Genomic DNA, 116,039 nt, shown 5'->3' on the forward strand with positions numbered 1-116,039 from the left:
ACCTAAAGTCCAATTGCTTTCTTTTCTAGCTCTAAAGACCTTCGGTAACCTGGTAGACTCTAAGTCTTCATAGTCACAGTCAAAGTTGTAAGAATTGTGCTTGTTACTGAGATCTATAGTTTGTTGTTGTCTGGTTTAATTGTGACACAAGCGCATCTAGAGACAAATATCTTCAGGGGTTGGTTGGTATTGTAAGAGGTCGAACCACCATACTCCTTCTGTTTCAGTGTACTTTGACACTGGCTGTATCAGGCATTGACTATAGTCTATTTCCTAATTTGGTGTTTTCAAAAGGGTGGCGAAAAGTGCTGTCTAACCTAAAATATAAAAAGAAAACTCACATAGATGTTCAGCTGGGTTGAGATCTGGTGACTTTGAAGGCCATAGTCGATTCACATCCCTTTTGTATACGTAAAACTACTTAGTGACTCCTTGTGCCCCGTGGATAGTAGCATTGTCCTTCCAGAAGAGACCATTCCAGTCAAGATAGATTTTATTCTTCATAGGATAAATGTAATCAATGAACAACTTTGTCATGATTTATTATAAACCTTAATGGGCAAAGGGACCCAAAAACAAACAACCAGAACTTACCTGATGGCCAGATTACATTGGCTCAACTTTGATTTTGGCATTACATATTTTAATGGTTAAAATATGAATGGTCTTTTTAACAATGTCATTTATTGTCACATTGTTAGCTTTGTGGTGGCACGGTCACATCACATCATCTATTGACGTTTTGAATCTTAATTGTTCTGTGCACCTGTGTGGAAGCGTCTAGGTTTGTTATTGACCACTCATGAATCCATATTTAATTCAACTTTGTAAGAGTGATTTGTTGAACTGTCCATCCATTTTCTTCCTCTTGTCTTTATCTGGGTCGCAGTCGAGCAAACTGGACTGAACTGATATCTTTAAATTGAAAATCAGTATAACCTATTGAATTTCAATAGTTGAAGTGAATAAACCAAAAAGCCTAACTAGTGATAATCTATCAAATGATAGATTAATGCTTCTTTGAATGCTTATTTTATTTTTACCTTTTTTGTCTGTGGAAAGGGGTCTATAAAACATCTATTAAAACAGGTTTATACAGCAACTAATTATATATCAACCACTAAAAGCATTCCTTAGGAATGTCCAAATATAAAATACATGGCAACTGGAAAATCTTCAAATGAATAGTCCAGCTAAGACATTAGTAATATTTATTCAGTCCAAAAGCACTTCGTTAGCTAATAAGTGTTTTTCTTTGTAATGACGGATTCAACTTGTGATATATTTTTATTATAAATTTAAACAGATCAAAGTTGCACTGATATCAAATTATACCAAAGCGTCACTGTTACACAGTACACAACGATACACAAGTGTCAGTATGGTTAAAATGCAAGCAGGTAAACACTCAAATCTGCAATTGCCTAACACAAATGATCATAAACCAGCATCTGGTGCAGTATAGCGCACGTGCCTGCCAACACTGTGAGGCCTCCCCTCACCACTCTGACCGCACATGGCTCTCCTAGCTCCTTTGGCACAGAACCATAGTAGTATGCCGTATCACTTTTCCACGTGATATATCTACCACTGTCCTCCTGTGCAATCCACAAGGTCTTTATGTGGGTTGGGAGTGATGGAGGGTTAGTTGTAAACTCTTTCCACGAGATTCGCGGTGGTGCACCTGTTTATCAAAAGCTCAGGAAAATGTTAGAGCTGCTGTGGCAGATGATTCCTAGTCTTTTTGAGTCAGAGCAAAGTGTCAGTGAGCATCTCAGACATCTCATTGCTTCGCCAAAATTGTAGAGTGGAGTTTTGCTCTCCACACGAAAACATGCCACGTTGGTTTCATTTGATATCTGATCACAGATTATGTTCCCCAGTCATAATTAGGAAATATTTCTTTCGAACATTTTGCGCCAACAACATTATATTATGGTTAAAGGAAACCATTCATGCAATGTTGAAACGGCAGAGCTGAAAAAATATGTCACATTTGAAAAATGAATTCAAGTGTTCAGTCTTATTGGAGGCCCTTTTTTTTTTTTTCTCTGAGCAGCCAAATGAGTTTAACCAACACTTGTCAACAGCCAAACCATCAAATAACTGACATGCAACATATTTTAAACCAAAGAGTGAGCAAGCTACCACAACAGCCCTGACAAAACCAAGCTCTTCAGGCAGGGGGCTGTAAATGAATCCAAATAAGACCCAGCGCCACCCTGTAACAGCTGTTGGGGACTCATGGAAAAGGAAAGTGGACTGACAGGGCAGTGGGGACTCATGTGGGGTCCTTTTCAGTGCTAGGGAGGAGGAACCTGTGAAAGAGCCAACCATAGGCCAGAAAGGAGCCTCTCACGGTCACTGCTTATAAATGTGCCAACCCTTTAGACCGGCCTGCTTCTGCCCTACTCTCACTCACTCTCTCTTGCCCAGTCTTTTTCTGCTCTTATCCAGTATTATCACTTTTTTATCATCTATAATATGTCTTGTTTGGTGTTACACAGATATTTTTATTACCTTGTGTTACTTTATGCTCATATTTTGTGTTTGCATTATGTATACATCTGTCCATATAAACAGCTCAAGTGACACTTCTGATTTAAGTAATTCCAGATCTTTGCTCATCATTTTAGTAACAACACTCTACTTAGTGATAAATGTCGTTAATGTCTTTAAATGCAGCAACACCTTGAACAGATATTAGACGTTCACTTCACAAAGCCTTTGCTTTAATCAACAATAAACAGTTAAAATACCTTCTATCACTGTGTTTGCTGTACAGGTTCACTGCAAGTTCAGTATAATCTGTAATCAGTAACTCTGTTGGCACTATAATTGAGTTAGAAAAGAAGGCCACCGCTCTCATGTCTTCATCAATATGTAGTCACCAAGACAACACCACCTCATATGTTTGTGTACTGTTTTATGGATTTTGCCTTTGTTTTAATATGGTCTACTCCCATCTTATCTTAAGAGTTGTTGAGTTAGCAGCAAACGTCAATCTGATTGTGTTGTCGCTCCAGCTTGCCACTAACCTTTTTTGACATATTCAAGTGGGTAGTCGTGAAAATGCCGGACATGGAACAAGTCACCAACCTTAAATATCTGTGAATAATTATTAACAACACTCACAGAGAAGAAAATTAACTGATTATTGACAACTCACGTTGCAGAACAATATCTATACCTGTAAGATTAGGAAGGATGAATTGATTTTAGAAAGTTGTAGAAATAAGACCAAAACATGTTTTAAAAACTTTAATAGGACCGTAGCTCTATATCTAATTTACCTAAGCTAGGAAGCTTTTGTTCAGTACTATTGTGAAGAACTCTTAACAAACCTAAACCTAAAAGCCTACAACAAGCAACACAAAGTCCGATAGAGCAGTCGGCGACACACTGGAAATCCCAAATGCCTGGGAGAGCCAGCAAGTGCTACATACGACTGAATTTTCATTAGCTTTGTTGGAGTACAGATTTTTCCCTGGGGAAGGGTGGCTGTCAGGAGGTTACCAACCAGTCTGTGTGACTGGAACTTTAGATGGAAATCTGTTCCCATGACAGGGCTTTCCTTTTGAGACATTGATATGAATGTAGTTATTTCATATAACTCAAGGTATTCAGAAATGTAAATGTCAGCTTTTCTTCCACTTTGCCTTTCATGTCCCATGAGAGGATGCATGGTGCTGGCACAAAACATAACTCCAACTGCAATACATTAATTTCTAAGAGCCATGAGAGTGGGCTGCACGGTCTCACTAGCCAGGAAAAATTTGTGCCTCATATGCCATAGAATCAGACCCAGAAAAATACCCATACCCTGCTCCCATCCTTCAACGAATACACACAGACACACATGCATTTATTGTGTTTATGATAAACTTATTTTACTGTATTGCCATTTTGTTAAAAATATTTCCATAATATTTAAAATCATACCTGCAAAGCGAAAGTAACACCCCCCCCACACACACACACACACACATATTTAGACAACTAAAGTTGTAAACTTTAACCATCTTTGGGTTAAGCTTGTGTTAAGCCTGAGTCCTCTGCCTCTATTTCAGCACTTTTTAATAAAAAATTCATTGATTTGAGGTCACATAACATGTGGAAAGATTTCAATGCAACATGGAAAGCATGGAATGAGGCACAGTGGTTCCTTCGTTGCATTTGGCTGATCCCTTAGTATTTCATAAACCTGCATTCATTGGCTTCATTTTCATGACTTTGATAAGTAATTCTTCCATGCCATGTCTTGGCATTGTGGTTGTCCAATTCTGCCATCATGGGGCCTGTAAAGTCCCCGTGACAGTGTGTTTAAGTTTACAGATAGTTTGCTACATCCAGCCTCTAATCTGCAAGATTTACTGCATACCTTATTCACCCCCTGTAATTAGCAAACTTCCTAATAACTCACCTCATACATGTAGAACAGCTTCTAACCCCACATATCAGGACACAACAGGACCTACTGAGATGTCAGTTTCAAACTGAAAACATGAGGACGTTGCCATAGTGACAGTCACCACTTAAGCCAACTCTGGTTTAAGATGTGTTCACTACTCTTTTGCCAAATCTGAAGATCTTACGGAGGGAACTTCGAGTAGTATATTTAAGGAAAGAGAAAAGAAGGGATATGACTCAAGAACAGGATTACTGTGGGTCACAAATCACTGTTTGTTTAGCTGTGAAGTAACTCGGGCTGTGCATAAAAGATTAATAGAAAAAAAATTCAAAAGATAAACACACATGTAAAAGAAGCTCAGACATCTTCTGTCAGAATTAGCCAATCCTGACGTGACCACTGGAAGCTCGGGTCATCCACTCGGCTGTGATTCACCCATGCTATCGTGGACCCCGACAACCACAGTACGTCAACCAGTAGTCTGAGGGAAGGCTTTGGGGTCAACTTTCTGCTAATGGCTCAGCGCAGCAGCACAAGTGTCTGGTCAGACCCGCTAGTCAGGCACCACACCCTGCCAACAACCACCATCTGACAGCTGCCGTTGGCTCGACAACCTGTGCGCTTGGGAAAAGTCCACTGAAGGCCAAGCAGACATTTTGGACATGACAGGACAGGAGCACGTTCGGTGTCTGTGCGCCCCATCACTTCAACTGCATGTAAAGCAGGCCATATTCTTTAATGGTCCGAGTGATGAGAGGTGTAACTGCAGGTTGCAGGCCAGAGAACTGGCAGGAGTTTAAAATGGATTTTACTGCTGCTCCAAGACCTAATAGCACTTCCCAATGAGGTCTAATGCGTTTATGTATTTGTGGATCACATTTTACTGCAATTCAGCTCAATAAAACAGAAAAATATCAGGGTAGAAGTTTTCTTTGGAAGGACGATATGCAGGTCCAAATGCAGAAACCATGACACTTAAAATTAGAACCATATTAATTTTTCCTCTGCCTTCTGCCCAAGTCTGCTAATTGATAGAACATATCCGAAATCTGGTAAGGTGATCCTAAGATGAACATACTGAGCAACTATTCTTTCAAACCGCAGTTTCAGTCTGTATCTGGTCAGAGGCTAATTAAAATCATCAAGGAGGGAATTCAAAGTCCAATAAATATTTTCTTAATCTTTCGCAGCTTTCAACAGAATGTGTGGGATTATTATGTACAGACAAAAATTTGATTTGTTGTGTTTACAGAACTCAAAGCAAAATATCTGAAATGATAATTCATTGAGCCATCTCATTTTTTTATCCTCTAATTAGATTTATAACGCATATGGCACTTCACAGCCATATTAAAGTGTCACAGAAGAAGGATTAGAAAACAAGTATCATACATAGACTCGCATGGAAATAAAAATATCGTTCAGATTATCTATAAATAACGACCATATAATCACCAAGTTCTGGCTTTAAGCAAAATCTGTACTCGGTTTCTAAGAAGCCTCGTTAAATTCAATTACTTTGTGGTATCACAAAAAAAAAAGTTTAAAAAAACACACTGTTGTTTTGATGGCTGTGTGGTTCTGCTCAACAAGTTGACACCTGCTACACAAAAACCGACTTGTGCAACAGATTTAAAGTGTATTCTCCAATACACCAAGCAGCATTCAAACAAACAGAGATATCCGCAGCAGTCGTAAAACCTTTTAAAATATAAAGGAACTCTAAAGGTTCATTCCAAATAATAGAAGTGAGTTTGAATATTAGAATAGAGCATTGCCGGGCTAAATAAACATTTTATTAATCTTCTGTTAATCTTCTCATTCAAGCTGGTTTCCAAGAAAATCAAAATTGCTGTCGACTGGTTTACCAGTGTGGTTGACTCAGTAAAAAACTGCCCATTTTCTTATGAACTCTCTTTCAGACTTTCTCCCTGGTAACTTTGGTGGAGCGTTATAGAAGCACGGGGGTTTAGAAGAAGACTGTCAGTGCCAGAGCCTTGCCTTAAACAAAGACATGTGTTACCAAAGGGATGTCAGCCTGCCCACTACCCAGCACTGTGTAACTCAATCTCCCCACATTCTCATCCACTGAGGGTAGGGGGATGGCTTCTTAGGAAGAAAGGGTTAAGTATGTTGATCAAAGACTCAGTGATGGACCAGAGGACTTGTCTAGATCATCACTCTGACCTCGGCACATCCATCAGCCATTAGGAGGCCACGGCTGAGGCAAGGCCCAGTTGGTGTGGACGCAGCGATGGGGGTGGTGGTGAGGAGATGACGGTCTTTGGGACCTGGGGTGCTTATGGGTCTGTGTGGTAAAGGGGAGTCAGTGGTGAGGGTGAGGTGGGGATGAGGGGGTGGGGGTTGAGACCCACAGAGACAAGAAAAAGAGGGGAAAACTGGGAGGAGGGTAGCTGGATTAAAGCCCCAACCAGCCTTTAACTTCTCCCAAACCACATGAAGTTGGTGTCCAATGCCCTACATATTCAAAGGCATGTACACTAGCCCACTTCCAGCCCATGACACAGATGGAGATAGAAATATACAAGTGCTGGGCAACCAGTTTCTCTAATGTTACTTTCTCTGTGGTGCGCTTTGCTGACAGACTGAGTTAGCCATCAACTCTCTGAGCAGGAGATGGACAAGTTCACTCGCGTTAAGCAAACTTTCTCTACATGCTGCTCCTCGTTGTCTGCCAGAAATGCTTAAACCTCCGCTACTCGCTGGGTTTGACACAGCTGAGAAAGCCATTAAATGTCATAATGTCACGAGATAATTTGTTTGAACAACAGGGCCCAGTGTTTCATGCAGCACGCTTAGCTACATGTTGAGCTGGAGCCGTTTGTGTGTTGTTCCGGTGACCTTCCATCCCCATGGAAAAGCAATGGATTCAGCAGAATTTTCCATGTATGTGACCCACATCATGGAACCTCCTCACCACCACCACTGCTCTTTCCACAGGCTAGACAGGGAAGGATGATACACTGGCACTGAATCCCACTGGCCCTGGCTGTCTAGTGGGGTTGGCTACTCCCGAATTATCCTCTGAAACGGACTCAAAAGTGTTGCTGTTTAGTGGAGGAAAGAGCTAAAACCTTGTTGCAGATGCAGCAATGTGACAGTTTACAGTAGGCACAAGGTGCACAAATAACTGTGGATTTTTTTGGTGTAGTTGCTGAGAATGCTCGATGCTGTATAAGTTAACAAAGAACTAAAAAAAATAATAATAATAAAATAAAATTACAAATCACAGCTGTGGAGTGTCAAGTTCTGTGGTTTCAGCTGCATAGCGCATTGATGTTGTTTTATCAGAACAGATCATGAAGTCCAGCACTTGAAGCCTTTCTGGTTTTCTATGGTTTGGACTGAGCTAGTTTGTTGTAATTTCAGTCAGTTCGGTTTATTATTTGCATGCTGGGATATGCCAAATTCCATTTTATAAAAAATAAATCATGGTTTATAAAAAAAAAATGAATTGCTAAATAATGAGTCAGTTTTTGTCCTAGGAAATAACATGTGCTTAAGGCCTGGAAAATGTATTACCACGTTACAGTTTTCGTTGTGAAATTCATTATTCGCTTCTTTCAGGACGCTTGTCTCTCTGCTTTGCTTCACAGATGCCGGAGGGGGGGGGGGTTGAAGTGCTAAGATAATCTCCCCAAAGTGGCCTGTAGTTTTTCCCCAAGGTGGAGTCTGCTTATAGAACCCCGACCTCACTTCACGAAAAACAAAACATGAGGAGAAAAATAACCTCAAGGAGAAGTCGTGGCCTAGCCAACCACTGGACACTGAGCAGCACAAAAGCGCGTGTGGGCTGTCCTCGAACTCCCTTCACCAAATGTGTCCACGTAGAAACCCACTTCCCATAGCGATGTGTCGGTCTTCTCACACACGCACACACACATGCATGCAGACAGAAACACAAAGTACCCGACAAATAAATCCGCCGAATGAGCTTCGCACACGCATGAACACATACAGCAGTGCCTGGGGTTAGACCCATCCCATCATCTCAGACTGCTGATGCTGTCCTTAATGTAGCTGTGAGGCCCGAGGGCGTCACCACATAAGTATTAACCTTGCTCATATTTTACAAGCCCTGCTTAGTGCCCCAGTCCAACATAAACAGGTGTGCATGCCAAATTGGGCGTCATTACGCCCCAGGCTGTCTTGTCTGCTTATAAAGATATAGCTCATTTTGATATCTGTGACTCTAAAGGTACTTGAAGTTCTTTAACTGGACATTTTTAATGTTCCTTTTGGTTTGTTTTTATATATAGGTAAAAAATCTGTGGGATTTGGCCATATTCTTCTTTTTCCTTCAGTCGTCATGCACAAAGTTCTCCATTGTCTTTGTAGAAGGGACGAGAGACAGTTCGGCAAAAAAGCCCAAAGACACATCAGAAGCCGAGACCAACGATGGTCCGTTTTATTTTCTTTTTTTAACAATATAACTAAAGATGGATGAAGGCAGTCAGGTAGTGTTCAGAGTCCTCAGTCTGGGGTCTTGATGATCCCCACTTTGCCTTGTGGTTTATGATGTCACACAGGGTTTTGCCTTTGAATGGCCATGTGTTCCTCACCACTAATATCAAACAGATGATGAGAAACCTCCAAATGATGGTCTTTCACAAAGACAAGCAGTCAAAACAAAGTTATAGGAACACAGAAAAACACCACTCCAAGTGATCACATGACAAAGAAAGACTATGTGTTCTTAATTACAGCAGGCTGTGCTGTGGGCGGCCTTATGCTGTATTGTCTGCTCCTCTGCTTTGTTGAAAATTTAATTTGAAACCTGCATCATCATGGCACTGGCTGCATTTGTGTTCTGTTCGCACGGGCTGCTAAGAGATGCCCTCTGCACAGTAGCACTTTTATGATTTCATCCAGAATCCAGACTATATCCCAGAATAACAAACAAAAAGGTTCAAAGGAATACCCCAAAATAATCTGTCATCCACGGGGCTGTTAAACATCCCCTGCCTCTACTTAGGAGAAGTCTGTAATTGAAGTGCGGTGTCTGGAAGACAACAATCCTTCTCACTTGGTGTCTGGCTAATCTCAAGAATCAGCTCAGTAGATCTTTCACTCCTTGATCTTAGATTTCATCCCTTCATTTGGGTCATTTTCTTTCTTTCTTTTTTTGCCACCCTTTCATGTCTCTTCACACATCATCACGTGTCGTATCTGTGAAGGGCCAAGCTGTTAACCTAAATGTCCATTACGAAAGTTACAAATCAGCGAAGGAGGATACTGGAGATATTTCAAAGAAATTTCTGAACACCCTTCTAACGTCACAATAACAGAAACAAAAGCTGGGGAAAACAATTTTCTATACTATCCTATCAAATTTAAATTAAAAGCTGGTTTGTACACCTTTGGCTTAGATCCATTTCATTACTTAGACACCCTAAAATCTCTTTGCAGCACAGGATTTGAGAATTGGACAGTGTTGAGTCATTTTATTGGTTCAAATTAATAGAAATATCCAAAGGACAAGAAAGTAAATGACCCCATAGGACTATGGTTTTTTCCATGTTTCTGTCTTCCCTCTTCTTTTCAGCTTTCATGATTGGAAGCTGGCAGTCTTGTGATTCCTTCGCCTACATTAAAAGCTTCCCATGGCTCACAAAGCTCTTATGTCCCTGACACATTTCGCCATGCAGTGAACTCTGAACAGCATGATAATGTGTTAAATTTACATAAGGTAAATGCTTGGCCTTAACACAGGCAAGGTTCATCCATTCCAGCTGTTATGTTACCTCATAACTCACTTTCCATGAATTGGAAAAGTGGGCACATCGCTCCCAGAAGTGAAATGGACCAGAAGCATTAGCTTGCAGAATATATCCCAATGAACTAATGATCCTGACACCCAAACAATAGCAGCTTTAGAAGAAGGCACACACAGCAGACTCTGTTTTTCTATCTCATATTTTTAATGACAAAATGTTTGTCGGAAACAAATGGATTTATTTTTCTCAATCCAGGGAATAATATGGGGAGCTTATATGGTTCCGGTCCCCTGGGCTTCAGACAACTAACAAAACACATCTTACTTCTGCTCTGCTGCCCGTCCACAATGCTTTTCACATGCAGGAGGATGAGCGCGAGCCTCCGTTTAATTGACGAAGTAGCATGGCTCTCATCCACATATCCATTACATAGAGACAGACGAAAGCCGACAAAAGTCTGAAAAGGTCATTTGTGAATTATGTAAAGTTATGAATGATTTGAACATTTATTGCTCTTTTCTTTTTCTCCTCGATAATAATAAACATCAATTAAAAATTGGATTTAATCATATATACAATACACCGAATATCTTCTTTTTTTACTAGCTTTGCCTTAGTTTGTCGCCAACTCGCACCAGCAGCTGCTCCTTCTTATACAGTGCACCCACTATTTCTCAGTCAGGCCCTCTCTTAAATACCCACCCTTTTCACTTGCTGTTTCCGGCTTCACATGCACCTCCTTTCATCAAGCCATCCCATCCATCTCAAAAACACCCTCACAAAAGAACTACACTCTTGTTTGTGTGTCCAAAAACAAAGAGGCACACTGAGTAACTTCCTATTCACATCAGGTCATTTGCATGAGGGATCTCTCCCCATTTAGTGACTCCAAAACGCTTTTGCCAACACAGAGTGCATGAGGAGGCTTGAGGGATGGGACAGCCGTCCTTTCATTCTGCATGCTAAAATCCTTAGTTCGACTCTTCTTATCAGCAACATCGGGTTTTGAGAGTAATATCATCCACACTTGGAAACATAATCGAAAATAGGGATAAAGTAAAGGCCCTAATAGTTCTAATTAATAATGCAGAGCTTTAACTGTGTGTAAAATGAAAATATTAGTCGTACAGATTTGACTTTTTTCCCTCCTCTTTCTGTGTTGTGATCACTGCCCGGCTTGACACAGACAAGAAGCTCCTTTCCATACTGGAGCGAGATAATTGACTTCTGTTCCATGCGTGCCACAATCAAGACAGCAGACCACAGCATATTACGAACATGTGCTGTGTACAAAATAATGTCAAAGTCAGCAGAGTGCTTGATTTATTTATTTTTGATTTTTAATGATTTATGCTTCCTAATGCACTTGCCAGTTACTATATTAAGCGTGGTTGGAATGTTTGAATAACAGACTTCGACATAAAGTTTGGCTTCGAACCTGGACACACATACACGCGCACACACGCACTCACACACAATGAACAAATTTAATGTGTGTGTTTTCCTTCGAAGGGAGAAAATTTATGAAAATAATAGCTTTGGATGTTTGTTGGAACAGCCGATACGGGCAACTGAACACCGAGCAGGAACTCTTGTACCAACAGGCAGTGAGCAATAAAGTGAAGAATGTGTGTTTAGGGTTCAGGGGTAAGCTTTCTCTTATATTTCATAATGCAATTCATCATTGAATCAAAGACACATCAGCTTTTTATGTGTGGAAATGTGTTTGCATCTGAGTCTATTTCTTTTAATGGTTCTAACTGGAGTTATTTTAGGCACTATTTCAGGAGGAATGAAAACATGGCAGTGTAAAAATACATGCTAGAAACTTTTTGTTATAATAAGCTATTTAATTGAGTAAATGTGCACGTTATGAATATAATTGCTTTGTTTAATCCATCTGAGTTGCACCTTTGCTGACATTTTTTTTTTAAAGAAAAGCTGATACTACGTTGTAAATGACTAGGCTACATCGTTTTATGTGCAATCATAAATGTGCAAAAGTCATTCTACATATCAAATCTATTAATTAACATGTAAATGAAGATAAACTGGCCTATACAGTCTTTCACTGTCACATGATTTGATCATGGTGTTGTAGATTAAATATAAACAAACAAACAAAATGCAAAGAGTGGTTAAAATACCTGCTAGGATAGATCAATTTTTTGCCTTTTTCATACTGCATGTATCAAAGGAGTAATTCGAAATGTTAATGTATGTATACTTTATTGATCCCCGTGGGGAAATTCCTCTCTGCATTTAACCCATTCACTCAGTGAAGCAGTGGTCAGCCATTGGGCGCCCAGGGAGTAGTGTGTAGCTCAGAGTAGCCGTACAGTGGATTTGAACCCCCGACCTTCCAATCACAAGGCCACCACTCTACCTACTGAGCTATCCCTGCCAATAATCCCAGTTCGCTTACTTCACAATGGTTAAATTGTTAGAGAAGACTGGCAGATACTACTCTCATTATCTATGCGTCAAGTCTGGAGCTAGAGTCAAGAGGTGTAAAAGCTTAGCTTAGCGTAAAGACTGAGAGCAGGTCTAAACAGCAACCTTGACATCCTCTAAATTTAAACATGTCATCATCTCTAAAAGCGATCAATTAAAGAAATGCTATCACTTCTGCCAAAACTGAATACAGGTTGTGAAACCAAATATTTATGGTCTTAAAGGGGTTTGGATGTGCTAACACCTTCAGGCACAACGTAGATTCTCTTTGTACTTTATAGCAACACCTTTCTGTCGGTTTCATTTGTGACATTTTACTTAAAAAGTTAGGCATGAGAATGCTGAAACATCTCAAATATTAGCTTAGTTGAATTTACCTGGAAAGAATTACAAATACTGCCCAATCTTTCTGTCATTAAAAAAATAATAATAATTAATAATAATAATTGAACTTCAACAAACTGAAGCAAGCAGCTTTCTGTGTACTCTGTGAAACAATATATTGTAAGATATACGCTATATGGGCAAACCTCCACACATCAGCCATGGAAACCAATGCCATTAAGCTCCCGGCACACCGTTTGCGTGCTGATGTTAATGCCAGAGGAGCTTTGGAGCTCTGCAATTATTGAGTCTGCAGAGCTTTTTTTGCTTTTATACACTGTACGCGTCCACATTCAGCAACCCTGCTGTGTGCTTTACGTTGTCTGACACCTTGTGGATGAGTTACTGTGGTTCTTTGACTTTTGCAGTGGTGGCATCCCATTACAGTAATACACTTGAATTCATTGAGCTTCACTGAGATGACCCATTCTTTCACAAATGTCTTTAAAGGCAGGCTGAATAGCTAGCAATAATTGTAGGTGCTTGACTTTATGCACATGTGGCAATGGGGCCGAAAAGACCCGAATTAAAGATGAAGAAATCTGGGCCAATACTTTTACCAATATAGTATACCAATAAAGGTTGTTTTTTTTTGTTTGTTTTTTTTACAATTGCTATCAAATTTCTATTTTCTGCCACCATGTTATCATCTCTCAGCAGTTACCATAGTGAGCACAATGTGATCATGAATCCTCAAGTAAGATCCAAGTTGTAATAAAGTGGAAATATCCTTTATTATTGTTACAGAGGAGAGCTTATTTAGCCAGAAGTAAAATGCCCCTATAGCCAAAATGGGAATAAGCAAAAGCAAATCATCAGTTCCAAGTTAGTCTTTGGTTGAATTTGAGAAAATTATCAATAAAAAAAAGAATTAAGATGAACTGCAGGTTAAACTTCAGTTGATATTTTAGCACTGAACCATCAAACTGAGTAAAATGGGAGTCATTTAGTTCTCATAGATTAAAATAGAAAATATAGGTGCAGCACTTAACACATCCACATCCAGCACAGTTTTAATGTTCATGTTTAATGAATTTAGGAAGGATCTCTGCAGTGTTTTCATGCTACTGTCTTTGAAATTGCACAACCATTGAAATAGTTGTTACTGCTCAGGGAGCGAAAAAGGACTGCAAACAAGCTAAACTACAACATAGCAGAGCCCAGGTGTCTGAAACACGTGAAACATGTTGTAAAGATCTCTTCTGTTGTCAACACACCAGTAGCTATGAATTTTTTTCTTTTCTTCTTCTTTTTTTAAAGAAAAGATTAGGTTTTGTAGGGGTTTTAGGGGGGTCATGTTCTAATAGACACACGTTTCCAGTCAGAGTTTCTAAAAAGTATTTTTCTTTACACTTAGTACAAAAAAAGACATGTCTACCCGTTAGTGTTTTGTTTTAAGATACTATAACATAAATAGACAATTTATTTTCAGTGTTCAGAACAGACAGTTCCAGTGTGACTGGAAAACTAACATACTCCACCATATTCCAGTTGGCAGCAGAGGGTTTTAACAGAGTTCTCCACTCAGATATTGGCGCAACGTGATGCACCACACTTACAAAATGTTCTTCATTTCTACAGACCTCCACCATTAGCCCCAGCCAAGCTAGGGGTATCATTCATGTCAAGATTCACTTATGCCCCCACCCGTTAGTGAAAATATGACAAAACCCACAAAGAGTTTCTTGTCAAAGACTTAACAATGGCTGTCATTTCGATCAACTCCCAGGTTACTGTGAGTTCTTCTCCATGCGAGTCTGGTTATATTGCAATCGAACAATTACAAATCCCAGAGTGCAAAGCACAGTTCCCACCGAGGGTCTCATTCTTTATACGTATTCCCAACTTCACTGCGGATACATCAGTACATAAGCACAAGCTCAATGTGACAGTAAAGTTTTGGGGGTATTACCTACTGATAATTAGAATTTACTTTCGGAAAAGCAATTAGATAGATTCTGCTGTGCAAAACGATGCCTCGAAGAGCTGATAGTGTAAATCCCATTTCTTAGCTTCAAAATCTCGAAGACACACCTTCCTGTTCGTTCTCCCGCGTCTTCCTCGTTTAGCTAGTCCTTTGCGCGTCACTTGTTCTGGCACTGAGCTCTTCGTGTCCTTATTTGCAGGTAAACACCTCCGTCCTCTCACTGCATGTGTTGCATTTGACGAAGCAGCACCACTGGAACTTACAATTGCACTGCCACACCTTTGTGTACTGGTGTGTATTGTATCCCCGACCGCAGCACATAAGGTCGCAGCCGTCCGTATGTGGTGAGGTGCGGTTGCACAGGCGTCCCTGGGTTCCCACGCTCCCTGTGGCTGCGTCCTCCTCGCAGTAGTTGGGCGACCTCTCAATGTATACGAGGTCTGTCTCCATGGGCTTGCGGTAGCCCTGAGTCTGCTTTACCTTGAGGTGGGTGGGCTGGCGCAGTCGGCTAGCCCGGACTACCTCCACGTGCACAGCTTTATTGTACTTGTCCTTGAGTACGTAGCCAATCTCGCGGAATTTCGGAAGAGTAGTCCAACATGTTTTAGTGGTACAGGATCCCGAGACGCCGTGGCACTTGCACTCTAGCTTCATCCTTTCTTCTAAAACCTGGGGAGTGGTAGAGACAACAAGTCAGCTGTAGAGCTCTAGCAGTTATAGGACTTTCAGGTAACAGAACCCCTAGATGAAGATTTCAATTTTCTTTTTCTCTATGGATTTCCAGTGTGCTGGGATAAAGGTAGAAATGTTTGAAGTGTAATTATTATTACTATTATTATTATTATTATTTTATTTCTAAACATGAGTGCAAAGCTCGAGACATCTGCATAGTTTGACTAGAGTGGAAGTCCACAAGAAAATCATTGACATTCAATCAACCAATTTATAGATCTTTCAAAACCTTTTGTTTTCTTTTGATGTGGATACTTTATTTTAATCATTACTTATTATAAGTCTCTTGCTCTCATTCATATTGTGCAATTCATCCCGTCCCCCTTCCCTCACCCTCAACCAGTCACAGCAGATGGCTGCCCCTCTGCGTTTCTTCCTGTTAAAAGGGAGTTTTTTCTTCCCACTGTTGCCAAGTGTTTGCTCACAGGGGGTCATCTGATTTTCTCTCCTTTCCTTACAATATAAAGCCGTTTTTCAGCTTTTACAAGAAATATCCTATAGTAGTAATTTTGCCTGTAGTTTCCATAAAACATATCAGTGATGCAGAAACAAAAATATCTCATATGTTTTCGATCGCCATTGAAAATCTGAATCCATTGTGCAATTAAATGTGTTACGCATGGAGTGTACAAACAGGCAAACTCAATTAATCGTTTACAGCTGGACAACACACATGGTTTATGTGGGTTCTTAACTAATATTATGAAAAAAAAGAAAGCATTATTCCCATATGGGTAAGATTTTGATGTATTATGTTATATTATAATTATAAGACGTGACTATATGACAGTTTATTTTGTGTAACTCCCTTCCTTAGGTTTGGTCTTAAGATTTGTTGGTTTATCTCCAACATATGGTACACACAGGGCAGAAAGTCTTCTCTTTGCTCCCTAATCCCGCGGCATATGGTAAATATTGCGTGCTGTCATCAGTATTCAAGTGTCAATCCTTTGTCCCTTGAGAGTAGGAAAGAACAAAAAACAAAAACAAAAAAGTCTTTTTTTCTAAAAGACAAAGGAACAGAGAAATCACAGGGGTGTCGTTTAGTTGAGTCCTATTAACTCGCTGCTAACAAATCTGCCATGACTATAAAAACTCTTCATTTGCTTGAACAAAGCGGGCGTCTCTGTTGTTGCTGGGTGGCTGTGCAGCTTTTTCCTGGAATGACGCCTTGCCAACAGCACAAGTCATCACTTCTATCACACACTTATGAAATGTACACAAGTGATGTTCTATAGCTCTCTCTGTCTTGTCTACGCACTCATGTGGTTTGAGGAAATTTGATTTAAAACAAAAAACAAAAAACTGAGCCCTCCCGACTACATAAAAGCTGGGATCAGATGTCAAGTCTGCCTCCAGTATTAATTCAGAGTGAGGATTTCCAAAAATGCACTGCACAAAAACCACAAGGAATGTCTGGCATAAGAAGTCTGACATATGTATGGAAACATTTACTTAAAGTGTGTCCATCAAAGCCTCTGATCTGTTACTGATTAGTCCAATATGACCAGATACACATCGCCGCATACAGATGCACTGAGATGCCCTGAGATGGCTTGTCAAACACACATCTGCATGTAGACTTCTTTGGGGGTTTTTTTTTTTTCATTAATAAGAGTAATAGTAACAATCAACAAAGCCCTCTTACACTCGTCATTTAAAAGGCTTCACATCTGAACAAAATCCAGATGTAACTACATAAAATCCAGTTTACATATATAGCCATGCATATGTATGTGCCTTCATCTGGCAAATTGCAGATGAAGTTGCAGAATCGCAGATCAGTGTTGATTTTCCAATAAGACTCCTATCTGTCTTTAACTTTTGGATGTTTTTTTAAAAAAAATATTTAATACCTATGCGATGCAGCTGACACTCTTGGAGTGACTGTGCATGCATCATCAAACAAAGTGAGGTACAATCAGAGAAGGCCCAAATCTCTGTGTCCTTATAAGTTCTTAAACTCTAAGAAAGAAAGATTTTTAGCGTTCCTTCAGTATGCACAAAAAAAGAATCTGACACTTCCTCATAGCATTTAATTTTTTGAGCTACAAAGAGAGGGAGAACAGCAATAGTGCCAGCTCTAATCTAGAGAGCAGCCAGTACCATGGCATGCAGTGTAGACCCTATCAGCCTGCTGTGTTAACACTAGCATTGTCGGCCTGCTTTCACACCCTGAATAGATGCAGTCAAATGGCAGTGACATGTTTTGGTATTGTGCAGACAACTGCAATAATATCCTGTTCCTGACTTTACACTTCATAATTCCATGAAAGGAACTGGAAAGGATAAATGGCAGTCCTCCATCTGGCAACCACTTGGGAAGGCTCCATTTTCCCAGTGAACATTATACAGCTGAAGTTATTAATTAGATCCATTTTTCAACTTAGTATTGTCTTTTTTCTTTTATTCACCTCCCACACTCTCTCTGTCTTTTTTTCCCTGGTCGTTAACGTTCTTCATGGCGTTCTGCTATCTGTTCTCTAAAAAATAAACTGCTGATCAGTTGATTGATCGCAGCTTTTTGTCACAAGTCTGCGACTTTGAGCTCTTTATCTGGGAGTGCTCCGCTTGTCTGGGATGCATCTCTGCATCTATGGATAAACACATGTTTGCCATTAAATCCATTCATCCAGTTGTTTGTATCTTTGGCAGGCAGTTATGCCATGCTATCAACTGCTATCAAGTGACTTAAAGAATAAATAACAATTGTTCTTTGTAACTACTTCCATAGTGCTGCTAGCTCTATTTAGTTGCTCCAGACGTCCATTTATTCGTTGCGGTATCATTTATCAGTGTGATCTCAGAATGCAAGCTTAATCCAATGTGTAACCTTCTTTGTTTGGAGTTCAAAACAAAAGTTAGCTCATCAAGATAATACAAAAATTCACTGCACAGTAATTATGTTCTGTTGAGGATAGACATTTATTGTGCACAGTTTAAATAATATTTAAGTAAGTAAGATTCTTTTAAGCATTTTCTGGGGTTTTTGTGGCTTCGAGGCTAAAGTGTGAGAATTTATTTTGTTCCCAAAATACGTGAAGAAAGAACAAAGTATATGACATCTTTCTTTACCTTTCTACCTGCCTCATTGTTGTGCAAGTTCATCAGACGACGTGGAGTCTTTCTAATCTCGCGGGCATCCACGAAGCGGCGAGAGAACTCTATGCCGTACTTGATGTCGGCCGAGCATCCTCCCCATTTCCAGCCTTCCTCCTGATTATAATAACCCTGCTTCTCCCTGTCACATCCACACTGACTCAGGTTGCCTTGGCTGCATGCTGCGGTGATAGCATGGGCCACCCCAGCCGCTGTGATGGCATAGGTAAAAGCTGCTTCCCGGCTGCCTGAAAAAGAAAAAAAGATACCGCTTGAGAAATGCTCCACTCACAGCATTTTACAGCGCAGAGAATTTGATTTTTGACAACACCACAGATATTCAAAATCTTTCCCATCATTCGATAAGCCACCATTTTGCTTTCCTCTCATGAACAGCTTGCCTTCTGTACCTTGGTAGAAATGTGGTCATACTTCCCACCACAAATTCCTTGGACCTAGCCTGCAAGAGTGCAGTGTTGGAATTCCAGTGTGGGGAGAGCTGGTGTAGGTGCTGTCCAAAGTGCTGAATTCCTCCACAGGAGCACCTTGTACTGCTGCCCACACGGCACACAGTTGGGGTCTGCAGGTCTCGCTGACTCTGATACTGATCACCGACAAGAAAGGAAGCCCTGTGGTGCCTAAATCAGATAATACCAGGACCTCAGAAGATAAGAGCAGCTGCTAAACCTAACAAGATTTATTCTACCTGTGTTTCATAGTCTGACTTCAGGCTTTAAAGACAATGCATGCTTACTGGCCATGAACACATTCAAACTGAAGGTTTAGATTAGTTGTTATTGGCTTTAAAAAGTTGTACTTGGGCTTATGTCACTAGATAAAATACAATGTGCACTGTCATCACTTAAAAACCAAAAAATAGATTCAATGTCATGGAAAATAAATTGAGAATGCCAATGCCCGAGGTATAGTCTTAAAATCTTTTGTTGTGTCAATAAGAGAAAAAAATTACATATATATATATATACAATAAACAACATGTAAAGGACCTGGGTACCCCTTAGCTAAAAGGAGGGTGACAATAACCATACCATACAATTCCACTCACTTCCTGCATATCTGAAGGAACTGTACTATTCCCCTAATGGCTACAAAGGGATCTGACTTAAAAGACATCTTCTGTGGGTACAGGAAGGACTGGGGGTTATTACAACCCTGGTCTCCCTCCAAGTGGCAGTAATCTAGAAGGAGGCAATCCTCAGAAACAAGGCTAACCAAAGAGTGTTTTAAAGGGCCTTTCAGCCTGTGGAGAATGTTTTGTAAGTCTTTGATGTGTGTTGTGTAATGTACTCAGTCGCAATTATTGGAATCACTCTAGGTAAAATGTGTTCTGCTGTTCTGCACTTCAGAGGGCCAAAAGCTCCATGCCAGTTTATCATTTTCTTTTTTTTCCAGTGGCCAAAATAACTGATCGTATCATTTGTAGAAACCTATTTATTTGTGAGTAAATTCTGGTAGCATCCTTGTAGGCTTTGGATAGAATTCTATTTTTTATGTATTATTTTTGATACATTGTACACAGTTTCAGTGTATTTGACTATATGTTCTAAACACTGATTAGCCTTTAAATACAAAAATACAACACAATGAAGTGAAAATTATAAGGAAACAAGACAAAAATGACTTTATGGACGCCAAGCAAACACTCGATAGCTTGTGTCATCCACTAAAGCGTATGTGTACAAATTTTTATTCAACTTTTTTTTCATTTCAAAAGCAATGTGCTTTATGTACTGCTAAATATACTGCTAATATGCAGCCATTTGCAGCTGTTTTCCATTTCATTTCCTCTTCTTTTTTTAGAGGGACTTTTTACACCTCCTATTCTGGTCTCGGGGCATTTTTGAACTCTCAGAGATGTTTTCACCCAAAGCCACTGTTAATTTCCTACCCTGGCACTGGTGCTGTAGACTTAATACCATAGCCACAGGTTTGCCCGGTGGGCACTGACTCACAACCACTTGCTTCTTTGGTTAGCAGCAAAGCTGTGCCCCACCAGCTTGTGGTGACATTCTGCTGCCCCCACCTCATACACAAATGCAGTCACACAGCTGCAATGTAGATCTGTTCACATGCATACGCACACATGCAAACGCTCCCTGACTGGCCACATAATAAAATAACACGACACACTTCCACTTCCCTCCACCCTTGCGCGCATACACTGTTAAAAGCTCATTTACACATAGATGCACAAACAGAACATCGCTGTAATGTTTAAAACAGGATAAAGGCAGTTTCCAGAGAAAGGGTGGTACTCAATGAGTTATGCTATTAGAGGGGTAATGATGACAATCAGAATAGAGAATGCTTTCATTCTGTTTCCCTGAAAGTGACTGACTCATAAATCAAAGATTGAAAGGTTACGAACAAAATAAGTGGAGTGAAGCCGACAAGCCAGTTCAGACAGGCAATTCCAGCCACACTGTGTCATGCACGCTAGCATGCTTCAGTCTCCACATGTCACATCCCAAACACCCCTCCTCTCAGTTTGGTGGTCTACTTGCAGAATTTCCCATCTCTCCCTCCGACATGTCAGTGCACTACCCTGATATGTAAACCCCCTTCACCAACCCAACCTGTAGGCTCTGTGTAGATGTTTACTCATCACTCCCGATTTCTGTATCATATTTAGAGTGGGCGATGAGTCAGAGTCTAGACACCAAAGATTATATTCTGCTGTTGAATTGCCTGGCTCAGTTATATTAATATAGCAATGCAAAGGTGTAGCATGCGCATCCTGCGTGTGCTACATCTTTTTTTTTTTAAATGCCTGTGTTCTGGGGAAAGAAAGAGGCCCCCGAACAGATGTGCATCTGATGAAATTTCAAAGGAGAAAATGCACCCATAACAGCAGCAAAAAGCCCCAAAAGAGGCTGGCCCCAGAGTCCTGACAGCACTCCAGGAGGAACCACCCTGGGATAGCCTTGCTAGCTGCCAGTGGAAAATTGGAGTGACCAGAAAAACCTCAATGAACTTGGAAACATCCAGGAGAGAAGAATGGGGGAATATTAAACCAGATGTCTAATGGAGTTTAGTGGCAAGTGTCTGCTGCAGCAGCCAAGAAAGCAGGCAAGAAGATCAGGCTTGTTTCACTGAGAACAGGTAAGGGAGCTCATATGCAGACATAAAATCTTTTGTTACAGCCCTGCGTTGGGGGCTAAAACCAGAAATACTGACGCAGTATGCTTTGGCCTTCACATTACCTGACCACACCACTTTGGACAGCAGCCCCCGCTGCGATGGCCCGCCGTGTCTTTTGACCATCTGCCGAAACTAGGACATAAAAAGAAGTCTCTGGATGTAGTGGCTTGCCGCTAAAACTGCAATCTGTGTTTAGAGACGGAGGCAGGCACACCGCTAGCCAAAATTCACATGACACAGCATAGAAGATTTACAACCGGGGATACTATACAGGCAGCACTTGTGTACTATAGACAAGCTGATGTAGTAACATTGCCGCTGACCTCAACGGGCCTTGCTTTCTTCTCTGTTCACAGGCCATAGTAAAGATATGTTGTTGACAGGAGAGGAAAGGGAAAAGATATACTGAAGGGACTTGGATACAGAATTGGCTGTAGAGCGCCCTTTTCTTTCCAAAAACCAGGCCAAGGTCAGTCATGTTGTGTGTCTGCCCCATCATGGGACAAATGGTTAAAATATACAAAAGAAAAAGGTCAAGTGAGGGCAGAAATGGCCTGACAACCTAGACTTGCTAAGCGTTCTCGCATTCATCTGTTACTATTATGGCTGACCTGATGTTTTATAAAGCAGCTAGTGGAGATGCTGAGCTAATTTCCTTTACTAATCCTGCCAGCCAGAAATAAATTCCTTCTGTCCTCGTCAGCACGCTTCCATAAAACATGTCTGGGATTCTGAGAATTCAGATTGCACAATGTGATACATACGGAAGGTGTACAGCCTAAGAAAGATGTAGTGAAACATGCAGACATCACAGCAAAGGTATGATTCGGTTACGGTAAAGGTGAGGTGAGCCAGAGGATGGGCGAAGACATGCAGTAGACTAAAAGGACTGGAGAGAAGTAGTTTAGGCTGGATTCCTGGTAGGGAAGGGGTGGGGAGGGGGTGCCAAACAACAGCAAAACACACACACACACATACATACACACAAGTACACACAGAAACCGGCAGGTTTCCAGCAGGGTGGCTGAATTGCCTCTCCACACAGGCCAAGCCTTCTGTTGCTGGAGCAGTGAAGGGGAAAGCCTTTTAAAGACCCCTCATCCCAGACATGCACTCACACCCACAGGGGACACAAGGGATGGGGTGGGATTGGGGTGGGGGGTGGGGAGTGGATTGCATAAGAAATAAAATCTCCACAACACAGCGACACACTCGAAGTTCAACTTTCACATCACATTCACACATTACCTGTAAGAACATCTTGTCACAGTCAAATGGCCCACAGTGAACAAAGGGAAAAGTGTCACCTGCTGGTGGCCAAGAGTCTTTACACATATGGTGGGATTTTCACAAGATACAAAATAATAATAACAATAATGATAATAATAATGATAAAAAACATGATGCCAAACCTTTTTAAAGCAGATATGGAAGTTGCAGAGTGCTGTTTCTCAAGTAACATGTACATCATATTTTTTTTTTCTCTTACTTTTCCCCCCTGCCTTGCAGCAAAACTATAGAAATTGAATCAAAACACTAAACCCCAGAAATAAAAACTCCAGGTCATCATTTTCAAAAGCAAAAACAAAGCATCGTGCATTAAAATCAGAACATGAAACACACTCTGCAGCTCCGGTGAATTAATGGAAACATGATACCGCTTTTAAAACACTGTGAGCACATGCAAGTTCATGGATACTACATAACAAAGTTATTTTACGTCACTGCGCACATATAATAAAGTTATGACACCAAAAAATACTGAGAATAAGCTCTAACCAAAGCCATACTGGTGCTGGAATCCTGTCTCCAGGGCCCCATGGAAGGGGAAGAAAGTTGGAGGAAAACCCCTCGCTTTGTGTACCAATCGCTGAACTGACTACTGCGCTCTCTACTACTGTTTTCCGTTCCGCTTTATGTACCGTTGCTATGAACATATGCTCCCAGCAAATTATAGACAAAGTTGTGGTCCGTGAGGTTTGCAGCTTGAGGAATTAGCACAGCCGTGTTCCTGTACAATAAAATAATATTGTTTTACCAGAACTAGGCTCCACATTCTCAGAGAACTCACATCACAGAGCCGAGGAAGTGACACGCTTTGGCACGGCCGCTCACTGTAGGTCCTCCAGTTTGATTCATATAATGAGGAGGGCTTTGAGAAGTAAAGCTAAAAACAATTAAGAGGGTGTTTAACTTTGCCGGTACACTATTAAATTCTGAGAATTTAAGTAAGCTGCCTCCCAGGCACAGAAAATTGTGCTGGCACAAAACCGTTTCAAAAGCATCCTTTCTCTCCTCTGATCTGCCTGAGGTGAAGATAAAGCTTTTTGACTGAATGCTGAGGCTTGCTAAAACAAGCACAAATCCTTCTTCCCACCCTTTCATCCTAATAATGAGCCCAAATCAGGACCTCACCTGCACACATCTACAAACGTAGGCCGCTGCGCGCTCTACGAAGCATTCATCAAGTTCACGCGAGGACAATGTCGAGGATTTTCCTCAATTTCAATCTTTACTTGAATTTGTTTCATCTTCAGCGGAAACATATTTACCGAGATGTGTGCGGATCCCACAGCGCATCAACGAAGATATCATTATCCTCACCACTATAATCAACGAGTCAAATATGCCACTGATGACATGTTTCCCCTTCTCATTACAAAAGAAACCTCCAGACTTGACATTTTCATATTTGGTGATACTCATCATCACACAGTCAAAATAAAGCCCCACGTCTCTTAGCATCTTCTCCCTCCAAACCGGTGTCTCTGCCTTAAAAACCCACTAAGACTCCCTCCCTCTCGCTGTTTCTCTCTCTCTGAACTCTCACCTAAGCGGGCCAGTAGCGATGTGATTGTTGGCACATGTAAATGTCCAGTGGTGGGCCAGCAAGTAGAGAATACAGTGATGGGCCTGGGATTGTGTGGAACAAAGCACAGAGTGAGATTACAGTTGATCCTCTTGCATCCTGCTTCCTCCTGCGTCTAGCTGCACTGGCAGACACAGACAGGCGCAGATCCACCGATAACGCGAGACTACGGGGAGCCCCGTGTGCGGGGGGCCGCAAGGGTCGGGTCTCTGAACAGCTCAGACAGACTGTGGGTGGGCGGGGGAGAGAGAATTAGAAATGGGGTGAGGAAAAGGTGAGGGACCCCAGCAAACGGACACACCCACACACTCTAAGACAGAGACAGAGCTGATGAATGAACAAGCAGAAAAGCGGACCCGGCAATGATAGTGCTGTTTGGTTGCGTAGGACGACAGGCCACACCCTAGATACAGACACATGCTGTGGGCAGAGGATGTGAGGCAAAACGCTGGGAAGAAAAAGCGTAAGACATGACCTTTTACTGCCGATGATGACCACAGCCCACACGCTGCAGAACAACAAAGCAACGGAGTCTCCTGCTATCTGATAAAGTTAGTGAAAGATCCTACGCACGGGACGCGCAGGCGCACACGTCCGACCGCTCCAGCTTCTCTGGGCTCACATGGAGGAAGGCAGAGAGGATTAGCGCAACCCACATGATGACGGGCTGAAAAATAGGCCTTTTATCCACCACCGTTCCACCATAACACAATGCACGCGTCATTTCCACGCTGTTATCCGCTCGGTGCCAACTGCTTGGCTGCCTGGGAGTGGATCTGCTGTTTTGCTGGCAGATCAGCACTGGTGATGCATCAGATCTTTTATCAGCTTCAATATTCCGTCCTTTAATGATAACAATATTTATTTTTCTTTATCTCTGTGGGATAGCGAGATTTGGGTGAATGATTAAGTAGTGGAGCTGCAGTATGCCTGAAGGGCGTAGAACCAACAAGAAGTAATCCCCACAAAGGGGAAAAATCCTCAGTGGCAGTGAGATGATTGATGGCATTTCGGGAGAGTTCACCAGTGTCAAAGTATCCACTTGTGGCTCTTGATAAAAAAAAAAAAAGAAGGAAAAAACAGCTTGAAGAATGGCTTTTTGACTGCCTTTGTTAAGCTAGTCTTGGGCATGACACCTTCTTGCCAGCTGAGTAAGCTTGTGTGTTTTTTTTCTGCCAAGCTTTACTCCCAGCCAATCACAGCCTTGAAAACATGAGATGTAAGTTTACACAGTTATGCCATGTTATTTCTTCTTTGAATTTTGAATAATTGTGGGGTTGACAGTGTGGATGGCTGAAATTACAATGCTGACTGATTCCCTTTGCCTTGCTTTGTTTATACTGTCCTTGAATGTCTGCTCTCGAGACACAATCGCCATGTGATTTAAAGGGGACTTTTCTGGAAATCTTCATCTGGCCAGAGTGAATATTTCAGCTTGTATTAGCTCTCGCTTTGTCAGAATGAGCAAAACAAAGCAATAACTGAACCGCGTGGTCATTTTGAACAGATTTTCTCGTCCGTTCATTATTACCCTTAGGTTAGACTGATGCTGTGCCTCCATTCTGCGGAGATATGATTTCACCACAAAACGACCATCAGCTGATTCCGAGAAAGGGAAGGAGCTCCACCAAAGAATTTATAATCTGCAAGTATTCTGTTGTCCTCGGCCCAGGAGCTTGTAGTGCGGTGCGTCGGATGAATTGTAGACGTGTGGGGGACAAGCAAATTAATGGCTACTTCAAGTCTTGACAACAACAAATAAAATGTGGGTATAATAATTATTAATTATGACTGTTCAGGAAATTTAAGGACACCACAGGGATTCTCAAATCACACCAAAGTCATTTCTAAGATAATGATATATATATAGATTATTATTAACTCGAGCAACAATGTGGAAAAAATGGTCCCACACGGTTTTTTTTCCTCTGATTATTGTGTTCGGAATGGGAAAAGACACCAAAAATGGTTCATCTGTTGTTACTGGCACACTCCATTCTCTGTGAATTCAGGTTTTCTATAAAAATGGGAATGGTGTATATAAGACTAAGCCAAAATTCCCAAACTTTTGTCAACCACATCCTCTTTGCACTTACTTATCCAACTCCACTGTGGATAAAAAAAACAGCCTCCCTCAGTTATGTCTGGCTCTTGGTGTCTGCAGTGACCTTTCCCCTCCTCCGAGAGGTAGCCCTGCCATCTCCAGCTCCCGATCAAGTATGTGCCTGTCCGGGGAGTTCTTTCCACACAAACAGTTTTCAATGAACCTGCTGACTTAAACAACCTTTCTAGTGACTGGATGCCATTTTGGTCCCTGCAGCCCTGTAGGTTCTGGCAGGTGGACTGACCACTACCTTCACCACACTCTTGATCCTGTGAGAGGAAATGGGTGAAAGAGAAAGAAGGAGGAAGGCATGAACACACCTTTAATTCCCTGACCTCTCTACACTACTCCCATTTCTTTCTTTCTCTTTCTCTCTTTTTTGTTTTCCCTGTAACCCACAGCTTGGGGCAACATCTCTGCACCTGACAAAGAAGAAATATAGAGAGAAAGGGAGACAACAAGGGAAAAAATAATAATAAAAGGAGCACAGTGAAAAAGCAAAACACGGAGGGGGGGAAAGGTCATGAATGAAAAAGACTTGCTTACATCTTTTCTTAAAAAGGTCTTATTGTTTCACTGTAACAATTGTGCACAGTTATACCTAGGTATGCTTAAATTTAAATTGTCATTTTTGGTTAGTTTTTTTAGTAACAATAAAAAACCAACCAAATTGTCGTGTTTCCTCGGCTCACCTGCTCAAGTGCTCCATCCATTCTTGTGCAATGAGCCAAAGGCAGAATGATTGAGCTTCTGCAATATTTCACTAGCAGCACAATACAAGAAACCTCTTTCACGTGAAAAAGCGTGGATCAGGATGGTGACAAACTGGTTGGAAAGTCAAACAAAGAGTAACCAGAGCAGGCCATTTTATGACAAGGGGGCCAGTGTTGGCCTTTGATGCTGAGTGTAGCTGTTGAAAGGTGTCCATTTTCAGGCTCTAATCACTGACTTCAAGTGCATTGCAATTTGAACAGAGCTGTAAGGTATTCATAGGCAGTTCTTTTTTTTTTAAGTGAAGGGCATCTCTATTACAGGTAGTTAGCCAAAGGAATGTCTGATTGCACACAGGATGAGGCTTTACCAAGTCAAAACATGTCATTAAAAACAAGTTCAAATATGCTTTGATAGGGAGATCGATAACCAAAAGCTGCACTGACCACGGCTGATGAGCAGCATAAATGCAATAGAAAAATAAAGCCAGGTCACGCAGAATATGCATGCTAAGGTTGATTTATGTGGCACAGAACAACGAGATTTAACTTTTATGTGAAATCTGTAGCACGGCACTTAATTATGCACAGTAAATTGAAATCAACAAATCACGGCTACGGGATCGAGTCTCGACAGGAGTGTTTAAAATAGAATGATTCATTCAGAAAGCAGGCCAGATCGGAGCGGAGGGCAGACCACATTTGCCATTCTTATCCTGAAACCCCCTCTTTTTCCTCCTAAGCTGCTGATGGATGTGTTTCTAATTTTATTATTGGTTCTTAATAGACTGCAACAAGTCACTCAATAACACCCATTTCTGTTAGCACAGGATAATTCATTCCACATTTCCGAGGGCTGATGGCACCGGCTCATGCCAACGCTGTTAGCGGGGCACGGGGAAGAATGCTAAATCTGCTTTTGCAGAGGAAACAGAGACACACTCAAATTGCTGGTTTCAAATCTCCGCGCTGAGTTTACGGCGTTGTACTCCAATTTGTCAGTTAGTGCATAATAAGCAAGCTCACACTCTTTGCAAAACAGTGGAAATGCTGAGCGGTAGAGCTGCAGGAGCTGTGTGGGTTCATTTTTTTGTTTTGTTTTTTTGTTTCAGTGCATCTACTGTAGAGTCTCGTGTCAGCAACAAAGGAGATGCCGGCAGCAGCCAACTTTAAAAACTTGAAATAAAAGTGAAGTAAATATCAAATAGACAATCTTTGAATCATCTCTGCTAAATGAAGATATCTCAAGTCCTACAAATACACAATAGCCCAGTTATTAATGTGTGCTCCCTTGGAAAGCGAATGTAATATCTTGGACCAGCTCCAGAAGAGAAAGACTGCCTCCAAGAGAAGGCAGTACAGAGAGAGAATGCATAAGACTTGCGGTCGGTTGATCTTTACTTCTTGAAAAACTGCCGACATCTCCTCCCTTCGGTCCAGAACTAAGACTGCATCACTGAGCACAGGGGTGGGTGGGAGGTTTGGCGTTCATAATTTGGGGGGATTTGAATGAGGAACCTAAATAGGAGCAGAACGCGAACAGCTTTTCCCTCTACATTTGATTATGATGATGTTGGAATTTGCAGATTTGAAGCAGGGATCGGAACATTTTCTCCAAGGGGTGTATTCCATGATTTCATATGCCATGCTAAAGAATTCCATAATACATACGGACGCGGTTAGAAAACATGGTTACATCTTCAATCAAGGGCAATAGTCACTGGAAAAGATCACAATCGCGAAGGTTGCATGCAGGCTGCTGGCAGCTTGAAATTCAGGTGTTGAGACAAAATACAGTCACGCGCTTCTCCCCTGTGTGTGTATGTGTGTGTGTGTGTGTGTGAGAGACAGGGCAGTAGCTGCGGTGTTGGTGGTTTCCTACGATGACCTAGTGGGACACTACTAAACTAAAACAGAGCACTTAGATCGCATCCAGCAGCGTGCCTGATCTCATTTATTCAAGACGTAGTAATCACACACCTCTGTCCAGCAGTCACTAGATTTAGGTTTAAAAACATAAATATTATTATATTAACACTCTGAGGTCTAAGTCATCATATACCCTAACCCTATCCCACGCTTTGGAAGAGCTTTGCCAACCATTGCTAGCAAACGGTGCTATGCAATATCAAACTAATGCAAATACATGAATCCCAAATATCTATTGAGATGATCTTACATATAACACTAAATGTGATTCGTAGCTTACATAGTTTAGAAGTATCATCGTCACATCTTACAGTATCTAAAAAGCTTCTATGTTAGCTGTGTCCACAACATAGAAAACAAAAAACATGGATATTTTGTTGGGTTCTATCTATTTTTGTGGTGACTTCTATGCATTAAACATCAAAGAGTTTATAGCATGAAGTCTGCACTTTTAACACAAGTTGAAATGGAGACTCGGCGAGGCTGTATCTCCCTGCTAGACCATCTAAAATCAGTCCAGAGAGTTAAACCTATGAATAGAGAGGAGTTATCCTACTCCTTATGTACACACAGCAAGAAATTCATTAGAGGTTTACTGACAGGGATACCGAACTGCATTACTACTCAACACTGACACATAAACATTAAAGTACAACACCATTCAAATTCTCAAGATCTTTGTGTATGACTCTAAGTACTATTGTGATCATGTTTGGCAAACGGGTTATAGGCTCACCTCACATAGCCAGCATGTTTCTATGAATGAAGGTGCAACATTTGCTACCTTTTATGGTGCAAGCACAGACCCGGAGGGAGAGATTTGGGTGATTCACAAGGTCATGATCAGAAGTAAAAACACCATATTGCCAGACTTCAAGCTACACAGTTGTGGTCAGTCAGCATCGCATGACTAACTACTGGCCAATAAGTTTGCAGCAACAAGTTGTGGTTTAGGTGCTACAATAGGGAGATGACCAGATGTTTTCCACACAGATTGCAACTATTTCCCAGTCCAAATGCTGACTTTAAGTAATCTGATTACATCAAAATTTTCCATGCTTTTTTATAACGGAAGTACAGTGTGAAATGTTCAATTCAATGGAATATAGTCACATGAAATTAACTTGACTGGTATAAATTCAGGTTACACCAAGTATAATTATTTAAATAAATGAACTTTGTATTTTATATATTTCACTTGAATTTTGCTCAAAATAATGCTCCATGTTTATGAGAGTAGAGACATTTTTTTACTGTAGCACATTAGTTACAAGTTAGTAATGCAGTGGAGTAGATCATGCATATTGACTTGTTTAATCACCTGATTGCTAATTTGTTATCAGAATCAGAAACAGTTTGTAGGATCAATAGCCAAAAACAAAAAGCGCAGTGCTTTCAGCATCAAAGCCTGGTGTCTGCATGGTGTCCCATTCAGTCAAGTATGAATGCATGTAACAGTTGTGTTCGCAGTTTTTTCACTACCATAAATGTGCAGTTTTCAACAAATCTTCCTCAAAATGCAACGTAAAAAAAGTACAACCTTACTGTCCACCCAGTACATTTCTGTGTGTCAAAGATTTTGGCTTACTCTTTTTTTCACACTTGGATCAATGATAGTAAGAAATAACTGTTAAACAATTTCTTATTAAGTCTTTTGGGCTAGTTGTGCCTTCTAAAGTTTCTAAAGGGATGAACTAGCAGCCCGCACAGACTTTTCTTTGAGGCATCGGCTCCTCGAAATGTGCAGCGTTTTCTCTGAACAGGAATCGATTTGGAACGATTACTAATAGGGTTCGCATGTCATGGTCCTCCAGTCCTCCTGTGCGCCTCCACCGCCTCTCCCCTTTCTTCTCTCTCTGTCTCTCTCTGTTTGTGTCCTTGCTGCTCTGTGTGAGGGTGTGTTTACCTGCCTTACAGGTGCGGGATCCTCCCGGGATCCCCGCCCTCTCCTGGACACACCTGACTCAATCAAGCACCTGTGGATCATCTGGCAATCAGCTGTTTGCTATTTAAGCTGGGACCTGACCTTCAGTTTTCGCCTCAGTGTTGTCTAACTGCAGTAGTGTTCACGTCGCCTCCCTGTTTCAGTTTATTCGCCGAAGATTTCTAATGCGTCTCTTCCTGTGCCTAGGACAGCCCAGCGGAGTTCCAAGAGAGTGTTTGTTACTTGGCAAAGTGAGGAGATCGGGTCGGGGACTTGGATTCATGAACCTTCCTTCCATTGGATTTTGTACATATTGGACTTTTGAACTAAGCACTTCAAAGGCTTTGTATATACCACTATCACCAACACTGTAAATAAACTCACTGAACTTTCATTCCTGAGTCCTGCGTTTGAGCCCAGCCAGACAAACCATGACATTGCATCATTCGCAGAGATGCAGACTGAGAGGATTTGGTGTCACTGTACTGACACGCATAGTGCCTTATAATACGTCCTCTTGCAGTTTACAAATGTGAAGCAATCGAGCAAGCTGAGGCTCTACTGTCATGTGTTCTTTTGATGCGCCACTCTGTTCGCATAAATCTGCACAGTTCGGCCTGTTTTACTGCTCATTAACTTTGTGTGTGGTTCAAACATGACAATAGAAGATGGGGTGGGTGGGGGTTTTTTATGGGGATTATTTTCTAACATAAATGAGGGAAAATAAGTTGAAAAAATAAGCCCCTGTTGGCTGGTTATTTTATTTATTCACTGAAAAACCCCAAATCTGCCTTGGGAACCCTAACTTAAATCAAGTTCCATGTTGGTCTAGAGGAAGACGTCATTGTAGGGATACTTTATTGAGAGGGCCACCAAGTCCCATCATTATAGAACAATCATGACAGGCCCAGCAGTCATCGGTCTCTGACTATAACTGGACGACCAACAGTGATGTGCTCAGTGCGGGCGCACGGAGCATTTATTTGTGCAGATCTACTATGGAAACCAAACAAGTTAGCACCAAATTCAAATGGCGCCATTGCTAAATATATAATATAACATACAATAAACCAGAGAAGACCCCCTATAGGGTTGAATATATGTTTTAATAGTAAAATTTACTTTGGGTGAGCAGCATAATGCATGAAAACCTTAATAGCCGTCACACAGAAATGCACATGAGATGCGTCCAAAGAACCACTGCCGAATGCCATTTATAAATCTCAGAGTGCTTCAAAAGGCCATAAAAGACAAGAACAAAAGAAAGCGAAAAGGGGATGTTGTTGAGGAAAACAACATGAGCTTCATTACCAAAGAAAGCGCCACATTCACAACAAAGAAAAAAAAATGCTTTTGCTAAAAGGACCTGGAGCTAATTCAGCTGCTGCTTAAGAGGAGTGATTGTGAACAGAGCCACTGGATTAAATGCGTAGCCCAACCGCAACGTAATGGCAACAAAGCATCTAAATGAAAGGAAATATATAAAAGTCCCTGTAAAACAAAAGCAGCGCAAAAGAGATTTGCAGAAGTTTGAGAAGTCCCTCAAGCAAAAGCATTTTAAAATGTAAACGTTTGCCCTCTTTTGGGGCTTTTTCTGCCTATATGAGAACACTCAAGTGAACCAGCCAGGCATGGACACAACCAATTTAGCCCAATTAACAACAGATGTGTCCATCTATTTCGGTTTGACATGAGTTCTCTGCAATAACACGATTAGCTGTCTCTTCATTCGCCATCTCGTTTTCCATCCATACGCTTTCCCCATCAGAGCCGCACTTCTTTTCAGTAGCTTTTCCACAATTTTGGACACAGCCAGCTATGGCAGGCATGCTGCTAACCAACACCCCACACTGCACAAACTACATCAGCGAATCAGCTGCAGGGAACACTGGAGAAACATAGCATTTTTTCAGCTTAGAATGAGGAACAGCAAAAGATGGGGTGGAATCAGCGGTATGTGAGATCCTCTTGAGCAACATGAATGGTTATACAATAGAAAATCAAAAGAGACTGCGCATTACTGGTTTGAGTTTGAACTGACTGTGTGATGTGTGCAGCTTGGGTTTGGCTTGTTACGAGCCATATTTCATGGGGTTCAGAGGGTCAGGGCCTGGTACCACATTTTCGATGCTCTCGTGGTACTGTTTCATAAAACTGGGACAATAAAGATGGCTCAAACCATGCATTATGTAACTTCTTGTTTAATAAGAAAATTACTGGTATTATTGTTGTCAGCTACGTTGCCATTACCAAATTAATAGTTGCGATTGCAGGCAGAGAAAGAAATTCACCACCATCTGCTCAGCATCGCACAACTTTGAGGCTACACAAAGCCTCAAAGCTGTAGTTCCCGTTTTGTATCATATTTTCATTGTTAAGTTGACTGCAAAGTCACAAATCCATACTACTGTACAACAGGGCCTCAAATGGTTTGTTCCTCTGTCTTATTAAGACAGTGTATTGCTCACCTTGAAGTTATATTCAAACCAATGTGATACCAAATCCATAGTTATTATGAGTGAGTGCATTTTTGTAGTGAATTACTATGTTTATAAAATTATTCGAGAAAGTGTGCCACTAATGTAAAATATCATTGAAGCTGTATTGTTAAGTATCTTTGTATCTCTTTCTGTATCAAAATCCGATAATAAGATCTTGGCCATTTTAGCTTTTCTTTTCTAACTGGTGTACATTAGTGGGATGTTTGATTTCATCTCTTCTGCATAGAATATGGTTATTATGATTTATCCACCAGGGTCCTGTAGGGTAGCAGACCGTAACACTGAACCTAACCATAACACTGAACCCAATCCAAAGGTCTTACACTGATTCAATTTGCTCATTAAAGACGTGATCAGTGGCAAAAGTTCCTTGCAGCTCCATAAGCAAAGCCTGTGTAAGTTTATCGCATGCACAGCCATACAGAGCACACAGATATGGATACAGGAACATACTATCCCGCTTCAATTTGTGAAAGAACGCAGACTAACCTACTCGCAGCTCCTGACCGAAGACTGTTCTTTCTCCCAGCGCCGAACAGTTCCAGCGTCCATATCGGAACTGGTATTGACACTCATTGATGCCCATCTGGGCCCCTTCGCCCACAACAATTATGGCGTCCGGGCGGCTCTGGCAGATGGCCCGCTGGCGAGGTGCCAGCCCTGGGATCTTGTTGCAGATGATGTTGGCACCCAGAGCCACCACCGAGGACAGGGCCCTGCCGAAGTAAGAAAAACACACCGTCACACACGCAGACATGCATTCATACGCAGAGGCACGGATGCATGCATGCGTTGTCGCACACACACACAGACACACACACACACACACAAACAAACTCAGTTAGAACCTCCAGAGGACGGTGAGATTGACTCACTTTCATGAGACTCTCCAGAACAGGATTCAATTCAGCCCGTGATTGATGCACATTCCATAGTAAAGTGAAAGCTGTACTGCACGAGAATATTACTATTTAATGGATTAGAGGTAAATGAAAAACCTGAGAGCTTAATCCAACTTAAGAAATATAAAAACTAAAAATAAAAAATGTTAAAAACAGCCCAGAGAGAGACAAGAAGATGCTTATTTGGCTGCTCACAACAGCATTCCCCAGTGGTTTGGAAGACGTGAGTTTAAGTAATTTGTTTGGGTTTTTGTGTCAATTGTTAGGTAACATACTGGTGTGAATGGCTTCCAGACTTGTATACGCACTGTACAGACCTCCTCGGTGCCTGATGGCGCAGTTGCAGAAATTGCTTTTTTAACCAAATCTCATATAAAGTACGATTTGTATGATTTGTGTAATTACAGTATGCGTTTGAAGAATACTTGGGGTGTAAATTGCCCATAAATTTAATGAGAGGCTTTGCATTGAACACATGTAAGATTTTCAGCACTGGTTTTCTCCAATCCTAAAGTGGTAGAGTCTTGTATGACCCAGGACATGTCCTTATCGGTTCGCCTCAAACATACAACAACATATTTGATAGGTACAACGGCATGTTTTCGAGATGGCTTTATGGCCAATGGGAACACCAAAACAGATTACAAAAAAAAAGAAGAAGAAAAAGAAAAACACAGACTTTCTCCAAGATTCTGTTTATAGCCCTTGAAACCATGTAGATACATACTTTTCAAACATGTCAGGGACAGGGAGCCATAAATGAGCGCGGAGGCAAACACCGCCTTTGAAGTATGACGTCGACCTCCGAAGTATTGACCACAAACGGGGCAAACTAACACAGGCGAGCTGTGTGTCAGCGAAAAGCAATGGCAACATATATAAGGGGTGAAATGGAAGAATGGATGAAGGAGACGAAGAGAGAGGGAGAGACTGCAGAAACAGAGCTCTCGGAGATGTCGATTTTAGAGCTCGGAGCACACTCTCGTTCTGAGAAGCCCTGACTTAGAGCGTGGATTTGAGTCGGGATAGCTAAAAACCTCTCGGACGACCATGTTCTCTTTTCTGATTGTTGTTTAAGTTCCTGCGCAATGGAAGAACAACATAAATCTCAATTTCAAAGACAAACTTTAGAATAAATCCTAACTGCAGTGGGGCAAGTATCTGTTACCAAACACAGGGCTACACACATTCTCTTGGTGAACTAAAACACTGAAAAGGGACACGCAAAATGGGCATGCTTGTTGATTTTACATTCAAACTTGCCATAAATCAATCAATGTCAACATGTTAGGATACACGTTTTCATATAGAATAGAAAACCATGAGCCTGATGTTTATTAGACAGAAGAAAAAAAAAGAAGAAGAATTAAATTTGGTCTGCGAAACATGTGCACCACTACACTAGATGCAAACTTATCTAATAGGGATTTAACTTCTAAAAAAAAATCATATTAATTTTTTTAAAATCCCCTGTTAGAAAGAAAAGAGGACATTCATCAGGTGCCTTCTGCATTCACAGCGAACACTACAGCCTGCTGCTTCTTTCAATCTTGCTTTGCTTTCTCAGCTGTAAAGTGGCTCAAACTTCTCTGACCCTCTTTGACCCTCCGCTGCATACACGGTAGTTCATGGCAACGACGACATCCCGTTTGTCCAAAAGTGAAAGGGCGGGCTCATTAAGCCAAGTTTAATGTGCAACTAGAGAAATTTGCTTCCTCCCATAATGAAGATTAGAGATGAATAAGGTGGGTTTGCGATAAAAATCCAACACAAGCGTCGAGGTGATATTTTTAGCTCTGACAAAGAAACCTCTTTTCAGCCTCCTTTGTTAGCTCTTTCTCATGTCCTTCACATGCTAATTTACACAATCACAGTCTACCGTGGGCAAACCCGACCAACAGACAACACCAAACAGAGAATTCCAGGGCTAAGCTTTTAAATCCCTGCATCATCAAAGTGCACAAATGCGAATCTGTTTGCTTAGTGTATGCTCTGTGTGTGCCAGAAGCTTGGGGGACAGCTCGCCCACAGCCACACAGATCTCCCATAAGATAGACTGTCAACATGAACTTAAAAGTAGGCTGATGAATTTCAAAGCCCCGGCCTGTCTAGCTTCCTCAGGTTTACAGGATGAGAGTTGATGCAAAAGTTGTGTCTTTTCATGCAAACTGTGTGCTGTTTAATCGACTAATGGCAGCGTCACTGGATTGTGGTTTAGCAGTGATGCTGCAGAGAGATGAGAGGAAAGGTGGGTGCTAATTTTAAAGGAGCAGGTGGAAAGTGTGATCATGTTGCACGACCCATACCACAAACCGTACGTAAACCTAAAACATTTAGAGTCCACCATTAATTGTTCTTTCTATTCTGATTTTTCAGCTGGTAAAGCTGATTTTTCATTAATAATTTAACCTTAGCGCTGATAAAACATGATCATTACCGTGTTACATTGATCCCAAAAACCTCAAGACTAAAACAGTCACCAGGAAAGGTAAACGAAACACTAGTTTAGGTCAGTGTGAAGTCATTTCTGTGGAAGAGCTTAAATCCTAACTATGTGGTGAGGAGCTTAAAGATTCCATCACTGTGCAGTGTGGTGGCCTTAAGAGGAACTATCATCTGCGTCATGGCATGTAGCTTGCTTACAGCCACCTGCTTCATCACATGGAACACTTTGAACCTAACTGACAGGCCGTTACGTTCTCAGGCTGTTTTCTACAAGAGGAGGGCCCTCGCAAAAATGCCTGAGGCCCAACTTACTCAAGTCAAGTGAATAAATACTCTCTTTATTCCCCCCACCACACACACACAGACACACACGCACGCGTGCACACACACACACCTTGATGAAATTAACAGCAAATCTAGCAGCATTTACAAATTTTAGCATTTGAGAGTGGTTTTAATTAAAACAAAATCCCTTACGCACACCCGCAGTTTTCTGACTGTTTCCACAGGCGAGGTGTGCAGTGACCCCAAAGGTCTACATGGATATATACTTTGGCTCGGGGTGTATTTACTGCCCACAAAAAACTTGTTTTTTTTTACAGTTTTACATGCCAAAACATTTCCTGTATAGTTTTGATGAAGGGGTTTTGTATTATTTTGAACCCATGTTTAAATGTTCTCCACGTGGCTTATCCTGCGGTTAATACGCCGCTGAAAACATACTTAAATAATCCAAACAAACAATGGTATGTAACTTTGATGTGCAAGCCATCACTATACTTAGCAGCGTAGCCTACTTTTAACTGAACCCCCCCCAAAAAAAACCACATCTATTTCAGCATCAGGTTTGGGGTCTCCGGGCAGCAGAGGATGGAGCAGGGACCATGCTCCAGTAATTATTTTGGAAACTTTAAGAAAGCCGCCGTTCTGCGAAATACTTTTAATCCAGAGCTCAGCGCATTGCGGTGCCAATCACGTACGTGTTGCATAGGGGATATTTTAAGATGTGGGCTCAAACGGTAACATCGAAATACTTGAAATCGGGGAGAGGTGAGGTAATGCGTGGTAGTCTTTCGCTCGCTCTGGCAGGTTAAAGGTGCTTCCATGCGTAAAAATGACCCACGTTGCATGAAGTTTTTCTCACAGGGGGAAGAAAACAGAATCTCCGCATCTAATTGTCTTGAACATCTCTGCCACTCAGTGGCCAAAATGGACCAATGTTGCAGTTCCTAAAGTATTATTTTTCCTCGATTTTGTAAAATGTTTTAAATCCAACAGCCTGACCCAAACGAGCCCTACTTACTCCGCAGACATGCTCGCTGAGGGGATGGCACATTAGAGCGTAGAGCTTTACGCCAAATTACTGCTTTCCCACGTGGACTCGGGTGTTTCTACTGATGAGTATTATCTTTTTTCTTTTTTTCTTTTTCTTTTTTTAGTTTGGATAACATTAGTTCAGTTGAACAATCAAATATGCCGCCTGAGCTGCACTTCTGTTAGACCCGGTCCGTGTTCGATACAGTTTTGGTATCATGGTGTAAATAACTCTGACCTGAGGATGAGGGATGAGCGAAATAATCCACTTTTATCGGCTTTTGAATATTAGGGCGAAGAAAATATATCCCCTATTGAGAAGACTGAGGGTTGTGAGAGGAGGAAAGCCTAACCCGTGCATCTTTGTGTTGCTGAGGATGAGAGCGCGCACCCTGTGGAGTGAAGGACTCGTTAATTGGCTCAAACTTACAGGTAGCTGCCACTCGTCAGGATCAGGAAAATCTGCGGGTAGTAGACTGACAGCAGTACACTGCGCGACGAGAAGAGGATCATGATGACATTGAGCAAAACGGCCACGCTCGGTTTGAGTGAGACGAGACGGACTACGATGAGAGGAGGAGGGATAAAAAAAACCTTCTTTAATCCCCGGCTTTAAATCCTTTTTTCCGCACAAAAATCAAAAAACTCGCTCTGCGTCGCCTTGTGTTTGCGCAGCGACTCTACGCAGCTCCAAGCTCCCAGGGCCGTGTGTGCGCCGAGATTGGCTCTGTCATCTCTCAGCAGCGGAGGCTGTTACACAGTACTGTGGGTTCCCGAGCCGGAATGATGATGGTTTTAGGGATTTTGCATGGCAGAAAAGTGCCTCTCTCCGCTCTCATGAGAGTCGTGCCTGCCATTGGGCAGGGAGAGACACTGCTATCCGCCCACTTTGCCACAGTGGGACAATAGGGTGACACTCATCTGATTCCCGTTGGACAGCGCTGAAGGTTTCATTCATCATTATCACCCCCTCCCCACCTACCGACACAGCCACACACCCCCGCAACCTCCACCCCCAACCCCACCATCCAGCCAAAAATAAACAAACACAGAGGCTGGCTGCTTCAGCCTCGCACCATCAGCGAGGCTCCATGTGTAAGAAATCAGCGCACGTCTTGGCGGGATGTGTCATTTTGAATCAACAAGTTGGCATCACGTTAACGAAGTGACTCTATCTATCTATCTATCTGTGAGTGGCAGATATGATTCTAGCTATTTTTCCATGCTGCTGTAAAGAAATGTCTTTGTCTGATGTGACATTTCCATGGAAACATAAAGCATAATTCCCAGAAGCCAAACAGGGGTTCGGTGACCTTATTCTTTCCTGCGGTAACACTATAACATTTCTATAGGCGTCTATAATATTTCTGCTCTGCCTGCCTGTCTGCTGCGCTCTGATGGCTGTCATCCTATTTTGAGACCCTGCTCTGAGGCAGGGTTTTCTATGCTCAGGCTGCAGGATTGATGGAAGTAAAGGCGTGAAAACTACACTATTGTTGCCATAAACTGATTTTTTCTTTTCTTTTTAGTTTTTTCTTTTTTCTTTTTTTTTCTGACATGGTTTGGTGAGTGGAGGCTTTTTTATCTTCTCAACATCGTGACTTTCACTCAACACCTGCAGGATCCAGTCATTGTACACGAAGAGGGTACCATGAAAGACTTAGCCGGAGTAAAAGGATGGAAGGAATGAGCTAACTGCTCAGGATTAGTAAACAATAAGACAAGAGACCCCATAAAGGAGCTACTGTCATGTGATATGAACCCCGTGTAAAATCTGAAGTCTGTTCACGAGGTTCTGGCTATTTGATTCGTTTTGACCGCACGAATCTCCGAGATTTGCGCAGTCGGAGCATTAACAACAAGCTGCAGGGGCCCAGTCGTTCAATTTTACAGCTGAAAATGTAAGACAGGATAAGATCAGATCTACTTTACTGTCATTCTAAGCACAAGCATACAACAAAGTTAGAAGCACTCCTTAACTTGATGTATATGACAAACATAATCAGTCTTACTGTTAGAATAAAAGAGTCATAAAAACATGTTCTATACTATTATGTGGTGTGGTCGTGACTGGTGCCAGCTTTCATTTTTAATTATTAACTTTTATTTATTTCTTGGGCAATTGCCTAGAATTAACCCACTAAGCAAATGCAGTGTGGCTTAAAAACAACACAACCTGTTATACAGTCTATTTTTTATAACGTAGGCCCTGCTTTTGCTCTGATTCGGTTGGATCTCTCTCATCTGCAGCGCAACGTTCCCGGTAGGCAGGGCTGCACAGGACCCCTGGGCCTTATTATGGCTATAGCAGCTAATTTATATTGGTTTCAGTGTATTGGATTCAGATAGGTTAGAACATGTAGTCTTCGGCTCACTGAGCATTTCACTAATAATTAATGTTTTATTAACAGTATGATGTTAAAAATGCGCAAAAAACTAACTTCTGCTTATCTTCCTGGAGATCCTAACACGATCATGCCCGTGAGGCACTGCGGTAGAAGCAGCAGAGAAGGAAGGCATGGACGTCCTTCTGTGTTTATGCATCAAGGTGAGGTATTGCAAAACAGGTAAAAACTCCGTCTGGGCAATGGAATGTGGAACTACAACTCAGTCTGCCACTATTAATGAAGGTATGCAGGGCCGAGCTGAATCCGAGGCAGAGACAGCGGCTCAAATGATCCTCTGCAACAAAGCAGGAGTCCCCGGGAGGTGAATTAAATAAGCTTCTGTGGTAAACGCCGATCGATCGCACTGCCCGTTGGCACGAGAACAGACCTGCATTTTTTTTACGCATAATACCCCTCTCCAAGCTATAGCCGTTCAGATGTAATGACTCTTACATGTTTAAACACACCTGATTTTACTTTTTCATCCTCATGCCTCACTCTAAGGTCAGAGGGCAGTCGAATCTTTCCTCTAAAATGCTTTTCCCCTCTGAAGCGTGCCTGACTGTCGCAACGAATTTCACACCGAGGCTCGAGAGCGACAGTGTCTCGATAAGTAACAACAACAAAAAACTCACCCAAGTCTGAGGTATATGATGCCAAAACACAGGAACACGTAGAGACTCCGTCTTCGGAGGGTTTCGTGCATGATCGTTGCCACTTTGTCCGGAGGCCATGCACTGTAACATAAAGTGGCCACGCTTTCCGTTCACATTGGCAGGTTTCTTAGCCCTTCCAGATGCACGTGTACCGTCTGTTTCCCGCGACATCTAGCAGAAGCTCCTTGGAAATAATCGACCGTGCGAAATCCATGGTCCGCGAGTACAGGTGAGATGCTGATGACGACCTGAAAGGTGGCTAAGAACTCCAAAGTGAAACTCGAGAGAGGTTCGGACTTGAAAGGTGAATGAGTTCTTGGAGGAAGTGCCTCCTATTCGTCCTTACTTTGACGGTAAAACCTAATTAACAATTCCTACTTGCTGTGCCTTGCAGGTAGAAAGAGAGCGAGGGGGGAGAAATAGTTGCGCATACTGCAGTGTCCTAAAAGAAAAGGAAAAAAACGCGGATTTCGTGGTGTTTAAAGCTTTGGAACATCGCTGCTTCTATGTTTTGAAGACATCTTAAACACAGACCACGTTACTAACTTGCAACCGCCAGGTAGTCTAATACAGGTAACAAAAGGACTCCTTGCCTCCTCCTCCTCCTCCTCCTGCAGCATGGATATGCAGAGGATGGGACGGGCTTCAATGCTGAGCTCAACACGTGCAGTTGTTGTATGGAAAACTAAAAGGAACGAAGTGAAATGGCCTTTTATAGGCCTGTAGCCCCGGCTAGGCGCTTGCAACATTAGGCATTGCCCCACAAGTGATGGGCTACACCACAACAGTAAGCCCCATAAAATAAAAACAGAGGAGGAATGGCTTTCCAGCTGTTTGAGGAAAAAAAATACCACTGTATGACTAATAATTAATAATAATGAACTGGTTCAATGGGATTCTGTCAGTGATTTTGATTAACAGTGAAATGCATGAACAAAAAAAAAAACATAAACAAAACATCAATATTCACATTTCTTGCCTATGAGCCAGGATGATGTGAATTTTGAGCAGATGTTCAGACTATGGAGTTATATCCTTTGGGAACGTTTGTACATGTCTGACTAAGAAGACTCCCTCTGGTGGCAAAAGGACACACACACACACACACAGATAGATAGATAGATAGATAGATAGATAGATAGATAGATAGATAGATAGATATGTCACTTTACATGTCCTGCTTCCTTTTTGGTTACTGGAGAAAATGTAATAAAACTGATATTCTGACGAGGCCACTCCAGTCTTAGAATTTACCTTAGTTCACTTTTAGTCAAAACTGATCATATTTAATCAGAGTGATTTATTTACTTACTTACTTTAGCTAGTCACAGTCCAAGGAACCCTTTTTCTCTTTGCTCTTTAAATTTTATTGTCCCTGGTATGTTTCTCTAAAGAACGCATAAACCATCAGTTCAGTATATTTCCAAAGAAAGTACATGAAAAATAGCTAACGTGTTGTAATAATGATGGCATAAACTAAAATTACAGACATGAGCTATCTGAGCACAGAGACTGTCGGGCTGTTGTTCGCCACGAGAAACAGACAAAACCGCAGAGACCTTTGTTTCAAGACATCCCTGCGTTGTGGTTTCAAGGCCTTTTCCTTCAAAACATGCCCATCAAAATTCCAGATGGATTTTAGAAATAATGAAAGTCAACATGCAGGCCCAGGGTGACATAAAAAAGACATGTTTTTGATGTCTGCCCTGTAAAAGATGGTCTTGTTTGTCTTCAAAATGTACATAACTCATAGGCCTGGGTGGAGATGGTCCTGTTTAGTTTAATTAAAATGTTCAAAGGACTGACTCGTTTTGTTTTTTTTTATTGAAGCAAGGCTCAAGACCCGGGACAGTGTGCGTCAGCATTATTTGTCACTCGCCATTGTCATCACAGACGTGTCACACGCATCCAAACCGGCGAACACATTGCCGTGCGCACTAACACACACTCCTCGTCCCTCTGCGTCCATGCAGTAAATCTGCATACGGACCCACAAATTAAACCGTTAGACACAAGCACTGCGGACACACACAGAGAATCTCTCACACACTGAAGCACTTGGGTGGCATGTGGAAGATCTTGTGACACACTGTTTATTTAACTTCAAAAAGAGGAGGCAGGGATGACAGCATTTAGGTCAACGAGGACATATCAATCTGCGTAAGTCATACGCCACATCACTGCCTCCGCTTTGTGCTGGATTTCAGGGCCATTGTATTTGAAATATTTCCATTTGCAGCCTCTTGAAAGGCAGTCACTGTCTTTGCTCTGTGCTTGCCATTTTTCTCAGTCTGCTCTATTACTTTAATAAGTGCCAGCCAAACTTTGTCTAGATTGGAGCATTGTGTATCTGTTCCTTTTCATCTCCGTGCTCTCTTCCCAAACTGCAGAGGGGAAAAATGTTGGGAAGGGAGGGAGGGGAAAAAGAAAAGAAAAAAAAAAAGCAGATCATATTTTGGCAAGCGTGGTATGATATGTCGCACTGTCTTTTTGAATATTATTAAGTACGCTTGACCGACAACTAAATAAGAAAACCCACCGGTTGCCCATGTGTTTGCATGGGAGCTGGTTCAGCTGGAAACAGTGAGAAGGCTGAAATGCACAGCGTGCCAAACCACGGAGTGGCGTCTGGGGCTGGGTCCACCACATCTACGCTGGGCCCCAGGCAAGAGGGGGGAAATGGCTATATTGTACTCGCAAAGTCCCCCCTTTCAATCTCCATCAGACGTCTCCCTCTGACTCTCTGTTCCTCTTAATTTTAACACTTCCTTCAATTAGCCAAGCTCAGGCTCACTTTGTGAATACAGTGATGGAGATTTGTAGAAGCATGCTGGGAGTAACTGAAGTGCATATAAAATGTCAACTCATACATGGAACTGTGAGGTCAAAGGTTAGACCAACCCAGTCATTCCTCCTATCCTTTTGAATGGATTTGACCTATTCGTCTCTCCTGTTCAGGCACAGCTGCAGGTATGGAAACAGGGTGTGTTTGATTAATTCCTCACCATGCTTACTGATATATCAGTTCCTTACAAGCTCATTTGTGTGCATTTGTGTGCAAACATAGATCTGCTAGGCTGGGTCTGCATGAATCCCGGGCCCACTTCTTCCTGGAAGCTGAAATGCTGCACCATGCCCTCTTGATAGAAGGCAGGGGTTTTTTTCAACAGCCGGTTCCTCTCCGCAGTGCCCAACACCACACTTGCTGAGAATGTATGAAGTTTGAACTGAAGCTTAAGGCGGGGGGAGTGTTTTTTTCTCATGTTAAAACCTTCAAACATTAATTTGCAATGTTGCTATTTTAAATAGGTTTCACTTCTTTGGAAGGCCACTAGCCAAACTGTCACGGGTGTTTTCCTGATCAGGCCAGGGTTCTTAGACAGTGCAGGGAGGCAGGATCAGTTTTCCCAAATCTGACAGTCTGGGACACCATGCCAAAGCTGTAGTCTATATTCAAGAACACACTCAGTAAAATGAATGAAATGACATAGAGGAAAGAAAAGAGTCCGGTTTCAACTTGGAGAGGTCTTAGAATGACTGAAATTAAGATTTGTTGCTACTGTTCCATGTGTCTACGGGAGCGACTAGCTGAGGATGTATATTTGCACAAAAGTAATACAATATACACTTGATAATTACTGCATGCAGTAGTTCGGCAGGAATACATTTTATTGGAACAAATCTTAGCACGTTCATCAAACGACATGTGTCATAACTCACGGTTTGTTTTTCAGATTTTACACTGTCTGCTCAAACACTTACTGATATTCCAGCTGATACTGCTAATGACCAAAAAACACAATGAAGTCACATCAGTAAAATACGTCTATCCCCTCCCTCAGTATTGAAGTTGGGTTTTTTTTGTTGTTGTTTTTAATCACGTGTTTTGATGACTCTCCAGAATCCTTCCCAAGTTAAAAATTCAAAATTATATGTCATCCGGGGATCATAATGTAATGAATGTCTGTGCCCACAGACCTAGTATGTCAAACACAGTTTGACTCATACACGCACAATAATACACACAGCCACACACTCGAAGAAACCTCCAGAAGGAAATGAAATGCAACCTTTTCACTCTTCAATAGTATTTGATTGGTCTGACTGCCTTGGGCAAACATTTTGCCTTCAGTTGTTTTCATTAAATCAGATGGATAGGAAGCCCTTGTGTGCCACAGTCTAAGCATGGGCCTGTCACTTGGAATGAGCACGGGACATATATACACATATCTTGTTTATTTGTTGTTATAATTAAATTTTTGCCAATTTTAGTTCACTGGATCATTATTATTGGGACTAAAATCTCTCTTACAAGATACATTTAGCGACACTGAAAAAGCTGTAATACAAATACAATTCAGTTCAAGTTTTTTTATATTGTGCCAAATACATCAATCACAACAGTTGCCTCAAGGCGCTTTATATTACAAGGTAAAGACCCAACAATAATACATAGAAAACAATCAAATGACCCCCTTTGAGAAAGCACTTGGCGACAGACGGAAGGAAAAACTGCATTTTAACAGGAAGTAAGAGCAAAATTTCACACATTCAGGGCAAACACAGGGACAATTTATTTCATGGCTTAAAAACACATAAAAAAGACCTCGATTTGACCAAAAAATAAGTATATCAATCACATTTTAGCTTCCTTGGTCTGAGAGTGGAACCCTAGCATTTACATTCACAATAAAATCTGGCAGACATGTGGCTTGTGTCTGTAGCAAAGAACCCCCAGACACTGTGTGCAGTGGAGCGAATACAAGCAGTGCTCTTTGTTGCCCTCTAATAAGCCTGTGGATATGAGAAAAGCTCTGAACAGACAGAGTCCACATCAATTTGGCACTTGAGACACAATTTCATCTATAATATTAACACGACTTGTTCCCTGTGCCCAGAAGCAACAATTCAACTGCATAATTGCTGTTATATATTTTTTTAAACCCAACACTATCAAAAAAACCCCCCAACTAATCAATAAAGCATAAATCAAATATAACAAGTAAGCTTGAGGTTTGCTTCAGGACTTCAGTGTTTGTAATTCTGCAACATTCTCTGTAGTACTTTAAAATAAGCAGCTTACATAATTGATTCCAGTGCATGCTGGTCCACTGGCTGAGAGCTATTAGTGACTGTTTTGCCTCAATGGGCAGGAATATGAATGAGATAACATTGCAAAACTTCATTAGGTATTAACTTTCCTCCACTTTTCAGGTAAACTTTGCGGACACATCAAATGCACACTTTGGTGTTGGAGTTTACATACCTATGAAGTCTAAATGGACTGCATTGACTTAAGGTGTGGTGCTATATTTGTATCTGGCCGCAGTTATGGACAGGTACAAGTGCGTGGACATGTGCACACATATGCATACACACACACACAAACGCAAACATCGATCAGAACAGCTGGGAGTGTTTGCAGTGCGAGCGGGTCTTTCGTTCTCCTCTCTGTCTCACACAATGACCCATGCACTGTCTGTGTTTGCACTTCTCCCAACTCAAACAGCGTGCGTTTCCGTCCCATGGCCGTTCAAGCACACTCTGAGGCTTGCTTTTGTGAAAGCTCACACGAACTGGGAAGGCTTGGCCTCGGGTCACACTGAGAAAACAAGGGCCAAGTTCATTGAGAAATCAAGCAGAATCTTAGAAATGTACCTGATACATTTCTCCCAGTGTTTTCTCCGCCGGAAAATGATAATGTTTTGGCATTCCAGTCAGGGTCACAGAGATATTGGCCACACACCATCTCAATGGCGGTGACAAAGACAAACGTGCTGTGGGGAAGAAGCTGGCACGGCGAGTTTACGAAGCCAGTGGAAGCTCGTTGTCCTCACTCGGTTACAGAGCAGTTCATTAAAATGTGGCTAACAATGAACTCCAGACTCCCCGTGCAAAATGAACAAAATATATTTTCACAAAAGCATTCTCTTTTATTGTCTTACATTACATCATGCAGCATTTGTAAAATGAAATTATATTTAAGTCAAATTAGCTTCAAAGGAAACTTGTTATTATTTATTTTTGCTGACAAACCCAGCATAAATCACTCTGGATGTGACTGCATAAGCTAAGTGTCCTTTTTTAAAAAACCTTCTTGAAAATCTTTGACCGTTCTCAAGCCACTCCATCAGTGCATATGCCTTTCTCCTCAATCCGTCCCCGCTGTTTCTCCTCAGCACTGCATTTGGCAGACTGAGGACTGACTGACTCTATACTGATGGCCTGATATGTTTGGATATAAGAATGTGGTTTTGCTTTTTTTTGGCACTGTATGTAAAAGGGTCTTTTCATATACTATCCCAGCACCAAACGCAGCATATGTAATATGTAAAGGCCATCTGCGGCATCCACTGCTCGCTGATGGCTTGGCACTTGTATAGCGAGGCATAATAATAGTGGTCTGATGCACTGCAGTGTGTGATATTTGCTATTCAGGTTTGTTGACGTAAAGTGATATTTAAGCTAGATTTCTGTTGATATAAGAGAGCAATTAGCTTGACCAATCATCCTTAAAATTTCCTCTGTGGTGCATGCCAAGATTTCGTGTTATGCAATGATTATATTTCTTCCTTGCGAGTTTAAAGTGCACATACAACAGCCGGTACATTTTGTTATTGTTTTTTTAAGTTTTACAGTTACACAGGACGGCGGTCACAGCCAGCTATTTTCCTTATTTTTTATGTGATTTAACCTTTCAGTTTAAAGAAAAAAAGAAGATGAAAAAGAATTTGTGAAAATAATCTCAGTAAATACAGCAACAACAATTTTAAATAGTAAGCCACAGTAAACACATGACCCACGACTATTGTCATAAATGCTGTAAACCATCAGCCGGTAACTTTACAAAAGCCAGTAAAAGATAACCAGTTATGAAGTTTGAATGTAGACGTTTTTTCACATTAGATGAAGTTTGATCAGTTATCATTGCCAAAGTCAGGAAGCACAGAAATACAGTCACATGGTAACATGTCATGTGACCCATGTGACCACATGTCCATCTGCAGCAAAATAGAAAATACTGATAAAAGGTATAAAATGTTGAGTATGTGAACCACACCAGTCACAGCACTTTTTGTGTGTTATTTGACTGTTTTATATAACAGAAGTCTTTTTTAATAAGTTTCCTCACCCTATCATTGCTATTGAATAATATGAAATGTGGGCTTGGGGGCGTGTGAACATTTTTCATCTTCTGAATTGCAAAAGAAACTGTTTCAGAAACACTGAGTTAAACTGAATGGTGTGTAATTCATATGCCATTTCATGACAGCAGGCTCCACTGGTACGCATTACTGTAGGTTTCTTTTGCATGAGAACTGGATGCAGAGTATGTGCGAGACAATAAAGTAGCATGTTGAGGCATGAGGCACTGGCCTCGAGTCAAGTCAGCATAACAGTGTGGAGTAAGAAGCGGAATGGAGAAGAAGGAAAAGGACGAGAATGAAGAATCTCTGTCATAAATTAGAGGATTACGTTTACGCCTACGTTGCATCTAACCATTCTTCTTCTTTCTAAGCATGTTTTCTTTATTTGAAAGACTACGCAAAGCACACCTTTAAAACAACCTTTAAATTCCTTTCATTATAGACTGTTAATTTATTATCCCAGTTAAAGATCTCTGAAGTGACAAGAAGTTAGCAACAACAAACAACCACGCTACAATCAAAGGTAAATAATTTCTATCAGTTGCCATGAAAACTCTGTCTGTATTGTGAGTTACTTAAATGAAACTCCAGTCTCAGGTAGGTTCAGAGCATTAAGAGCTTCACTGGCATCCCCAGACTGATCCTGGCATCGGGCTGCTTGTCAAACACAGGTTCTCTTTGTTGTGTCAGCCACACACTGAACCTTGCAGGGGCCTCACGTACACAGAGGAATGTTTGGATGGATCTGTTACACAGCCACACACGGCTTGTTTGCCTGTTTGACTCCACAACAGTAATCTGACATCTAAACTGGGTCGAGGAACTTCTTGTAGCTCCTAAAAGCTGGACAGTGTGTAGAGAGAGAGAGAGAGAGCTGGGAGAAGATAGATAGAGACGCCGAGAGAGAGAAATCATTGTCAGCAACAGTGAACGTCCCTGCCCTGGTGACACTGGTACAGAGACACTGGAATATTGGTGTCTTGGTTAGTTGTCATGCATTTCAAGGGTAAGCAGACCCAGCGTAGATGTTGTTTTTCCTAAAGAAAATAATATGAATGAATATATATGTCTTTTTCTGTTTGCTTCCACTTGATCTCTTTCCAAGTTGCCTCGAGGACACATGAGTCCACACAATTTGCATATGCTGTCAACACACACTCCATTTCAACTCTCACGCTGGCCTCCCGTTAACCCTACGTTTTTCTTCCTGCATGTTTGTGTCTGCAAAAGCCCACTTTGTTGTGTCTGAGCAGCGAAGCATCGCAGTGAGGAATGACTTCCTGTGAAAAAGTGACTGCTATTTCAACTCGAGAGCTGGGCTGCCTGCGGTTTGTCTGTCTGTCGGTCTGTGTGTCTGCCCTCAAGTTTCCCCTCGGCACTCAGAGGAAGAAGACATTTCCGCAGAGACAGAAGAGTGACAGGCAGCATTGCTAAAGCCATAGCTCCCTGTCAGCATTCTCATCTCCACTGGAACTGAAAACAGAGAGGATCTTGGGCTGCTTGACAACGTTGGGGGGGGACACTTCACAGCTCCTTTGGACTGGGTCTGTGGTTGCTCTGAGAAGTTCCTTCTTTCTTCTAACCTCGTTCAGGTCCTCCTTTCATCTGGTGTGAGGCTTTTTGGGTGAAGATTACAACAGTTAGAGAAGAGAAACCATACTCCACGCTGAGGCTAGAGCCATTACCTCAGCCTCTACCAGCATGACAATGATATTTTCAGTCTTAGCATAAACCCTTTTATAAACTATAGCTGCAGAGACATGAAAGGCTTTCCATTTGGTTTTATTTTGTTGCGGTACAACACTTTTTTTTTTTACTGCATGCATTCCTTCAGAATTAACAGAAGGTCTCCTTTGTTTAGACCATCTTAGAACATTTAGGACATCCAAGAGCAAAAGTCATTATGGGGATTCTTTTAGTGGCTGTTGCACTGTAACTGTGGAGTGGTAATATAGTGTTGTGGTGATGTGGACGATATAGACATGACTCGAAAAATCTTCAGATCACACTGTAATTTGGAATTAGTTATTGAACAAAAGGGATTAAAGGGAGTAGACTGGAGATCACTATTATTATTAGAGCCACATCTACCGCGTCGCATTTTCCGGCCTCCGAATTCAATTGCAACATAATCAAAAGTGACTCTAAGAAAACAGAGACCAAAAAATGTTCTTCCATTCCCCATATGCTGAGTATTCAGAGCATTTATTTTATCCTTCACAGAATTTATTTGTTTTTGGTCAAATCGGCCACCTCCGTATCTCCCTGAGCCAATATTACACCCAGGAGTGGTTGGTGTATGAGTGGATTAGAACTTTTCCATTGACCAGCGGTTTGCAGAGGTTATAATCTTGCACCCCAAAGACAGATTTCCCGTTAAGCCTAGGAAAGCTGTCTGACACTGCTTACTGGAATCTACCAGAATTTGTAGAAAATGCCTGCTGGCAGAGACACAGATGCACATAAAGCTCAGAGAAAGTGGCAGATAGCACATGTGAACAATGCAATTCCTCCTATTATATCAATGGTGCACGAGAGCAATAAATTTGTCTTTCTTTTATCTACATTTAGCTCGAACAGAATAATGGCTCCCAAGCGTACACAGTGCTGGCGCCTCATGCTGTCGGACAGATAAATCATTCATAACCAAGCGATTAAATATATTTAGGGATATATTGGTGGTTAATGGGTGGTTGGATCCTGGCACTCCTGTATAAAATTCAGACTTGACCGCTGTCATCAGGAACCCATTCGAATGATGATGTGTTTGGGAATCCATGCCCATCTGTGTGTGGTATAATAAATTAGAGCAATATGTCAAGAATCCGTCCAGGACATTATAATCTACATACATATGACGTAGAAAAAAAACACCCTTTTGTTAAAATATTGATCTGTGGGGTGTTATCTGCAAGACTCTCTCTCTAACAGTCATGTGGAGTAGCACATGACCCTTAAGAACACTGCAAAATAGTGGGAAGAAATTCTATCTCCAAATGTTACCGAGATTATCTGTAAAGCTTTAGGCAATGCAAATTTGATTCTCTGCTTTCTACTTGCAGTCGAATATCTATGGTTTAATGATTTCGTGAACATTATAAGCTGCCATTAAAAAGACACGAAAAGCAAAGTGGCAACTGAGCCTTTCCAGTAGGTGGAGACAAAGTATACAACACAAACTCCTGCCAGATAAGCTGTTATTTGAAAGTCAGTTTACTTTCTACTTTTGTTAATTTCCAGTTAACTATAAAGTACATGGACACAGAGAGAAAACAGGAAATTAAAGAGTTTTTTCCATTGAGGAAAAGAGCAGCAGTGATGCTGTTGAAGTGGTTTTTAATTCAGAACTGTGAACACAAACTGTTAGACTAAACAGAAAAGAGATGACACAGATTCCTTAGAAAGAGAGCTGATCACTGAGCTTTGCTTTTTATATGCATTAAATCTTTTAGGAGTGCAGTTAAAGAGAGCTTGTCTCAGCACTAAGGTTTAGTGGACGCCCAGCAGAGGGAGATGTTGCACAAGCTTAGAGCTACAAGTGGGAAGGAGATTCTTAAGCAGCCCCCATAGCAGAGCAACTGGATCCAGCCCACACACTTCTTGCCCTTTCTCCATCTTAACTCCTGCCATCTCTTAAACTATGACTATGATAACAGACCACTGCTGCTAATGAAGCTTTGTGCCAACATGTAAACGCTATATTTGTATATCTGTTCATCACTGGTTTGCAATTGTGTTTTTGTTCAAAGTAATCTGTAAAGTTAAATCAAATTTGTACATGACAAGGAGCATTGAGAAGTGTCAGCTGTGCAAACAGCCATCCATGCAGTCAAAGTTTATATCGGGACATTTGCTATTAATCTGTGATCCAATGGCAGAAATGCTCCTGTGCCGACGTGACTTTTTGAATTCTCTCTTTATCTTGATCACATTTTTTGTCTCCTTTTCACTTGACAAGGCTCAGAGAAAAGGCCTCTTTTACTCTTTTTTTTCCCACTTTATTAATCACCATGAACTAAAGTTGAGACAGACTGACCAGCTGGCTAATGGAGACTCAGTCCCCGCTTGCACGCTATTGCACACATGAATATCATTAATAACTTCATTAGCACTTCCTGACTATGGCCAACACCACTGTGGATTGGATTGCCAACTTGATTGTATATGTGTGTGTAAGTAACTGTAAGGGGTTGGAGGTGGGGGCTTGAATCTTGATTGCATACCACGTTCTAGATTCAGAGGAACACATCTCCTCCAATTCCAGCCTCGCCGTGTGATTGAAACAGTGTCTGGCTCGGACACACCACACTCCAAATCCCACCAGACGTATCAATGTACAGTAACTGTACCCCTATTAAGACTCAAAAGGAGCTTGATCAGAGATAAACATTGTGGCCATTGCTCTGAATCAAAGTGCATTTTAGCGCCGGGTTCTGTTTTAGCATGGAGCACAAACCACTTAAAGATCAAACACATGTTAATACTCTGTTTAATAGATAAACCTCTGGTAGAGCTTGACTGTAATTAAGAGCTGAACCTGTCTCCTCTCATAGTATGTGGACTGACATAAAAAGTCTGGAATATGCATATATAGTGCTATACACAACCTTCACTAACTGAATAACAATCGCAAGTGCACTCAGTGACCTGATTATTCCCCTGTGAGGAAATGTCACTCATATCCATGAGTGCATGAAGTAAAGATTTTAAATATTGCAGAGCAGCATGGTTCTTATCAGCACCATGCATTTTAACTACAGCCTTTCTGTAACCACAATACTACTTAGGAACTTTTGGTCTTGGAACTTTGCTTAAGAGCTCCTCAACCATTATAGACAAACCTTCCTCTGTGTATGTGTCTTAATAGAAAAGATTCTATATTAAATTAAATTCTTATCTACATTATTCTCAACAGTCTTGTGAAGAAACTAAACCCAAAAAGTATTGGTTGAGTAGCCAAGATCAGACCTAAAATTTTTCTGAAAGTCTAAAAGCAAAGTTCTAAATCTAAAATCAATGAAGCAACAATTTTACAACGAATGGCATGCTTCTGGGGTTCAATTCACTTCAGTTCACTTCAATTCAGTTTTATTTATATAGCACCAAATAACAACAAGAGTCGCCTCAAGGCACTTCTGCTTACTTTGGCTCTACTCCAGATACCAGATACTCCTGCATCCAGATACTTAATGGTGCATTGAATTTACAGATGAAAATATTACCCCAACATAGTTTTCACTCCTGTTTCACATAAGTTTAAAAGCTAATGCTTAGTTTAGTTATTTTTTGACTTGATTTGTTTTGCTAGAAAATGGTGTATACTTTTTACCATTAATCATTTTAAAAGTAACATAGATTATAGGCACAAACAGACTTAGGAACCATATCATTTGTAAAAAGCTGATAAAAGATTAGACCACTAAACCCAACACCCTCCACCATTTGGCTGTCCCTAAAAATTCTACCCATAAAAATTCTGAGCATAGTTGTGACAAAGGGCAGCCCTGACCAACAACTACCAGGAGTAAATCTTACTTGGTGATACCAATGTGAACCAAGCTCTCACTACAGGCTTTATAGGCCAAACTATTGGGCAAACTCTCTACTTGAATATCTTTGAGAGGATAAAAAACTGGTCCAATGTTCTAAGACCAGGGCTTTTTTTCCATCTTAATCCCAGACTCAACCGTACCCTGGCATAGCCGTTCCCAGGGAAGGTGAAGAGTGTTATCCTTGCGATATTGTACATACCCTTTTCTCTAGCCTTTCTTGAAAAGAACAAGTGCCACCCAAGCTTGCCAATCCAGGGATACTGTTCCCAGCTTCTACACATTGTTGCAGAGACCTGTCAACCTTTATAGCCACACGAAAGCCTTGAGGAACTTGGGGCAAACTTCATCTGCCCAAGGAACCTAGCCAACAGAGAGTTTTTAACTACTTTGGTGAACTCATCCACAATGACAGGCAAGTCGTTTCCCTTCTACCCAGTTGCTGCTTCCTTTATGTAAGGTGTGTCAGTAGGATTGAAGAAATCCTCAAAGTATTCCTTATAACACTTGATTATAGCCTCATTTCAGGTCAGCAGGACTCCATCACTACAGCATACAGTGTGAGCAGGAACCTACTTCCTTTTCCTGAGTTTTCCTGAGTTCCCTGCCAGTTTCCCAGAAAAGCTTTGAGGATGACTGTTTTGTGGTTTGACATAACTTGTCCCACTCCCAAATTTTGATTCCAGAACTGTGCCCTGCTTTAGTTGTTGGTACCTTTGTTCAGAATCCCATAAGACAAGGAAACTCGACCGGATATCTGATGTCCACTATTTGGTCTGGGGATTGCCACCACGACAAGACTAACCACTTTAGTTGTCCAAGTGCCTCAGCAATGGAGGTGCAGGATATGGTCCAGTTTTTTGGAGTCCCTACACTTACTTTGAGTTTCTGGGTGGGATGCAGGAAAGTGCGTGAGAAGATTGGGGACAACAATCAGGACACACTTCCCAGCCCAAAGGCACAGGTAAGCAACCCGTATGTTCACTGGGTTGTCCAATCCTCAGCGTCGATCAATAAGGGCAACTTTACAATGATTTGAGCCCAGTTGTATCTAATATCTCTTGAACTCATGCACACACTTGGACTCAGGAGGGGCTCTCCTTGGGCTCTTTCAATCACCAAGGCCTGCATTAACTGCCACTGAGTCAACAAAGTACTGGACACCTACGGCTCCTCCAGGAACTACACCATACCAGCTTGTTTCCCTTTCAAAACAGTGATATCACCTTTCGTGGTCCGTTCAATAGGTAAGTTATTTTTAAATCACTCTTTATAATGACTATAATGACAACAACTAAAAAAATTCCCCAAACTACGAAGGATAAACCCAAGCTTGTGAAAAACTGTAACCACCCTTTAACATAGTAGACAAATTAGTACATAACTGTCGTATTTCCCACTCTTTTTTTTATTAAAACAAACTTTCTCCCGATGCTTTTTCTGTATGTGTCAGCAGATATCCTGATGCAAGTGACAAGAAAATATACTGATACTAATTAGATTATGTTGTGTCCAAATGCTTCAAAGATTTCAAGAAAGATAAAAATCAAGGTCCACTGACCCAGTAAATTATACTCTCTGAGTGTGCACCAAATTTTCTATCCATATACAATCAATCTTGCTGCGTCTAGACCCATTTGCACCTCTTAACAGAGCAGACCCCGGAGCTATAAACTGCTCGACTATGACACCCGCTGCATGTGTAAACTCCACTGCTCAAGTTCCTTTCTAATCATACGGGTCAGATAAAAGTTCAGTGAGTAATATTCACATGTGTGCCAATTTAAGCTGATCTCCTTCCTTTGCTGTTTAGCCACTGCGCAGGGTTAAAATTTACCCTTTGGCCATACTTTTCACCATGTCAAATGCTGCACTTTACGCAGCTGAAAGTGAATGCAGATGCTTTTTAAAGATTAAATTGAGAACAAGAGCCAAAACGTTACATAAAGGCTCCATGGGCTTCTTTTGATTCATTGTGCCTTTTTCTCCTCAAATCTCAGTTAAGCCAAAGTTTTTCTTGTTGATCATTGTTTCACTTGTGCCACCATTCCCGTTCCAAAGTCATTTCCTGCTCACCGTGCCCCTTCTAGCTCTGTCACTGGGGGAGGCAAGTCTCTGCCACTGATACATGGACAAAGTGCAAAGTTGCAAAGTGACACCAGGAGGCCCAGTGTGCTGATTCAGCCGGTCCAGAGGAGGGGTGAAGGGGAATAAAGACAGAGGTGGGGAGGAACAAAACCATCTCCATGCAGCAACTGAAATCTCGAGCTGAGCTCTGCGCCAGAGATGGCGCTCTGTCTGAACAAGACTTTGGGCATTTAAATACAAAAATAAAATGGAGGTCCACAAAAAGGAAGCTCAATCTCCTCTGGTGATAAGGTGTTTACAGTAACATACACTGAAAACACTCCTATAAATAGCCTGCTTGTGAATGAGTCCCATTTTCCTTTCCACACATATGTGCATTTTTTTTATCACTTTACAGTCCTAAAAGATCCTTGACCTTACCTGACCTGCGAGCATTCCATCACAAAGGAAGTGATTGTTTCGGCCTTGCACAAGGACAATGTGTGTTTGTCATCTCTGGAAGGAATCTGTGTGTGTGTGTGTTTGTTTGGGGGGGGGTCTTTTTATGGCCTGGGAGGCGAGGGGAGTAAAAGTGCAAGAGATATACAGTATTGTATTGTGCAGTGCGCAGTGTTGATTGCTCCATGCTGTAAGATCTTTGAGGTCACTTACTGTAAAGGAAAGCATGTTGTTCAGTGATAAATCCACAAGCCTGACTAAGTCTTTCCTGTTTTTTTTTTAGACCATTGGTATGCAATGAAGGATTTTGTATTTCATTGACTTTTCAAATATAACATCCTCCTACCTTCCTACCTTTGAGTTATGGTGATTCATGCCCACAAAACAGATTTTACAAGTGAGGTGCAGTCACCACTGGATGATACTAGTGGTTTGAAGTGTGAGGCCAACGTGATCATTTCATAAACAGAAAGGCAGCATTTGTCAAGGCTCCTTCTGACAGCTCATTACAACATGTGATGAATAACATATGCCGTGATGAATAACAGAGCTGCAGCAGGGTTGTGGTGATGGCCCAACAGACAATCTGCAACAGCAAAGAGGGATAAAACCCCCAAATAGAGACCCTCCAAGTGCACTGAAAGGGATTAGATGCGGTAATGCCCTGACAAACACTCAACAATATATGAACTGGATGCCACATGCAAAATTCTCTTATGAGTGTGTGCGTCCACACAAATGTCATACAATAGAAAATAGCATGCTACAAACATGCAACGCAAGAATGGATGCAAAACACACGTATACGTGTTTGAGCCAAAATGTTATTCCTGCTGCACGTGATCGCATGAATATAACAAAGAAAACAACATTTCCTGCTACATTTTGATATTTCAATGTCAAGCCAACTGTTTTTCATTTGCACTGGCTGGGGTGAGCGAGTTCATGGAGTCTCATGACCGAAAATAGAGAGCTCAACTGAGTGTGTTATCAAGGCCTGCCCCACATCTTGTTAAGGCACGTCTGCCAGCCCATCTAAGCCTATCACTGCGCAACAAACAAGACCGACATACACACTCCCACAAACGCACTTGGTAGCATAGGTGCTCATCCTTTCAGTCTTGTCCTTAAAAGCAGGTCACAGATGAACTAAGGGAATGCCTGTTTGTGTCATAGCATTTCTGGTGCTGTCTGTGTCAGGTTGACTTCTTGCAGGAAACAACATATGGCGCAGCTTTTGTCAACAATAACAGGGTGAAGTGCAAGATCAAGAAAGCCCATGTGATCACTTTACCTGAGATGACCTTTCCCCACACACACATGACTCACATTGGACTTTGCTGGGGGGGAGGGTTTCCCCATGCTTCCTATAAGAATGTAATATGAACTTCTTCTCCGCATTAAACAAGTGTTCCCTTTTGTAAAAGAAATATTTAAAACAAGTTTAGTTTAATGCCCTCTTACCTGCATTGCTATAGGAAATGTGTCTGGTATTTGTTTGTGCATGACAGTCAAATTAATCTCCTCAAGCTGAAGCTGACGAACAAGAGAGAGGAATAAGTGACAAGGTAGCGGTTTCATGATTGGATTAAATAACATTCACGGAGACAACGTGGACTTATGGATCCAGATCATATTTTTTATGTACTGAAAGACTCCATTTCTAATTTGACAGCTTCTTGGCAGGCTGTTGGAAGTTAACTTCAGCACTGGAGCTATTATCTTAAGCTATGTTAAAGCACAGAGACGTGGCTCAACAGAATATAGTGTTACTTTCCAAACACTGCTCTTAATTAAACTCAGACTCAGTTGCGCTTTAACATGTACGCCCCCCAAAAACTAGATGTGCTTGATGAAACATAGATGGTTAAAATGGTTGTGTTTTGGACTTCTAATAAATGTGTCTCCTGGATGGTTTCTACAGAATATTAAGAGTTTATCAAATATCGACTAAGGCTAATAAGGGATAATACTTCGGCTACCTGGTTAAGCAGGAATTTAAGCCTATAATTTGACATTTACATCAGAAACATGACTTCAGTTTTTTTCCTAGTAAATACAAAGACAGTAGCTCGGATCCATGCTGTATGCTATAAATAGGTGAGTTTTATATTTAAACTATTAGTTTTTGCTCTGCATTTGCACACGGATTTCATCATGTGAACTTTCTAACTGGTATTTCAGTCAAAGTAATTAACAGGTTTCCACTTATGTAATTTGAGAGCTACTGTCAACAATTAGAGCAGACTGCTGATGACTGTAAACCATGCATGCTATAAGGCTTTATCTTACAAATTCTCAGGTAATTATTGCAAAATAACTTGGAACTTGAGCTATATGCATTCAAACTGGTAGGGTTGCTGTGTTTTCCGCATGCTATCTCTCTTTGTTAGTTTAGTTAGTTAGTTATAAACAGTTAGGTTTCTTTATTGTGTATTTTTTCCTGATTAGATGGGTATTTCTGGATTTTACATGACTACATTAGTGGATTAACTTAAATTTCTAGGTATAATCATATTATTCTAACCTTTATTTAACCAGGGAGTGAAGCTCTTTTGTAGCTCTTATACTTTTCATTGGTGCAAACATTGAGAGAACATGCAGTCTACAGACAGAAGGGGCCTACTCAAGTTTGAACCCAGGAACATCTTGCTGTGAGACAACAGTGCTAACCACTGAGCCACCATACTGCCTATATAAATTATTATTCACTAGAAAAACATACCAGTAAGTAAATAGTAATACCAATTTGAACTAAAGCATTGTTGAAAAGTCTTGAGTCGCCCTTCATGTCTTTACAAGATGAAATAGGTGAAGCCATTTATTTAAATGTTTACCATCATACGTAGAAATACCTTATACAAGGCAAAAACAATCTCTGTATAATTCTAACAAGCTTGTTAGCTTGAAAGGCTAAAAAGCTTGACAGTTAATATTTGGTATGACCACATTTATTCTTCAACACAGAAGAGTTCTTCAGGCTTCTTGAAGGACATTCAAAGCTCTTCTTTGGATGTTGGCTGCCTTTTGTTTTGTTGTCTGTCAAGAGGATCCCACACTGCTTCAATAATGTTGAGGTCTGGGCTCTGGGGAGGCCAATCCATGACTGATAGTGTTTTTCTATCCAGGTATTGATGATGAGTTTAGGATCCTTGTCACTCTGAAAAATGAAGCTGTTGCAAATCAGATACTTCATAGTGTTGTGTGATGGGTTCAAATCTGACAATACATTTCTACGTTCATAATTCCATCAGCTTTGGCAAGATTCCCAACATGACTGGCTGAAACCAGCAGCCTCAAACCACAACAGAGCCTCCACTCACCGTTTTACCTCTCCTCTGACCTTCTTCATACATAGTGACAAGGATTTAAACCAACAAATTTCAAATTTGGATTCATCACTCCTGTTGCCACTGATTGTCAGTCCAGTTCTTGTGTAATTTGACATACCTCTGCCTTTTTCTTTATTTCCCTTCCTTAACAATGGCTTTTGACAGCAACCCTTCCATTGAGACCATTTATGATGAGACAGTAGATGGATCAACTTTGGTGCAAAAATACTATTTTATGCATGTCAAGTTGTGTTAAGTTTGGTGTTTTTCATAGCTTTAACTAAAGAAATGAGAACAAATTATGTATTTTTGCAACAGGCTACTAGTAACAAAGTGCCTAGTGACAGAATTAAAATTTGTTATCTAGTTCATCCCTTGAATTAGAGACCTTTATATACTTAAATGATTCATAGGTCACAAAATGGTCAGGTACAAGGACTGGACCGAAAATGGGTGAAAAAACAGCCAATGTCCAAAGATGAACTTCGAAAGATCTTTAAAAACCAATGAGAAGTACTGTAATTTTTCAAGTTCCATCCAGAACTCTGAAAATTACAAGCAAGCCTGTCTCCTTGGAAGGAAAATATAAAGAAAGCAAAACTGACTCAAGACTTCTGGACAGTAGTGTATAATGTTAAACTTGTAAGTGTTTCAACACTTTTTAAAATATGGATTTTCCACTTTTTTAAAAATCGTGTCCATCGGCACTGTTTTGAAAAAAATCTCCATCCTCACAAAAACAAAAAACAATAATGTGCTGTCAACATCTGAAAACAACAAGTGGTGTCTTATGTTAACAATCAGAAGCTTGGGGGGGGGGATATTAGGCACACATAAATGGTGCATAAGGGAAGGAATGAGTCTTTGGACAGACTGCAGCAGCAGGGCCTGAGCTGGGAAAGTGTCTCTAAGTTGAATGTAGTACCAACATCTGGAGCTCACTTTTACACCTCCATCTTTTAAATGTCAGTACAGTAACTGTGAGTATATGTGTAAGCTGGAAAAGTTGCTGATAGAAATATAAACAGCAGTAGCATTTTGTCTCTGCTACTGGACAAAACTGTCTCATGCAGATAATGTAGCATATTGACGTTGCAAGAAAAATAAGGTAATTTTTTAAATTTTGGTTACCTAAAACGGATGTAATTATGTATGGACAAAAGACCAAATCATGTAGAAAAAGCTAAATTTTCCAAAACACGTGCATGGGAAAGTGTCATAAAGTTGATCTGCTACTCCAGCAGAATCCATCACAGCAAAACTCCAAGAAAAACTCCAAGGACATGTATGCCACCAGCACGACTCTTGCCTTACATAGCTCCATTTCTATCAGCATGAAAGAGGCGGGCCTTGTAAGCGAATGGAGTTCCATCCAGAACTGAGCTATTTCTCTGCGAAAACAAAGGACCAGCATTCTGTAAACTCCCACGGGGTAGTCTGCTAAAGTCAGATGTAGTCCAATTTATTGTTTAGGGAGCAGATATCGGAAAGTAGGACGAATGGAAGAGCTGATCAGATAGGGTTTGTTTTTAGCCTAGCACCTTTTGGCTTAGCCATCTTGTACTTCTGCTTTTGGCAAACAATGCCTGTTTACCTTCCTTTCCTCAGCCACTGGCTTATCTCCAGACTGGAAGCTTGGTCTCTACAACAAACTGAAGTTCATCATGCAGGTGGGTTTTGGAGGATTTTCATGCTGTAGCACTTTCTGATGATGCTAGACCCAAACACCAGTATTGATGTGAAATGCCTTTAGAATAGTGCTATTTCAGTGCTATTACCCTCATGCTAGACACACAAGAAACAAGCTGCAAGCTAGTATTAGAAAAAGATGCACACTGCAACTAGATAATTTTAGGTAAGTAAAAAAAAAAACAATCTTATGAATTACATTATATATCATATTAAAATAGATATTTTTCCATTACATTACATGTAATAGACAAGACTCAGTCCTTTTGGACATTATTGTTTTTCAGCTGCTCTTTATAGGGGCTGTGTTGCTTTAAAATACTCCCAAGGTCTATTAAAGACACACGGTATGCTTAGCCAGGTCACAGTTTCCCTTTTTTCTTCTTTGCAAAAGCTTTTGGGAGTCTGCTTTGGATCGGTATGGCACTGGAATATTTATATTCTGCCAAGCTTCTACAGACTGGGAGTCATCTTTTCCACCAGCACTTTGATATATCCAAAAACATCCATGGTGCCTTCTATAAACACCCCAACACCTTTTGCACTTATGCAGCCAAATATCACACTGTGATACCATGTTGCTGTTGGGACTACTCACTTTCACTTTGGTAGTCCTGGATAGATTCACACCAAAATATGCTGGATTCCAACTGAACCTTTTCTCGTTGAAAGAATATACTTTCAGTGTTCGCCACGTTATGCATAGAGGATGGTGTTGATTGATTTGACCTTTTCGAAGTTTGAAGCACAAGTTTTTCAGAGCTAGATTTCATAAGTCAACCATACCCGGCCAAAAATACAAACCTCAAAAGAATCCAACAAATATCAAATGAAATCAAATCGTCAGTTGGTTGAGTTATTTATATAAAAGTCAAAGTCATCTCTGACTGGTTGGCAAAGGCATAAAATGAGTTATAACTTTGAATTTAGTTATAAAAGGTTGTGCAACAGCATGTTTAAAATTAAGCTGTTTATTTTTAGAATTCTCAAGAGATCAATGAAATTTGTCAGATTTCGATTTTCGCTTAGATAGTCCAATACAGGCAAAGCTCCACAATCAAAGTAGTCGATATTTTAGAGTTTTATTAAGGTTAAGGTACTATTAGCATGAATACACGTGATTACTAACTGGAAGTAGAACCTCGTGAAAACTGAGTTGCAGATTTGAAGAAATAAATATATAAAAAGTAAGAGAAAAGTACCTGTTATCTGTCTGAGGTGATCATTTTGTGATTCGATATACTGCATGTAATTATCATAGGGTATATAAATACATAAAAAATCCCACATATCATGTAATATACCAGGTCTGAAAACTGTACGTTAAAAAGATGACATGCGATATGTAAAACATGTACCTTTTTTAATACGCTGCTGCTGTTTATGAAAAAGCCGTGGGAAAGGTAGTGTCAGGTCCACCCAACATATGACCGTGAACTGAACTAATTGAAGATTATGGTGGGGAGTATGCCATGCCTCTGCCAGCAGATAATCCCTCATCAGCTGCTGTCTGGACTCAGAATGAGGAGTGCATTTCATGCAGGGACTCCCCCTGTGGAGCTGCAGAAACTGAGAGGCAGCCTGTTTAATTACTAGCCCCACTACAAGCTGGTGTAGTACTGAGACTGGGGTGGAACAGTGGACTAAGGTTCTGGGAGTCCTATGGTGTGGGGGGTGGGTAAGGGAATGCCTAACCCCCCGACTGTGGAAAACACGAACAATGAGATTTTGTTTAGACTGAAGGCTCTCCAGCTTTGCCTCAGTTGCCATTGTTCCCAGACTTTTTTCTTAAGCCCTCGCAGGTTACAAATCCAGACGCATATTGAGTCATTCATGAATCTGTCAATGACGGGGTGAAGCCCGTGTACGGAATCCTGCTGGGAATTTAATGAACATGTTTTCCTTCAGGGGTACCTCTGAAAGTTAACAGACTAGCACGAGGGAGAATGGGAGAAAGTTAATGACAGCCAAGAAATGTGAAATCTGACGCCAGTTTTGCTTTACAATCTTTTAGATTTCACGCAGCATTTTAGCGGATGTCTTGTTTGTAAGGTTGGTGGTCTGGGCACTGAAAAAAACGACTGAAGCTACCTTTAAGCCATTCAGAGGCAATTCCAGTTTATGCATAATTTATATAAAAACTGTTGTCCCATTTTCACAATCCAAAGCAAATTAACAGCTCTGCTACAAATATATAAATATATAAAGCAGAAATGGAGTCCAGACACCAGTGAGAATTGTCTCTTTGTGCAAAGCAGCCTTGTTCAACTTGAGCAACACACTCTGTGTACAAATAAGCATTTCTTAGTGAACTTTGAGCCTCCAGAGCCTCCAAGGTCAAGCATCTCAGCAGAATCACAGGCAGCCTCAAGGATATACCCCATAGCGGGAATTCACATGCCCCTGGATGACGGTTAACACGGTTAACCCCCAAACAAAATATCTGTATTTGTTTTGTTTTGTATATGTAAGCCGGTTGTTGCTGGGACTCTCGATCAAGCAGCAGAGGATACAAAAGGGCAATGATGTGCACTGACAAAACAAAGCTGAATTCAAAATATGGTAGTGCTCTGCTGATCCGGCGGATAACGTGCGATTTGTCACGTGGCAGAACAGAAGTCTCTCTTAAACACTTTAACTTCATTTGATTTGACAAGCAGAATCACAGTTGTGTCTTTGTCATTGCATTTGTTTCTGGAACAGCCTGACGAGCAACTGTTGAAGGCAAAACCAGAGACAGTCTGTGCAGCCTCTGTGTAAGTGGTCTGAACATATCCTCTTTGTCAGCAAGTGCTCTGAAGACCAGCAAATGGTTCAGCTACCTTATGTAATCAATATTGTAACTACCTGATGTAATCGATGTTGTCTTGGTGACAACTAAAGACAAAAGTGTGATTTTAACCACATTTTTTTTTGGTTAGTAGTTTTCAGGTTTGAAACAAAGCAGATATGAGGTCACACAGAAAACAGGTTTTTCCAAATTTAAAAGGTTAAGACAGGTATAAGACCATTCGTTTAACATTTGTGGGTGGAGCAAAGGAAAAGTACACACACTGAAACATAACTAGGGATTAACACAAAGGTGAACCATTTGCACCACTTTCTCTCTGGAAACGGTGAGAAATCCTGGATATTTCACATAATTTCCTTCCCCACATGCACTCACGGTACCTAACTCTTGCCCTGAGCGTACAGCTCTGTGAACCCGATCACCTCACCCAGTAATCCTTACTCCCTTAACTGCAGTTATATTGTCACATGAACTGCAGAGCTTGAAAAGCTGTGCATGCACAATCTGGAGAGGACACGTCACAAACAAAAGCCACACTCATGCAAAGCTAATCTCATTACCCTTGTCTCTATGCAGTATGGGGTCAACAGGGTTGCCTTGCTTGTGCCAGCGCACCGCGCCAGGATCAAAATGATCATTAAAGTCACCTCAGTGTGAAAGGTGGTGTTTGTTTGCTATCGAGAGACCTAAGCGGCCTGGCTTGGCCGCAAAACATGTTGCTGGGCAAAAGTCATTTATGAGTGCCCCGGATGGAAAAGTGCAGAGCGGCCTGTGTTTACCGTCTGTCAAGTCTGGCATTTCAGAGCCATTCATGCAACAGGTGCAACTTAAGATACTGTGAGAGTGAGCTATTCTGAGTGATAGCTCAAATCAGCATTCAAACGGCTGCAGAGTGAGTTACTGACTGCTCAAGTGCAAGCTACAAGAAGCATGCTAAGTGCTCCACTAATGACAAACGATAACCTGGTGCTGAAATCTCTAAAATGCAAAATATGACACCCCTCCCACCCACAGAAAAACTTCCACCCAAAATCTCAGAGCAAACTGCCAAAGGGCACAGAAGCAAGAGTAAAAATGCTCTAACTGGAATCTAAATAAGTAAAATAGCAGTGAATCCCAGTGAAAATTAGAACGTATAGAGATAGAAATAAGGTTGCTAAAGTTGCTCAGTCTGAATATAATAGTCTAAAACTATTCTACTTCTGCTTACACAAACATTACAGGTATCGCAGGTCGCTCACTGCATGCACCAAGGCATGCAAGTGCTCCAGCAGGAAATGCACTGCAGCCACATATACATCAGCACCTAAAATATCAACAGAGCAATTAAAAAACCACAACAAAAATAACAAAAAAGCAAATAAATATTTTTGACTTCCCATAAAACAACCAGTCAACCCCTGTCGGCTGCAATAACTTGCAGAGCAGCCTTCACGCACAGTACACCGATTCAGGATCACCATGCATGCAGACTTGTGGGGATATTGGGGACAGCAGCAGCGGATGAAACAGATGAAAAGCTTTCTTTGGGATGTGTATAATCCTGTCCTCACCAAAGCCGTCAGACCACCACGTAGATTATAACCCGGCGGATCATCACTTCTTTTTCTCTCTCTCTCTCTCTCCCTCTCTCTCTCTCGCTTCCCCCCCGGGCTATCTGTATTTAACGAAGCGCAGCGGTGACATAGATATTTCTTAAGTTTCCCTCAGAAGCAAAAGCAGTACCGAGCAGCTGCAGCAGGCTGGACTGAACACCTTAAAAGAGCGGCTGTTTCTCGGTTCCTCTCCTCTCGCCTGTTGCGCTGTGGACAGTCGCAGCACATGGTGCGTTGTTGTGGTGAGTCGAAAGCAACTTTTCTTTGTTCTGCAGCACGATTGGAAATCTTAGCCGACATTTAATAGACCCAGAAATGATTTCACCTTTTATAGCAATAGGAGCTAAAACGGAGTGGAAAAACGGATATTGTAATATTTATAGCGTGGCTTGTATATTAGGGCCATGATTAAGGTGGCTTTTATGGTGTCAGAACTCCTGTGTAGCGCTGATAACTCGTTTGTGGTATATTTAGCGGCGTTTTATTTTTGCTGTGGGTTACGTGGGATTTTTTTTATTTATTAATTAATTTATTTTTTTAATTGTTTTCAAGTTTGACACATATTTAAAACTAGGCTTTGAACAATGCTGTGGTATAAAGTTTACTTCTGTTGTGGTTCTTTAAAAAAGAAATTATTTCCTCTATTTGTACACAGGCGCCTATTGTTGCTAGGTGTCATGTGGTTTCAGGTTCACTGCCATGGGGAAGGGAGAAAAAACCACACACACACACACACACACAAGCTTTACTTGAACTCTGATGATGATGATAAGTGAAGTTCATGCAGCACAGCAGTTGTCTGGTTTCTGTGTAACAATGATGATATTAATAATAATAATAATTCTCCATATTTGGGTTGTAGTTTTGTGATTTTGGACAGTGTGAAGAGGGATACAGTACTGGCAAGGGACAATATTCCAAAATGCATTTCATTTAATGAACCATGTAAAAGCGAGGTATAGGTGCAGGTGTACATGTTTGAGCGTTTATGGCAGAGGTTTATAAAGTATAAAACATCATTTGCTTGGTCATAAATCAGTAAATAAATTCATGCATATCAGAATACTTTAATAATCCCTGAGGAAATTATGTGCATAAAGCACTCACTCGAAATCGAAGTATGTCGCGTATGTTCACAAGGAATCACGAGGTAAAAAAAAAGAAAAAAGTCTTGGTTTCGTCATTGTAGCTTTATCTTCATCTTGGTTTGTTCCACATCAGATGTAGCTAGATCTTACTTTGTGACTTCTGTATGAAACAAAAAAAAAAAAACAAAGTTGTGTGATTCACCAGCAGTGAAATCAGTCTAATGTTATGTCTGAATAATGACTTGCCACTAATGCCTGACTGCTGGATTTTTTACAGAAACAGCTGAAAACTAACAAAAACTAACATCGTTTATATCTTAAATGGCAAGTGCTGCGTTCTTCCTTTATTTACAGTTGTAGAATGGCAACATCTGGAGCAACAATTCGAAAGACTCGGGGGCTGAAATAAATTCCTGCTTTGTGTCACACCCTTGTGTAGAGACCTCATCGCCATTTTTCTGCCACTGTGTCGCTCATAGATTTGTTACTATTTTAAATCTGTCCTTCGACTGATCCTGAGTGAATTTGTCTTATTAATGGCCACTTTGTTACATATTTGCCCACATTTTGCACGAGTCAGCAATAACACAGCCGGCTTATTCTCGTTTTCAACTTTCATACCGCTGTCCAAATATGTCACCGGCGAGATGTTTATGTTTGTCCCTTAATGCTGCATTACATTCTGAGTATTCATTTTAACCCTGACTTGGAAACCTTGCAAGGTCACAAAAAATGTCAGTGCAGACATGATTTAGTCTCAAAGTAAAAAGCACTAACAGTGTGATAACTTTAAATCATAAACTTTAGATATTTCCTTTCTGTTCTGTTCATTATTGATTATTGTTTGTATTTAATATCTGCTGCATAATACTTATGATGTACAAAACAGATTCATAAGTATCCTTATGAGCAGCATAATGGATTTTTCATGTAACCCAATGCTTAGATGTTTCCTTACTGCATGGTCTAATGATGCATGGGTTATACACACAAAGTTATCAGCATTCTCCTATCATTTCTTTTTGTCTCTCTTTATTGAAAAGTAGCTAATTAGCACAGAAAAGTGTCACGCCTAGTAAGCAAATATTAACAAAAGAGTTTTAGGTTCTAATCCCTGTTGTGCTGCAGCAGACTATTAGCTGCCATCCTGCAGTGGAAAGAAGGAACAGGTGAACACTGTCAGCCAGCTCAGCCAGACAGGCCAATAAACCAGCCTCAGGACACTGCTGACTGATGCAAAACTTGCCTTTAGTTTTTTCTCATTTCTAAACTCTACTGTTACTGCACTGAACACTAAGTACAGTCTAAAAAGTGCTGTTTGTCCTGCAGTCATGGTTCAAGCTGAATAAAATACAACAATGTGCAGAAGTCTTGAGGTACCCCTCATTTCTTTGTGTTCTGTACAGCAGTTTATTGAGACATGCAAACATAGATGGAAATAGAGGATATGGAGCAGAAACACTGTTCGAAAGTATGACCATATTATTCTTTGACACAGCCTAAACTCTCTTAGGAAGCTTTCTTGGAATTTCTTTAAGTAGTCTTGGAAAATAGTTCTGCAGGCTTTTTGAAGGACATCCAAAGCTCTTCTTTGGATGTTGGCTGCCTTTTTGTTCCGTTCTCTGTCAAGATGATCCCACACTGCGTCAATATTGTTGAGATCCTGGCTCTGTGGAGTCCAGTCCATGACTGATTGGTGTTTTGGTTTTTTTTGTTCAGGTATGTGTTTACTGCAATGCCAACATTGTCATAGGGAAAAATTAAGTAATTTACCAATTTCCAGATTGTATGGTAAGTCAGAATTTGATGATAGTTTTCTATATTCATAATTTAATTACTTTTGGACAGGATGGGTGAAATTCAGCCCCAAACCATGATACAGCCTCCACCATTTTTTACAGATTGCTGTAGATACTCATTGTTGTACTTCTCTCCTGACCTTCAAACATATAGGCACAATTTGTATTGAATATTTCAGATTTGGATTTATCATTCTAAATGCATGTGTGTGGTTTATTTGTGTTTGCCTTTTCTCTCTGTTTACCTTTGGTGGAGGGATCAGCTGTCAGGTGTTGCTGGATTTTGTTGTTTTATTTTATTACATGACTTTCACATACTGTTCATCTGCTGTACATAGTTTTTTAGACCTGCCACTTTTTCTTTTGTCCTCCAGTTTCCTCACTTTTTAAGGACACACTGCACACCATGCTGACATGTTCAGCTCTTTGGTATTCACCTTGTTGGTGTAGACATGCTATTTTCTGCCTGTTTGCACACTCAACTAATACATTATGCTAAATAAATTAAATATTGTTTAAATCACTGTTTAATTATTAAAATTAAACAAATTATGTCTTTTGACAGGCTGCCAATAACAAAATATCTAAAGATGCAATTAAAAACTGGGTCTTTGTTGTCTGTTATGTGTAGATGCAATACGGGTTCATCCTTTTAGTTGGGTGCCTTTTTATGCTTGAATTAATCATAAGTCAGTATTCAGTGGCTCAGCAAACAGACAAAAAATGAAACATTCGTCTGAAAATGGTGAAAATGGTGCAAGGACTGGACTGAACGTGAGTGAAATAGCAGCCAATGTCCAAAGAAAAACTTTGAAAGACCTGCAGAAAGCCTGGAGAATTATTGTACAAGACAGTTTCTAAAATCGTAAGAAAGTTGAAATATAAAGAAATGAGGACTGACTCAGTTTGGTTATGTGAAAAATATCTTTTTAAAGTAGCATATGTTTCTACGTGTCTGTGTTTGAGACTTACATGTGTATTACCTAATTCCCCTGTGAGCAAAGAATCCGTAGTCATGGCTGTGCAGTCATATGTGTGTGTGCACACACGTGTGTTTGTGGTACCGAGTGTGAACACATCCGCCTCCCTCCCCCATCGCTTCCTTGTAAAGCCGACGGCAAGCACACTAAGTTCATCTAAGGACAGGGAAATGCTTTTCTTTCCAGTATGAATCATTTTGGAAAAATGAGCCTCTGGACTGAATTGCCCGAGCAATTTGGCATGTTTCTCCATTCTGCTTTATTGTCTATTTTGGCTGAACTTGCAGTTCTTCATTTCACTGCCAAAAAAACTTCATGTCCTATAGAACAGGCAAAGCCAGTTTCTGAGTAAACCACAGCCTGTAAGCAAATAAAATAAATCTCTGCAAATTACTGCCATAGTTTCCTGTTTAGTTTTGAATTCCGAGGAAAAACAGTCTGCTGTGTCCGTACTGTAAATCCAGTGTCCCCCTTACACCTTTGCGTCTTGTTGTTGTATGGGCTAAATGTCACAAAGTCCTGTTTTATAGTGGTTTTACGTGTTTAGATTAATACTTTTTTCTTTTAAAAGCCATTTTCTTAGCCAAATGTATCTGCTCTAATGCAGTTTGGCAAAAAGAAAAACAAAAAAAAAACTGCAGTGCAGTGAAAAAGGAGTGGGAGTGGGACTGGGGTGAGGGGAGTAATTTTTGAGTCAGCCAGCCCCCTTATAATTGTGCTGCCCCCCCACCCCCATTGTAGGGAGTAGAGATGGAAGAGGGGAGTGGCCTGGTTCGAGGCTTGGGTGAACCAGCGGTGGGCTGTGGCAGCTGGGATCTTGCTACCTATGTCCTCCAGCTCTAGCCTGAATTATGAAGGCCCGGGAATGGCAGCAAGCCTAATTACAATGACTGATTGCCCGTCTGTTGGCATTTCTCAGATGGTGATTGTTATGTATGTGTGTGTGTGTGTGTGTGTGTGTGTGAGTGTGTGAGTGTGTGTGTAGTATATGAGGGGAAGGAGGAGGGACATTTCTCATTGGCTTTCCTTTTCCTTTCTTTGCATGAGAACAGCTAGAGATTCAGATCTGATTGGTTGGAGAGAAAAGAGATGTTTCACGATTTGGCGAGTCAGAGCTGGTGGGAAGCCAGAGACAGGTGATGCTGCATTGTAGCCTGTTCAACCTTTGGCGCAAACTCAATAAAAAACGGTGTGTTACACTATGGAGGACGTATAAAAATTATTGCCTGAAATCCTTTTCTAAAACAAACAAAAAAAAATCTTGATGTGAAAAATGTCTTATCTGGTCTCTAATGTAAGAAATGTTTGACCTGATAACTTTTCACATTGTACCTGTGCCGTTTTCCTTCATCCATATCCCTGTTTTTTAAATAAAAATAAAAAAAAGCGAGACAGAAGAAGTCTTGAATTGGCCATTTGTATGTCAGCAGAGCACTCAGAGGTGTGATGTGTGTGTTAAGTGGGAGCTAGTTTGAGTTGGTCTGCCCTGCTTTGTCCAGTGCTTTGGCTTTTATTCCTCCAGTAATGAATTGTGGAAGCCTTGGCTTCATCTCGAGTGTCTCATAGCAACTGAAAAGAGAGAGGGAAAGCTGAAAAGGCCACAGGAGATCATGTGTTCCTTTCAAAAGGGCAAGACCATCATTTGGGCATTTTTTTTTTATGAAGAGGCAAAATTCAACTGGACAGTTTGTCTCATCCTCATGTGACATTATGTGTTTTCTTATATTTTCTTATTTTACTTTTTTTTCATATGATAATTTTTTAAATACATTTTTGGTATTGTATGACTTTTATGAGGCTGTACATGAACATAATGGAATAGTAGATTGAACTGTATTAATAAACATAGAGATAATTAGACTTGGTGTAGTGACAAAGATCATCTTGTAAAAGATGTAGAGTTGTAATTTTGCATTAATGACAGTTATATTCACCACTTATCAATGTGAAGGTTATTTTCAATTTGCTGATTTATAATTTTGTTGATTGAATAGAAGCATCTGTTTTTTAATGTTCTTGAAGTCCACTGTAAAGTCTTTAAATAATTTCTTCACAGAGGAACTACTTAGAGTTATGAACTTACAGTATATAATTTGTTATGTAATCTAATAATGATATGAGTTTTACTAATTAAAGTTTGTCATACTTTGATAGTGAAACCCACTTCCTACAGCGGACATGTACATTTTTATCAAGGGTGACGTTTTGCATGTCTTAGAATCCAGTAAATGAATGCGTAAACATGTTGCATCAGCCAGGGTTGAAGCCTGGCCATGTTTGCCCTGTGACCCAGACACTACCTGTCTGCTGCTATGGTTACAAGGACAGAGCAGGTTTAGTGGCCTGACTCCAGGGATTACTTTCCCTGGTCTTAACAATCAGGCCTGTGCCCCAGTGACTTTAAAAATGGACCAGACTGCACCCTAAAAGTTAAGGGAACTCTGCAGTGTGCCCTAGTGGCTTTTAAAAGTGTCCTAAGTGCTGTGCAAGGGATTAGACCCATGCAACCTAATTGTTTTGGTGTCAGTGATTGCCCCTTTGTGATCAGCTTCACTCGCAGTGATTATTGAGTTCACAACGCTCACTAGATATAGCTCATAAGTGCTTGAGTTAAACACACATTTTAATGGGTTTTCTTTGTCTTTTACAGCCATTGAGAAAAACCTTCCACATATGTTGACATACTTTTTAAAACTGTTTACACATCAGAGCTTATCTGGAGATAGTGAAGAATGAAGCAGAAGCTCAGGAACAGTTTTTTAATATACACAAGGTGAACACAATGACTTGTAAAATAAAAAAATGTTAATGTAAAAACTAGTATATATTCTGGTTTGTCTGGCTGACCAGATTTGTGTTTCACCGACTGTTCATCGTTGTGTATGTTACCTTTGATTTAGTGATAGGTAGAAAACCCCACATGTCCGCAGAACTACCACTGAAGGTCAGCGTACATTCGCCCAGGAATTTTAGTGACTTAGCAAAATCAAAGAGGCTTCTGTTTTTTTAATCTAGTGACTTGCAGTCTTACAGGTGTCCACCAGATGCTGCAGGCAGCCTGCACTGTCCCTCGCATGTTATCCAGCGGAGCTGTAATATCCACTTCGGAGCAAAGATTGGAACTGTTTCCATGGTATTAGAAATAAATGTTATTTAGCTGTGCATCATAGAAAATGGGTCCCATTTTAAGCTATTAAGTATCTTTGATGATGCATCTGTTACAGAAAGTACACTGAGGCCAGTGTGATTAAAGATGTGTCTTTAATTCCAGTAGTTTAATTCAAGTTTCTGGAGAGATGATGAAAGGAAATGTTTGATATAAAACATTATATGGCTGTTATTAAGCGCTGTTTTGAAGTTTGCTGATTTTTTTTCTCAGCAGCCTAGTTTTTAAATTACAGCCACGCATGCTTCGAGAGCTGTAAAGGATTTCTGCACGAGTTTTCAATATTGGTGCAATTAAAGAGTGAAAACTTCATTTTTCTGGCAGTATAGTATGTATCTTATGTAAACCCGCTTGAGTTAGAACGAAGCAGGGTCGTATCACATGTTAAGCAGTGCAACTTCACAGTTAACTTTAGGAACAAAGCCTGCCCTGCTACAAGGCATGCTGGGAAGTTTGGCTCCTGGTGAAAGTACCTGCCAGTGTCCAGAGAGTGGCTCCGAAAATCTTTGCAAGGGCTGAAAATGAAGTTTGAAAGTAGAAGTAAGAGAAGCAACAATGCAGAGTTTTCACAGCTGCAGACTCAGCCTTCTCTTAAAGGGACACGGACATGGAAGTTGGAAATGTTAAATGCAGTGTGAAACGGGGCATTTTTGCAGACGGCTCATGTGGTGTCGTGCCAGCATTCACAGTAACAGCAAATATCGCTTTAAATTGCTCTCCTGTAATTTGCTATGACCCCTTTTGCACTGAATTAGAAAGTAAAGAATTACAGCTTGGTTTTAGTATTAGGAAACTGAATTAATGAAGCTAAAGTTGTGTGTGAAGCACATCACATTGTATGTTCTTGTTATATTATATATTGTACATTTTTGTTTTGCTTTATTTTATTAAAAAATTAGCTGTCAAAGACAAGCTCCAGAGCCTTAGTCAAGGGCACTAAAATAAGTATCGCTTATGACTGAGTTAACAAACAAAGAGAGCTCAACCATTTTAATTTAAAGATCCTTCTGTATGATTTTAAGGTTGTTGCTGTTTTTTAATTTATTTAAATAATGTAAACAATACACAAAGTTCATTTAGCAAAGAAAAGAAGAAAAGAAATGTTATACAAAATAAAGCTAATACATTTCAATATTGCTTCACCTGTTACATATCGTAAAGAAGAGGGAAGAAGTACACACTTGTTTAATCCCACCCCTTTGCCATAAGTTATCAGTCAATATTTAAGCAGCTTCCTTACTGACATAATCTGTAGTAATAGTAACAAACATATTTCTAATATAATTTATACACCACATCATATCATTATGTTTTTGTGATTCCTTAACTTTGCCTGCGCACCAGTACCTCCAGTTAATTGTACAATAAGCATGAATACAATTTCCTAAACAAAGACATCGACTGAATTTCCACATGATCCCTTTCTTTATAACTCATGAAGATCATATCTTTGTAACTCTTTTTGAACTGTTTTATGTATGTTTATATTTGTCATCTGTAATGCTTGTTTTGGAAAAGTTTACAAAGTAATTTTGCAGTAATTTTCTTTTATTCTTAAAAGTATAAATTCCATCTTATACAATGTGATATTAAAATGTTGGATTTTCATGTACTTTTTTTACCTATTTACCTCAAACATATGTACTATGAGCATGTAGTTAGGTAGATAAAATAAACTCATGTAGTATAAATATTAGAGGTGAATTGCTTGTCATTAATCAGGCATTCAATTATTAGTTTTAATTAAATTTTAATTAGATTGCTGATAGCTCAGGTACATTAAAATTTGCAGTTAAAGAGAAGCAGTAATGTCGATCTTTTTTTCCCTTTTTTCTTTAGTAAGTTTTGAAATTACAAAAATTGTTTGATCATAAAAGGAGAGAGATTGTATTTGCTTCTTTTTTTCATTGCTTCTGTAGTGACTGGAAGACAGTTCAAAAAAACAGGGCTGACTCTAGTACAATTATGTGTTTTATGTGCTGTAAGTTCTGTGAACAAGTGGGGACTCCATGTATATTTACTCACTTTCCAGGAAAAGAGTAAAATGCATATTCTTTTTTAAAAAGAGATCCGTTGTAATCTTTCTTGCTGTTGGTATTCATGCTGGTTGTATTCCAGATCAGATCTGAACAGGCAAAGATGGATTTGAGAGATTGCAATTTGCAACCAAGAAAGAGAAACAGTGTTTTCTATTTTGCTTTTGAAGCTTCCACATGACACGAAGATGAGACAGTCTCAATAAGCAAAGACTGGCGTAAGCTTGCTAGTCAGAAGACAGTGAGCTTTTAGGGAGGGGAGCTAAAACTTGCTTCAGACTGTGGATGTGCTGAGAGACTTTACAGGCACTGTAGGATGTTGATCAGGAATTTATTCTAACTGACCCACTCTGGTGGCGTTCAAAAATAAAACAGAGGCCCTGTAATCCTACTGTAAGGTTGTGCCTTCGCTCATAGTTGTGTTCCGTTTTTTCATGATTGATTTTTTTTTAAATTTCATTTTAACACAGGCCTACACAATAGCACTGGCTGTCACTGCTGAATGTGTTGTCTCAATCCTGGTGAGCAGTGGTGGTCAGCTTTGTTATGACGAAGCACTCAAAGCTAAGCGGTCTGGAGGTTTCTGAGCCATCATTTCATGCTCCCCATTTTGCTTTTGCACATTGTGCTGTTCGGGGTCCAGGCTGCGTATCCCTCCTGCCCCGGACGCCCCACTATTGTGAGAGTAAGCTCACTTGAAAATCCTTCAATCCTTTCGAGTGCAAGAAAATAATCGTTATTTGTATTGTCTGTAAGATTTAACAGGTCAGCTGAGACAGCCACATGTTGAACACGCTACAGCTTTTCTCGTCACCATCATCTTCATCAGCCTCGTCTTTGTTTCATAGTCGGGATTTCTGATTATTTTCCCAGATTTCCTGCCTCTTGTTTCACTGAAGTGTAGTAAATTAGTCATTTTAATCTGCCTTTCTGTAAAAAAAAAAAAATCAGATCCGATGGATCCAGCAGATCATGTGCTGATGGCAGTAAATACACTAAGAGGGCACACATTATATTTTCCTGTTTATGAAACTCTTACATTTCATATTTCAGCTTATAATAACACACAGTTTGTTTAATCTATCATGCTTGTATACCCTTTATCTGCTGCTGCCCATTTCCCTTTCAAACAGATAGTTATGCCTTTCTTGTGGGTGTCAGAGATAAACTGGCCAGAATATGATGCAGAGGAACCGTTGTGGCTGTTACAACTATACACATTTGACATTACATCAAAACAGAGTAAGGTACGGTATAAGTTAGCAACTTGGTATGTTAACACAAGGCACAATGCTTTCACATGATGATGTTAACATATCCCAAATTATCTTTTTTTCCCACGATGTACCATAAATGTGCTATAGTATAAAATTGTTGGAGACAGGACAGAAATAAAGGGATGACTTTCCTCATATTTTAAAAACATAACTGACATAAAGTCAACTTGTGAATTTAACTTTGAATAGAGAAGAAAGCTTGATAAACCAACGTAATGTATTGTAGTAGCTCTTGGGAATGCAGTTTTATCTTGAGAAAATGTTTCCTATTGTTTACCTAAATCCTTTCTGCTTTTGTGTAAAAAAGAAAAAAACAGGCATTCGTTCATATCTCTCTACCACTCCATGTTGATTAGGGGCAGAAATACCTTTGTTGGCATCTAGGGTAGCAACAGGGGATCAGATAGAGGAGAGGGGGGTAAGTGCCAGGCTTTCATTCCTGGCCTCCTGGCAGCCAGAGTGCAGGCAGACAGGCTGGGCAGTTAGGCCAAAGTTAAGACAGAACTCAGACAAAAACACCTGATCACTTTAATTAGCCTGAGCCAGTGGTTCTCACACTTTTTCTGGCATGCTCCTCTTATAAACCAGTACACTGCACATCCAGTTTTTATCAATCATTACCAGTAAAAAGGGTACAGTTTGTAATTTAATGGCACAATGATCAGCACAACAGCATCAGCAAAGTCTTGTTTGCTTTGTTTCCCCATTAATCATATTAATTCAGCTTCTTTTCACTCCAGATTTTTTCCCTGGTCCACTGATTTCAGTATGGCAGGTTGGCAAAGTCTTTCCTGGGGAGAAGCATAGACTGTATACAAAAATGGACTGTGATGCCACCCATTGGTTCAGTGAACAGCATTTTGCCTGTTGCCGTGTTAGTATTTTGAAACCAGACATGGGAAGTAAGAGAACTTTGACTCAGAATGACATGTAAATCACAAGGAAGGCCTACCTGAAAGCATACCTCGTTCTACTGGGTCTGTTTGGCTCTAATTTGGACCCCATTTACAAAACTATTTTAGTAAGAAATTAAGGTTTATTTATACAGCGCTGTTTAGGAATAAAATGTAAAAATTGCTTTAAATATGAAATACAGAACAATACTCGCTTGTATCTTATACTCGTTTTTACTCAGCAAGAATTTCAGTGTTTGGGAAACTTAACATGCATACTATCATGAGATAATGAACCCAATAGGTAGCTAACATTAACTCATTAGTTATCAAGCATGTTAGTTAACAAATCCCTTGACAAAAATCTTTCTTTAGGAAATTGTGCATTTCTATCTCGCTCTTGTTTTATATTCAAACAGTAGCAGCTCTCAGCACGTCCATCAGCAGCTTCAGCCCAATGTGAAGAGTTTAAAGGGTCTGTCATTGTGTGGTGTCTATCTGTCCACTGGAGAAAAGAGCCGTGGGCCTCCAGGAGGATAGGAAGCTGTCTGACTTGAGTGTTGTGATGTGCTGGTCAAGGGAAGGAGGTTACTTAAAGGATATGATGTCTTCTCAGCAGACTAGATGTCAGTAGGAGTCACCTCGACTCCCAGGGGAGAGCTGCCACCAGGATACACATTTAATGCTCTTATCCAGACACTGATAGATAACAGTCAGGACGGGTTCAAAGCAGCAACACTGAGATAATAGAGACTGAGACAGATGAAGAGGCATTTATTTGAGAATGAACTAGAACTTGAACTTGTCAGTCAGTTTCATTTGGGGCTTGATGGTTCACGTGAATGATTGACCCCTCGTTATAGGGTCAAAATTGCAACTGTAGTTATGTTTGAACATTTCACCTGTTAGGCACATGTGATAGTTGGCATTGAAAAAAACTAGGTTAAGCTTTTCTAAGCCTGTAATCCGTAGTTGGTATCAGATAAGTTTTGCATGCTGTACTGTACTTGTATTAGCTCTCTGGCACTATATGTGACAAGCCGTGTTTTCCATAGCCAGCAAAAAGAAGCAAAAATCAAAGATTATTTGTGTGTAATACTTGACCCTGGGCCACTTGCTACTCACTTGATGGACTCTCTTCGATTCCACTATTGAGTTACAAGTCTCTGTATCCTCTTAGCGAGGCTCGTGGCCCCTCCTCGCTGTGTATGAACCTGGCAGGACCGGGACCGCTCGGTCCTTCTTTTCCGTGCCCCATCCCCCACCAGACATAGTGATGGCACTCAGTGCCAGAGACACCCCTCCCTCCCCTCTCTTCCCTTCACCACCACTCTTCTCTCCTCTCCGCCCTCCCTTCCCTCTCTGCCGCAGGCAGACCCAGGCATGGGATCTCCATCTGTGCACAAAGGAGCCTCCTCTATCTGCATACGCTGCACATAAAAGGGCCTTTTGTCATGAGCTCTGCACACATGACCGTCCGCCTTTCACCCCGCTGGAAAAAAAGATCACTCTCTCCAGCAATCCAACCCCACCCCCAACACCAGACTCAACCCTGTCCCCGACCCCCACCCAGTCAGGTTTTCATCTGCGGAGAGAGAGTGAGAAAGAGAGAGGAGAGAGAGAGAAAGAGTGAGACAGATCTACTCCAAACTTTGTCGAATAGAGACAACCATTAGATGGAGCTGCCTCCATCACTTCTACAAAATCCCTTTTCCTCTTTTTCATTTCCCTTTTATCATGCCTGCCTTCTCTTTTTTTTTTCAAACTTCTGGGGTCTTTGTTTGTCCTCATTGTGAGGCATGAACGTATTATAGCATCTGCCATGCTGAAATATGAATGTGCTCCCAGTTTTGCTGTCTCCCTTTCTTTCTGCAGTCTCTGACATTTAAGTGGCATTAGTGGTTGGTTGTGTGCCAGGTTATCAACCCCCCCCCCCCATTAGAGAAGCACAGGCTCAATTGACAACAGTCCGAGAGCTGAGGCTTTTCAGTGCCTCTCATCTCCGTGCCTCCTGCCTTTTAACCTCTCAGTCCCACGCTGCTCAGCAGAGCCCGAGGTATTTGTAATGTGTAGAGATAATGGCAAAAAATTGTCTGCACACGTGAGATCCATATCAAGAGATACAAGGTAGGGTCCTCTACCTTTGGGAGACAAGTGGGCTGTACGCCATTTTGGCTACTAAAGATGACACATATTGGTGCTGAGGGATATTGAGTCAGGGTGGGGATGGAGCAAAGACATAGAGGCAGGCAAATACACACTGTCAAGTGCACGAGTGCTGCCACAAAAAAAGCGCTTTCCTCAGCGTTTCCTTTGAAACACACACGGCCCCGATGCCTTACTCCCGGCCAAACGTGTGTGGATTTTGGAAAGCCCTCTAGCTCATCTTGCTGTCGCTGCACACAGGCCTGTGGCGGAACGGAAGGATAAGATTGACTTCTCCCTCCATAGCCATGTCCTCCACATGACCCTCTGCCTTACTAAGTTGGTGTGAGAGGTCAGAGGCTGTCACACCATCGAATACGTGCTGTCGACACCTTTAGCTTGATGATGATTATGCTGATGGGTGGACCAGAACATGTTACACCCCATCAGTGTCAGCACAGTTTACCATAAAGAGAGCATAGAGTTTACACAGAGGGTCCCTGAATCACAGACTAGCATTGAAATAATTTTGCACAAGTGTTTACCCTTCTAAGTGTCTGCGGTCATAATCACGAGGAACAGGGTTGCTTGTTCCCACAAAAGTATTATATAATGAGGCATAATGATTATAATGATGATAACGAGAGTAATAAAAATAAACATTGTTTTTATCACACGCTTGACATGAAGTTGAAAAAACACACAATGCGTGACACTTGTAGTCAAAATAGACAAAATAAATGTAGTGTATACTTTAAATGCTCTCTGTGCTTTTGATACAAGCCTCTGCATGAAACTAATAAACCGACTAGATGTCAACACACAGGATTACAAAAACAAAAATTTAAGGGAAGTTTATGAAGACAAACTTTTTGCACACGTGTAGATGCAATCAAATGAGCAGACTTGAATGGCTTTTCACAGTAGTAAGTTTTATTGCTAGCATGTGGTCTGCTTTCCCTGAACAGTGATTTATGTCTCAAACACATTTTACTTTGCTCTATGTAAAAAATAAATATTAATAATATTTTGCATGAATCAGAAGAGCCACTGAATTTGCATAAATAGCCCACAGAGTATAACATCTGTTTATGCAACTGTCCTATAAATCACTGCTTTTCTCCCACATAGATAAACGCCATTCTCCTAATGCAGTTTTACTCATCAGTAACCCAAGTGTGATTTCCCTAATCAGTGATTTTTTTTTTTTGTCCTTCTTTTTTTAATCCATGACATCAATATCAGCGCTGTTTCCCTTTTTTCAAGGTTGCCAAACAACAGATATCAAAGTGGTAAATATCTAGAATATTTCAAATATTTACTTTTTGTGCTCGAGTAACTCTGTTTTGTCACTAAGCTTGCTTCACTGTAGCAATCATGAGAAGGGAAGTGCTGCAAAGTGATTCGGGAGCTGAAAGGTGTGTGATGTCGTGTTGGAAAAGGCACCAGGAAAAAAAAAAAGCACACATATTGTTAAATGTTATTAGTTACATGTTTTGCTGTTCTCAGTGGAGCAAGGATGCTAGACAGATTGTGTAAGACAACAAAACAGTGTGCACAAAGTGTTTGTTGAGGCAGCGAACCGCTGAGTGCGTATGGCTCTGCTGTGTTGGACTCCTTGCAGCCCTGCGGCACAGAAACAGCCGTTGTGACGTGGCCCCTGAAATGCCAGGGCTGTGCACTCCTGGCGTAGTGATTAGGGAGAACAAAACAAAATGGCCAAGGTTTTTTTGTTTTTTTTTTTAAGTAGGAATTAACAACCTGCATGAGAAAACTGGAAGGACGAGTAGAAGTATGCAGAGATCTGATAGTTAAGTGGACAGAAAAGGAGAATTTACTTTATGTGTCACTGATTATTGAAATTTGTCTCAGTACATTATTTAGTGCTACAGATCAGTATTTTTACATTGCTGTTTAACTAGATAACACCCATTTGGTGCATGTCTAAAAATGATTGGTTCTTACATTGTGATCTCTGCTATAATGACACAAATGACACAGGTATTATAGTCAGTCAAAAATATTTTTAATTTAGTATATTTACATTGTTACATTCATTCAAACCCTGCTTGTGCTCGTTTCCACCATAAGGCAGTTTTGTTACTTTCACACTTTAAATGCAGATCTTCAGACCTACACAGTACGAAGTAATGCAACATTGCATTAGTGTTGGATTTTGAGCTTTTAATATATCAGTACTAAAATAGTAGGTGAAATAATTAACTCACGCATTATACATTTTAATTTTTTTTTTTTAAAGCGCTGTGCTGACCTCTTAATGCTGCCCCACTTTAGTGTGGAAATCCTTCTTTTTTAGAGCATGTATCACCTTAACATGCTACATTTGATAATTAACGCCTCATTGGGATCATAGTTTAAAATTCTGTATTTTTATTAGAGGAAAAAAGTATTAATTGATATTAATGAGGCTGAAGGTCGATGTTGATTTCTTGCCTAGGCTGCCCTTGCTCATTGCTGCCTTTTCGAAAACGGCCCTGATCCAGGACAATATGTCTGGTTGTTGAAGGGCTGCCAGAAGTAGTTGTTAGTTACAGTTAGGGCGCGTCCCTCTTAGGATAGGTTGTCCACTCTGAGGTCTGATATCGAATAGGTCCATAATTTCCAGCTTGTTCCCAGGAGAAGCTCTCCCTTGCTCTTTTCTCTCTGTGTCTCTCTTCCTCCTCTCCTTCTTTCAGAATCCTGTGAGAAACAGCAAGGTGAGTTAATTCCTGCTTTTGAAAAAGTCTTTATTCCCGTTTTTTCTTCTTTCTTTTTTTTTTGCTAAGATGAATCGCTTCTTTGTGCATGTGGCATATCTACAAATTCTGTTTCTTCGCAATATGTCTCAGAAATATTTTGAAATTCAAGATTTATTGCGGTACTTTTGAATTGTTCTCATGAAAGCACCAGATCAAATGCCTGCTGAGCTATGTGGCAGATGAAGGGGGGGGGGAAATCAGTGCTCTGTTTTTGTGCTTTCATATCAGCACAACATTTCAGGTAAAGCTGATTAAACAGAAATCAAATACATTAAAATTAAATTAATATTTTTATTTATATAAAACTATTTATTAGGAATGAAGTGTTTAAGTACGCCGTGTTTAACAATTTAATACTAGTGTAAAAAAATGATTTATACACACACAACGAAGTGTATTATTTATACCCACAACAGATTTCTAACAGTTTTTCTCTTACTTTTTAATTTAGTGACAGGTCCATGTTAAATAAATCAACTTGTGTGTGCCGTGTCTGAATATCAGTTCTTTATTATTTGTATAACAAAAGGCTGGAAGCGCTCCCTTTTGTAAAGCATATTTTTCCACAGTTCATATTAACATTTTAATGTGGATTTTTACTCATTGAACAAAAAATGCATTTCTGGAAAAGTTTGTTTTTTCCTCTGAATAAATCGTGACAATAATTTACACCAAATCCATAAAGTTCAGGCATTATTAAACATTTCCTAAAATTAAATTAGTATCCCTGGCATTTTTTGGTTTTTAGGCAGTGTGTTCCTTTAACGAAGCTAATATATAAAATAGTCAACATTTATGATAAAATTATTAAGTTTAACTATTAATTAATCGTTTATTTATTTCTGTCTTTTTGGGTTTCTGTAATAAGCGGGCGGCATTTTAAGGAAACAAACAAAAGTCCGTTCTGTTTATATTCAATCTATAATATTTTGCACACATGCTTTTATATATGCCACAGTGCATTTCAAATATTGGTGGGTAATGTGTTATCAAATAAGTGCTCAGTCAAGAGTTTTGCATGTGAAGACAACTTGTGGAAAAACTTGAACTTGATATTTTTGGGAACACATTGCTGGAAAAATATCCCTAATCCTGATAAAATGATATTCCCAAGGTGTTTTATTGCATACAATTCTCCAAAGGATCTGATTGCTTGCAGACATTTCCAAAATGATATAGCTGAATTATGTTTCATTATAACTTATTATCGGCTCGCTTTTGCAGGAAATGCAGGGTTAGGTAAGCTCAGCTGTGCAGCATGCTTTCACCTCTGTACTAATATCAAAGTATACGCTGAAGGAAGTGACAGAAACGGATCCTGAACAAGCTGCTTTTTTCTTATCGGTTGCGATCACCGATATTACGATTCGTTTTTTCTTGTATTAGAAACATCATTACTGCGCATGTCTTCTGTCCACCATTTCATTGCACATGCAACCATTTTATGAGCTTCAACATAAAACAGTCTTTTAGGTCAGAGGCCTTGAAAACATACTTGACTTGACAATGTTTACTTAGGAAGGAGTACTTATTGGAAATACCGGTACACAGATGAAGCACAGCCTGCTAAAGTAAAGTTAAAAACTCTTTTGACCGGGGTGCGTTAATGCTGCAAATCCTGTGCAGTGATAGCATTCAGTCGTTTCTTCAGGTTTTTCCACATAGAAGTAATTCTGTTTGAGCTTTGCTGCACCTTGCAGGGTTAGCCTGCATTCCCTGTCTGTGCATGCATGCGTATAAATGTCAAACAGGCGAAGAAAGTGGTGGTCACAGTCGGCTGCCTAAGGTGACTGGTGGGGGTCAAAGGTCAGGCTGTGTTAATACGACGTGATGTGCTGCCCCGGGACCTCGGTCCCATGAGGGATAACCCCCTAATCAGCATTAGTTAATGTGTTAGTGATCTTTACCTTCTTAAAGCAAACAACAGTGGAACATTCAATGAGCTCGCTTGGCCTCCCATGTAACGCTTTTGACCCAGGGGTCATGGCCTTTGTTCCCTCCTCGATGGGGAGTGCCCTCAAAGGTCCTGGGTGTAATAGAGAAGTTGTTTAGACACGTGCAGGGTTTAAGCTCGACCACCTCGTGGACTCTTCTCCTGGAGAGTATACGCTCCCCTCATACAGAAGGGATACTTTGTGGTTAGCTGTTATCCCCTTCAATAAGTCCATTAGAATAACCTTGTTTTTACGTGCCGCATATCATATCTAAGTGTCGATGTTGTAGTGGTTGCTGACCAAGCACACAGCCATCCCTTACCCCCCCCTGCAACACACACACACACATAAACCCCTACCCCCACCTGCTAATGCCTCCTCGATGTTTCTAAGTGCAAATATTGTTTGTCTTCGTGGATTCCCTGCCCAGTGAAATTCCATATCGCTCGTGCCGTGCTCATTGTTTTATTGTTTCATGTAGCATTAGGACGAACACTCATCCAGTCCACCATTTAAATTCTATAATGCAATGTTCACCCTAACAAATGCCTGCAGATGTCTTTTAAAACACTTTAACGTGCCTTCTTCTGAATGCAATCAGCGCCCGTCAGCAGACAGTTTGTTTAAGCCACAAAAAATGTGTTTTATTTATAAAGGCGTTAGACGTATGCGCTGCATTTCTATTGCAATGCTATTTTTATATTTTAACCGCTTCAAAACCGTTTTTTTCTCTGTCGTAAAATAGTGTTCAAAACTCGATTCATTACATCAAACCTTGACGAAACAGAGAAGCATGATCATACGTTAAAATTATTAGTTGTAAAATAATTGTCAGGCAGAGGCTATAACATGGCGCCGTCTGCCATTTTGTTTCTCATTGCAATATCAATTGGCCTGATCGACTGACTTTGTATCACACAGCTGCAGCAGCCTAGTACTCCAGAAGAAAAGCTGTGGCTTTTCCCTGCCTTTTCTCCCTCCCGGATGTCAGTTAAAGTGCGGCTGCATCGTGTGTTATTGTTAGTGCTTCATCTAACGTTAGTCAGTTTTGATCATTTAATCTGAAAAAAAAAAAAAAGCAAGATGTTGGCAGCAGTAAGAACTGCTTTGTGCGTTGTTTTTTTTTTAAACTGGAAACCGATTTTATACAGTCGCCTTAAATAGTCTGTATTTGCTTCTAAAGTCCGACAAATCATGACTGCACAATTAAGATGTGACAGGTAATTACGACGCGCAACAGAGGCACAATGTAGCGGCAATGTAGACACGCAACACAGCGGCAAGAGCTGGCAGCAGTCCCAAAGCCAAAACTGTATCCTCAAATGAACTTTATGTCATGCAAAGTACAGTATGCACACTAAGCATAAATTCACAGAGCATGCTTCTCTAAAACTAATGACTAATACTCCTTGGAGTTCTAACATATGCTTTTTTTTTTTTTTTTAACAAGCTATTCCCCGAAAACTTAACATATACCCAAGACATCTTTATACATTGAAGCCATAATGAAGTCATGAGTTTCTCAATTGGTTAAAACGCATGGCGAGATGTGACGTATAACTTGAACTCCTTCTAATAGGATTCTATAGCTCCTGCCAAAGTGCATGACTGAACTGAGCTAGTATCTCATTTAGGGAAAGGAAGAAAAAAAAAGAAAGCGAACAAATACCTTGCAGTGCAAAGCGGCCTTTTCCTGCACTCTGTTAGTTTAAATAATACTGGCATTTTTTTTCCCCCTCTCTCTCTAATTGTCTTTGGCCGTATGTGTTTCTGCTAAAAACCCGTCTAGCAAAGAGGAGTGCGCGGAGAGAGGAGAAGAGTTTTTTTTGTGCAATCCAGCCTGTGCTGCTGTGAGGAAGAGAGAGCCGGCGAGGAACGGGGTGGTGGCCGTGCAGTGAAAGCAGCCCTCACAAGCTGTGCAGCCTGAAGCAGTAGCAGCCATGTTAAACAAGTCTCCGTGAGCTCGAGCCCCGCATATGTATCTGTGCTCTCCAAAGCCGACAGAAAGTTTTCACAGAGTAAAAAGTAAGAAAAAGTTTAACCCCCACCTTATTTTTTTCCTCTCTGTCTCCCTCTTTCTCTCTTTCTCATTGTCTCTTGCTAGGCATGAAGTCCCCTCTTTAATTCTCAGCAGTTTATAAAGCAGAAATGAAATATTGTTTTAAAAAAGAGAGAAAAAAAATAGCTCCTCAGTAATAAATACACTTTACATATCTCCTTCCTCCTTTTCTTCCCTTATAGAGCTCCTGGTTCAAGGCCGAGGGGGGAAAAAAGTTAAAGCCACGAGGTCTGCCTTTTGCAGTTTTTTAGAACCAGAGCCAAAAGAGGCAGGAAGTTGTTGTACAATAGCGTTACAGTAATCTGCCTCAAATGGAAAAAGCCAAATGCTGATCGCCGAGTGGAGAAGGTGGCAGAACAGACAGAAAGAGGGAGGGAGGGACAGGCTGGGAGAGAAAGAGCTCTAGCGTGTGAGAAGCAAAGCATAATCAATGCAATCTAAGATGGTGGAAACAGCCCTGCTGTTTAGTAGGGTCCCCCCCCCCTTCTCTCCTCTCCTAGTTCCCTCTGAGGCTCACTTACGCTTCATGTAAATCTGTGCAAGAAATTGGTTCAAACTAAATGTGCGGACCATTATGTTATCTTTTTTTTCCTTCTCCATTTTAAACAAGACAAATCAGCATCTCTGGGGGGCTTTCGCTAAAATGTTCTCCGAACTGTTGAACATTGAATACCGGGGCATGTAGCAGCTGTTTTTCCTCGAGGAAAAAGCAGCAGAGTCTCACCCAAAAATGCTTATCAGCCTTTTTTGACTTTGTGCCAAAATAGCTGCGAGGGTTCGGCTACAGCCTTCGCTTTGTGACAGAGCCGGGGCAAGAAGGAGGCGTCCTGGCCATGCGTTCTTTGCCACATGTTACTGAAATTAACACTCTCCGTGCTTCTCTTTTTCACTTTGTGTGCTTGCGTCCTTGTGTGTGTGTGTGTGTGTGTGTGTGTGTGTGTGTGTGTGTGTGTGTGTAGTCTATTCTATCCATTCAGGCTGCTCAGGCATGCCAAAGAGTTAATGCACTCTGAGTGTGTGTGTGCGTGTGTTCCTTTCAGTGTGTACTTCCAGGTCTGTAAAGCTCCACCACGGTAAGAGATGAGGTTAATAATTCAAGGAGATCTCAGAAGTGTTGCATATTTCAAGGATCCTTCAGCGGGGGCAGCTTATGCTGAATGACTCTGTATTCTCCCGTTTTCCTTGCTTTTCTTTGCGCTAGCTGATATAGTTGCTGACGTACGTTATAGTGGATCCCAGTATGGCGTGTGAGTGCAGGCACTGAGCCTGCGCGCTGCCTGGGAGGAGTGGATTTCTGTGTCATTCTTCTTCCTCCACCCCTCCCACATGTAGTGCTTTCCACCCTCCCACTCTGCCTCGCTCTCTTCCCTTCTGTGTCTCCATCTCCCACCCATCTAATGCTCCCTCCCTCCCTCCCCAGGCCCCAGTGCAAATACAGTTCCTTGCCGTGTTGGACATGTGATGAAAAAGTGACTGGTTCGCGCGCTCTGCTACACCTCCTATTTCATCATCAGCCGAGCTTTTCTACCCCTTCACTGTGTGCCTGTCTGTCTCCTCCTCTTGGATTCTCTCTCTCTCCCTCTCTCTCTCTCTCTCCCCCCTCTCCTCGTCTTCTCTCTCTGTATCGGTCGCTCCTCTCTTTCTGCTAGAGCCACACGCAAGGGGGAGACTTGAGCTCTGCGAGGGGAGAAAAAAAAAAGAAAAAAGTCTGCTGCTATTTCTACAGTCAGGGCCTCCCCGCAGCCCGCCCTTCCATAGATGGATCTTTTTTTTTTTTGGTTTTTTTTTTACTCACTACTAGCTGGATTTTAACCCTCTGCCTCCAACTAGCTGCACAGCAGCTCTGCAAAACCTGGCAACAAGTGGCTTTTTTTAGGGGCCCTTTTCTTACTTTTGGCACATTGATTTTTGCACCGCTCTGGATTTTTGATCGCTGTTTCTTCTGCTTTTCTGTTGCTTATTTTCTAAAACTGTATCTCATTTTCCTCTTCTTTTTTTTGTTTGTTTGTTTTGTTTAGTTTTATTAGGTTTTTTTCCCCTTGCTGGTTTCTAGCCGCGTTTATTTGGTTTCTCTCATTTTGGATCAAAATTTGCCAAGGTGGTGTTTCTCCATCTGATGGGCCTTGATCCACCTGGAATGCCAGGGGCGCCATTTTTGACGGGTAACCTGTTTGTGGTGGTGGGCTCATGGCCGGGATGTCCATGGATGGCAGTCACAGAGTGACCAGTCTCTCAGTAGGGTATACGTGTGCGTTTTAAAGGAGATGTTTCGTAATCCGCGCCAGCGACTGGCGTGAAGTACCGCACCTTGTTTGTATTTACTCTGCTTCTCCTCCTGTTTCCTCTCCATGTCCTCTCTCCTTCGCTGTCTCCTTCTGTCTCTTGCTCACTCTTGTTCTCTCTCTTTCACGCTGACTCGCTCTCCAGGGCAAATGAGTGGTGCGCTGAGCTGGAGCTCTTACTGGGACAGGTGCCAATTGCAAACAAAAGAAATTAACAGGCAATAAGCGAAAAAAAAGGGGGGGGGGGAGCGAATTGTTGAATTGCAAGTTGTTGAGACGTCACCAGTAGCCGTGCATGTTACGTCTCTGCATGACCGGTTTGCGTTATTGTTGCGTTACGTTATCAAGTATTAAAGTAAAACAGAGGTTTGAATACTTTGCCTCACTTATTCCAGTGAAGGCATTTCACTTGAGAAGAGGGAGGGGGTAATGTGGGAGAGAAGCATATAGACTTGTGAATTATTCATGTGCTCAGCCAAGGCTGTGACTGGACTGGTTGTGCTATTTGCATGCATCAGACATGCTGTTTGTCTGTTTGCTAACATTCCTGATTCAAAGACTTGTTAACTAGCAGGCGGCTTAGCTGGAGCCTCGCAGACAGCCTCATGGCCTCCTATTGTTTCAGGCCTCACCGGGCCTGGACCCAGCTGGTGGCAGGCAAGCCGTGCAGCCCTGAGCTTTGGGTTGAGACTGTGGTTGAAGGAGGGGTTTGTGCCTGGAGGTGAGACTGACGTGGGCAATGAGGCTGGAGCTGAGGCTGAGGCACGGCTGTGAACGGGACAGTCTGAGGGAAATCACAGGGTTATGCAAGAAGCACCAAACTGGAGCTTATGGCTTTCTCCTCTTCTTGACAGAGATGTGGATCAAAGCGGGAAGAGCTTCTGAGCCTCGCCGGACATTTAGCGTCTTTGCTCTGGTAACTGGTGAGTAATTTTCATTTAAAATATGCCTATGGATGCATGGTTTCCGATGTACTTTATCCATGTGTTTGCATTTTGGGCTTTCAGTGTTTTGCAGGAATCGCGTACAAATAAACATCTCGATGCATTTGAGGTCCTTGCACAAAGTTTCTTTTCACCTGAGCGAGCATTTATGCATCCGAATTTAAAGCCCCGCACTTAGAACAGCAGGTATCAGAGCGTTAACAGCTATTCTCATGATTTCAAGAACATTTTTCCACTAAAAATTTCTACAAACTCATTCATAGTTTAGCAACACATACAAAAAAAGGCAAAAAAGCACTCTGTTGACTGGATAATCCTACTTTATGGCAATCAGTGAGTACGTGTAAGGCCATAGTTGTGGAGGTATTTCATATGAGTGATGCTGTCCGAGCTTAGAATGCACTGTATGAAGAGAAGCACGTGGTGCGCTGATCATTTCGATCAGTTTAATGTTTTCAGAAGCTTGGAGGACGTCTTAATTTTTACAACTATTTATTTTTAAATGGCAAATTTCTTTGACTTTGTGCTTTTGCAGATTGTACTTGGTAAACTTATATTTTATTCAAGAAAACAGAACAGAATAACTCACCATTTCTTCACCATTTGCTTTTGTATACATAATTTTTGTTAATCGGAGGATTGCTTCATATTTTTTCCCCACTTTTGGATCTATATCTTACATGTCTGAATACAGATTTTATAAGACTTGTGCTTTTGATACAAGCGCTTTGCATACAAGTATAGATGCTTTTGTTTTTATGTTGATACTAATCGCATTTCTCTTGATTTGATGGAAGAACAAACTTGAATGAGCAACAAACGCAGCAGTTTCACCAACAAGAGAATTTCTAAAAATTGACTGTGGATATTGTGAATTTAATGATCAAGATCATGGGAAATCTCTACTGCTTGAATGTTTTTAAGACATTAAAATAGCAAAGTACATTCCCAAGTCTAATCAGAAAAATCTTCTTCGAGGTGTCGCTTAAAAGTATAATCAAATTTGCAGTAAAGCTGTTTTCTGATTGTGTTTTTTGAAAATTGCGGAAATTTTCTAGTTTATTCAACGAAAGTTTGCGTATTTGCCGAATATTCTGCTTCGGATCTCAGATGTGCTGTGTTATGCTGGGTGTCGGGTTTTACATAAAAGATGACTTTTTTGAAGGACAAAATCAAAATGATTACTCAAAGCTTTCAAGAGTGAGGCTTACTGTTGCATATGTAGCTTATTATGCTCATTCATATGAATGTAAGCTTTGCTGTACTAGCTGTGGACACATGGTTTTGGCTGGAGGAGTATCTCGCTACTCCACCCCTAAGGCCTTTTTGGCACTGAATGGCAGGAGTGCAGTGGAAGGTTGCATGTTGAGAGGCAGATGGCAGGGTTTTCAGCATTTTCTCTCTGTGTGTAAAAGCATACCTACAACAACACAACAGCCTGGTACAACCCACAGTGACGCAGTCTGTGCACTGAAGCAAACTAACAGTTTATTGCATCTACACAGCAGAGCTAGCAATGGGACACACACAGACACACTCACACATACACACTAATACAAATTTACAGTCAAACGGGGGTGTAAATGTATTCGTGTAGTTAATAGTAGTTCATAATAATTGTACTTTTTTTGTTGATGCCTTCTTGGTGTATGATGTGAGGTTTAGTCAAATGGTTGGTTAAAAGCATTTTTTGGCGTAATTACCAACAGCAAAGTGGCTCAAATGGCTTCTTCTTTTAATGTTTAAAAAAAAAATTACTTTATGTAAAAGGAAATATGTTTTTAATATAATGCAGAAGCAAAGCAGACGCCAAAACTGCGTGCCACAGCTACAACACCAAGTTCTCAAACTTGAACTTGACTGTCCTTGAACTTGAATGGGGGAAAAAAATTCAACAATTATTCTTAGTCTTAGTCTTAGTATGTTAAGTATGTTGGTTAAAACATATGGTGCTAACAAAAATCCGTCTGAAAAAACGTGGGACATTTTTTAATAGATAACTTTTAAAAAAGTGTGTGTGTGTGTGTGTGTGTGTGTGTGTGTGTGTGTGTGTGTGTGTGTGTGTGTGTGTGAGCATGACCATGACAAAATTATTTGTCATGGTCAGTTATTTTTCTACAATATTCGCAGCAATTCTGTAAGTAGTTTATTAATATTTATTTTTATTATATGTATCATACTGAGCTTAAACATATCTGGTATTTTTAATTTATTACTCACTTTCAGTTTAATTTATATTCGAGATTTGTCCATGTGAAACTCAAATATGTCATAATGCGTAGTAAAAAGAGAAGAAAATATAAAAACGGCCGAATATGTGCGTCCTCATTTTTTTCTGCCAAGTGTAATTGTTTAAAACGAATCTAAAGTTTGTCCCGTGAAGTTTTTTTGTAAGCACACGTCTTCATAGAGGAAACTAAGCAGCGTGAAAGAAAAATGTGTATGCTAAAACACTGTTTTTAAAGTATTTACATTACCGTAGAGATCAGTTTACGGATAGATAAGACACAGCAGCAGCCTTCTTTAGTGTATGTGTGTGTGTGTGTGTGTGTGTGTGTGTGTGTGTGTGTGTGTTTACAGTAAAACAATGGTGCAAGGCATGATTGAGCATGTTTCTACTTGTTGCTGCATCATGTATTTGATTTTTTTCTTAAAAACTGTTTTCTTTCAATTTTGGCATATATATATCTATATCTATATAGATATAGATATAGATATATGTACATATATATATGTACACACACATATATATATATATACATACATATATATATATATATATATATATATATATATATATATATATATACATATATATAGATATATGTACATATATATATATGTACATATATCTATATATATATATATATAGATATATGTACATATATATATGTACACACACATATATATATATACATATATATATCTATATATCTATATATATAGATATATGTACATATATATATGTACACACACATATATATATATATATACATATATATATATATATATATATATATATATGTATATATATATATATATATATGTACACACACATATATATATATACATACATATTGATTGATTGATTGATTTTATTGATTAGCATACAGAATACATATATATTTGACCACAAAAACCACAAAGTACCCTTTTATTATTCCATGACTTTTCAAGTGTCACAATAAAAATTTAAATATATTTATAACTGTGACAATTCTCAGAATTAAATTAATAATAATAATAATAGTTCATAATTATTTAGTTCTACCTTTCGACTAGTGTAAAAAAGGCAATTGTTGTATGAATTATTCTCCAAATTATCATTTATATAGTAGCAGTAAAAATATGTAATTTCTTTTGTGTGTAAAATTGCAATAATCACTTTTTACACACTTGGACATTTTCACATTTTTGAATCATACATAATTTAAAAAAAAATATGTGTTTCACATCAGCAAGAATACATGGAGTGGTAATATTGTTGTATTTTGTTGCTGTTTCATTTTGTACATTTGATGCTCGTGTGTGTGTGTGTGTGTGTGTGTGTGTGTGTGTGTGTGTGGTGAGGCAGCCCTGTGCAGATTGCTGTCTGAGTGTTTGAGTTTGAAGTTTTGAGTATGTGGTTGAGGTCGTGTGCGAGTGCTCAGCGTATTCTTACTAGTGCAACTCAGTGAAAATGAGTCATTCATGAGTACAACGCAGCAATAAGCCACCGACACAGTGCTTCATTTGTTAAGTGGATAAATTGGTATTTTAGATTATGTGATTTTGTTTCATTTATGAGCTTGCTGTGATGTTGTGAATTTCATCCAATTTCCTCCTGGCTAATATGAAATCCAGATTGGAGTGATGAATGGGGGCCAAGTCACCACTCACTGTAAATATATTTTTGTGCCATAATAATGAAGCCGCTTTGAATTCTGCTGCTTAAAGCAGCTTCAGTGTGCCGTTAAAAATACAATAAAACTGAGAAAGCCAACATAATGGAAGTTATATTGTATGTCTGAGCTCTCTGGAGAGCTGTCAGGGTTTGGGATTTTGTTGTCATACTCTGCTGTCTGGGCTTGCTCTACAAAAACGCATGTAGCACTCGTAAGTTGAATGTATTCACAGGTTCACTGTAAAAGTGTTTTCTATGTTTAAAGAATGGACATTTTCTAGCATGTTTATCTCACTGTTTATTATGTGATCAGATATTTCTTAACTGCATGTCTGTTTCTATTAAAAAGACATTTTTAAACTTTTTAAATTACTTTCCCACTTTTTAGTAAATGCTCTTGTATATTAAAGAAAATACATAAAAAATTAAACCTGATGTGATTTTATGTCGATCTAAAATGAGTTCAAAGCATCAATATATTGATCCATCCTATATTTAGGTGCAGGATTCTTACTGAAGCAGTAACACTATGCAGCAGGTCTGCATAGTGTTGCTGCAGCGCATCCAAAGGTCAAGGTGAATTCCACCAAAACCTGCAATAAAATGCTTTTCACTGTGCTCGTGTAGGCATCGTAGCGCCTTCAAAATCCGAGTTAGAAAAGTTTTAAAAGGGGCCTTTTAGTGCAGTCATGCCGAGTCTCTGTATTAGAAGATGACCAGGCCCCCTGTTGCTCTCCTCAACGTGGAAGAATCCATGAGTGGATCTACAGTGGCCACTACAGGCTGTGGCACATACAGGATCAGAGTTACAGTACACAAGAAAGTAGGCCAGGCCTAAACAGAGAGGAGAGAATCTAGAGAAAAAGTCCTCAATGCCTGCACACACACAAAAAAAACATATACAAGCATTTTCAGTGTTCTGGTCAACCGTACAAGTGCTGAAATTATGTCATAAAAACTAAAAAAATTTATAAAATGCTGGGGAAAAAAACCCTAACTATGTATAGATTAACACCTAAGCTGTGTATTGAGGTGTGTTTATCTGCAGCACCACTCCTACTTTATCCGTTTTTTATTTTTATGTGGTTATGTTTGGATGTTTCTGCACCGGAACTTTTGTGCAGTCTGTGTCGGCGTGTAGTCCTCGGGCAGTGATTGCAGGCAGGGTGTGAGGGCGGGACTCTGTGATAACACAGCGACCACGAGCACATTCGGTACACTAATACATAAAAAACCCATTCGTGTTACAGAGACCATGCGCAACCTCCACGGTTTTGATGCTTGTGTTTGCTTCAGTTTGCTACATTTTTGCGGGGTTGAATGTATCTCCAAGTCTGTGTTTCTGCTCGTGTGTCCTTTCCTGTTTGTGAAGCATGCGCTGCGTTCATGCAAAATCTGGCAGCGCGGCATCTTTTCAAAGGGTTGCGCAAGTGCGTTTGCTCGTGCGTTTGCTCGTTCGCTTCTACTTTATCAACGTGAAGCTATCCGAAAACATTGTTTCATTTCTCTAATTCGCCGCTTTCTTCACTTTTTAGTGTGCTCGATCACTGCTGCTCTTTGTCTCTCTCTCTGTTCATTTACAAACAGTAGCCAGCTGCAACACAATTACAGGCACATATGCTGATGCTCTTACATTCATATTCCTGCACCAAAAAAAAAAAAACCCTGCTTTTTCTCACCCATCTCATCATACATGGAAGCCATTAGTCCATTACCCTGCTGACTACTGAGGACTGGACTTTTTTTTGTTCCTTCCTGTGTTAATCAGGATGTCAGCTGGGAGTGTCACATGTAATTTATCCACAAAACCACAGCAATTCCACAGAGACGGTAAGTACAGTCATAATGACATAATATTGGACTGGGACAAAGTTTCAAGGCATGACAGAAGATTAGAATTTTCCTCCCCTGTACGTATCCCTCTTTTTTTTCCTCCAGACGTTCTGTAAGTAAAAAAAAAAAAACAAAATTCACATGCTTGCTTTACATCATGAGCTCTTGGGCAAAAGTTTGTTTCTTTTTTCCCCTCAATTGGACAACTCTCACATTTGAAAACTGAGCACTGTTTTCTCATGAGAGTGTGTTAGAAGTTTGACACATGTAATATTTGAGCATTATAAATACTCATTGTTTTTCTTTTCCTGCCCTAATCAATGCATTGAAAACGCACTGAGGCTATAATGCGCAGCATCACGTGCGAGTGTCTCTCGGCACACATCGTCGGGACAGATGCTTGTTTTATGTACCTGCCAGGCAAAGCGATATTCCAGATAATGCTCAGCTGCACCCACTCGGTTTTTCTTTTCCAGCACTCATATATTTCTTCAGCTTTTGGCCTCTGCTGTCGCCAAGGCAATTTAGTCCGAGAAAAACTGCAGAATCAGCAACCTCGTTCCACTCGGAGGTAAAATTGGAAGTGTTGAAAAGCCTCGCCTGCAACCCTTCCCCCCCCAACTATCAAAATACTGTAAATCCCTTTCCTTCAGCTCACCTCCACTCCATCACTTTCTACTGCTCGTCACTGATGAGCTAAATTATGTTGGCTACATTTACTGTTGGCAACGTTTAGCGAACTGGATTGGTTTGGGCTGTTTTTTTTGTTTTTTTTGCTCATTTTGTTTGACTACAGTTTCTGCTGACTTGTGCCATGTAATACAGCAAATACAGCACTTGATGTTTATGTAATGTGCATATACTCAGGTTTCCTTGCTTGCACTCACCAAAAGGTTTTAGAATTTCGAGTGAAATATGACAAAAGCCTCCATACCAACATAAAACCCACCGAGATAATGTATGTGTAGTTTTCTTTCTATACTCACAACCATTCATGTGGTATATTCTCATATCATGTTGGCTGTCCCATCTGCACACACACAGGCAGGCTTCATGAGTCATCAACATGTATATGCACACAAACAACATACCCACACACGCACAGAGTGCAGTGGGTGCACAGCTCGGACATGAATCTCTCTCCGTGGAGGCTGGAGGAGTTGGGTTACTCATGAGCCCATAAACATGTGCTGGCAACACTCCGAGGTACTGCACTGTAATTACAAACGTTAGAAACAATATATAAAAGACCCTTTGCCCGACAAGGCCATGCTCCGCGCTGCAATTAGCATCCGTGTCCAGAATTATCACCCTTTGGCAGCTGCCGCCGCACCGAGTGAAAGCCTTAAATCGGCAGTGTCCTCCTGGGCCCGCGAAATTGTCACATTTGCTCTTTATTCTCTTCTGCGCGTATTTTTTATTTGCGCAATCGGAGATTTGGCTAACGACGCCTATCTCTGTCACCTCTCTTCCTGTTCCACCTCCACGTGATGGCGTCACATGGGCACGACGTACGATAACCAAAAAGCTACCTTGTACATTAACTCTGCGCAGCCCGCACATGCACTCTTCTGCGAACCGAGCATACTGTGCCGCATGTGTAAAACAAAAAACAAAAAAAGACTTATTACGCTCACAAGTACGCGCAGATGCACCACTTCACCCACGCACATGACACTGTGGGCTTTCGGTAACACGGTGTGCCAAAGCGTGCACATGTATGCAGCGAGTGGGCGCTACCGGGCGAGGCCGAGGCCACAGAGGAGCTTGTGTGTGTGTGAAGTGTGCGGGTGTGTTGGTGTAGGGCGGGCATGCGGCAGTAAGAGTTGGCCGGTGTACAGGCCAGCAGAGAGGGTGCGGTGTGTTACATGTTTCGCTAATGAGTTTCTTTGGCCAGGCAAAAGTGTAGGGCGAGCTTATTAGTAAACAGGCTACAGAGAAAAGACCCTACAGCCCTCTGCCGCTGCTACTGCTGCTGCAGGCTACCCAACCGATCAGGCTCTCTGTCTCCGCTCCTCTCGATTGTGTTTTTCGCTTCCTCTCTGTTTACGTTGCTGTAAATTGTCTCTCACTCCATTTTTTTCCCCCCTCCTCTCTGTCTTTCCTTCTCGTAGGCAGTGAGACAGAGTTTTGAGCTCCAAACGCAAACAGTTTTGGCCAGAGAGAGAAATTATGCAAACACACACTGGCGATTGTAAGTACCCCAACGTGTTAGAAATGTTTTGGGCTTTTTTTTGTACAGGATGATGTATTCTGATGCTGTTGCATTGTCTTGCATTTCAATTTCATTGAGATAGGGGCCTGTAATTAAACGCTGTGCAGGTTACTTCCCCGCTTTGTCTACATGTATTTTCTTTCTCTTTCTGAGACTTATTATGATGTGAGCCTGGAACAGATTAAAATCATAATGTGTTGTGCCCTTATCCCTTTTTTTAGAAAGGCCAAGGTCCCGATGGCTTTATTAGCGCAGCACATTAAGAAAGAAAAAAAACAAAACAAAGATAATCTTTTCGCGCACATGCGCAGAAAACACTTATCCGAACTGCCCGCTAGGCAAGGACTCGACTCTCTCTCTCTCTCCCTATGCATGGTCCTGAAACTGTTAGAAAATGGCTTCCACTCTGTGCCTTCCAGCTCCCAGCTCCCTGCCGCCATTTTGTGCATCGCTGCCAAAGTAGTCAGGTAGCAGAGGAACAGAGTAAAGTGGGAAAGAACAAAGTGGGTGCGACTGGATGCTGGGTTCAGGGGGAAAAGGAAAAAAAAAAAAAGTCTAATAAACTGTGAAAAGGTGTGCAAATTGAGGAAAAGTAGCGCTCTAATGTACAGTGACAGGACCATTAGCGTGCCTATTTCTTATGGGGAAATGTTTTAATTGTTGTTGGCTGATTAGATAAAAATCAAGCGGCCTCCACTCTGGATCACTTCCAGCTCCTCTTTTCAACAAGCTGACCTCGAGTGGACACCATAAACAGTGCCTTTTTTTTTCATAGGGGCAAATGTGCACTGGCAGTGGCCACAGTTGTGTCGCACCCTTGCGCGCTCCCTCCAACCCCCGCCTGCTTTCTCCCAACATAACCTGCTGTCTTGTAGCTTCTTAAAGCCAGTGAATGGATAAAAGCTTTAACCTCTGCTTTTTAACCTGTCTCCACCCTAACCACAGTGCACCGAGCTGGAGCTTCAGCCCATAACTGCGGCTGTATTGTATGGACTTAGTAACCCCAGGCACCACCCTGCAATCTATAGCTATAGTGACTAGCTTCCTGCGGCTCTGGAATTCTGTGTGCGCTACACGTTTGATTATAAGTGCAGATGTTATTAAAGCCCTTCTCTCATTTACAGCCCACAGACACTAAAGCAGGTGTTCAGTAGGTGTATAAAGCTCTCTTGATCCCCCACTACCAGTCTGAAATGACACACACCATTTCTTTTCATTTTTGTTTGCTTTGCTTCTGGGACTGTTTCAGGTTAACAGCCCAGTATTGCAACAGCGAGTTAAAGAAAAGAAGAAAAAAAAAAGGTCTGGGGTTGGGAGAAAAAAATCATACATAATATAATTATCATAAAGTCATAAAAGCAGAAATTATGTTAGAAAAAGCTAAATTGACCTAAAAAGCAGGGGGGGGGAAAGACTTGCTTGTAATTGCAAGGTTGGATGAACCTCATCACACCAGCTCCAAGAACTTTGTTATACATATATATATATGTGTGTGTGTGTGTGAAGAAAGGGGCTAAAGTTCCACGGAAAAACAGCAAATATCAGCTACACAACACTGTAAATGACCAGAAAATAAACGAGCGGATCGACACCGCTTGTCGGGTTGTATCTGTTAATAGCTTCGAGTGTTATAAAAACTCCCTTACTGTATCATTGTGCCTCACTGCTGCCATGTAACTGATTTAGACAGTAGGTGCAAAATATAGCAGAAGTCCCTCTGGCAGTAAAACCTGGCCTATTTAGGCCTGTCACATACACGCTCTCTATGAGACAGCCACTCAGTCAGCGGCAGCTCCGAATGCACTCTGTCCCCTTTGACTGCGCACTCCTTAATCTGCCCATGTGCTTGCATATGGGACAGAGAGGCCTCCATATTGTGTTTGTAGTATGAATTATGAATCCTGTTGCATAACCGTGGCCTGCTTCTAGGGCATATCACTACAACATCTACCCAGAGACCAAAGCTTGAATACATTTACCCGGCCTAGACCTCTTGGAAATAATACTGTGAAGCTGTGCCTGCCTGCATTTGTTTATGGTTATATAGAGCAGATGGCCATGCAACAGGGTCACATAGACACGCACTGGCTGCCTCACTTGTACTGTCACACGCACAAAACCTTATAGGCAGAAACGTAGCAATCTTCAAAGCACTGAAGGAGATTGAAGGCACAGGAGTTCATTCAGTCATTATTCTTTTATACCTCACTGTGTGGGTGGGGGGATTTGGGTGGGTGGGGGTTGGGGGGGGTATTAAAAGTTGTTATCAGGGTATTTAACTGTATATTCCCATTTATGCTGGCAGCTATCCTGGAACTGTAGGAACTGGTGCTAAAAACTTCTGCCAAATCAATGCTAACTATGGTTAACTGCGCTGTATTTACAGCCTTAGATTTCAGTGGTGAGCCTGACTAAACGCAGCTGTAGCCTGAGAGTTACAGGCTCTTGAAGGTTACAAACTGTGCAGATCCCCGTCTGCCTACTCTGGCCTGCTGTCTGTCAGCTGAAGTTCATATTCAGGGAGAAAGGTATTTGTTCAACCCTCTAAATATAGCTGGTGACAGATGCCGCTCAAAGGGGCACTGCCCATTTGAAAGGGGCCCTGCGAGCAGGCCGGCGCAGAACACAGTGCATGTAGACGAGTCAGAGCTATAGGCTTCCTCTAATAGACTAATAGGCCTTGTAGGTCACCAGCAGCCACATAGCAGTGCGCATTTCACCAGAGCTCTTTAGAGTGGCAGTACGAAGATTAAGATTTTGACTTCGATGAGCAAAAAAGGTTGCTTTTTTTGTATTTTTATACATTTATTTAACTCAGTATTGACGTAACCCACTGTGGGAAACTAACACAGTTCAGACCTGTATCTATAAAAATGCTAGTGTCCTAAGCAGAAGAAGGCGAGGGAGCATACATAAAAAATAACCCCACAAAGCATAACGTGAGGGTTAACATCACTTTAAAGTGAAATTATGCACTTCTGTACCACCTATGCAAAATAAAACCAAAAATCCACCTTTGAATTAATAATAAATTCTCATTATTAAGTGCCTTCAATAACTAATTTTGAATGTCTTGAGCAATAATCTGTTGAGTCATTGAAAACGTAGACAGGCACCATGGCCCAGGGGGCCCAGATTTGCAACAGTCTTGAGACACCTGCTTTCAAGCTTTTTTTCTGGGTAGACCTTTGTCTTGCTGTGCATCCTGCAGCCTGTGTGCATATGCATGCAAATGTGTGGATGTTTCTTTGTGTATGTGCGATTGTACACTGCGTGAGAGAGATGAGAAGCAGCTGGCAAGGTTGGGCTGAGTGGTGTGGGCAACCCCTGCTGTGTGCATTGTCATTACAGTGATTGGGGTCTCATTTTTTTTACCTCTAGAGTTGGGGCCGCAGGGCCACACTGGGATGAGCTAAGTTTGCCTAATCCAGCCCCCCTCACCTGGTATGTTTATGGCTCTGCTGCGGGATGGAGGGGGTGGAGGGGCATAAGTCAGTGGGGCCAGTTCATCTCGCAGTCTTACAGGCAGACACACACTTTAAGCACATTGGCGTGAGTACATGCACAATTGCACATGTATGCATTTGCTCATCTGCATGCACAAACACCACAAGTGTCAAGTGCGTTCAGTGCACATGCGCTAATGTGCTCTTGCAGCATCACAAACACGCGCTATGCACACACTGTACATTCAAACTTATTCATGTGAACTTTGAACTCCCTGTTCTTTCACTCCTAACACACACTTGCACAAGGTTTGCAAGCTCAGTATCTGCCTCATGCAGAGGTGACGGGGAGGTCAACCTGTCTGACTTTGAGCAGAATCCCCCTGTGGCTTGCCCCAGCCATTCCCCCTGGCATGTGTAACAGGACCTGCCCATGCAGCCTCTCCTCTTCCCCCAGCTCCTGTCCTCCTCCTACTGCTGCCTGCCCCTTGGCCCTGGTATAAATAGATGGGTCATGCCTGCTGTGCTATCCGTATCGGGGGGGGGGGTGAATAGTCCACCCTGTCTATCTACAAGATTCCTCGTGTCTGCACCACTTCTGCTGTAGCAGGGCACAAAAACACATAAAAAATCATGTATTTCTGACCACATCATTTATGACTAGAGACCACACACTAATGTGACCATATTGAGTGTGTATGGGTGTACTTGCAAAGTTGAACTATGAGCACCTGTCAATCACCGATCACCTGTCTGAGGAGGCATGTTGTGTGTGTTTTAAAGTGGGGAGTGGATACAGTCAGTATAGTGAGTGAGTGATCTTTTTACCCTGAATACAATGTTTTTTTTAATAGATTTTATTGTATTTTATTTTATTTTTTTTTTTTTTTTTACCCCTCAGGATTTTTGTACATGAGGTAGCCCCTCAAGTGGTGTAGTGGTTAACACATATGCTTGGCAAGTCAAAGGGCACTTGTTCAATTCCAGCTGGAGACATACATCCCTTTAGGGCTTGTATCTGGCATCTAACTCTGACAAAGCATGCAGAGCTGCCTGCTGTGGTGACCCCTTGTGGCAAGTGAGAAGCTTTTTGTTTTTGTTTTATTTTATTATTCATGAAGGTTGGCCTGGTAGTTTTTGGTTATCAAACAAACGGTTAAATGAATGGTATAGAAAACCTGTGTCCACAGTGACTTTCAGTACAGATGATGTAATAATTGTCTGATTAGATATTAGCCTATAAGTAAGCGTATGATTTCAAATTTTCCGCTTGAAATTTTGTGCTACTTGCAGATCTCATCGGTTTGACTAGGTCACCGGATATGCAACGTAGTTGTACTTGTGCGTTGTAAACTTTATTGCATTTTTGGCCAAATGTCAACTATTTGCCTCTACACACAAGTATAGAGACAAAAAATGCAAATTGCATGACTTTAATGAACTTGCCAGAAATATCCCCTTGCAGTAAAAACTACATTGCTAGTGCTACTGCACTGTCACCTCTAGATTTTATGGTGAAACATCAGAAGTCAGTCTGCCTGTGACCAAATAAAAAATGAGAAGGTTTAAATATTAATTTTACTGCTGTAGTGGTTTTCATTATTATTTATTTATTTTAGGTAAATGAAGAGCATTTAATATTTGCTGACGTTTTTTTCTGTAACCATCTTTTATGTCAGTGATGCAATGTTGCAGAGGTTAGTGCTGCTGCCTCACAGCCAGAAGATTCTGGTAATGAACCATGTTCATGTTGGTATGTTCTGTAAGCGCAGAATAGATGAGATACATTAAAGCTTTGAGCGGTCAGTAAAACTACAAAACATGGTGGAAATTTGTAATTTGCAGGAATGAATAATAAGAATCTGAGTAGGATATTACATTAAAGTGGCCTTTAAAAAAAAATCTACCCACTCGCTGACCTTAAACCGCCAGAACCTCAAAGATCAGGTTACAAGGTTATAGCTGAACTGATTGGCAATGTAGCACTTAGACTCAAGTGTGATTAAGTTAAAGTGACGTTTTAAGCAGCGCCTAGCTTTGCTGTGAACACTGTGTGAAAATATGATTAGGTAAATCAATAAAATGTTTTACCTTACTACCTTTTTCCAAGCTTGTGTGCATGTGTTTCAAACTGTGTCCTTCTGTATGTGCATTTGGTTATGCATTCACGTGTGCATGCATGTATGTGTTTTATGGGACATTGTGAGACAAAGATGTGCAGAAAGCAGAACTTGAGCTGAGGGAAGTGTGAGGCTGAAGCAGTACTTTAGTTACAGAGCCAGCTTGTTGAGTTTGCACGACAACCAGAGAAGAGTTCCAGATTGTCCTCTATAACTATGGTAAAAAACCAAGTGTGCAACATGAGTATGGACCTGTGGGTGTGTGTATATATGCTTGCATTTCATGTTAGTTCTCTACAGTACATGTGCGTGGGTGTAAGCGTGAATATTTCCCTGTCACTGGAAGATAGCAACTGGCTCTGACTTCACTTGAAAATGATAGCTTTCCTGGACAAGCACTCTATTGGTCAGGACCCCAGAGTCATATACTATATTAGATTAAAGTATGTTCAATCAGCAGATGTAGAGGACAATGTGTCTTAACCCTACATTATGAAGTCTGGGCCCCACGCCACTGAGCGTTTTGCAGGACTGCACAATAAAATGAGTTACATGCTTTAGCATACGGTTTTCTCTATGTAGGGACTGATTTAGCTCCTAAAATCATTGCAAGTTGAGCTCTATAATGGAGTTTGTTCAATGTTCAGGCCTTCTGCAAAGCAGTGTTATTCTAGAGTGTCTAAATATATGAATTCAAGTGTTGTCCATCATAAGTACATTAAGCCCTTGTAAATTATGCGAGCTCCGTTTGTCATTACTAAATGTGTGTGCAAATGTATATGTGTGCTAACTGTAGGTTGCCATATTTCTTCTCTCAGGTTGTTTCTGTCTGCAAAGTGTCTGTTTGGTCCTTTTGTGTCTGTTATACTGTACAGGTGTGTGCCGGCGCATATTTACAACCCACAGCTCGATGGTGTAAGTAAGGCAGTGTTGAATAATGCAGAGAGCCTCAGACTCACCACTGAGCAGACACAATGGGGCCTCTCAGCTCAAGACATACTGCTTTGTATTGTGCTGTGCTGTACATTTCTGTCTCCCCAGTACAGTAGATTATATACAGTCATCAGCCGACTGTATGGCACGAAACACGCACAATGGTGTGGTTTTATCAAAGAACACATGAGCATGAGCCGCACTGTAAATAAACATAACCCCATATACAAACTGCAAGCAAAGCCAGACACGTCTTCACCCAAAAGTCCAAAATGCGGCGTTTGAACCGGCTGCGGTGTTTGCAATTGATCTCACATATGTCAAATCTAAAAGTCATCATGCTGGAGTATTTTTCTGTTTCCCCTTTTGTCTTTGTTGCAGAAGTAACAGATTTTCCCTCTTGGGTTTTTCCACATGGAGACTACCTGACATGCTGCTGAAACCGTGATGGAGGGAGGAGGTTATAGGCCAGTGGGCCCTTCCAGCCCCTTTTCTCGATGTATGTTATATAGCAGGTGAGAAACATTAACGGAGGCAGCAGCAGCTGCAGACCTCTGCTCCACACATGTGGGCCAGGATATGAGCTAGCTTGAGCTCTCCCACTCTCAACTTTAGTGAGTAAGGTTATCACTCTCCACTCAGAACCACAGGAAACAGTGCTGCCAAACTGGAAACAGCATAGCTCTGTTTAATTTGTTTCAATACGTTACTTTGAACACTGATCTTAATAATATATAGGTTTGCCAGAACTTGATCTAAAATGATTCTATTTGCTTATTTGTCATGTGACTGGCCACACCCACCCTAGCTTCTAAAAGCTATGTGACATTTGTGAAAATTATAATGTTTCTGAGTGTTTTTGAGGTTAGAGTGTTTGCTATACAATGTTCGTTATGAATATACCATTTAAGTTATTTACTGGTTGCATTTGAATATGGAAATGTCTTGGCTGTGCAATTTGCTTGAGACATGTGTGCCTTGTTGGGTCATTTGAATTACCCTCCTCAGCCCGGGCCATGAACCCGGAGACCCAGTTGTCACATTGTGTTTTGAGCACACAGACTCTGGCCACAGCGGTGAGGTGTCCCAGAGGAGAGTGGCATGTTTCTGTGAATCATAACCGCTGTTCTGTGTTCAGTGAGCCGTGTCAAAGCGGATTACCTGCATGAACGGGGACCTGAAAGGACTTTGTTTTTAAAGACTGTCCTTTGGGGTGAGGTAGTAGGTTGTATAGTTTTAGGGTCGTACCCTTCCTGTCAGATAACTATACAACTTACTGTCTTTCCTGAAGTGGCTGTAATGTCGTCAGATGCCTTTGGGGAAGTGCACGGATCCAGGTCGACGCACTGCTTGCTAACGGTTCAGTAGCACGAGTTTGATAGCAGAAAGTCATTAAGGACTGTAGCCGCTTTGTGCAAGTCGTTGAATGACAATAAAGTACAACTGTGTTTTCATTGTAAGTGTTCATTCTTTTTGTGTAAAACACAACAACTTCATATCTCAGCAGACACTTTGCACTGCGTAATCGTTTCCAAAGGTTGCTCCTGTTTAGCCGCCGGTCTCTTTGTTTATTTTCTTTGCACTTGTAAAAATCTAAAAGAAATCATCACAATTTGGGGGGTTTTAGTAATTAAAACTCAACAGAAATCTCGGTGTTTGCTTTTCATGTAGGTATGGTTTTTGTCAAATTCTGTATATTCATTTACAGATTGTATATGTCATCATAACGCTTTTATCATTACCAGAGATTTTACCCAGCCTGTAGGGCCTTTACTGATGTTCGTACGGGGTGAGGTAGTAGGTTGTGTGGTTTCAGGGTAGTGATTTTGCCCAATCAGGAGATAACTATACAACCTACTGCCTTCCCTGAAGGGCAGCAATACTTCACCATTCACACACATCAGGAAGCATTTTGTTCATATCATTAAAAAAAACTCCATATTGACAAACTAAACCACATGAATCATCTGAGTCTAAGAAATTTTATATAAAGATGTCAAATCAGACCATAGCAGCGGAAGAGGCAGCAGGTAAAGTCTGTGCAGTAAGGAAAATGTCTTTGACTCAGATTTTTTTATTTTTTTGCTTCAAAATTAATAATAAAAAATAAGGTGATTGATCATTGCTCTTTGGTGTTCTCTTCTTTGATTTATTCTCTCATTGGATGTTTCAAACTTTTGAAGCTCCTTCGGTTTCCAAAGTATCTTCCTGTGGTAAAGTTTACATACAGTTTACATACAGTGCTGGGTCTCTTATTGGGAAAAGCCAGAACTTAATCTGAACTATGCAAAATCATGGAAAGCCATTGGTCTGTCCTGACCTCTTCATCTTTCGAGAAATATTGGAACCACAGGTGGCGTCCTGGGATCAGCCGGGGCCCTCGATGTGTTCTAAAACTGCAGAGCACAAGATATGGAAAGAAGAACCATGGCACTACAGGGGCCTGAAGCATATGGCAGTAGATGGTGTTTTCAGTGTTCTCTTTCTGGCCAGCAGCACATATAAATACACACACACACACACACACACACACAGATGGATAACAAGGTAAGTGCCAGCCGCTTTCCCAACATGGACATCAGACATACCTCAGTGTCTGAGACTGCAGCCTGGTATCTCATATCAAGGTCAGGCTTGAAGTTGTCACTCACAGCGAGAGTTCTTGCACACCCTTGGATTTTTTTAGCCAGTTGTCACATAACAAGTGACAACTTTGCGCAAGAAGCAACTATTTCTCATTTTTGACATAATCCAGTCCCTACAGGCACTAAAACTCCAGTGTGTTGCACTGCCACCTGTATATCATTTCCTATGTCAGAGTTTCAAACATATCAGACGTTATCAGCCATGCTGAGCTTCTTGCACAGCTACCAGATGTCTCTGACACAAAGCTTGACAGCACATCACTGGAGTAACACTGCTCAGAGCTGTAACATTGTAGCGTGGGAAGAAGTCTACCACAGCACTGCATTCTGTGTGTCTAGACCAGTGTTGGGTGTATTTGTATGTGGGCTGCACCCACTGGGTAGCTGTACCCCTGCCAGCCAACAGGCTGAATTGATTTGATCCTCGGCCATGGTGATGGAGCAAAAGGGAGCTGAATACTAAGCCTGCTGAGACAATGGCTCTGTGTGCATCCTGTCTCTTGGGTTGCATCTCTAAAGGCCATGCTCCATCCTTCATCTCCTCCTGCTTTGCCACTTCACCCAAAACACTACAAAAAGCTCTGACATCCGCTTTGGGATACCCACCCCCCACCCATGCCAATGCAATAAGGAACTAATGAAATGCTTGCAAGGCTCAGGCTGACACATATGAGTCAGAATTCAATAATATACTGTTGCTTTTTCCAAAGTTGCCAGGAATTTGAAAAGAAGAATACTTGCAGCAGCGCTTTTATAAGAGCTTGCATGATGTCATGCCTGTATAAATGGAATGGTGTTATTGATTGAGTGTAAGTGGATAGGATTGAAAGCTCTGTGTGGGCAGGTCCTGCAAATAAACCACTGAGCAGTTTACATTTGCTGAAATGAAGCAAAGCTAAGCGTGGTTTCAAAATAGCTTCCGCCACCACATTAAATATGCGATGATAAAATGAGTTTGAAGTATAGAACCAAGGAAATGAAATTATTTTGTTTGCGTATTTATATTTTCTGCACACAGAGTCATTTTTAATTAATCACATTTAACACTGATCCATCCAGTCACCAGACCTCTCTCACTCTTTAAAGACATGGCAAAGGCGCCACCTAGTGGACGCTCTACAATTATCTTTGTGCCATATTTGCTAAATATTTTATTTCTGCCAGTCACGATGTGTGATTCTTGTTATTGTGGAGCTGTTTATCCACAGTCCGCCCATGCTAATAGCAAATAAATAAATGAATGAATAAAAAGACACTTAATTGTATGTCAATTTATTTATTTATTAACCATGAACCATTTTGGCCACACTGAATTATTTGACCATTTGCAAATTCATATTCTTTCAATACATTGATGAGTGAATCAAGTAATCATTGCAGTAATACCAGTTAGGCCTCCAATAAGTTGACCACAAAGGGGTGATTGTGACTGGATGACTGGATGCAGGCAACCTGGGAAAGCGGCTGTTGAGTGCTCGTGAGTAGGCAGACAACAGTGATGCACCTACATCACAAACAGAAGAAATGAATGCTGCGGGCATCAGTGTCCTGTCGGTGTGAATGTTTTCCCAAGGGAAACAAATACAGACATTGTTGCAGACATTGTTGTTGCTAATAGTGGAGATTACATTTTGGGCAGTTTAGCCTGAAATGATCTTTAGCACCATAGTACAAAACTGGCTGATTAAAACAAAATCTGTTTTCTACAAGGTATTTGTGAAAATCCACAGTTTGTCTAGAAGATGCTTAAAAAACATGTCATGTCCTTGCAAGTTCTCCAGCTGCTGTTTCTCACCAGCAGGTGGCAGTAGAGGTCGTGTAAAACTCCCATAAAGACTCAAAAAAAATCCAGCCTGCTTTCAAAAGTCCAATCCAGGGCCTAAAACTTGATTTGTGTAACTGGCAATATCGAGGTCGACAATGCTAGCATCTAGCATCAACTAGCACGTGTTGTTTCACTCCAACATTGGGTCACATGTCATAGAATCCTGCTGTCATACTGTTAACACACAAACACAATGTAATGTAATTATGGACTCATTTTTGTTCAAGTTCTTCCTGATTTCAAGTTGGGGAAGAAAACACAGTATTAAGCAGACAAATCCATGATGTTCACTGTGGAGCGCTGAGTCTTCGACAGAGCTGTAATTCTAAGGATGGGTTCTCTTTCGTAACCACAAAGTACTTCATCACACAGTTGCTTGTTCAGAGTTTGTTTTATTACAACTAGGTTCACTTCATGGACAGACATGTTGTAAGCAAATGGGGGCAGCTGTCATTAAATTATCTAGATGTGGAAAGTCTCCCCTTAATTGGGAAACCAGCTGTGATCCAGACAGAGAGTCTTGACCGTAGCCCATTACTGTGGACTCTGTCTGCTTTACTGAGCTGTGTTGCAACGAGCCGTATCTTCTCGGTCTAATGTTTCTCCGTGTCCTCCTCACACGGTGAAGTCGCCAGCAGCTGTGGAGAAGCCTTGTGAACTGGAGCTGGTATCAATGTGGATGTCCATAGGAGCAAAAAGTCATTCCCATGTAATAACTTGACTTTTTTTTAAAGTTTCTTAAAAGCTTCTCGTGATAAAAGATTCAAATATACTTACCATATTTGGGTTTTCTGAAGCCTTAACTGTTCCCAGAAGTGAGTAATCTGAGAATAACTGGACTAACAATGGACAGTGCTCTGAATAATTTGGGCTGTTAGGTAAGGTAAGCCAAGCCTGAGTCACCAAAAAGGCATCACAGTTATACTGATCCACAGGAGACTGGGAGTGGAGGGTATGATTTAGCTGTGGGTGCTAAAAAAATACAAAAGATATCATATCAAGGGTCGTGGAAGATGGCAATGGGATGTCAAGAGTAAGACTCAGACGCACACACAGGTAAAACAAACTTTATAGTGTTTACAGGTGTAGTAGTTCATGGGATAGGTTAGGTCAAGGCTGACACACCCACTGAAACTATGTCATAAATTAAATCGCTGTGTTAAACAAAAGATCCAACAAGATTTTGGTGAGTTATCAACAAATGACCCATAAAAATGTTGAACAAGGTTATGTTGTTTTTTAGGCATTTATTATTGAGACCAAGCATGAACATATTGAGTAGCTGTTGCTACAAATTAAGAACCAGTATAATACCATATTACACAACAGGAGCCATGAGCTGTTTTTTTTTAATAGATATATTTGTTTGTTTTGTTTTGTTTTCTGAACACTGAGTAGTTTTGCGTTTGATAATTGCAATATTCTTTGGTATCTTCATGCAGCTTCACTGGTTATAAAGAATTTTACACGTTTACTGAAAACCTGGATGAAAACAGTTCAGCATCAGGTCATTTCACTGTACTCCATTGTTTTAAAGCTATTGTTAATATTTAGCATGCAAATGAAGCTTTTACACGAGCTTATTCACACAAACATGCACATGTGGCCTTGTTAGAGATCTGGTGTTTCAAACATAGGGCTCAGGGGTCACAATCAGCCTGGTGAAGACTCCAATCTGACTCACTGGATGGCTTTAGAAAATGAGGGTATACATGTTGGACTTAGTATTTAAGTAAGTAAGGTTTTTTTCTTAAGCACTTTTCACAAACAGTAATAAAGTGCTGCACACAAAAAACATACCATTAAGTGACATGATAGCTAATAAAATGATATACAGTCAGACACAATAAAATAAACAGGTAGTTTTAAAATAAATAATAATTCAATAAAGTTTCTCAACAGAAGCCTGTTCAATTTTTTTTCTAATATTAACATATCTCAGGGATTGAATGTGTAGTTAAACTCCTTTAAGCTGACAGAAAGGGGCCCACTTAAGATCAAAGTGGGCTCTATGTGGGCCTCGATGTAAAATACATTAACATCCCTGTTATAGATTAGGACTGTAGAATAAATGCCTGTTTACCGTCAGCTAGCAACTCACAGTCTTAAAAATGACCTTTAATAGAAAGGGATTAGATTATTTTGTTGAATAATATGAATGCCAGCCATCACTGAGCTTATGCTGTACATGCTGAGTGTGCATGAAGGTTGTGAAAGTCCACTGTGGTCCCAAGACACATGCAGAGCAGCCAGCGCCTGGTTCCAGACCTCGAGTCCAGGGAGTGACGCCCACGTTGCAAAGACGTGTAATGGCGAGCTGGGACAGGGAATGGGGGTGAAGAAACAGTAGAGCAGAGAGGTGCAACTGACAGCCAGGGTCGCACACTCAGCATCTGGCATGAGCTGGGAAAACAGAGCAGCTACAGTAATGGGCAGTTTATTGCAACAGTTTAGCTGGAAATCCTCATAACTTGGCCTGAAGTCAGTGTGAAAGACTAGGATTTCTCCAGCTGTTTTTCTCGTCCTAAAATGTGCACAATTAGCACAGCCTTGAAAAGCTAAATATCCCACAAAAAAGATACAATGCTGCCAAGCCATCTGGAAATACAAAGATATTGTCCTTTTGCTCACAAATAGGGAAATCATGTAAGATTTTTCCACTCCTGTCATTTTCATGCAGCACTGTGAAACATTTAGTTTCTCCAAGCTGAAAGTTTCCCTGTGCTCAACTATGAGTTTAAGGTAAGAGCATACAAATGTGAGTTTCTTACTTGACTATTTTTATCATGATCCAGAATGCAATTTTAATAAGTGTGATGAGGAAAGTTGAAGTCCAAGCACATATACACTGCTCAAAAAAACTTAAGGAAACCAGATCTGGACTCATTGAGCTCTTGGACAATCTGGTGCAACCTGGTGGTGTCAGATGGATCCAAACAAAAGGTCCCAGATGTGTTCTGTTGGATTTAGTTAAAGCAAGCGTGGAGACCAGTCAATAGTATCAATTCCTTCATCCTCCAGTCACTGACACGCACACAAATGCTAAAAAAAAGGAAAACTTGTTTGGTGGCAGTAATGATAAATAATGTCAGTACCATCATTCAAGCTTTGATCAGTACAATGGACAACAATTGGAGTCAGAGGGCAGGGGAATGGACACATTTTCTGAGTTTATCTCTGAGTTTACATTTAAACTCACGTTGTAAATTCAAACCATCTTCTTCAGCTAGGCTAACACAAACCCAAACAGATTTAGCTTTACTAAAGTACATAAACACAACTGGAACAAAATTGGAGCACATTAACCACATCCAGTCATCATAGGCTGACTGGATGGGTTAGGGTTAAAATGAACAAGTAGTAACAATGTTTCAAATCTTTACAGAAACACAAATTACAAATTGAATTTCAACTCAATTAGATTTATATAGCCCCAGTTTGCACCAACAGTCACCCCAGACGATCCACCATGAATGAGCACTTGGTGACAGTAGGAAGGAAAAACTCCCTTTGACAGGAAGTAACCTCCAGTAGAGCCATGCTCAGGGAGGGGCGGCCATCTGCCACCACCGGTTGGCAGATTCATTGTGGAAGAGAGCCCCAGCTGCTCTCACAAAATGATGTCATTTTGTCTGTTTATTTCTGAAAACAAAGAACAGTTTTAAATTTTAAAATGTATGGTTTAAACATGTTAATCTTATTTTCCTTTAGTTTAAAATAATTTTATAGCCTAAAAACATTACAAAACACTTTTTTTCATTGAGTATAACAACTATCAGTTTCATTTTTAACAAACCTGGAAATTCTTTGCTATTTATTTCTAGCTGTAATTGGAAATAATTTAATTATTATCATATTAACTATTATTATGAACTAATGTACTGTTATACAGCCTACATAGGGTGGTTGTTTCCTGTTTTTTCAGGCAATGAGTTATTCATCTATTAATTTCAGATTTAAGGTAAAGTACAATTTTTTACAATTCTGGTCCGTATTTCTTAGAGCCTAAATCTGACAAGTATCACGCATGAAAGGAAAAAACTAAGACAGTAGCTAGCAAAAACTGAACTGAGAAGATTGTTAAACTAAATAAAACTAATAGAAAAGAAAAACTATCATGACCGGGGTGATGCTTGGTGTTGGTAAAATTATTTTACAGCTTCTGAGCTGCTGGCAGGTTGAATTCTGACCTCTGGAATGAAAAACACCTGACAAAGCCCCGCCCCTCACCTAACTCACCTGGCAGAAACCAGGGAACACCTTGTTATTCTTCCTCACTAAAGACACACACAAAGACCATTCGATTAAATTACCAGCTTCCACTGAGTGAGCCCAGATGGAGGAGAGAAAAGTGGAAGACAACAACACGCTGCATACACTAAAAATAAGTTTGACTGAAAAACATGATTCAGAAGAAGTTTAAGTCAGCAGGAGCGAGAATAACCAGGACTGACTGTACTTTTGGTTTTTAGCTTCACTCAGAAACTTGATGGCTTCAAGATCCGACGAGGATCTTCACTGTTTGGTGTGTCAGAGCATCTTCACAGATCCTCTTCTTCTGTCATGTAGCCACAGCTTTTGTAGAGGCTGTCTGAAGAGCTGGTGGAGAGCAGACCCAACAAACAAGTGTCCAATTTGTATGAGAAGATCTTCAAGGGAAGATCCAACTCGTAATCTGACTTTAAAGAACCTGTGTGAGTCGTTCTTACAGGAGAGAGATCAGAGAGTTTCAGGGGGTCTCTGCAGTCTGCACTCTGAAAAACTCAAACTCTTCTGTCTGGACCATCAGCTGCCAGTGTGTCTCATCTGTAGAGACTCAGAAAAACACACCAATCACAGATTCAGACCCATGGATGAAGCTGCATGACGACAAAATAAAGAACTTCAGGAAACTCTGGAGACCTTAAAGACTAAGTTAAGGTTTGCAAAGAAGTTAAAGTGAAATTTGATTAAACAGCAGAACACATTAAAGTCCAGTCTCAACACACAGAGAAGCAGATTAAGGAGCAATTTAAGAAGCTCCATGAGTTTCTAGAAGGGGACGAGGAGGCCAGGTTGGCTGTATTGAGGGAGGAAGAGAAGCTGAAGAGTGGGCTGATGAAGGAGAAGATGCAGGCTCTGAGCAGAGAGATAGTCACTCTTTCAAACATAGTCAAGCCACAGAGGAGGAGCTGAGAGCTGAAGACGTCTCATTCCTGCACAACTACACTGGTGCAATGGAAAGAGTCAAACGCTGCCACCTGATGGATCCACAGCTTCCCTCAGGAGCTCTGATGGACCAGGCCAAACACCTGGGCAACCTGGCCTTCAACATTTGGAACAACATGAAGCACATGGTGTCCTACACCCCTGTGATCCTGGACCCAAACGCTGCACATCCAAATCTCATCCCAACCAGCTTCACTTATGGAGAGAGGGAGCAGCAGCTTCCTGATAATCCAGAGAGGTTTGACTCTGCCCTCTGTGTCCTAGGCTCTCGGGGCTTTAACTCGGGAACTCACAGCTGGGATGTTGAGTTTAAAGATCATGCACACTGGATAATGGGTGTGCAGGCAGAGTCCTGTCAGATCAAAGAACACAGGACATCTGGATTTTTCCAAATGACATACTGTATATGAGAGATGAATTCTTGGAATGGGGACCACCAGCTCCAACCTCTACTCTCCCAATACGGATGACTGTGAATAGAGTCAGAGTGACTCTGGACTGGGATGGAGGGAAGCTGTCATTCTCTGATCTCACTGCTGACACACACATACACACCTTCACACACACCTTCACTGAGACGATGTTTCCTTTCTTTTACTGTGGGGGCGACCTCTCAGTGAAAATATTACTGATGAAGGTGTGTGTGGCAAAACAAGGTAGAGTCACAAAATAGTTTTACCACATTTTAAATAATCCTATTTTATCCATACGAAACATCAGTGTCTGAAAGGCTGATGTTACAGGCAGCATAACGTTCTCCATTGCTTCTCCAGACCCTTTCACGTCTGTCACCTGGGCTGAGCATGAACCTGCTCTCATCTAGTGGTGGACCTGCCAATTCTGGTATTCTATGGCAAATGCCAATCAGGCTCCACAGTGCAGGCCAGTGAGGACAGGGCCCACTAGAGGACGCCGGGCCCTCGGGCCACTCTCATCAAGTCAGTTTTTGCTTTTTTGGTCAGAGACATTCACACACACAAAATGTCAGTGGCCTCCACCTGTAAAACCATTCCTGTTTTGTGTGTTGTCTCATTGTTCACCCTGTAGGGCACCTATTGTTAACTTCATGAACACCAAAGGAGCTGAAAATGATTAACAACCCCTTCAACTGACCAGATCAACATCCCACCGGTTCAACTAACTTCTTTTATTTTTTTTATTTTTTTTTTTGAGAACTGTCAAATAAATAAACTTTTTATCTTTTTTCTCTCTCTCTCTTTTTCTTGTTGTCAGGATTTTTTTTCAGGTTTTTTCTGGTGTGTAATACTAATTTTGTACCACATGAGGCTAAAGTTCATCCATACCTTTTTACAAAATTGGGGCTCCTCACTGTCATGTAGGGTGACCACATGTCCTTCTTTATGTGGGACTGCACAGCATTTGTAATCATTTCCCCACTGTCCCACATCTTGACACAATATCCCTATATTCTAAGTACTGTGCACTCACAGTAAACAAGCTGTCCTAACTTGACCATCTTAGGTACATTGTACTTTGTCCTTCTATGGCAATGAGTTTGCATACATTTGTTTAGTACTGGCAACGTATTAGATTTTAAGATAAAGGAGAGTAAGGTACTGTTCATTTTATTATTTGTAAGTAAAAGACATGACACCCCCGCTACTGTAGGTATTTGATTGTCAGTTTGAGAATCAGATTAAAATCGACTCAGATGAAGTTTATGGTGATTAAGTGCTTACATTGAGCAAATCTATGTCACATAGCTCTGAGCAGCCTTGGCTGAATGCTCTTATTTTACCATTTACTGAATTTCAACCAACGTGAAACTGATATTTTTTAGGATAAATTTAGAATTCATGTTGCACTTTTGTTTCATTGTTGTGATTTGGCTTTTCTCTTTTCTCTTGCATCTGTGTTTTTTATGCATCACTACAATTTTCATATTGACCATGTTTATCACTCGCTTTTTACTGTGTGCTTTAGCAGCGAGATGTACGATTCAACGGGGTATCGCAGCTTCGTCGAACTGAATTAAACACTGAACTAAAGGCCAAGAGGGAAGGAATCTTGGATGACCACGTGGGCGGTGGGGCAGGGGGGTGAGGACAGTACCAAATTTTGTCATTCCATGTTCCTTCAGTTCAACACAACTGTATTATAACTGTTATCATTATTATTATGTTATTTGATTTAATTTATTTGTTTTTACCACTGTTTATCTGTAACTTCCTCCCTTTGCAACGTGTCGCTGTTTGCAGTTGCTACAAATTTTCTTGACAGAACTTTCCAGAAATTTAATTATTATTTAATATTATTTAATTTAAAAAAAA

The 116,039-nt window shown here is 40.9% G+C and overlaps 1 protein-coding gene and 2 long non-coding RNA genes across 6 annotated transcripts; 1 reads left to right on the top strand and 2 right to left on the bottom strand.

The window, feature by feature from the left end:
• Positions 1 to 1,268: 1,268 nt before the first annotated feature.
• wnt7bb (wingless-type MMTV integration site family, member 7Bb) lies at positions 1,269 to 42,314 on the bottom strand. 3 transcript variants are annotated; one of them, XM_003443833.5, is made up of 4 exons: positions 41,628 to 42,314; positions 34,434 to 34,660; positions 18,722 to 18,993; positions 1,269 to 15,583 (listed from the first exon to the last, which is right to left on the bottom strand). In XM_003443833.5, exons 1-4 carry the CDS (start codon positions 41,696 to 41,698, stop codon positions 15,104 to 15,106), a joined length of 1,050 nt encoding a protein of 349 aa, XP_003443881.1. In that variant the 5' UTR covers positions 41,699 to 42,314; the 3' UTR covers positions 1,269 to 15,103. The 3 variants fall into 3 exon arrangements, with proteins under 3 accessions (XP_003443881.1, XP_025764994.1, XP_005451100.1); XM_025909209.1 differs by lacking the exon at positions 41,628 to 42,314 and adding an exon at positions 39,036 to 39,594 and having other exon boundaries at positions 18,734 to 18,993; XM_005451043.4 differs by lacking the exon at positions 41,628 to 42,314 and adding an exon at positions 39,036 to 39,574.
• Positions 42,315 to 74,893: 32,579 nt separating this feature from the next.
• On the bottom strand, positions 74,894 to 86,747 carry LOC102081585 (uncharacterized). Of its 2 annotated transcripts, none has more exons than XR_266043.4 (3): positions 86,404 to 86,747; positions 84,329 to 84,447; positions 74,894 to 82,362 (listed from the first exon to the last, which is right to left on the bottom strand). It is a non-coding gene; the product is annotated as an uncharacterized LOC102081585 (long non-coding RNA). The 2 variants fall into 2 exon arrangements; XR_266044.4 differs by lacking the exon at positions 86,404 to 86,747 and adding an exon at positions 86,025 to 86,378.
• A 603-nt stretch (positions 86,748 to 87,350) lies between these two features.
• Positions 87,351 to 106,192, top strand: LOC106098137 (uncharacterized). The gene is made up of 3 exons (XR_002062934.2): positions 87,351 to 89,619; positions 97,471 to 97,550; positions 104,452 to 106,192. It is a non-coding gene; the product is annotated as an uncharacterized LOC106098137 (long non-coding RNA).
• Positions 106,193 to 116,039: the final 9,847 nt, after the last annotated feature.

The sequence above is a fragment of the Oreochromis niloticus genome, linkage group LG7 (genome assembly GCF_001858045.2).
Source record: "Oreochromis niloticus isolate F11D_XX linkage group LG7, O_niloticus_UMD_NMBU, whole genome shotgun sequence".
NCBI lineage: Eukaryota > Metazoa > Chordata > Actinopteri > Cichliformes > Cichlidae > Oreochromis > Oreochromis niloticus.

What these genes read in the sequence shown, in the direction of transcription:
- wnt7bb (XM_005451043.4), bottom strand. Translation starts at nt 39,118, where the DNA reads ATGATCCTCTTCTCGTCGCGCAGTGTACTGCTGTCAGTCTACTACCCG. An exon ending in CTGACGAGTGGCAGCTACCT is followed by an intron (nt 34,661 to 39,035) that starts GTAAGTTTGAGC and finishes TTACTTCGGCAG; the next exon opens with GGCCCTGTCCTCGGTGGTGG. An exon ending in CGGTCAGGAGCTGCGAGTAG is followed by an intron (nt 18,994 to 34,433) that starts GTTAGTCTGCGT and finishes TTTCTTTTTCAG; the next exon opens with GCAGCCGGGAAGCAGCTTTT.